The 144,179-nt window shown below is 48.1% G+C and overlaps 2 protein-coding genes and 1 long non-coding RNA gene across 3 annotated transcripts; 2 read left to right on the top strand and 1 right to left on the bottom strand.

Annotated features, from left to right (window-relative positions):
* Positions 1-40,006: 40,006 nt before the first annotated feature.
* On the bottom strand, positions 40,007-113,729 carry LOC139259594 (uncharacterized). Its single transcript, XR_011592610.1, has 4 exons — positions 113,510-113,729; positions 99,468-99,638; positions 43,386-43,542; positions 40,007-40,309 (listed from the first exon to the last, which is right to left on the bottom strand). It is a non-coding gene; the product is annotated as an uncharacterized lncRNA (long non-coding RNA).
* Positions 86,104-89,988, top strand: LOC139260433 (interferon-induced protein with tetratricopeptide repeats 5-like). Its single transcript, XM_070876996.1, has 2 exons — positions 86,104-86,108; positions 88,473-89,988. Exons 1-2 carry the CDS (start codon positions 86,104-86,106, stop codon positions 89,986-89,988), a joined length of 1,521 nt encoding a protein of 506 aa, XP_070733097.1.
* LOC139259593 (interferon-induced protein with tetratricopeptide repeats 5-like) lies at positions 110,778-115,908 on the top strand. The gene is made up of 2 exons (XM_070875083.1): positions 110,778-110,874; positions 113,170-115,908. Exons 1-2 carry the CDS (start codon positions 110,870-110,872, stop codon positions 114,620-114,622), a joined length of 1,458 nt encoding a protein of 485 aa, XP_070731184.1. The 5' UTR covers positions 110,778-110,869; the 3' UTR covers positions 114,623-115,908.
* The last annotated feature ends 28,271 nt before the right edge of the window (positions 115,909-144,179 follow it).

Genomic DNA, 144,179 nt, shown 5'->3' on the forward strand with positions numbered 1-144,179 from the left:
TCACTCCTCGCCACCGGCCGATCCCCCGCTCCTCGCTGGCCGCCGATTCTCACTGGCCGTGGACCCCCGGCACTGCCCTCCGTTGCCACCTTGGCCGCTTCAAAACTGTCCAATTTTCGGACAATTCTGGTTTTGGGAATTCTGGATTCTGGACGTTGTACCTGGAATATAAATATTGGAGGTGGGGAAAAAGGCTGCTGTCTCACAATAAAAAATCATCCAATCAGGTTCTGGAGTCTGTTCCCTTTCCTATTGGTGGGGGAATGTGTGAGGATGTGCGAGTCCGGTAATCACTGATGGGAGCTCAGGGTGGGGCTATTGGAGGTGGGAGGTCATGTGATAAAACATCCAGGAATACGTCCAACCAGAGTTGGCAACACTACTTCAACCATCCCAGCAGCTTTTTTCATGATAGCTTTGAAATACCATTATATCTTCCTGAGCTGGGTTTTCCTCCAGGAAGGGTTTGTGTCAGAGGTGGGTCAAGCGGGGCTTCCACCGAACACTCTGACCCACGTCAACCGACCCATTTTCCTGGGTTGGGGCTCATTAGACCCGCAGGGCAGGCTCCCAGCGGGATCTCCGTTACACTTCAAGGAGCCACCACTGATAGCCAGGGAATGGTGGCATCGCACAGCAACACCAGAGAGAGGAACATCCATCATTAACGGGGGCAGAAACACCCCAAAGATTAGCAGCGCAATTTTACTTACCGCTTCAGAATGAGCAGCATTTGTACAAACTGAGTGACTGGGGACAGAAGCGAGGGAGAGGTGCCCACTGTTGGGCCTTCTCTGTCCATAAGGGCGTTCTGCTACTTCCCCAGCCTGTATTATAAATATATCTAGATAGCAATACAAGTTGTTGTTGTATTGCCGGCCCTCACCTGGTGGCCCGTTTCCCACTCCCTGCCCCCCTCACCCCACCAACATATCAAATGGGGTATGGGGGGACTTTCTGGTGGTGCTCTGAGGAGTGAGGTTCTGGCGGTCGGCTTCCGCACCCCATTTTCATCCTTCCCCATTTTTGGGTGGTGCAACTGAAGTAAAACCAGACCCTTGTTTCTCACTCAGTGGTGGATGTGTGAGTCGACTGTTAATTCTACAGTCACCATTTTAATTCTACCAATCTGGAGTTATTAATTTGCAAAAAATAAACTTTAAAAATATAAAGGCCTAGAAATTCGTTAGCCCCCGAAAACGGGCGCGGGGATCGCGATGTGCGATCAACACACGCCAGTTGTGGGGAATGCAAGCAACACACGAACTTCATACTGCCTGCTCATTTCCATGGTTATGGCATTCAGCCCAGTGTCGAACGTGCTGCTGAGTGGCTGAATGCTCAGCACGGGACCCAAGGTCGTGCGAGGCTAGTACCACATAAAGCTAGCCTGCACTACTTAAAGGCAGTCTACATTTCTGAAAGGGGAGGTGCATTCTGTCTGCAGCAGCTCATTGAACTGGCTGGGGAAGACAGTGAGAGGAGGAGAAAAGAAAAATCATGTCACAACAGCGAAGAGAGCGTGTGGCAAGTTTCTCGGATACAGCACTGGAGGCCTTGGTGTAGGGGGTCAACTCGAGGAGAGAGGTGTTGTTTCCACAGGGAGCCAGGAGACATTCATCACCAAATCACATCATGGTCTCTCGCCATACTCCTCTGACACCTCCTCCTTTGAACAGCTCATCTTGTTCCACATCTCTGTCATCTCATGTAATTCCTCATTCTCCATCGCCCAGCCAAATACCAAGTAATTTCCACTCAGATATCTTCACAACCTCTTCACCGACTGACTTCTCATCTTTGGTGATTTCAAGTACGTCCCAACTCAGCTTTCTCTCTCACCTCTGACTTCACTGCCCTCCTATCCTCCCTTAACCTCTCCCTCCATATAAACTCCACAACCCATATTCACGGCCACCCACTCGATCTTGCCAGCTCACTTGGCCCATTTTCCACCCTCCGTGAACTTGAATTCATCCAAAACTCTGCTGCCCGTACCCCAACTCACACCGTCCCGTTCACCCATCACCCCTTTGCTCACTGACATACATTGGCTCCCAGTCTGGCAACGCCTCAATCTTTAAATTCTCATTTGGTGAGAAGGCAGATTGCAAAACAGTTTTGTTTAAGAGGTTAAGCTTCTAGTTTCACAATCAGGAAACAAATAATCTGGATAATAGAATAACATACACAGGAATTCAGTTGCCAGCTCTGTTCCCCTTTTGTAACTGACTTTGTGGTCCCGATTTTAACTCCTCCCCACCGCCTGGCAAAAACCGACAGGCAGGCAGTTAAAATGGAGTGGGGTAATTGCTATGTAACCAGGCCGATGGAACTTGAGTTTCCCTGTGTCCATTCTCGTGAGCATTTTGTCTGCCTCTCCGGACCCGAGCCCATCACTTCTACTTGTGCTTTTCACTGACACTTTATTTTATTTCTCTTTACCCTTCATTGATCCCTCACTTCTGTCGACGTGTCTCCTATCATTTCTCCCCTCTCGGGTACTCGGCCCTCCCAATTCCCTACTCCAATCTGACAGCTCACCTCCACCTTCCTGCACTAATGCTGCCCTCACAGGTTTGACTGCATCTTAGATAAGCTTACAGCTGCCCCCTGTGCCTCGCTTGGCACTCTCCGGAGAGCCTAACAAGACACTCAGCATTCTCTCCTTATGAGCAACAACTCAAACTGCCTCATCCTATTCTTCGCTGAGCTTACTACTCAGTGTGAGAGCTGGGCATTAACCTTTCCAATCTCCATCCCGTCCCACTCACCCCTCCCAAAGCTAACCCTGTGGATGATTGCTGCGACATCAGGGTCTTGACAGAAACCTGGCTGATGGTTGAAGGTGCCTTCCCCCAAGTGAATCTTTCCCACCAGGCTATACCTTTCACCACTGGCCTCACCCAAACGACCGCTGTGGCGGTGTGATACTTATCACCAAATCACACCGAGGTAGTTCTCTGTACTTCTCTGGCATCTTCTCTCCCTTTGACCATCCCACTTTGTTCTACCTCTCTCAAATTTAAAATCCTCATTCTCTAATGCCCAGCCAAATACAGAGCCAAATTTCTACCGAGATATCTTCACTGCTTTCCTCCCTTAGTCTCTGCACCAACTGACTTCTCATCTTCGGTGATTTCAACCTCCATCTTAAATCAACATTCTCTCTCACCTCTGAGTTCATTACCCTCATATCCTCACTTAATCTTTCCCTTCATATAAACTCCCCTACCCATATTCATGGCCATCCCCTCGACCTTGCCTCCTCACTTGGCCTCGCTGTTCCCCCCGTGTCAATCACAGATAAGGCCATCTCTGATCACTTCCTAGTATTGCTCACAACACACATCCCCCTTTCCCCTCACAACTTCACTTCGTTCTGTGTCTGCCACTGTAAAAAAAACTCTCCCCAAGTCACTTAACACTGCACTTTCAAATTCTCAACTGCCTCGCATTTGTCCCTCCATTGATCACAACATTTCTTCATTTACTGATCTGCTCAATCACTCCCTCACCTCCACCTCTGATGCTCTTGTCCCCATTTAAACCATTAATCTCTTTCACTCTGGTTCTTCTCCCTGGTACGGCCCTCATCACTGCTCCCTCAAGCCCAAGGGATGCAGACATGAATTTTTATGGTAAACAAATGGTTTCGCTATTCATTGCCAGCTCTGACTGCAGCATATAAAGTATTATCGGGCCCTGCGCTCCTCTGCCAAAAATGCTCACCTTTCCACGATCTTTCTGGAAGGCATTGAAAGCCCCTGGCTTCTATTCTATTGACACACAGTCTTCCCAAATCCCTCTTCCTGCCTCTTCCACCCTCATCTCCAAAAACAAGTGTGAGGAGGTCATACATTTTTTGGTCACAAACATTGAGACCATCCGTTCAGCCGCATCACCTGCTTCCGTCTTTTCACCGAGCCCACCAGGTCAAACTTCACCTATGGTTTCCCTCTGCTCTAGCCCTGAACTTGCATATTTCTCCATTTCTCCCCAATCTCACCTCATGCCCACTCCAAGCTCCCCTTGTCTATTCGACCCACCTCCTGCTCACTCGAACCCCATTGTTACCAAATTGATAACCGCCCAACTTCCCTTCCTGGCCCCCATAACAGCAGATATTGTTAAATCTCCTCAAGTACTGTCCCCCAGCCCTTCACATCTGCTTTCATCATCCTTCTCCTCAAAAAAAATCATTCCTAACACCTCTGTCCCTGCAACCCACTGACCCATCTCCAAAATCCTTTCCTCTCCAATGTCCTTGAATGTGCCATCGCCTCCCAAATCCATGCTGATCATTCCCGCAGATCCATGTTTGAAACCCTACAATCAGTTTTCCTCCAGTACTGATTCGAACCTTATCAAAGTCACAAATGACATCCTATGTGTCTGTGACTGTGTTAAACTAACCCTCTTCATTGTTCTCAACCTGTCTACAGCCTTTGACACGGTTGACCACAACATCACTTGCAACACCTCTCCTCCCTCCTCCAGCTGGGTGGATCTGCACTCTCCTGGTTCCATTCTTCTCTATCCAATCATAGTCAGACAATCATCTGCAATGGATTCTCTTCCCACTACCACAGCATTACCTCTGGACTCCCCAAGGATCTAGCCCTGGCCCCCTCCTTTACTCTACATCATGCTGCCCCTCGGTGAAATCATCCCACAACACAGCATCAGGTTCCATATCTGTGCTGACAACACCCAGCTCTACCTCACTACCACCTCTCCCGACCCATTCACAGTTTCTAATTGGTCACACTGGTTATCCAAAACTCAGTACTGGATGAGCAGAAATTTCTTCCAACTAAATATTGGGAATCTTCACCACAAACTCCGTTCCCAAGCCACTGACTCCATCCCTCTCCCTGGCAACTGTCTGAGGCTGAACCAGTCCACTCGCAACCTTGGTGTCACATTTGACACCGAGATGAGCTTCCGACCACATGTCAGCTCCATCAGCAAGTCTGCTAACTTCCACCTCAGTAACGTCACACAACTGCACTCCTGCCTCAGCTCAGCTGCTGCTGGAACCCTCATCCATGCCTTTGTTACCTCTGGCCTTGACTATTCCAATGCTCTCTCGGCCGGCCTCCCATCTGCCATTCTCCATGAACTTGAATTCTTACAAAATTCTGCTGCCCGTATCCTAACTCACACCGTCCCATTCACCCATCACCCCTTTGCTCACTGATATACATTGGCTCCCAGCCTGCCAATTTTTAAATTCTCATTTGGTGAGAAGGCAGATTGCAAAACAGTTATGGTTAGTTTTGTTGAACAGGTTAAGTTTCTAATTTCACAATCAGGAAACAAATAATCTGGATAATAGAATAACATACACAACAAATCAGTTGTTGGCTCCGTTACCCCTTTGTAACTGACTTTGTGGTCCCGATTTTAACTCCCCCCCTACCTGGCGAAAACCGACAGGCAGGCAGTTAAAATGGAGTGGGGTAATTGCTATGTAACCAGGCCGATGGAACTTGAGTTTCCCTGTGTCCATTCTCGTGAGCATTTTGTCTGCCTCTCCGGACCCGAGCCCATCACTTCTACTTGTGCTTTTCACTGACACTTTATTTATTTTTGTTTCCCCCTCCTTGATCCCTCACTTCTGTCGACGTGTCTCCTATCATTTCTCCCCTCTCGGGTACTCGGCCCTCCCAATTCCCTACTCCAATCCGACAGCTCACCTCCACCTTCCTGCACTCATGCTGCCCTCACAGGTTTGACTGTGTTATGTATGCTTGCTTGTATTGTTTTATGGTGTTTGTAACACTGAATGTACCTTACACTGTACACATCTTACTGTACACCAGAGGGTGCTGCTGCTGGAGACCTAAGGGTTACCTACACACTGCAGGTAACCCAGTCTAAAAGGGAGCTCACAGCTTGGTGTCCCAACTCAGGAGCTGCAAATAAAGGACTACAGTGTACACAGTTTAAGTACCATACACTGCCTCGTGGAGTCATTACCAAAGGTGCCTGCATACACTGCAATTGGCGATGAGATCACGAACTACATGCTCAGCATGTCGAATCTCAGCAACTTTCAGCAATTTACCGATGGGGAAGATTGGGATACTTTTGTAGAAAGATTGGAACATTTCTTCATAGCCAACGACCAGGATGGGGACACACTGGCTACACGACTGAAAGCGCAGGGCCATCCTGCTTAGCAGTTGTGGGCCCACCATCCATTGTCTCGTCAGGGACTTGCTAGCCCCTGTGAAGACAACCACCAACAGCTATGAGGAACTTGTAACACTAATACAGGAGCAAGTAAAACCAAAAGAAAGCATCCTCAAAGCCAGGCACCGGTTCTTCACTTACCGGCGACCCGAAGGCCAGGAAATTACTAAGTATGCTGCACATTTAAGAAGACTAGCTGCACCGTGTGATTTTGGAGACCACCTGAATGAAGCATTAAGGGACATATTTGTCATCGAAATTGGCCACAAGGGCCTCCTACACAAATTGCTCTCTGCGGACATCACAGTCACCCTGCAGAAAGCAATTCAAGTGAGCCAGGCCTACATGGTTTCGGCCGGCGACTCCAGGCGAATACTGACCCAGGACTCTAAACCGGCGAGCGCAGTGCACCGCATGGACACTTCTAAAGGCAGAAATGCTGCCCGAGTCCCGCAACCCTGGTCCGCCACATGGGGCAAACCGGATGGCCCCGTGCTGACGCTGTGGAGGAAACCACAGGGCCCACCAGTGCCGCTACAAAGACTAGACATACAAAAGCTGCAAAGAGAAAGGGCACCATCAAAGGATGTGTAGAAAAAGCTTTACTCACTGTGTCACTGAAGAGGAGGCTGATCACCGGGGCTCCGACACAGATGAAGATGAAGCTGCTCAACCCGTGGAACAAAAGAATGGAGATAATACCTGCTCCACTGAAAGTTCTCTGTGGACGATGGAAATCTACATCGGTGGGGTCCCAGTTTCCATGGAGATCGACACAGGGCCGAGCCAGTCTGTGATGAGCCAAACGACCTTTGAAAAAATTTGGATGAATCCCACCACTCGACCAAAACTGTCTCCTGTCCAGGCACAGCTGCTCACCTACACCAAAGGTAAAATCCAAATCGTTGGCAGCGTGAACGTCCAGGTCTCTCAGGGCGACGTGTTGAACAAACTCCCCCCTGTGGATCATTGCTGGAGATGGTCCCACACTGCTGGGAAGGAATTGGATGAACCCGGTCCAAATCAGGGGAAGTGGCGACGGCCTCCAGGCTCCAGCAATCGACATCCCACGCAGCCCCGAACATGGATCCATCGCTGCACCGAGAGATCCCAGCGACCAGTCGACTGCGGGGTGACGACTCCACAACACCGTGACAAGATCTCAGGAACCGAAAATCCAACCTTCATCTTCCAGGCCAGGGCAGGACTCCAAGAGGTGGACATCATCGAAAGAAGTGGATTCCCGACGTCCATGGCCAAACCTGAGGAAGAAAAGATCACCACAGCCGAACTGGAGGAGAGCCAGAAGATAGCTGCCTCACCACGAGGAAAAAAAACTAAAATCAAAATGGCCGGGACCAGATCATGAGGGGCAGCATTGGAGGAGCGACACGTGACATCGAGCGGCCAATCGGATTTGAAGGCTCCCTTAAAGGAGACCGGTAACCAAAAAAATTTAAAGGGGCAGTTTCAACTTAAAGATGACAGGGACTTTAAAGCTAAAAATGCAGTAAAAGGGTGGACGTATGATAATGTAACCATGAATTGTGATGCTGGTGTAACTAATGTGAAAAATAAAATGAATGCTTGTGTAAGTAAGTTTAGGAACAAGCTTGTTATGTATGATGATTATGGCAGGGAGTTTGAAATACCTAATGTAACCATGTCTGGTGAGACCATGATACCAAAAAGTGATGCAAATGCTGTTATTAACAATGTAAAGGCAGTCAATAATATAGACTCAACTATGTATGATCAGAGCTAGGGTGTCATGTATACAGGTAGGACACTGTTAAAGCACACAGTGTTCGACAGGGACCATGCAAATGCTAGAGGAATCCCCCCATGGGAGACCCCCAGGTCCAGTTGGCTACCAGACCATGTAGCCTGGATCTTTGGAACGAGTGTGATGCCCCAGGAAGGACACACACACACCCAGCACACCCAGTGGAAGCAGACCCACTACAGGGACAGTGGTCAATGGGCAACACAGCCACCACCACTGGCAACCTGCCCCAGACCAGCCCTACACCTCCTGGCCACGAGGGCCAACACGAGGAGCGAGAGGCCAATACCCTCCAGCTTTCCTGGCAAACCCTGGGATGACCAGACTCTCATCCCAATTGGAGGACAAGGAGCCCACACAGTCCTGTGGTCCTGCCCACCACCACACAACTACCCACATCTCAGAATATGCACCCTACCCACTGCTGCAATGACTACCCCACTGAGGGATCCCACAACAGTGACACCCACATGGTCTGTGTGAGGGATGGGGGGGAAATATATGAGGCCAGCCTTAAGAACAGGGATCACACCTGGCACCCACACAACCCTCACTACACCTAGCACCCACACAACCCTCACCACAACCTCCCATAACCCACTACCGATCACTTCCCCAGGTCATTACAATAAGGACTTGAAAAATGCTTAGGGGGGAGTGTTGTTATGTATGCTTGCTTGTATTGTTATATGATGTTTGTATCACTGAATGTACCTTACACTGTACACACCTTACTGTACACCAGAGGGTGCTGCTGCTGGAGACCTAAGGGTTACCTACACACTGCGGGTAACCCAGTCCAAAAGGGAGCTCACAGCTTGGTGTCCTCACTCGAGGAGCTGCAAATAAAGGACTGCAGTGTACACAGTTTAAGTACCATACCCTGCCTCATCGAGTCATTACCAAAGGTGCCTGCATACACCACAGTAACGGCTCCCCAGTTTATGACCTGGACCAGCCAGGATCCCACGTTACTGCCTGCTAACGGCAAACCGCTAGACGGGATGTTGCAGCTTATCCGTCGCAAACACAGGTTGCTCATCCCATCAGATTGGCTTCTATGGGGCAATCCTGCTACGTTGCAAAGAAAGGGAGGGAGGCTATACATAGTTGGTGGTCCGGGCCTCCATACCATGGCCCAGGATTCACGGGGACCCTCCCACGACCACTGAAAGTCTCAAGTCCATATCAGCCATCCTTGGCTTGCCAGACCTTAGGGTCAGAGACAATAGTCCGGAGCGGGCAGCCCAAATCATAAAGCCAAGCACCACACGTGTCACGGTAGACTCTCCACAGACCCAGATATCTCGGGTGCTACGCAGTTACCAGACAGAATCACTCAGAACCGTGCTTTCCTTATGCTATCAGCAGAGAATGCACCACGATCGCATGGCTCCTCCACGCGACATCAGAATAAATGATGTAGACCATGTTCAAGGCCCCAGATGGGCTGCTAGCACTGTATTAGCCAACGAGGGGAATGGAGTGTTTGTAATAAAAATGGAACGTTTGTTGTGGAACCATGTACTGGGCAAACGCACAGAGCATTTGGACCAGACCCAACTGCGAACTACAGATAAACAGGAACCACAGGAACCACTGGCCCCCAGCAACACACTAAACACAAGTGACCTCGCCGTCAACCACGAGGATGAACCCACCATGCCCATCAGTCCGATCAGACCAGCCGCGTGGCCGTGCAGCAACGATCAGACCAACTCACCCGTGCCAGGACTTCAACTCAGGCGATCGACGCGGGGTGCCAGATCACCTCAACTTGCAAATAACTTGTACATAAGACTTTGGGGGGGGAGCGATGTTATGTATCTATGTAAACCTCACCAATATGTAAGACTTGCCACTAGGGGGCATACCTGTGGGAGACCTAAGGGTCACCTGTGCACCCTGAGCAAGCAGGTATAAAAGGTCATTCACCATGCTGTCTCCTCACTCTGGAGTCTGAATAAAGAGACCAAGGTCACAACAGTTTGAGCTCACAATACAGTCTTGTGGAGTTATTCTGAACATAACAAGACTCATTTCCAGATTCTTGTTTTTTTGGCTCTAAGCCAAAGGAGACCACCTGAACCTCTTCATTTGAAACTGGTTCAATCTCTCAGTGCAAAGCTTTTATGAGAGGAAGATTCAAGGGGAATAATTCATCCTATTTGGAAGAAACATCGGGCCTAAGTTTCCACACACGCCTAGAACGGCGCAGTCCCGACCTGGACGCCCGTTTTTCGCGCCACAAAGTGCGCCTAAAAAAATCCTCGGTATTCTCTACCTCCCTGCAGGTCCTCTGGCCCTCGCGCAGCGCAGCACGAGCTGTGGGGGGGCGGAGCCAGGTCCCTGCGCTGAAAACAGTGCCGGGACCTCTGCACATGCGCGCTATAGTGGGCACGCAAGTGCAGTAGCTCCAGGCGCCCGAAGCAAGCATCCCCTAGCCCTGGCCGAATGGCCTCACTGGGTCTGCGTGAATAAGGCTCCTCCCCCGGCCAGCTCCTGCTTCCCCCCCCCCCCCCCCCGCGACCAGACCCGGCACCCGCTCTCCCCCCCGCCCCCCGACCGGACCCGACCCGATCCGACCCGCGCTCCTGTTCCCCCCCACCCCCGACTGGACCCGACCCGACCCGACTCCCGCCCCCCAACCTGACCCCCCCCACCCTCCGACTGGACCCCCCCCGACTCGACTCCCACCCCCCCCCCCAACCCGACCGGACTCCCGCTTCCGCTCCCGCTCCGCCCCCCGCCGACTGGACCCGACCCGCGCTCCTGCTCCCGCTCCCCGCCCCCCCACCCCGACTCGACCCGACCCGATCTGACACGACTCGACTCCCGCTCCCCCCCCCGCCCCCAGACTGGATCCGACCTGACCTCCCCCTCCCCGACCTGACCTCTCCCTTCCTCCCCTCCTCTCTCTCCCTCCCTCCCCCTCTCTCTCTCTCTGCCTCCCCCCTCTCTCTCCCTCCCCCCTCTCTCTCTCTCCCCCCTCTCTCTCCCTCCCTCCCCACCTCCTCCCCCTCTCTCTCCCTCCCTCCCCCCCTCTCTCTCCCTCCCTCCCCCCCTCTCTCTCTCCCTCCCTCCCCCTCTCTCTCTCACCCTCCCCCCCTCTCTCTCTCACCCTCCCCCCTCTCTCTCCCCCCCTCCCCCACTCTCTCTCTCTCCCTCCCCCCCTCTCTCTCCCTCCCTCCCTACCCCCCCTCTCTCTCCCTCCCTCCCCCCCCCGCTCTCTCTCCCTCCCTCCCTCCCCCCGACCCGACCCGAACCGAACCTCCCCGACCCGACCCAACGCCACCTACCTGTAAATCTGGTGCTGGGGACGTGCCCTGCCCGAAGTCTCGGGCCGGCCCGTTCAGCCTTCGGTCCCGAAAGGCCTGCCTGAAGCACTTTCACACAGGTAGGAAGATGGTTTATTTAATCTTTTCTTTGCTTATAAATGTTTATTCAGGTTGGATTTATTTGTTTAATATTTGTATAAGTATAAATAAAGATTTATTATAGAATTTAATGACTTCCCTTCCCTCCCCCTCCCCCCCCCACCTCGTTCTGGACGCCTAATTTGTCTTTACCATCCACCTCACCAGCCTATTCATTCATCGGATCATCCTGCACCATTCCTGCCCCCTCCAGCGTGATTCCACCACCAAACACATCTTCCCCTCCCCTTTCAGCATTCCGAAGTGACCGTTCCCTCCTCAATCACCCCCAGCACTGCTCCCCTTCCCACAGCACGTCCTGTGCAAACGCAGGAGATGTAAGACCAGCCCTTTCATGTCCTCCCTTCCCACCGTTCAGGGCCCCAAGCACTCATTCCAGGCCAATCAGCGATTTACTTCTCCTTCTTTCAATTTCACAAACTATATTTGTTGCTTACGATGCGGTTTGATCTACACTGGGGACACCAAACGCAGATTGGATGAACCCTCCGCCGAACCCTTCTGTTCAGTCCACAAGCGTGACCCTGAGCTTCCGGTCACAATTAGTTATAAATCTCCCTCCCACTCCCACTCTGACCTCTCTGTCCTCGGCCTCCTACATTGTTCCAATGAAGCCCAACAGTAACTCGGGGAACAACACCTCATCTTTGGATTACCATCTTCAGAGCCTTCCGGTCTCAACATTGAGTTGATCAATTTCACTGCTCCCACTTTTTCAAACAGGTCATGGCTCTGCTGTTGCCATTTACAGCTCCTCTAGAACCATCTTTTGTTTCTTTACTTGTTCCATTACCACCCCCTTTTGCCTTGCACCATCATCCCTTTTGCCATTTGATCACTCCTGCCTTCCACCTATCACAAACCTTCCCTTTTGTTCCTTCTGGCCCTCACCCCTCCTTTCCCTGCCTCTGTACTTCCTGAAAACCATTACATCTCGAACATTTTCCAGTTCTGATGAAAGGTCACCTACCTGCAACATTTCTCTCTCCACAGATGTTGCACGATCTGCTGAGTATTTCCAGCATTTTCTGTTTTTATTTATTGAACCTATCAGCTCAGATACAATCAGATAGCACAATACAAGCTTCACTACTGCATTCCAATATTTATCTATTGTTACTGTTGATCATCTGGTCCCTTTCAATTGGGATTGATTCCTAGAGATCTGATTGGTCCTTAGGAATCAAATGACCCACAACTCTGTTGTTCTTCTGCCAATACTTTGGTTGATGGGATCATGTGACCCATATCATTAATACTGCTCTAGTGATCTGATTGGTCTGTGGGAACATGTAACCCGCGGGAGGGGACTAATTGGCCTGTTTTCTTTCAATAATGACAGACAATCTGATTCCTTGTTTAAACAGGCCCTGCTCCCACCTCGGCCTCACCAGTCAGGGCCAGAAGTGTCCCCCTCGAGGGCTTCAGGCTCATGTTCCCCGCCCTTCTTACTGTGTGAAGATGCCTTTGTACATTTAAAATGTATGAATACAGCTGCACTAAGCGGGCTGCAAAGGATCAGGAACTCAGCTCTGTGGCCTGAGGGTGGGGGAATGTCCTGGAAGTGACCACCCCCTTTACACTCACGGCCCTGATCCTGGGATTGGGGATGGTGTCAGTGCGAGGGCAGACTGCTGGTCAGGACGTGCTGCTCCAGCACAGTTCCAGTGGCTCAGCAGTCTGACTAGACTTTCCAGTTCGAGGCGTTACCGACACTGAGATCAATTTACCATGGAGATGTCACTGAAGCATGTTGTATAACTGCATTCCAGAGGAGTTGATGAGTGATATGGTCAGAAGGCAGAGAGAAAAGCCGTGGTGGTTAGTTATATTTAACAGTTTCAGTAAATAGTTTCACATTGAGAAAACAAATAGCTGGAAATTATAACACACCGAGTACTGATCTCAATCAACTCACCATTGGAGGGAAAGCTGAAGAAGGAATTTGCCGCATTTTCCATTCGATTCGCATTATGAGGTATAGATCATTGGAATTCCTTCTGTATTTAAATTTACATTCAGACGATTGAATGAGGAATTTTCTTTCAGGAATAAAATAGCATACTCAATAGTATACAACGAAGCAGTTGAAATGCACAGAGCTGGGATAATTTGCTCACAGTGGGAACATAAGAACATAAGAATTCGGAGCAGGAGTAGGCCATAGGATGCCTCGAACCTGCTCCGCCATTCAATAAGATCATGGCTGATCTTCTACCTCAACCCCATTGTCCCACTCTGTCCCCATACCCCTTGATTCCTTTAATGTCCAAAAACTATTGATTTCAGTTTTGAATATACACAACTGCTGAGCATCCGCAGCCCTCTGGGCTCGAGAACTCGAAAGGTTCACAACCCTCTGAGTGAAGAACGTTCTTTTCATCTCAGTCCCAAATGTCCCAATCTTTTTCCTGAGACTATGACCCCTAGTTCTAGACTCTCCGGCTCCCCACATTCCCCCCAACCCCTGCTACCCTCTCTTGCACTCCGAGGGAAGTGGAGTGCTTGATTTATTGCTCTACTTCCCTCTTGGAGTAAATTTGGGAATTTCTCAAATGATTGAAAAGACTAACGCCTGGCTCTAACTTTACAAACATTTTTCACTGAGCTCCCCAAACTGGACCCCAGGGGAATTTCTACCCCATTGTTCCAGAAAACTGTCTCAAACGCATTTCATAAATTGTCCTCAAAACTACTTTTGCCATTTTGGGTTGCCCAGTATATCTGAAGATTAATGTCCCCACGATTATTGCATTACTCTCGTTACATGCTCCTCTAATTTACTGATTTATACTCTGTCCAACACTGTTATGGGGCCTATAAACTACTCACACCAATATTTCTGTCCATTGCTATTTCTTCGCTTCAACCAAACTGATTCTACATCCTGATTTTCTGGGCTAAGATCCTTATTCACTGCTGTCCTTATCTCATCCTTTATTATCAGGGCTACCCCCATCCTTTTCTATTTCAACTATCTTTCTTAAAAGGCAAGTACCCTGGAACATTTAGTTTCCAGTCTTGGTCACCCTGTAACCACGCCTCAGTACTGGCGACTAAATCACACACATTTATCTCTATGTGTGCCATTAGTTCATCTATCTTGTTTCATGACGTCATCTCTGGATGCATCGCCCCGGTAGTGACCCATATCATTAATACTGCTCTAGTGATCTGATTGGTCTGTGGGAACATGAAACCCATGGCCGGGGTACTAACTGGTCTGTTTTCTTTCAATAATGACAGACACTCTGATTCCTGTTTAAACAGGCCCTGCTCCCACCTCGGCCTCACCAATCAGGGCCAGAAGTGTCTCCTTCGAGGGCTTCAGGCTGTTAGTCTCATGTTCCCCGCCCTTCTTACTGTGCCTGCGGACGTGAGTGCTGGGCTGATTGCATGACACCCGCACTCCCCATTGGTCGAGGTAAGTTAAAACATTAATTCAGAGTTTGCAGCCTGGGCCCTTGCTGTTAATTCAGGGAAGAGCCCCTACAATGCAGCAGTGCCATGTGTCATAGTGCATAGTGCTGCTGAGCCGTGCGCCTCACTCACAATCTTCCCCCCATCTTGCGCTCCAAGAAGGAAGTGGACCGATTTAGTGCTCCACTGCCCTCGGAGCAAAAAGTGGGAATTTCAGAGAAGCTGGAAGAAGATAGCTCCTGGCTCTAACCTTTCCAGCTTTCCTGATTTAGCGTGTCAAACGGGACCCGAGGGGAATTTCTAACTCGCCTTTAATTTTAACTTTTTACTATTTTTCCCTGATGTGACCTTAATCACTAGAGCCCTATGACCTTTGTTAACCTCTCTCGGTTAGAAATTCATCATAGCCTAGAATGGGCGGTAGGATTAGAAAAGTTTGAGGGGTCGAAATTCGGTCGCGCCGTTTTTGAGGCGGTATCACTGTTTGAATGGAGATTTTACCACCAGGCGGCAGTTGCCGTTACCAACCGTGAAATTCAGTTTTGCTGCCTGAAAAGGGGATTGCAGGGTTAAAGCAGGTGTTGTACGCTCCCCTGGAGGTGGTAAACGGCGGTAAATGGGGTGGAAAGTGAGGCAGCAACACCCAGACGGCAATTATCATTTGTAAATGTGCCACAGACACACTCCCGCCACCTGCATTCAATTGAGGCGGTGATTGGGTGTGGCACCGCCTTGTGCGTATACTGGCTTCCTACGCACTCACTCACAGGGTGAAGATTACAGATGCAGCCGCAGCTAGCCAGCGAGCTCTCCGCTTCTCCGACACCGCTATCGATGCACTGCTTGATACCCTGGAGAGGGGTTGAGAATTACTTCGGACAGAGGCTGGCAGCAGGCCACAACCCCAAACATTTCGAAAGCTCTGGTGGGAAGTCGCTGAAATAATGTCAGTGAGTGACACGGTCCCCAGGACAGCGACCCATGTCACAAGTAGTGTCAGTGAGTGACACGGTGCCCAGGACAGTGACCCATGTCACAAGTAGTGTCAGTGAGTGACACGGTGCCCAGGACAGTGACCCATGTCACAAGTAGTGTCAGTGAGTGACACGGTGCCCAGGACAGTGACCCATGTCACAAGTAGTGTCAGTGAGTGACACGGTGCCCAGGACAGCAACCCATGTCACAAGTAGTGTCAGTGAGTGACACGGTGCCCAGGACAGTGACCCATGTCACAAGTAGTGTCAGTGAGTGACACGGTGCCCAGGACAGTGACCCATGTCACAAGTAGTGTCAGTGAGTGACACGGTGCCCAGGACAGTGACCCATGTCACAAGTAGTGTCAGTGAGTGACACGGTGCCCAGGACAGCGACCCATGTCACAAGTAGTGTCAGTGAGTGACACGGTGCCCAGGACAGCGACCCATGTCACATAGAAACATAGAAACATAGAAAATAGGTGCAGGAGTAGGCCATTCGGCCCTTCTAGCCTGCACCACCATTCAATGAGTTCATGGCTGAACATTCAACTTCAGTACCCCATTCCTGCTTTCTCGCCATACCCCTTGATCCCCCTAGTAGTAAGGACCTCATCTAACTCCTTTTTGAATATATTTAGTGAATTGGCCTCAACAACTTTCTGTGGTAGAGAATTCCACAGGTTCACCACTCTCTGGGTGAAGAAGTTCCTCCGCATCTCGGTCCTAAATGGCTTACCCCTTATCCTTAGACTATGACCTCTGGTTCTGGACTTCCCCAACATTTGGAACATTCTTCCTGCATCTAACCTGTCTAACCCCGTCAGAATTTTAAATGTTTCTATGAGGTCCCCTCTCATTCTTCTGAACTCCAGTGAATACAAGCCCAGTTGATCCAGTCTTTCTTGATAGGTCAGTCCCGCCATCCCGGGAATCAGTCTGGTGAACCTTCGCTGCACTCCCTCAATAGCAAGAATGTCCTTCCTCAGGTTAGGAGACCAAAACTGTACACAATACTCCAGGTGTGGCCTCACTAATGCCCTGTACAACTGTAGCAACACCTCCCTGCCCCTGTACTCAAATCCCCTTGCTATGAAGGTCAACATGCCATTTGCTTTCTTAACCGCCTGCTGTACCTGCATGCCAACCTTCAATGACTGATGTACCATGACACCCAGGTCTCTTTGCACCTCCCCTTTTCCTAATCTGTCACCATTCAGATAATAGTCTGTCTCTCTGTTTTTACCACCAAAGTGGATAACCTCACATTTATCCACATTATACTTCATCTGCCATGCATTTGCCCACTCACCTAACCTATCCAAGTCGCTCTGCAGCCTCACAGCATCCTCCTCGCAGCTCACACTGCCACCCAACTTAGTGTCATCCGCAAATTTGGAGATACTACATTTAATCCCCTCATTTAAATCATTAATGTACAGTGTAAACAGCTGGGGCCCCAGCACAAAACCTTGCGGTACCCCACTAGTCACTGCCTGCCATTCTGAAAAGTACCCATTTACTCCTACTCTTTGCTTCCTGTCTGACAACCAGTTCTCAATCCATGTCAGCACACTACCCCCAATCCCATGTGCTCTAACTTTGCACATCAATCTCTTGTGTGGGACCTTGTCGAAAGCCTTCTGAAAGTCCATATATACCACATCAACTGGTTCTCCCTTGTCCACTCTACTGGAAACATCCTCAAAAAATTCCAGAAGATTTGTCAAGCATGATTTCCCTTTCACAAATCCATGCTGACTTGCACCTATCATGTCACCTCTTTCCAAATGCACTGCTATGACATCCTTAATAATTGATTCCATCATTTTACCCACTACCAATGTCAGGCTGACCGGTCTATAATTCCCTGTTTTCTCTCTCCCTCCTTTTTTAAAAAGTGGGGTTACATTGGCTACCCTCCACTCTATAGGAACTGATCCAGAGTCAATGGAATGTTGGAAAATGACTGTCAATGCATCCACTATTTCCAAGGCCACCTCCTTAAGTACTCTGGGATGCAGTCCATCAGGCCCTGGGGATTTATCGGCCTTCAATCCCATCAATTTCCCCAACACAATTTCCCGGCTAATAAGGATTTCCCTCAGTTCCTCCTCCTTACTAGACCCCCCGACCCCTTTTATAACCGGAAGGTTGTTTGTGTCCTCCTTCATGAATACCGAACCAAAGTACTTGTTCAATTGGTCCGCCATTTCTTTGTTCCCCGTTATGACTTCCCCTGATTCTGACTGCAGGGGACCTACGTTTGTCTTTACTAACCTTTTTCTCTTTACATATCCATAGAAACTTTTGCAATCCGTCTTAATGTTCCCTGCAAGTTTCTTTTCATACTCCATTTTCCCTGCCCTAATCAAACCCTCTGCTAAGTTCTAAATTTCTCCCAGTCCCCAGATTCGCTGCTATTTCTGGCCAATTTGTATGCCACTTCCTTGGCTTTAATACTATCCCTGATTTCCCTTGATAGCCACGGTTGAGCCACCTTCCCTTTTTTATTTTTATGCCAGACAGGAATGTACAATTGTTGTAGTTCATCCATTCGGTCTCTAAATGTCTGCCATTGCCCATCCACAGTCAACCCCTTAAGTATCATTCGCCAATCCATCCCAGCCAATTCACGCCTCATACCTTCAAAGTTAGCCTTCTTTAAGTTCTGGACCATGGTCTCTGAATTAACTGTTTCATTCTCCATCCTAATGCAGAATTCCACCATATTATGGTCACTCTTCCCCAAGGGGCCTCGCACAACAAGATTGCTAATTAATCCTCACTCATTACATAACACCCAGTCTAAGATGGCCTCTCCCCTAGTTGGTTCCTCGACATATTGGTCTAAAAAACCATCCCAAGTATTGTCATTGAGTGACACGGTGCCCAGGACAGTGACCCATGTCACAAGTAGTGTCAGTGAGTGACACGATGCCCAGGACAGTGACCCATGTCACAAGTAGTGTCAGTGAGTGACACGGTGCCCAGGACAGTGACCCATGTCACAAGTAGTGTCAGTGAGTGACACGGTGCCCAGGACAGTGACCCATGTCACAAGTAGTGTCAGTGAGTGACACGGTGCCCAGGACAGCAACCCATGTCACAAGTAGTGTCAGTGAGTGACACGGTGCCCAGGACAGTGACCCATGTCACAAGTAGTGTCAGTGAGTGACACGGTGCCCAGGACAGTGACCCATGTCACAAGTAGTGTCAGTGAGTGACACGGTGCCCAGGACAGTGACCCATGTCACAAGTAGTGTCAGTGAGTGACACGGTGCCCAGGACAGCGACCCATGTCACAAGTAGTGTCAGTGAGTGACACGGTGCCCAGGACAGCGACCCATGTCACAAGTAGTGTCAGTGAGTGACACGGTGCCCAGGACAGTGACCCATGTCACAAGTAGTGTCAGTGAGTGACACGGTGCCCAGGACAGTGACCCATGTCACAAGTAGTGTCAGTGAGTGACACGGTGCCCAGGACAGTGACCCATGTCACAAGTAATGTCAGTGAGTGACACGGTGCCCAGGACAGCGACCCATGTCACAAGTAGTGTCAGTGAGTGACACGGTGCCCAGGACAGTGACCCATGTCACAAGAACGACATGACTCGGTTCTGAGGGTGAGTATATTTTACATTAACCTGACCATGCCACGCTCTGAGCTCAATGTGCAGTCTCTCCTCAATGTGAATGTGTCTGACCCCATGCTCTATGTGGGTGAGACCAGATACAAGGTTCCCATTTGCAGCCTCACCCACTCCAAGGCCTGTATACACAATTAACCTTCCTACTCCCTTGTGGAGACCCACCCCTCATCCTGTTACCTCCTCAGTCTTCAGATGTATCTGGAAGATGCTAACCTCACAGTAACTGTTAGGTCCTGGCTCCACTTCATTCAAGCATTGCCACAAGTACTCGGAGCTAATGGAAGTTACATCAAACTTTACAGAGTCTCAGACACGAACATGTTCTGAACTATGTAAGGCACTTCAAACAGACAGATAGAAGGGCACGAATTATGACGTTCTTTTTAATCTTGCAGGCCAAGTTTGCACAGATTGGAAGAGACCAGATGCAGAACGGAGGAGGGGATATAACATAAGAATTAGGAACAGGAGTAGGCCATCTAGCCCCTCGAGCCTGCTCCGCCATTCAACAAGATCATGGCTGATCTGGCCGTGGACTCAGCTCCACTTACCCGCCCGCTCCCCGTAACCCTTAATTCCCTTATTGGTTAAAAATCTATCTATCTGTGATTTGAATACATTCAATGAGGTAGCCTCAACTGCTTCCTTGGGCAGAGAATTCCACAGATTCACAACCCTCTGGGAGAAGATATTCCTTCTCAACTCGGTTTTAAATTGGCTCCCCCGTATTTTGAGGCTGTGCCCCATAGTTCTCGTCTCCCCGACCAGTGGAAACAACCTCTCTGCCTCTATCTTGTCTATCCCTTTCATGATTTTAAATGTTTCTATAAGATCACCCCTCATCCTTCTGAACTCCAACCAGTAAAGACCCAGTCTACTCAATCTATCATCATAAGGTAACCCCCTCATCTCTGGAATCAGCCTAGTGAATCGTCTCTGTACCCCCTCCAAAGCTAATATATCCTTCCTTAAGTAAGGTGATCAAAAATGCACGCAGTACTCCAGGTGCGGCCTCACCAATAGCCTGTACAGTTGCAGCAGGACCTCCCTGCTTTTGTACTCCATCCCTCTCGCAATGAAGGCCAACATTCCATTCGCCTTCCTGATTACCTGCTGCACCTGCAAACTAACTTTTTGGGATTCATGCACAAGGACCTCCAGGTCCCTCTGCACCGCAGCATGTTGTAATTTTTCCCCATTCAAATAATATTCCCTTTTACTGTTTTTTTTTCCAAGGTGGATGACCTTACATTTTCCGACATTGTATTCCATCTGCCAAACCTTAGCCCATTCGCTTAGCCTATCTAAATCTCTTTGCAGCCTCTCTGTGTCCTCTACACAACCCGCTTTCCCACTAATCATTGTGTCATCTGCAAATTTTGTTACACTACACTCTATCCCCTCTTCCAGGTCATCTATGTATATTGTAAACAGTTGTGGTCCCAGCACCGATCCCTGTGGCAAACCACTAACCACCGATTTCCAACCCGAAAAGGACCCAGTTATCCCGACTCTCTGCTTTCTGCTCGCCAGCCAATTCTCGATCCATGCTAATACATTTCCTCTGACTCCGCGTACCTTTATTTTCTGCAGTAACCTTTTATGTGGCACCTTATTGAATGCCTTTTGGAAATCTAAATATACCACATCCATCGGTATACCTCTATCCACCATGCTCGTTATATCCTCAAAGAATTTCAGGAAATTAATTAAAGATGATTTCCCCTTCATGAATCCATGTTGCGTCTGCTTGATTGCACTATTCCTATCTAGATGTCCCGCTATTTCTTCCTCAATGATAGTTTCAAGTATTTTCCCCACTACAGATGTTAAACTAACCGGCCTATAGTTACCTGCCTTTTGCCTGCCCCCTTTTTTAAACAGAGGTGTAACATTAGCTGCTTTCCATTCCACTGATACCTCCCCAGAGTCCAGAGAATTTTGGTAGATTATAACGAATGCATCTGCTATAACTTCCGTCATCTCTTTTAATACCCTGGGATGCATTTCATCAGGACCAGGGGACTTGTCTACCTTGAGTCCCATTAGCCTGTCCAGCACTACCCTCCTAGTGATAGAGATTGTCTCAAGGTCCTCCCTTCCCACATTCCTGTGACCAGCAATTTTTGGCATGGTTTTTGTGTCTTCCACTGTGAAGACCGAAGCAAAATAATTAGAAACATAGAAAACATAGAAACATAGAAAATAGGTGCAGGAGTAGGCCATTCGGCCCTTCTAGCCTGCACCGCCATTCAATGAGTTCATGGCTGAACATTCAACTTCAGTACCCCATTCCTGCTTTCTCACCATACCCCTTGATTCCCCTAGTAGTAAGGACCTCATCTAACTCCTTTTTGAATATATTTAGTGAATTGGCCTCAACAACTTTCTGTGGTAGAGAATTCCACAGGTTCACCACTCTCTGGGTGAAGAAATTCCTCCTCATCTCGGTCCTAAATGGCTTCCCCCTTATCCTTAGACTGTGTCCCCTGGTTCTGGACTTCCCCAACATTGGGAACATTCTTCCTGCATCTAACCTGTCTAACCCCGTCAGAATTTTAAACGTTTCTATGAGGTCCCCTCTTATTCTTCTGAACTCCAGTGAATACAAGCCCAGTTGATCCAGTCTTTCTTGATAGGTCAGTCCCGCCATCCCGGGAATCAGTCTGGTGAACCTTCGCTGCACTCCCTCAATAGCAAGAATGTCCTTCCTCAGGTTAGGAGACCAAAACTGTACACAATACTTCAGGTTTAAGGTCTCAGCCATTTCCACATTTCCCATTATTAAATCCTCCTTCTCATCTTCTAAGGGACCAACATTTACTTTAGTCACTCGTTTCCGTTTTATATATCTGTAAAAGCTTTTACTATCTGTTTTTATGTTTTGCGCAAATTTACTTTCGTAATCTATCTTTCCTTTATTTATTGCCTTCTTCGTCATTCTTTGCTGTTGTTTAAAATTTTCCCAATCTTCTAGTTTCCCACTAACCTTGGCCACCTTATATGCATTGGTTTTTAATTTGATACTCTCCTTTATTTCCTTGGTTATCCATGGCTGGTTATCCCTTCTCTTACCACCCTTCTTTTTCACTGGAATATATTTTTGTTGAGCACTATGAAAGAGCTCCTTAAAAGTCCTCCATTGTTCCTCAATTGTGCCACCGTTTAGTCTGTGTTTCCAGTCTACTTTAGCCAACTCTGCCCTCATCCCACTGTAGTCCCCTTTGTTTAAGCATAGTACACTCGTTTGAGCCACTACTTCCTCACCCTCAATCTGTATTACCAATTCAACCATACTGTGATCACTCATTCCAAGAGGATTTTTTACGAGGAGATCGTTTATTATTCCTGTCTCATTGCACAGGACCAGATCTAAGATCGCTTGCTTCCTTGTAGGTTCTGTAACATACTGTTCTAAGAAACAATCCCGTATGCATTCTATGAATTCTTCCTCAAAGCTTCCCCGTGCAATTTGATTTGACCAATCGATATGTAGGTTAAAATCCCCCATGATTACTGCCGTTCCTTTTTCACATGCCTCCATTATTCCCTTGATTATTGTCTGCCCCACCATGAAGTTATTATTTGGGGGCCTATAAACTACGCCCACCAGTGACTTTTTCCCCTTACTATCTCTAATCTCCACCCACAATGAATCAACATTTTGTTCATTGGAGCCAATATCGTCTCTCACAACTACCCTGATTTCATCTTTTATTAACAGAGCTACCCCACCTCCTTTCCCTTCTTGTCTATCTTTCCGAATTGTCAGATACCCCTGTATGTTTAATTCCCATTCTTGGCCACCCTGCAAACACGTTTCTGCAATGGCCACCAAATCATACCCATTTGTCATGATTTGTGCCGTCAACTCATTTACTTTATTTCGAATGCTGTGTGCGTTTAGGTAGAGTGTTTTACTACTAGTTCTTAAACCATGATTTTTAGTTTTGACCCCTCCTGCAGCCCCTTTATATTCATACATATTGTCCCTTCCTATCACCTTGTGGTTTACACTTACCCCAGTGCTACTCTGCTCTGTTGCCTCCTGTCTTTTGCATTCTTTCTTGGGATCCTGTTCATCTGAGCTCTCACACATTCTAACTAGCTCAGAGCCCTCTCCTGTGTTCCGAATACTCCTCGCATTGAGGCACTGAGCTTTCATGCTTGCCTTTTTATTACACTTTGACCCTTTAGAATTTTGCTGTACAGTGGCCCTTTTTGTTTTTTGCCTTGGGTTTCTCTGCCCTCCACTTTTACTCATCTCCTTTCTGTCCTTTGCTTTTGTCTCCTTTTTGTTTCTCTCTGTCTCCCTGCATTGGTTCCCATCCCCCTGCCATATTAGTTTAAGTCCTCCCCAACAGCACTAGCAGACACTCCCCCTCGGACGTTAGTTCCGGTCCGAGGGGGACTCTGAGGCGCAACCCCTGACTCATGTGTAGGAATACCTCTTGGCCCTGATGGATGCACAAGTGGGTGAGGCTGATCCCCCTTGGTACAGTGACGGTATGTTGAGTTCCTTTACAGCCTCCAGCAGGCCACTCAGCCCTGACAGCACAATTCTTCACCACGTTCCTGAGATGAGCATTTCCGAACATCTCTCCCATCCTGGCCCCCTCACCTGTAGGTAACCACTCTTCTCTGGCTTTGTACTTTCCGATGGCGACTCAGATGGCCAGGGGCCTGCACGTCAGCCTTCCACTGCTGGTGGTGGTGGAGAGGAGGAGGAGGCGAAGGACACCTCTCTGGATGTGACCGAGGATCCAGCGTCCTCAGAGAGCAGTGCCAGCAGCTTTTTGACGGAAGGCGTGGTCGGTGAGATTGAGGTGGGTGATGCTTCGGGACCCAGTGGCCTACAGCAGTGCCATGGGGGAGGGGAAAACAGGGGGCCAGCTCCCCGGAGGGTGAGTGTGCACCTGAGTGATACTCAGCAGCACTCTGATGATGAGCCCAAATTAGAGGATGTTGCAAGACAGTCATTGTGGATGCACAGTGATCTGCTGGGTGTATTGGCAAGGGTGTCCGAGAGTCTCAATGCAATAGCTGTGAAGATGGAGGAGCCTGCCTCAACTTATACACATGTCTCTCAGAGCCCATGGAGTCCATCATTGGTCGACATCAACAGATGTTGGATGCTTCCAGTGAGCATGGGGTCCCAGACATGGTGGGACGGGCTATGGCTGAGGTGGCAGTAGCGATTGAGCACCAGGCCGATGCTATGGTAGATCTGCATACTATCATGCTGTCAGTATGTGGTGGCATCAATCAGCTCTGTAATGTGCTGCAGATGCTGATGCAGAGCCAACTTGATGCCACGTAGCCACTGACTGCTGCCATCGTGTCTGCGGCCCCATCAGTTCAACAGGGACCTCATGTTGCCGAAGCAGGGCAGCAATCTGTTCTCACCCAGGTTGCTCCAGATGCTGAGGGAGTGTTGGGCCTTTTGCAATTTGATGTCCTCTCATAATTCTGCACTTGCCCCTGCCGCTCTCTGCAACCCATCCACCACAGTGTGCTGCTGTCCATGCTGCGGTGATGTAGTCTGCATGGGCCCGAGCTGGTGCAGCACGTCCTGCTAGGCCATCAGCTGTGGCAGCGGTGTCACTTAAGCGTCCTTCTACAAGCCTTACTGCGGGCACTGAGACCCTATTGAGGAGGAGCAGTAGGCGTGGGAGGGGGAGAAGTGAATGAGTGGAAAAACACGAAGAAAGATCTACTAAAAATGTGTGTGCTAATGGCCAGAGATGGTGACCTTGCTCAAATATGAACTCATGTAAATAGTTGCACTTGGATGAGCCACTAAAGAATTATGTGATCGTGGCCAGAGATGCTGTCCTTGTTTGAATATGAATTAATCTAAATAGTTGCACGTGGATGTGGGTGAGAATGTTTCAAGTGGTCTGATTTCAATTATTCTTTGCTGTGGATGATGGCATCCTTTTGTGCTTCTTTACAGCACACTGTGGTTTTTGTTGTCACACTCCTGACTTGCCATTTATATACACAGAAGCTGGGCGGGTGGGGCGCGATGTCTTCAGCAGATCGGCAGGTGAAGTAGACTGGCCATTCGGCACATCTTGTGTCATTCACTGGAATCGATGCGCGATGAATCTCTGACGAGCAGTCTTTGCAGCCACAACAGTGTCAGGCTGCCTCCTCAGCACTTTGTCGTCCTCCTTATCATCATTGTCCTCCTGAGGTGGAGCTGCCATCTCTTTTGGTAATGGCTAGCCCAACATGATGGCCAGGTTGTGCAGTATGCAGCACACAACAGTGAAGATGGACACTCTGTCAGGTGAGTACTGAAATGCCCCTCCAGAACGCTCAAGGCAGTGAAAACGTTGCTACAGAAACCTGATACTTTGCTCTCGAATGGTCCTGGTTGTGATATGACTGCTGTTGGAGCGCTGCTCGGCTGGTGTGGTGGGATTGCGGGCAAAAGCACGTTCCAAAAGGCCTGACCCACTGCTACTCACCCGGGGCAGAGCCTCAGCATCTGGTGTCATCAGCCAGGTGGCGAGACCATATCCTTTGTCGCCGATGAGCCAGCCACACCATTCATGCGATAGCTGGAACAGTCAGGACACACTGCGCTCCTGCAGGATGAAGGCATCGTGGCAGCTGCCAGGATAGCGTGCATTGATACAGCGAGGATCATCTGCCTGTGATCGCAGACCAGCTGAACGTTGAGGGAGTGGTCGCCCTTTCGATAGCGGAACACCTCTCCATTGTGAGGCGGGGCCCTCAATGCCACATGCATACTGTCAATGGCCCCCTGAATCATGGGGAAGCCCGCTATCCTGGCAAAGCCATGGGGCCGCTCATCCTGGCTCTCCCTGGACATACTGAACTTTATGTAGACCATTCATCGGCTGCAGAGAGTGCAGACACCTGGCGAATGCGGCAATGTACTGCAAACTGCGAGATGTTGCAGATATCGCCGACAGGAGACTGGAAGGAGCTGGTAGCATAGAATTGGAGGGCAACTGTCATTTTCACTGCTATTGACAGCGAGGTCCTGGTGCCAATGTCAGCTTCGAGTTATGTCTGCAGGAGGTGGTAGAGCTCAGTAACGACCTCCTTCCGGAACCGCAGTCTTTTTATGTACAGCTCCTCGGACATATCCAGGTAAGAATAATGCACACGGTAACCCCTGCGTCTCTACGGTCTCTTGCCCTGACATCTGGGGCCTCTCCTCTGGCATGGACCCACATTGGCCGGAAGCTGTCTCTGTAGCCGGTGCCTTGGAAATATTCACTGCAGGACGAAGTTGTGTGCCATCACTGCCCCCATTAATTTGCAGAAGTTAGCCGCGATATGGTAGTTGCAAATGGATCCAACCTCAAACCCACCAATGTTTGCGAAATGCTCGTTGTGAAGCTGAGTAGTCGCAGCACACCAACACCTACACACTCTGCGAGGAGAGAACGCAACACTGACCGCGACCTCTGTGGCCGGCTGCAACTCCCTTTAATTACTGCCCCTTGATTTACCTTGATTTGTGAATGGTAACTTTTTTTGGCGTGTTCCCCGCCAGCCGGTAAGTGAGGCAGAAAAATGAATTTGGCGAGACCGGCACCAAGGAGGCATTGCACGCGTACTGATGTCAGGATTTCCATGGCGGTAGTCGGCGAGGCGGAAAATCTTTGCACCCTTGAAGAAGCAGAACCGAATTTCCCATCAGGCAGCACCACCGTCTAACGCTGCCGCCGAGCCATTTACGCCCCATTGCCGCCTCTCCCAGGTGGTATCAGCTGGCGGTACAACCGAATTTCGACCCCTGAGATTTCGCGCCAGGCGCTAATGCTTTAGATTGCATGCAAAATTCATTCTCACTGCTCAAAGAAATGATTTGGGCGCTAAATCAAGTCTTAAAGGCCTAGTTCAGTGGTGTCACACTCACAGGGTGGACGGATATCGGGTGCAGTCTAATCACAACTCATTATTGCCACAGGTTTTTGCCAGTACTTAAAGGGAAGGTTCTTTGATACTGCAGCCAGGGACGGATTAAGAGTGCCTTGGGGCCCGGCTAGTATCCTGATCATGGGCCCCCTATTCCCATTCACATCCTGCAGTAAATGACATTCGTGAGCTAAGTCACAGGACACTATACTGAGTATGTATCCGGTCACGGTCAGGTCAGGTCTACGCCTCAGGTTATGTTCTCATTGCTACTATAACGACTCCCATTTAATATTTTATGTTTCCAAATAATCAAACCGATACCTTGATGAAACCCTGTATAAACAGTAAACAACAACGCTTTAATTTAAAAAATCCTTACATTTTGAAACTAAATCGACAATGACAACAATTTCGAATAAGACTGTGCAATTTTATTGGAAGACCATCATTTGTCATTGGCATTCTATTTTCTCCACAGAGGCAACTACCAGTGTGACATTACATTGGTCTTTTCCTAGATTTTTGTCGGCTAAGTTCGTCAATGATTTTTGAGAAGTCAAGTCCTCGCAGTACTTCGCTCTTAATTCTCACGATTGAAAGACTCTTAAGTCAATCTTGTCCCATTTGGTTCCAGACCTCATCCTTGATGCGTTTTAGTTTCGAGAAGGATTGGTCACCACTGCAATTTGATACCATCCTCGACAGGTATATCCGAAGAGCTATTTCAGTGTTAGAAAAGGTTTGGGTGAGGGCGTGTCTATTGAGCAATTGGTACATTCTCAGCTCTGATGGCTTCGTTTGTTTGACACAACTTGAGGGTTGAAGCTCTGTTGAGGATGTCACCAAGTTAGAAAACTGGATGAATTAATTTTCAATCCTAGGTTCCAGATTGTTGGGATAGGAACAGGCAAGATTTGCTGTGGCTTGCTTGATCTCATAGTCGAGAGAGCGGCTAGCTTGGACAGGAATCCAAACTTACAGTTGATTTCCTTGTGTGCTTCAAGGTGATGTTTCAAGGTATTGATTAGTTGATCAATGATGACAAGGAACACTTCAGTTTTGAATTTCTCCTTGGGTGACAGCACAGTGTTTTCAGCGTCTCCATCGTCATAGTGGCGACTGCATACCCGAACGTGCCTCGGAGCTGAATTGTACTCATTCTGGCCACAGTTTAATCCCTCGGTCTTCGAAGTCCTCAAACTCTGTTCACCGTGTCTTGACAAAATCGACAAGGAACCCGAGTAAGGACATCATGACATTTAGATTCAAGCCGATCTCTTGAAGCGAGAGATTGGTCAGGTGAAAGCGCTTCAAGGCTGTGTTCCAAATAACAATGAGAATCGCTGAATCCAGGTCGCCCAGTTTGTCAAGGATCAACTGAGCTTCATTTCAGCATTCAACTTTCTGTTTCACCTCAGTTGCCAGGGATTCCAACACTTCACATATGGGAGTGTAATCTTTGAGCAGGGCTGACACTGCTTCATACCTCGCTGACCATCGAGTAGCAGAAAGCTGTTTGACGACAGACAGCCCTAAAAACTTTAGTTTTTCATAAAGCAGTCGCCAGCGATACGTTGATGCAGAGAGAAAAGTGTACAACTTTTGTACAATGTCAAAAATCTGATGATCACTGGGCTGCGTTCGGCATTGTTTTTCCCCACAAGGTTGAGTGAGTGTGCTGTGCATGGTATAAACGTCGCATATGGGCATTGCTCTTTGATGATAATTTGGACACCAATGTATTTACCACTTGTATTTGAAGCATTATCATAAGATTGTCTGTGGCAATTTTGTACATCAATCCCATTCTCATCCAGAAAGGCCAGTGTTATTTCTATTATTTATTGTGCAGTATGACCGATTATCGGCAACAACATGAGGAATCTTTCCTCAGGATCAGTCGGTAGAACATAGCGGACAACAAATGTCAGCTGATCTGAGTGTGTGGCATCTGGTGTTGAATCAACAGATACTGAATAGAACTTCACTGATTTCAATTCCTGGATAATTGTCTCAAGTACTTTGCCACCCATCAGACTAATCAGTTCTTCACAAGTGGTGGAAGACAAGTATGAAGTATGTCCCTTGCCTTTGTTGACAAACTGCTTGATGTGTTCAGCAAGAAATGCATCGTCGTTTGCGAGATCCTCCAACACACCCAGATAATCACCATTTCTTGGAGACCCAACGATTTTGTCTCCACCTCGCAATGAAAGACCTCGTTCACAGAGAAATGTTATGACACAGACAGCCCGCTCTAGCACCTTGCGTCAGCACTGCAATTCATTTTCAAACTGGAAGACAATATGACCATCCACAAAACCAGTGCCTGCTTGTCCAGTGCACATTACTACCATGGCTTCTCTGTGCTGGTGGCTGTTTTTGTGAGATGAAATCGTCTCATCTCCATGCTTCCAGTCATTAAACCCATGAGTAAAGTAGTTACTTGTTCGTGCTGTGACCTTGCAAACAAAGCAGTATACACTACCGTTTGAAGGTGACTAACAGAGCCACATTCACTCCACATGTTCCCCTGTCAGTTGGTGCACACGTGTGAAGAAGGACTTCGAGCAGTATCAGCGACATCCTTCCTTGGCATGAATCACACCGGAGTTTTGGAAGTCTTTATCACAGTTTCGGTGGTCCTCACTACCTTTTGCAACCCAATGGCTTTACATGTCTTCTGAGATATTGTCTCCCCACAGCCCAATGTCGCTCGTAAGTTGCGTCTCTTTCAGCTCAGTATGCGCCAGTTGGTTGTCATCTTCTTCAACTTTTTAGACTTGGAGCTCCAACTCGCCCAACTCCGAGTCTGGTGCCACGAGTGGTTTCATTGTTGAACTTAACTGCACAGCATCATCTTGGCCTTCATCTTCATGATCTTGAGGTTTTAGTTGGAAAAAATTATCTAGTTTAAGCAGTTTAGCTACTTCTCGTCTCTTTTGCTCCTTGCGTAGCTAGTGTTCTTTCCTTTTTTTAACCTAGATTTGTGTGTAGAATGCATCTCTAGAAAAAGGGCATCTAGAGGCTGTTTACATCAAGTCGACAATAACATGCGTCTGAGCCCTCGTGGCTTCGCTTCGCTCTTGCTACATCACTTACCTCAATACTGTTTACCCTTACACTTAATCCCACCCTGTATGGGCCCCACTCTCGGCTTGGGCCCCACTCTAGGCTTGGGCACCACTCTAGGCTTGGGCCCCACTCTAGGCTTGGGCCCCACTCTCGGCTTGGGCCCCACTCTAGGCTTGGGCCCCACTCTAGGCTTGGGCCCCACTCTAGGCTTGGGCACCACTCTAGGCTTGGGCCCCACTCTAGGCTTGGGCCCCACTCTAGGCTTGGGCCCCACTCTAGTGTAGGCTTGGGCACCACTCTAGGCTTGGGCCCCACTCTAGGTTGGGCCCCGCTCTAGTGTAGGCTTGGGCCCCACTCTAGGCTTGGGCCCCACTCTAGGCTTGGGCCCCACTCTAGGCTTGGGCCCCACTCTCGGCTTAAGCCCCACTCTAGGCTTGGGCCCCACTCTAGGCTTAAGCCCCACTCTAGGCTTGGGCCCCACTCTAGGCTTGGGCCCCACTCTAGGCTTGGGCCCCACTCTAGGCTTGGGCACCACTCTAGGCTTGGGCCCCACTCTAGGCTTGGGCTCCACTCTAGGCTTGGACCCCATGCTCGGCTTGGGCCCCACTCTAGGCTTGGGCCCCACTCTAGGCTTGGGCCCCACTCTAGGCTTGGGCCCCACTCTAGGCTTGGGCACCACTCTAGGCTTGGGCCCCACTCTAGGCTTGGGCCCCACTCTAGGCTTGGGCACCACTCTAGGCTTGGGCCCCACTCTAGGCTTGGGCCCCACTCTAGGCTTGAGCCCCACTCTAGGCTTGGGCCCCACTCTAGGCTTGGGTCCCACTCTAGGCTTGGGCCCCACTCTAGGCTTGGGCCCCACTCTAGGCTTGGGCCCCACTCTCGGCTTGGGCCCCACTCTCGGCTTGGGCCCCACTCTAGGCTTGGGCCCCACTCTAGGCTTGGGCCCCACTCTAGGCTTGGGCACCACTCTAGGCTTGGGCCCCACTCTAGGCTTGGGCTCCACTCTAGGCTTGGACCCCATGCTCGGCTTGGGCCCCACTCTAGGCTTGGGCCCCACTCTAGGCTTGGGCCCCACTCTAGGCTTGGGCCCCACTCTAGGCTTGGGCACCACTCTAGGCTTGGGCCCCACTCTAGGCTTGGGCCCCACTCTAGGCTTGGACACCACTCTAGGCTTGGGCCCCACTCTAGGCTTGGGCCCCACTCTAGGCTTGAGCCCCACTCTAGGCTTGGGCCCCACTCTAGGCTTGGGTCCCACTCTAGGCTTGGGCCCCACTCTAGGCTTGGGCCCCACTCTAGGCTTGGGCCCCACTCTCGGCTTGGGCCCCACTCTAGGCTTGGGCCCCACTCTAGGCTTGGGCCCCACTCTAGTCTTGACCCCACTCTAGGCTTGGGCCCCACTCTAGGCTTGGGCACCACTCTAGGCTTGGGTCCCACTCTAGGCTTGAGCCCCACTCTAGGCTTGGGCCCCAGTGTAGGCTTGGGCCCCACTCTAGGCTTGAGCCGCACTCTAGGCTTGGGCCCCACTCTAGGCTTGGGCACCACTCTAGTCTTGACCCCACTCTAGGCTTGGGCCCCACTCTAGGCTTGGGCACCACTCTAGGCGTGGGCCCCACTTTAGGCTTGAGCCCCACTCTAGGCTTGGGCCCCAGTGTAGGCTTGGGCCCCACTCTAGGCTTGAGCCGCACTCTAGGCTTGGGCCCCACTCTAGGCTTGGGCCCCACTCTAGGCTTGGGCACCACTCTAGGCTTGGGTACCACTCTAGGCTTGGGCCCCACTCTAGGCTTGGGCCCCACTCTAGGCTTGGGCACCACTCTAGGCGTGGGCCCCACTATAGGCTTGAGCCCCACTCTAGGCTTGGGCCCCAGTGTAGGCTTGGGCCCCACTCTAGGCTTGAGCCGCACTCTAGGCTTGGGCCCCACTCTAGGCTTGGGCCCCACTCTAGGCTTGGGCACCACTCTAGGCTTGGGTACCACTCTAGGCTTGGGCCCCACTCTAGGCTTGGGCCCCACTCTAGGCTTGGGTACCACTCTAGGCTTGGGCCCCACTCTAGGCTTGGGCCCCACTCTAGGCTTGGGCACCACTCTAGGCTTGGGCACCACTCTAGGCTTGGGCCCCACTCTAGGCTTGGGCCCCACTCTAGGCTTGGGCCCCACTCTAGGCTTGGGCCCCACTCTAGGCTTGGGCCCCACTCTAGGCTTGGGCCCTAGGCAACTGCCCCATTTGTCTCCCCTTCATTTGTCCCTGACCACACCAGCACATTCTCAGCATTGCTGGCTGTGCAGCTGCCTCACAAGGAGAAGCACAACAAGGAGAGGGAGTTGGAGGTCTGAAGCAGGTGTGCTGATGGCACATCCACCTCAGTCGGGTGGTCAGGGTGATTGAATACTTCAACAAATGCTACATACCACCATCTGTACCACAAGCTTCACACACTGCCCAAAGGACCAGACTCCTAGCACTTACCAACCAACAATCTCCACCTACTAACACTCACACCCACATCTCACGCCTTGCAGACAATGACAGCTATTTAACTATGGCAGGCACAAGGGTCATTAGTTATTCGAATGAATGTGATATGTGTGATATGTTTACGCGCAAATTTATTAATGATGACACTAAGTTGGGTGGCAGTGTGAGCTGCGAGGAGGATGCTATTAGGCTGCAGAGTGACTTGGATAGGTTAGGTGAGTGGGCAAATGCATGGCAGATGAAGTATAATGTGGATAAATGTGAGGTTATCCACTTTGGTGGTAAAAACAGAGAGACAGACTATTATCTGAATGGTGACAGATTAGGAAAAGGGAAGGTGCAACGAGACCTGGGTGTCATGGTACATCAGTCATTGAAGGTTAGCATGCAGGTACAGCAGGCGGTTAAGAAAGCAAATGGCATGTTGGCCTTCATAGCGAGGGGATTTGAATACAGGGGCAGGGAGGTGTTGCTACAGTTGTACAGGGCCTTGGTGAGGCCACACCTGGAGTATTGTGTACAGTTTTGGTCTCCTAACTTGAGGAAGGACATTCTTGCTATTGAGGGAGTGCAGCGAAGATTCAGCAGACTGATTCCCGGGATGGTGGGACTGACCTATCAAGAAAGACTGGATCAACTGGGCTTGTATTCACTGGAGTTCAGAAGAATGAGAGGGGACCTCATGGAAACGTTTAAAATTCTGACGGGTTTAGACAGGTTAGATGCAGGAAGAATGTTCCCAATGTTGGGGAAGCCCAGAACCAGGGGTCACAGTCTGAGGATAAGGGGTAAGCCATTTAGGACCGAGATGAGGAGAAACTTCTTCACCCAGAGAGTGGTGAACCTGTGGAATTCTCTACCACAGAAAGTAGTTGAGGCCAATTCACTAAATATATTGAAAAGGGAGTTAGATGAAGTCCTTACTACTCGGGGGATCAAGGGTTATGGCGAGAAAGCAGGAAGGGGTACTGAAGTTTCATGTTCAGCCATGAACTCATTGAATGGCGGTGCAGGCTAGAAGGGCTGAATGGCCTGCTCCTGCACCTATTTCCTATGTTTCTATGTTTCTATGTTAATGGAGTTTGCAACATGTTGTGGTCTCTCTTATTTCACCCTTGTGCCCAGGAGGACGCTGTCATAGGGCAGGACACGGTGATGGTATGATGGACATGTGATGAGCAAAAGGTTTCTGGGGTTTAAGTCATCCTGGTGAGAGCCCTGATGCCCCTCCTCATCCCTGTGCGCACATGTTCCCACATTTCTGGCTGCCTACGCTCTCTCCGCCGTAGACCCTGGAGGGCGAGGTGACATGTGTAGCAGTGTGGCAAATGTGGCAGTGTAAATCTGTGAACAATAAATGTAGCCACTTTGCGAAACAATGCTGATAAAAATGAACCTTGAAATGACTCATACAAACTGATCCCCTGGTTGAAACTGACCAGAGACCTCAGAAACTAACCTGCTGATAGGTGCGAGTGATTAATGCGGATGCCAGCATCCTGAAGCTGTGTGCCTCCTCTCCCTGTTACTGTCTGGTCCAGGTGCAAAGTTAAGCATCCATAATGAATTTGGCAGATTGGGCGCTCGCTGATGTCACGATCTGCCTGGCGTTGAAGTCCCCGGCGGTACCTTGTACCGGCAGCGCAACGGAGGGTCCGGATTTGCTGTGCACCGCGGGATTCGCCTCACCCCAGCGCTCCTGCATCAGTGCCCCATTACCACCCTCTGCAAGCGCTAACAGGAGGCACTAACCAACTGAATGCTCCCCCCTCTGTTCCTTCCTGACATGCTGCTTGATTTTACCCAAATCACTACTCTGCTCTACAGCCTTGACTTTTGTCTTTAGAATTATAAATTTGCCCTTACCTGAACCTTCTCCCCATGCTGTCTTATTACTTTAAAGCTCTATCTAGCACCCTAGTTATTCAATTCTCCAGGACACTGGTCCCAGCCTGGATAATGTGGAGTCCATCCCAATGGAATAGCTCCCTTTTAGCCCAGTACTGGTGCCAGTGCCCCATGAAACGAAACCCCTGACTCCTGCACCACTCTTTCAGCCACGCATTTCACCTTCTAATCTTTTTGTCCCTGTGACAATTTGTACGTGACTCAGGTAGTAATCCAGAGATTATTTCCTTTGAGGTTATGCTTTTTAATCTCTCAACAGAACCTCATTCCTAGTTCATCCTATCTCCCCACATCAATGGCCTCCTGTAACACAGTGCCATGGTTAATTTGCCCATTCTCCCTGCAGTTTTTGTTCTTATCCACACAGGTAGCACGTACCTCATACCTGTTGGACAAGGACAAAGGCTGAAGTTCCTGCACCACTGCATATGAGGTCCCTTTACCTGCCTGACTCGCAGGCACATCCTCCTGTACCTGACCAATAGCTAAATCTCAATCACTACTTGACATAATGGGTGTGACTGCCTCCTGGGTCAAAGTGTCCAGGTATCTCTCCCTCTCCTTGATACACCGCAATGTCTGCACCTCAGACTCCAGCTCAACAACTCTGAGCCAAAGTCCCTCAACATTTACCGCAGATGTGGTTGCCTGGGATCATGCTGCTCGCCTCAAACTCCCACATGCTGCAGATATTGCACACCTCCTCCACTGCCATCTCTATCCAACCCTTTTTTACTTTATTTAATGAATAAGAGGTTTTATACAATAAATTCTCTTTCTTTTTTTTGTTATTTCAGAAGAATTAATTGATCTGGGGGCCAATTTTAATGACTGCCGCTCACTGCCATCCATTGCCATCCACTGCCTCTCACTGCCATCCACTGCCATCCACTGCCACCCACTGCCGCCCACTGCCATCCACTGCTGCTCACTGCCACCCACTGTCGCCCACTGCTGCCCACTGCCACCCACTGCAATCCACTGCTGCCCACTGCAACCCACTGCCAACCACTGCCTCCCACTGCCTCCCACTGCCGCCCACTGCCACCCACTGCCATCCACTGCCACCCACTGCCATCCACTGCAACCCACTGCCATCCACTGCTGCCCACTGCCACCCAGTGCCATCCACTGCCACCCACTGCCTCCCACTGCCACCCACTGCCATCCACTGCCACCCACTGCCATCCACTGCCACCCACTGCCATCCACTCCCATCCACTGCCGCCCACTGCCATCCACTGCTGCCCAAGGCCACCCACTGCCATCCAGTCCCATCCACTGCCATCCACTGCCACCCACTGCCGCCCACTGCCATCCACTGCCATCCACTGCCGCCCACTGCCACCCACTGCTGCCCACTGCCATCCACTGCCATCCACTGTCACCCACTGCCATCCACTGCCGCCCACTGCCACCCACTGCCATCCACTACCACCCACTGCAACCCACTGCCATCCACTGCCGCCCACTGCAATCTACTGCCGCCCACTGCAACCCACTGCCATCCACTGCTGCCCACTGCCACCCACTGCCATCCACTGCTGCCCACTGCCACCCACTGCCATCCACTGCCTCCCACTGCCATCCACTGCCACCCACTGCCTCCCACTGCCACCCAGTGCCATCCACTGCCACCCACTGCCTCCCACTGCCACCCACTGCCATCCACTGCCACCCACTGCCATCCACTGCCACCCACTGCCATCCACTCCCATCCACTGCCGCCCACTGCCATCCACTGCTGCCCAAGGCCACCCACTGCCATCCAGTCCCATCCACTGCCATCCACTGCCACCCACTGCCGCCCACTGCCATCCACTGCCATCCACTGCCGCCCACTGCCACCCACTGCCGCCCACTGCCATCCACTGCCATCCACTGTCACCCACTGCCATCCACTGCCGCCCACTGCCACCCACTGCCATCCACTACCACCCACTGCAACCCACTGCCATCCACTGCCGCCCACTGCCACCCACTGCAATCTACTGCCGCCCACTGCAACCCACTGCCATCCACTGCTGCCCACTGCCACCCACTGCCATCCACTGCTGCCCACTGCCACCCACTGCCATCCACTGCCTCCCACTGCCATCCACTGCCACCCACTGCCTCCCACTGCCACCCACTGCCATCCACTGCCGCCCACTGCCACCCACTGCCATCCACTGCCGCCCACTGCAACCTACTGCCATCCACTGCCATCCACTGCTGCCCACTGCCACCCACTGCCTCCCACTGCCACCCACTGCCATCCACTGCCGCCCACTGCCATCCACTGCCATCCACTGCCTCCCACTGCCGCCCACTGCTGCCAACATTCCTCTGCTCGAACCGCCCAGTGCCACTTTCGATGTGGCCTGGAGCGGGCGGGAAGGGAGAGCTGCCGGGAAGTGCCCGTCAACGTCAGTGGACGGCCGATGTGCGTAAATTGACTCCCGCCCGCCGAGATGCCCGATTGGTGTGGGCGGGAGTCGGCGGCAGGACGGCGGGGGACCGCTGGGTGGAGGCTGCTCTGTCCTCAACGGTAAGTGTCAAGATCCTGTAACAAAGGTAAGTGGAATGTTGATAAATTATTTATTTACAGGGACTTACCTGGAGGTCCTCAGATGTGGTTTTTTTGTTGGTGACGATTTTTATTTTGACCTCTTCGACCCTCCGTGGGCCCAACTCCATCCTCGGCGGCACTTGGGAGGCAAGCGCCTCTGCCGCTGAGAATGAGACTCCCGCCCGCTGCCGCCCAGATTGGTGGCGTACGTCGTTGGTTTGTCACCCTCCAACATCGAGGGACCTCGGCGATGAAAACCCCGCCGAAAGTACCGTCCGATCCTCGGCGGCCATCGGCGGCACTTTGGGCGGCACTTGGGCGAGCGGAGACCTTGACCAAATTCAGCCCCATAGTTTAAATTATTAATTTAATCCTGTATTAGCAAGTTATCGGGCCTGAACTTGATCAATGAGCTGCCCAATACCACCCACAGCCGCCAAGGTAGTGCTGCCTTAAATATTTTGTTGTGATTCCTCATGTACAGCCCATCTGCCACCCAGATCCCGCGGGGCGGGAGTTTCTTCAGGGAAGTACCACCGGTGCAACTTCCTACTGCCCGCTCAGGCTGGAGGCTCCAAAAATGGGATTGTGGTGGTCTAGGATCCTCTAACATGCTGCTCCCGCCAACCAGACTGACCGCTGGGAAAAAGGTGCTCTGAGCGGGTTGTGATTCGGGCGGCAGGGACAATCGCACAGAATAGTCCAGAATGTACATCCCGGGGAACAGACACACACTGCACCATTATCACACCCTCAGAGTGGTCCAGAGTGTACATCCTGGGTAACATATACACACTGCACCATTATCACACCCTCAGAGTGGTCCAGAGTGCACATCCCAGGGAACATACACACACTGCACCATTATCACACCCTCAGAGTGGTCCAGAGTGCACATCCCGGGGAACAGACACACACTGCACCATTATCACACCCTCAGAGTGGTCCAGAGCTGCACATCCCGGGTAACAGACACACACTGCACCATTATCACACCCTCAGAGTGGTCCAGAGTGTACATCCCGGGTAACAGACACACACTGCACCATTATCACACCCTCAGAGTGGTCCAGAGTACACATCCCGGGGAACAGACACACACTGCACCATTATCACACCCTCAGAGTGGTCTAGAGCTGTACATCCTGGGGAACAGACACACACTGCACCATTATCACACCCTCAGAGTGGTCCAGAGTACACATCCCGGGGAACAGACACACACTGCACCATTATCACACCCTCAGAGTGGTCTAGAGCTGTACATCCTGGGGAACAGACACACACTGCACCATTATCACAGCCTCAGAGTGGTCCAGAGCTGCACATCCCGGGTAACAGACACATACTGCACCATTATCACACCCTCAGAGTGGTCCAGAGAGCACATCCCGAGTAACATACACACACTGCACCATTATCACACCCTCAGAGTGGTCTAGAGCTACACATCCCGGGGAACAGACACACACTGCACCATTATCACACCCTCAGCGTGGCCTAGAGCTGCACATCCCGGGTAATAGACACACACTGCACCATTATCACACCCTCAGAGTGATCCAGAGCTACACATCCCGGGGAACAGACACACACTGCACCATTATCACACCCTCAGAGTGGTCCAGAATGTACATCCCGGGTAACAGACACACACTGCACCATTATCACACCCTCAGAGTGATCCAGAGCTACACATCCCGGGTAACAGACACACACTGCACCATTATCACACCCTCAGAGTGGTCCAGAATGTACATCCCGGGTAACAGACACACACTGCACCATTATCACATCCTCAGAATGAGTTCACAGATGCAAATTAACTGCACAAAGACTTCACAGATGTAAATAAAAAGTACTCTGTTGAAGGGCAGGTGTGGTATAGGAAGTGGAAATGTGCTACGGGATACAGTGAAGACTCGATGGAGGTGTACTATAAGGGTGCTTAGAACATTGCAGGCGGACCAGATTTATTGAGTCCATGTGAATGTTCAGATGGTATGAGCTTATGTCAAATTATTTAGGCAAAAATGAGATCATGTAAGGTTCTGTTAGGTAGGAGGATGTGAACCTGCGAACAACAGGAACTCAAGTATAGAATACAGGACAATAGATATAACGAGTAACATGTCATATCAGGGGTGGGGCTCGGCAATGTGGACTGAAGTGTAAGTCTTAATGTGTGCCCTCCAAGTTGTGCAAATATCTCTCATTCATTGACAGCCTTCCTGCATTGGTCACCCTTGTCGTTGCGAGATCGCCTGATGACAGGACCCAATAAAGAGTCGCATTATATGTGGACGCCAAGATATTGCTCAGAGACCAGTACACCTGAAGGAGGTCTGTCTGTTTCTCAGCACGTACCCCAGATGATATAAAAATGAAACACTGACCAAGAGTTGGTGAACAATGTGTCTGTATTGAATAGTGCAGCATGGCAAATGACAGGACATGCAAACAAGTGAATCCAAAAATTGTACATTATTTCCAAAACCAGTCAAGTGAGAATCCAAACGAACCATGTGAAGCAACAGCAATAGCTTAATGAAGAGTTACCAACATCACCAGCACCAACACCCAACCCTCCATCCACTACCACCACTTCTCTTTCCCCCCCTCGATGTGAGGCCTATTGCCTTCTTCATGGTTCCGCTTTCACCATGGCAACACGCACCCCTGCCCCTCACCGCCTCTGCTCCATGACATTGTGGAGCCTTGCTGCCGTGTTCGTCTTGGAGAGAATGTAGGGGGCGAGATGGAATCCGCTGGCAACTCCTCGGGATCTGTCGGCCTCGTTGGTGAGGTTTCGGGGGTTTGCATGACATGGCCCGAAACCATCGATTGGCACATGACCTCTACAGAGTCGGTGTTTCGCTCCACCGCACTGATGAGCCGCGACATCCTTGTACATTGTATATCCCTGTCTGGAGTAAAAATCAAACAGCGAAGGTGGCTCAATCGTGGCTAACAAGGGAAATTACAGAAAGTGTTAAATCCAAGGAAGAGGCATACAAATTGGCCAGAAAAGGCAGCATACCTGAGGACTGGGAGAAATTTAGAATACAGCAGAGGAGGACAAAGGGTTTAATTAGGAGGGGGAAAATAGAGTACGAGAGGGAGCTTGCCGGAAACATAAAAAAATGACTGCAAAAGCTTCTTTCGATATGTGAAGAGAAAAAGATTAGTGAAGACAAACGTAGGTCCCTTGCAGTCGGACTCAGGTGAATTTATAATGGGGAACAACGAAATAGCAGACCAATTGAACAAATACTTTGGTTCTGTCTTCACAAAGGAAGACACAAATAACCTTCTGAAAGTACGAGGGGACTGAGGGTCTAGTGAAAGGAGGAACTGAAGGATATCCTTATTAGGTGGTAAATTGTGTTAGGGAAATTGATGGGATTGAAGGCCAATAAATCCCCAGGGCCTGAAGGTTAGCATCCCAGAGTACTTAAGGAAGTGGCCCTAGAAATAGTGGATGCATTGGTGATCATTTTCCAACAGTCTATCGATTCTGGATCAGTTCCTATGGACTGGAGGGTAGCTAATGTAACACTACTTTTTAAAAAGGGAGGAAGAGAGAAAACGGGTAATTATAGACTGGGTAGCCTGACATCAGTATTGGGAAAAATGTTGGAATCAATTATTAAGGATGAAATAGCAGCGCATTTGGAAAGCAGTGACAGGATCGGTCCAAGTCAGCATGGATTTATGAAAGGGAAATCATGCTTGACGAATCTTCTGGAATTTTTTGAGGATGTAACTAGCAGAGTGGGCAAGGGAGAACCAGTGGATGTGGTGTATTTCGACTTTCAAAAGGCCTTTGACAAGAGATTGGTGTGAAAAATTAAAGCACATGGTATTGGGGATAATGTACTGGCGTGGATAGAGAATTGGTTGGCAGACAGGAAGCAGAGAGTCGGGATAAACGGTTCCTTTTCGGAATGGGAGGCAGTGACTAGTGGAATGCTGCAGGGCTCAGTCCTGGGACCCTAGCTCTTTACAATATATATTAATGATTGGGATGAAGGAATTGAGTGTAACATCTCCAGGTTTGCAGATGGCACTAAACTGGGTGGCGGTGTGAGCTGTGAGGAGGACACTAAGAGGCTGCAGGGTGATTTGGACAAGTTAGGTGAGTGGGCAAATGCATGGCAGATGCAGTATAATGTGGATAAATGTGAGGTTATCCACTTTGGGGGCAAAAACACGAAGGCAGAATATTATCTGAATGGCAGCAGATTAGGAAAAGGGGAGGTGCAATGAGACCTAGGTGTCATGGTTTATCAGTTATTGAAAGTTGGCATGCAAGTACAGTAGGCGGTGAAGAAGGCAAATGGCATGTTGGCCTTCAGAGCTCAGTGATTTGAGTATAGGAGCAGGGAGGTCTTACTGCAGTTGTACAGGGCCTTGGTGAGTTCAGTTTTGGTCTCCTAATCTGAGGAAGGACGTTCTTGCCATTGAGGGAGTGCAGCGAAGGTTCACCAGACTGAGTCCAGGGATGGCTGGACTGACATTTGAGGAGAGACTGGATCGACTGGGCCTTTATACACTGGAGTTTAGAAGGATGAGAGGGGATCTCATAGAAATATATGAGATTCTGACGAGACTGGACAGGTTAGATGCAGGAAGAATGTTCCCGATGTTGGGGAAGTCCAGAACCATGGGACACAGTCTTAGGATAAGAGGTAGGCCATTTAGGACTGAGATGAGGAGGAACTTCTTCACTCAGAGAGTTATTAACCTATGAAATTCCCTGCTGCAGAGAGTTGTTGATGGCAGTTCATTGGATATATTCAAGAGGGAGTTAGATATAGCCCTTACGGCTAAAGGGATCAAGAGGTATGGAGAGAAAGCAGGAAAGGGGTACCGAGGGAATGATCAGCCATGATCTTATTGAATGGTGGTGCAGGCTCGAAGGGCTGAATGGCCTACTCCTGCACCTATTTTCTATGTTTCTATGTTTCTATGACATACTGCCCCTCACAGCCTCTGCTCCATGACTTTGTGCAGGAGGGCAGTGGAGCCCTGCTGCCATGTTCGTCTTGGAGAGAATGTAGGGGGTGAGATGAAATCCACTGGTAACTCCAGCTCCTTGGGATCTGTCGGCCTCGTTGGTGAGGCATCGGGGGGTTGCATGACATGGCCCGAAAGCATCGATTGGCACATGGCCTCTACAGAGTCGGTGTTTCGCTCCACCGCACTGATGAGCCGCGACATACTGGCAGAATGCTCCTCTGCAAAGGTGGCAATGCTGGCACCTATCCCAGCCCTGGCCTGCAGCAGATCTCGACCTATCTCGACACTCGTCCTCGACAACTGCACCATTTCCTGGAATGCCTCCCCACCGTCCTGCATCCTCATCGGCTTGTTGCATCATCATGGATGATTGTGGCTTGGTGGCTTTTCCGGCACGGCTTCTGTACCTCCCAACACTTGTTCCCACGTCGTCCAATTCGAATCCCAAAAAATCCGACCCCGAAAGCGATGTTGGCCGAACAGGTGACACACATGTCAGGAGGCTGGAGTCCTCCTCTTGCAGCTCCTCGACCTCAAGTAGTTCGAACACTGGCACTTCTCCCTCCTCTCCCTCCTGGTCTTCGTGTCTCTGTCTCTGGGTGGCGGAGGTTGATGTGGGGGATGTGTGTGATCTGGTGGGTGGGGGAAGGAGCTGGTGTGTTGAGCTGCTGATGGTGTCGAGGTGGAAGGCGGGTTGTTTGACACTGCCTTTGTGTATCAGAGGTGGATGGGGTGCATTGATCGGTGCTGTCCCAATCAACATCTGGACGTAGAGGACAACATTTAGGTGTGTAGCGGGGGGGGGGTTGGTCATGTGACATGTTTCCGTCACATTTCTCATTCTTACTTCAAGGACTTCCATCGCTACATGAGCACAGCATTAATGGGCGACACACAGTGCGATAAAAAACAGTTGACATAACATTACATGACCTTGCATGACATGAGCGTGACACAGACCGGAGATTCAGTAATGCTTACCCTGCTCTAGCACGGGATCTGCACCACCCTGTGTGGTGGCACGGGGGTGGTCACCCACCACAGCCAAAGCACGCTCCTCTAAGCTAGTCACCTCGATGAAATCTGGTGAGCCCCCTCCCATGCCACTCTGCTTTGATGTGTTGGATGCTCTTTTCTTCTGCAGAAATAAAAGTTGCAGCCTTTACCTGTTTTGCTCATGTAACACCCGCACACACAACCACACAGACACAACGGACAGAGAACCTTTTGGAATAGTATGGGAGTGCAACAATACATGTTTATTTATTCTTGATGATGCAACCATATGGTTCCATCGTTTCCTACACTGGTCTCCATCCCACACAACATTGCTCACTGAGGACACAGCCTCCCCCATCTCCCGCCAAATGTGTCTGTATTCGGGTGGTGCAGGCTTGCCACGACCATCCCGGGTAAGGTCTTTATAATGGCACTCCAATTCACATACAAGTTCTTCCAGCACCTCCTCACTAAACCAGGGAGCTCTGGGCCTCCCTCCATTCGTGTTATATCTTGAACAAAGCAATGTGACTGAGTACTGTAGACGTGAGTAAGTGTGACCTTAGTCTCTTTATTCTAACTCCAGAGTGCTGGTACAGCATGGGAGGCCTGCTTATAAACATTACTGCCAAGGGATGCTGGGATCCCTTGGAACTCCAACAGATACACTCTCTGGTGGCAGTAGAATGCTGGTTATATCGGGTTGCATACATAACATCACTCCCTCCCAAAGTCAATAGTATACTTATTTACAGGGTGAGACGATCTGGGGCTTTCTGCTCCCTAGACGATCTTCTCGGTACAAATGCAGGTGCAGGTGAGGCGGTTGGTTCTTCGCTGGGCTGCAGCGCAGCTGGCCTTGCTGGGCTTCATGGTCAACCGTGATGTTGGTTGCCACTTGTATGTGCCGGAGGATCAAAGTTGGTGGTGTCTTCTTCAGGTTGCTCGTGGCTGTCTGTGAATCGCAGTTTGGTTTGGTCTAAATGCGTTCTGCAAGTTAGTCCATTTGCGAGTTTGACCTGAAACACCCTACTCCCTTCTTTGGCTATGAAAGTGTCAGCAAGCTATTTGGGACCATGTCCATAGTTGAGTACAAATACAGGGTCATTGACTTCAATATCGCATCACAAATTTGCGCGATCATGGTACATGCTTTGTTGATGCTGCCTATCCTCGACGTGATCATGGAGATCAGGGTGGACAAGACAGAGTCTTGTTTTGAGCACACTTTTCATGAGCAGCTTGGCTGGGGGAACCCCGGTGAGCGAGTGGGATCTAGTGCGGTAGCTGAGCATGACTCGGGGCAGGCGGGTCTGCAGGGAGCCTTCCGACATGCGTTTCAAGCTTTGCTTGATGAATGAACTGCCCGTTCTGCCTGGCCGTTGGATGCGGGCTTGAATTGGACAGATGTGATGTGCTTGATCCCATTGCGGGTCATGAATTCCTTGAATTCAACACTGGTGAAGCTTTTCATTCTCTTTTCTATTTCAGTAAGTAACCTTTAGCATTGTTGCTGCCAAATTAAGTTCATCTAGGGGTTAAGTCATGACAGGAGAGCTCGGACACGTGTTATGCTCTTTCTGTACCATGTGGGAAATCAGGGACGCCTCCGGTGTCCCTGACAACTCCGTGTGCGGGAAGTGTATCCGCCTCCAGCTCCTGACGAACCGTGTTGCGGAACTGGAGCTGCGGGTGGATTCACTTTGGAGCATGCACAATGCTAAGAAAGATGTGAATAGCACATTTCATGAGTTGGTCTTACCGCAGGTTAAGGGTTCACAGCCAGATAGGGAATGGAAGACCAACAGGAAGAGCAGTGCAAGGAAGATAGTGCAGGGGTCCCCTGCGGTCATCCACCTGCAAATCAGATACACCGCTTTGGGTTAGGTTGAGGGGGATGACTAATCAGGGGAGAGCAGCAGCAGCCAGGTTCATGGCAGCGTGGCTAGCTCTGCTGCACAGGAGGGCAGGAAAAAGAGTGAGAGAGCAATAGTGATAGGGGATTCGATTGTAAGGTGAATAAATAGGCATTTCTGCGGCCGCAACCAAGACTCCAGGATGGTATGTTGCCTCCCTGGTGCAAGGATCAAGGATGTCTCGGAGCGGGTGCAGGACATTCTGAAAAGGGAGGGTGAACAGTCAGTTGTTGTGGTGCATATAGGTACCAATGATATAGGTAAAAAATGGGATGAGGTCCTACGAGACAAATTTAGGGAGCTAGGAGTTAAATTAAAAAGTACGACCTCAAAAGTAGTAATCTCAGGATTTCTACCAGTGCCACGTGCCAGTCAGAGTAGGTATCGCAGGATAGCTCAAATGAATACATGGCTTGAGCAGTGGTGCAGAAGGGAGGGATTCAAATTCCTGGGACATTGGAACCGGTTCTAGGGGCGGTGGGACCAGTACAAACTGGACGGTCTGCACCTGGACAGGACCGGAACCAATGTCCTAGGGGGAGTGTTTGCTAGTGCTGTTTGGGAGGAGTTAAAACTAATATGGCAGGGGGATGGGAACCTATGCAGGGAGACAGAGGGAAATAAAATGGAGACAGAAGCAAAAGATAGAAAGGAGAATAGTAAAAGTGGAGGGCAGAGAAACCCAAGGCAAAAAACGAAAAGGGCCACTTTATAGCAGAATTCGGAAGGGCCAAAGTATGTTAAAAAGACAAGCCTGAAAGCTCTGTGCCTCAATGCGAGGAGTATTCGGAATAAGGTGGACAAATTAACTGCGCAGATAGCAGTTAACGGGTATGATGTGATTGGCATCACGGAGACATGGGTGACCAAGGCTGAGAACTCAACATGCAGGAGTATTCAGCATTTAGGATATATAGACAGAAAGGAAAAGGAGGCGGGGTGGCATTGCTGGTTAAAGAGGAAATTAATGCAATTGTAAGGAAGGACATTAGCTTGGATCATGTGGAATTGGTATGGGTGAAGCTATGGAATAGCAAAGGGCAGAAAACGCGAGTGGGAGTTGTGTACAGGCCACCAAATAGTAGTACTGAAGTTGGGGACAGCATCAAACAAGAAACAAGGGATGTGTGCAATAAAGGTACAGCAGTAATCATGGGCGACTTTAATCTATATATTGATTGGGCTAACCTAACTGGTAGCAATGCGGTGGAGGAGGATTTCCTGGAGTGTATTAGGGATGGTTTTCTAGACCAATATGTTGAGGAACCAACCAGAGAGCTGGCCATCCAAGACTGGGTGATGTGTAATGAGAAGGGACGAATCAGCAATCTTGTTGTGCGAGGCCCCTTGGGGAAGAGTGACCATAATATGGTAGAATTCTTTATTAAGATGGTGAGTGACAAAGTTAATTCAGAAACTAGTGTCCTGAACTTAAGGAAAGGTAACTTTGATGGTATGAGGCGCGAATTGCCTAGATTAGTCTGGCAAATGATGCTTAAAGGGTTGACGGTGGATAGGCAATTGCAAACCTTTAAAGATCACATGGATGAACTTCAACATTTGTAAATCCCTCTCTGGAGTAAAAATAAAACGGTGAAGGTGGCTCAACCGTGGCTAACAAGGGAAATTAAGGATAGTGTTAAATCCAAGGAAGAGGCATACAAATTAGCCAGAAAAAGTAGCAAGCCGGAGGACTGGGAGAAATTTAGAATACAGCAGAGGTGGACAAAGGGTTTAATTAAGAGGGGGAAAATAGAGTACGAGAGTAAGCTTGCCGGATACATAAAAAGTGACTGCAAAAGCTTCTATAGATATGTGAAGAGAAAAAGATTAGTGAAGACAAACGTTGGTCCCTTGCAATCGGATTCGGGTGAATTTATAATGGGGAACAGAGAAATGGCAGACCAATTGAACAAGTACTTTGGTTCTGTCTTCACAAAGGAAGACACAAATAACCTTCCCGATGTACTAGGGGACCGAAGGTCTTGTGAAAAGGAGGAACTGAAGGATATCCTTATTAGGCGGGAAATTGTGTTCGAGAAATTGACGGGATTGAAGGCCGATAAATCCCCAGGACCTGATAGTCTACATCCCAGAGTACTTAAGGAAGTGGCCCTTGAAATAGTGGATGCTTTGGTGATAATTTTCCAACAGTCTATGGACTCTGGATCGGTTCCTATGGACTGGAGGGTTGCTAATGTAACACCACTTTTTAAAAAAGGAGGGAGAGAAAAAACGGGTAATTATAGACGGGTTAGCCTGACATCAGTAGTGGGGAAAGTGTTGGAATCAATCATTAAGGATGAAATAGCAGCACATTTGGAAAGCAGTGATAGGATTGGTCCAAGTCAGCATGGATTTATGAAGGGGAAATCATGCTTGACGAATCTTCTGGAATTTTTTGAGGATGTAACCAGTAGAGTGGACAAGGGAGAACCAGTGGATGTGGTGTATTTGGACTTTCAAAAGGCTTTTGACAAGATCCCACACAAGAGATTGGTGTGCAAAATTAAAGCACATGATATTGGGGGTAATGTACTGACGTGGATAGAGAACTGGTTGGCAGACAAGAAGCAGAGAGTCGGGATTAACGGGTCCTTTTCAGAATGGCAGGCAGTGACTAGTGGAGTGCCGCAGGGCTCAGTGCTGGGACCCCAACTCTTTACAATATACATTAATGATTTGGATGATGGAATTGAGTGTAATATCTCCAAGTTCGCAGATGACACGAAACTGGGTGGCGGTGTGAGCTGTGAGGAGGATGCTAAGAGGCTGCAGGGTGACTTGGACAGGTTAGGCGAGTGGGCAAATACATGGAAGATGCGGTATAATGTGGATAAATGTGAGGTTATCCACTTTGGGGGCAAAATCACGAAGGCAGAATATTATCTGAATGGCGGCAGATTAGGAAAAGGGGAGGTGCAGCGAGACCTGGGTGTCATGTACATCAATCATTGAAGATTGGCATGCAGGTACAGCAGGCGGTGAAGGCAGAAAATGGTATGTTGGCCTTCATAGCAAGGGGATTTGAATATAGGAGCAGGGAAGTCTTATTGCAGTTGTACAGGGCCTTGGTGAGGCCCCAACTGGAATATTGTGTTCAGTTTTGGTCTGCTAATCTGAGGAAGGACATTCTTGCTATTGAGGGAATGCAGCGGAGGTTCACCAGACTGATTCCCGGGATGGCAGGACTGTCATATGAGAAGAGAGTGGATCGACTGGGCCTGTATTCACTGGAGTTTAGAAGGATGAGAGGGGATCTCATAGAAACATATAAAATTCTGACGGGACTGGACAGGTTAGATGCAGGAAGAATGTTCCCAATGTTGGGGAAGTCCAGAACCAGGGGTCACAGTCTAAGGATAAGGGGTAAGCCATTTAGGACCGAGATGAGGAGAAACTTCTTCACCCAGAGAGTGGTGAACCTGTGTAATTCTCTACCACAGAAAGTAGTTGAGGCCATTTCACTAAATATATTCAAAAGGGAGTTAGATGAAGTCCTTACTACTCGGGGAATCAAGGGGTATGGCGAGAAAGCAGGAAGGGGGTACTGAAGTTTCATGTTCAGCCATGAACTCATTGAATGGCGGTGCAGGCTAGAAGGGCTGAATGGCCTACTCCTGCACCTATTTTCTATGTTTCTATGTTTCTATGAACACCTCGATCAAATCTCCCCTTAATCTTCACTGCTCTAAGGAGAACAACCTCAATTTCTCCATCTCTCAACACAACTGAAATCTTCCCACCCTGGACCCGTTCTAGTAAATCTCCTCTGCACCCACTCTCAGGCCTTGCCATCCTTCCTAAAGTGTGGTGCCCAGAGTTAGCCACAGGACTCTTGATGGGGCCTAACCATGTTTTATAAAGGCTTAGTATATTTTGTCTCACATATTTGAAGATAACTAATTTTCAGGGTTATGGGGAAAAAGCTGGGGTGTGGGACTAAATTAAACAACTCTTCCAAAGGGCCAGCCCAGGCACGACGGGCCGAAGGACCTCCTTCTGTGCTGTAAGATTCGATGGGCCAGATTTTCCACTGTTTTTGCATGCATAACGCCCACTTAATGCCCATTTCACTGCTGAAATGACGTATAACGCCCATATATCGCCCACTTAGCCACAAAGTGGAAACTGACGGGCATTTTCGGACATTTGTCGCCGAGCATTACTTTCCCCATGTGCGTAACGCCGGGAAAAAATAATACCGACCGCCCAACATTTTTTGGGCGGAATCATCAGAATGGGCGAAATCAACGGCCACAATATCGGCCAGCGGTAGTTTCCGCATGTAATTAACGCCGAGATTCAATAATACCGCCTGCCCATCTTTTTTTGTCGTAAAGATCACATTTGCCAAAAATAACGGGCAGGAGATCACCCAGCCTGACTTTCACCACCTCGCACACATCTCGCCCACAATATCGTTCACCCAAAACACCGCTCAGAAAAAGTGCAACTCTTCTGACCGAATCACAGCGGTGTGGACGCCATTTTTTAAATCGCAGATCGTTTCATTCAAAAGGCTGCTTCAACTTCGGGGGAGTTTGCATTGACTCTGGAGTTCTTCTCAGGTGAAGTGACCATCTCAACAGATATATTTTCAGACTCTGGACTATTGGGGGTTTAGTGTAGGTGTATTTTAGTGAGGAAATTATTGTTTCTGATCAATCACTATTATACTTTCATTGCAATGGGGCCAGCCATTTTTCAGCCTGCATCGATTAATACGCAGCTGCTGCAGAGTGCAGATGGCTCAATGTGTGATGCACATCATTATGTCCCCAATTTAACACATGCAAGAATGAGGAGGAGGTCCAGACCATACACACCCCACACTTACAGGTAAAAGAGGTTTTACCTCGACATGTCCGAGCACACCTGCCTTCGGAGAATGCACTTCCACAAGGTGGTGATCAATGAAATATGTGAGCTCATCAGGCCACATATGTAGCCTGCCATCAGGACATCAGTGTCGGTCGAGGTCAAGGTCACCGCGGCACTATCTTTCTACGTGTCCGGTTCCTTTCGGGACTTTGCGGTCGAGATTTCCCTTCTATCTCACCATGCCAACCATCGCTGCATTAGATAGGTCACAGAGGCCCTGTACGCATGAAGGATGGACTTTATCAGCTTCTTCATGACCATGGAGGCTCGGACTGACAGGGCTGGAGCATTCTACCTCATTGCTAACTTCCCCAGGGTGCAGGGAGCAATACAGTGCACTCACATTTCCATGCGGCCACCTTCTCAGGACCCAGAGATTTTTCAGAACAGAAAAGGATTTCACTCCCTGAAGGTCCAACTAGTTGTCGACCACAACCAGATCATAATGGCAGTGAATGCCAAATGTCCGGGCAGCTTCGATCAGGCTCACACCCTGCGTGAGAGTGCTGTCTCTGACATCTTTAAGAGTCAGCCACAAGGATAATGCTGGATGCTTGGTGATAACTGATATGGCCTCATCACCTGGCTGATGATCCCCCTGGTGACACCCACACCGAGGCCGAGAAGCGATACAACCGGAGCCACAGAGACACATGCAATGTGGTCCAGAAAACAATAACTGTGCTTAAACAGCGCTTCAGATGCCTGGACCACTCAGGAGGGGAGCTACAATCCAACACTGAGCAAGTAGGTAAATTCGTGGTCGTGTGCTCCATGCTGCACAACCTGGCTATCAGGAGGGGACAAGAATTGCCAGAAGGGACTGATGCTCCACCTCAGGAGAGAGAGGAAGAGGAGGACGAGGGGCTGGACACTGACCTAGGGCCGGACAATCAGGCTGACTATGCAACCATGCCTACGCTCCCCTCCAGACCTCAGGAAAGTGCCCATGGTGGCTACATAGCTGCAAGACTCTTATGTGAAGAGCTGATATCTGAACGATTTGCCTGAGAGAACGTTGCTGTAAGTGACAACGCTGACACACTGCTGTGTGTGTGCAGCTCAGACATCAATGGTGGCCATTACCTTGGTGCCAGTTAAAGTTTACTTTGATTGAATTAAGTTTTATTTAACCCTTTCATGTTAAGGAATCACCAGTGTGTAACAGTCCAGCTATCTGAGACAATGCGCAACAAGGTTATGTTCAATAAAAAAATGTTTTTCCAACATTGGCCTGAAATCTTAAGTATCTTGGGCAAAAACACCCCATCCCCGCCCACACCCCACTTTTTTCACCATTGACATCAATCAAATATTCAACATGTCCAGCAACACAGAATACAAAGGCAAAGCAGGAGGGTGGTCCCCTCCCCCCATACATTACAACAAATTGCATACACCCAGATGGAGATATAACACAGTCATCACCTGCGGACATGCACCTCACTTTCCTTCCCCCCTCCCCTTCTTCTCCCCACCTCTACCCCTTCCCCTCCTCGCTCCACGCCGCCTGGCCGAAGAGCTCCTCAGGTGGAGCCTCATTGCGGGGGGTATGAAGGCAGAGACGGTGGTTGCATGGGTACGGGAGCGGGGGGTGCCGAGGGGGGAAGATTCTCTGATCCAGAAGCAGGATCTTGGTCCTGCCTCTCATCTGTCGTTCACAGTGGTGGTGCGGAACCGAGGGATGGAGTGCCACTCTCGGGGACCACTGGGAGGCCTGTGCCAGCAGTGTTCCTGGCTATCTCCTCCAGGGCCTCTGCCATCCATGGAACGTACTCAGTCATGGTGGCCAGCTGTCGGGATATGCCCCCCAATGCATCAAGGAGCTGGTCATCAATGTTTACAGTCCTCCTGGACAAGTCTACCATCTCTCCGCTCTCATGTCGCACTCGTGGACCAGACCTGCCGTGTCCACGAAACCTCCGCGGGGTGGGCGCCGTCCTGAGGACAAATGGGGTGCCCTGTGGCCAGGTGCTTGGAGCCGGTACCTCCAGAGTGGAGGCGGGAATGACCGGAGTAGCACGAGATGGCCTTGGGGTGGAATGGCTTCTGGAGCGTGGTGATGCAGGTTCCTCGAAGTCCGCGCTCTCATCCGTAGAGAAGAGACCCAGCGGATTGCCGGGCGAGAATCGGACCTCCTCAGCAGATGTAGGATCGTCTGGTGAGTCTGGCCCCGCGCCCCCACCTTTTGGCCTCTGTGGTCTTGCCTGGGGTTGTGCTGCTGGCTGATCTGCAAAACACAAATGAGGTTATTAGAGGAGAAGGGGGTGCTAGGGTGAAAAGGTGAGTCCAGCGCTACACACAGCATATGCACGATAAAAGCATCACCGCTCTCAAAATCATCACAGACATCACATTTCATGACCATCAACACATTGTGCATTGCAATGATTTCATTAGGCCAGCATTATTTCTAGGAAAAATTTATATGATTGTTCAGATATGAGTGGGTGTGGCATGTATTGACTTTACATCACGCAATGGTGTATACTTTACTCACATTGCATCACTTCAGGGTCTGCAGCTCCTTGCGTGGCCATCCAGGGGCTGCTTCCCCATGAGTGCAAGCACCCGCTCCTCCATCTCAGTGATGTCGCTGGGGACTGGTGGCCCCTCACCCGTTCACCTCTGCACGGACCTCATCGCCGATAGCTTCTTCTGTAAAAGGTGACAAGACGACATGGCATGAGATCATTGTGTGAGATCTTTGCTTGGTTCTGTCACAGAGACTGAGACAACACATAACCGACAGATGTAATCATGATTATTATGATAATTATCATTCTTTACCTAAAGACGTACACCGTGACCGCAGGTCTTGACTTCAACGTTCCCGGTAAAAGTGAAAGACCTCCCATCTGCTGATAGTCACTCATGGTACTTACAAATCAAATTATATAACTACATAAGTACATGTATATCAATGTAATACTTACTCTTGTGGATCCCACAAGGTCGTTCCATCGTTTGCGGCACTGGTTGCCCTCACGCACCACGTTGGTCGCCGACGAGACCACCTCTGTTATCTCGGTCCATATCTTCTGGTAGGCCTTTGGGGTGGGCTTCCCACGCCCTCCTTGGGTCACATCACCCCAGCGTGACTCGACCTCCTGCAGGAGGGAGGCATTTGCCTCATCCGAGAACCTCCTGGCTCTTTTGCAGCCTCCAATGTGTTCGTCTCCCAGCTCACTGCTCTCTCCAGTGTTAGTCTCCACAGTATGTTGTGATGCCTCCTCCTCTCCCTCCATTTTAGGCCAAATTTGGGCAAATACCTGTTTGGTAACAGCTAAGTTTTGTTTCCCTATTTGCTCCAAAGCTCTAAACTCTCCCTCCTTCCTCCCAAAGCAGCCACACCACACCCACACACACCTTCATTCCCTCTCAGCTCCCTCTCTCTCTGTCTCCTCTTCTGCGCATGTCATGGTGACTCTTGACCTCCTGAATCACGGGAATCGAGCGTTGCCATGCCGTTGCTAAGGACGGCCACACTTTACGGCAGAAGGTCAGAGAGATTTAACGCTACCGCCCATTTCATATCGCTCGTGGTAACGCCCAATTTCAAAAATGGAGACTAGGGGCTTTGAGAATGGGCGACAAGCCGGCGATCTGAAAACCCATTTTGACCACCCACACTGGAAATAACGCACATTTTTGGGCGATCTGTACAAAAGTGCAAAATCTAGTCCGACGATTCCTGTCTTTTGTACTCTATGCCTCTATATAAAAAGCCAAGGATCCTGTATGCCTTTTTAACAGTCTTCTCAACTTGTCTTCCACCTTCAAAGACTTGCGTACTTACATGCGCTCTTTTTCTGCACCCTTCAAAATTGGGCCATTTACCTTATATTGCCTCTCCTCATTTTTCGTACCAAAATGAATCACTTCACATGTCTCTGCATTAGATTTCATCTGCCAGGTGTCTGTCCATTGCACCAGTTTTTTTACGTTCTCCTGAAACCTGTTACTATCCTCCTCACTGTTTAATATATTTCTGAGTTTCATCTCATCTGCAAACATTGAAACTATGCCCCATACACCTACGAGCAGCTCATTAATATGTATATAACAAGACCAGTTGTCCAAACACATTTCCCTACAGTCTGAAAAACAAGCGTTCACTACTACTGCCTGCTTTCTGTCCCTTAGCTAATTTTATATGGACACAGCCACTGGCCCTTTTATCCCATGGGCTTCAATTTTGCTAACAAGTCTAATATGTGGCACTTCATCAAACTCCTTTTAAACTCCATATGCACAATATCAACTGCATTACTCTCTTCAAGCCTCTCCGTTACTTTATCAAAGAACTCAATCAAGTTCGACAAACTTGATTTGCCTTTAACAAATCTGTGCTTGCTTTCATTTAGTAGCGTATACTTTGACAAATGCCAATTAATTTTGTCCCGGATTCTTGTTTCTGAAGTTTTCCATACCATCGATGTTAGGTGACTGGCCTGTATTTGTCGGGTTTATCCCTCTCCCCATGTTTGAACAGGGGTATAACATTTGCAATCCTCCAGTCCTCTGGCACCACTCACAGGTCTGAGAAGGATTGGAAGATTGTGGTCAGAGCTTCCGCAATTTCCTCTCTTACTTCCTTCAGCAACATTGGATTCATCCCGTCTGGACAGGGTGACTTTTCTAATTGGATCCATTTCAGTTTGTGTTGATTCCTTGAAATCCGATTGTTCTATCGGAATTGCATAACCCACAACTCTCTTATTCTCCTGTCAATGTATATGGCCCATGGGATCATGTGACCCATATCATTAATATTGCTCTAGTGATCTGATTGGTCTGTGGGAACATGTAACCTGCGGGAGGGGACTAATTGGTCTGTTTTCTTTCAATAATGAAAGACACTCTGATTCCTTGTTTAAACAGGCCCTGCTCCCACCTCGGCCTCACCAGTCAGGGCCAGAATTGTCCCCCTCGAGGGCTTCAGGCTGTTAGTCTCATGTTCCCCGCTCTTCTTACTGTGTGAAGATGCCTTTGTACATTTAAAATGTATGAATACAGCTGCACTGAGCGGGCTGCAAAGGATTAGGAACTCAGCTCTGTGGCCTTAGGCTGGGGGAATTTCCTGGAAGTGACCATCCCCTTTACACTCATGGCCCTGACCCTGGGATTGGGGATGGTGTCAGTGCGAGGGCAGACTGCTGGGCAGGACGTGCTGCTCCAGCACAGTTCCAGTGGCTCAGCAGCCTGACTAGACTTTCCAGTTCTAGGAGTTACCGACATTGAGATCAATTTACCATGGAGATGTCACTGAAGCATGTTGTATAATTGCATTCCAGAGGAGGTTTTCAGTAATATGGTGAGAAGGCGGAGAGAAAACAGTGGGGGTAAGTTTTGTTTACCAGATTCAGTTTCTAGTTTCACATTCAGGAAACCAATAATCTGGAAATGACAACACACCGAGTACTGTGATCACTCAACTCACCATCGGAGGTAAAGTTGACGAAGGAATTCCTTACTCAACTTTACCTCCGATGGTGAGTTGAGTGAGCACAGTACTCGGTGTGTTATCATTTCCATACAAACAGAATTATGAGATTTAGGGAGTGAAATTCCCCTTTTTTATAACTCCATTAGCGCCTCTGCGGGGTGCTAATGGGGCGCATCAAGATTATCGCCCGGGGAAGGGGTCGATAGCGCCAGCGGGGAAATTGCCCCTGGAGATTTGGGGGCTGCGTGTCGTTGAGCCCCGGCTGGCACATGCCCAGCAATAACCTCATCAGCATGTGAGGGGACCCCTCACCGCCCCACACCAACCCCTGAGCACCCCGTAGGGTAACTTAGCCCGCGGGCACCGAGGATGGTGCAGCCGGTGTCACCGCCCCACACCAACCACTGAGCACCCCGGAGGGTAACTTAGCCCGCGGGCACCGAGGATGGTGCAGCCGGTGCCACCGCCAGCTTTGCGGGACGCGAACCTGGCAGACATCCGCCACTGGAGCACCCTTTAAAAGGGAGGCCATTTACGCCATGGGCCGCCATATTCTTCTGTCGGTCCAACAATGGTGGCCCGCGCATTGACCGGGCTGCCATCCTGCAGCCCACAGCTCCGTTATGGGTGCCCGGCTGTTGACCCGGTCGAGGGCATCCCTGGTGGACCAGTGGGGGCTGCCAAAGGGACGGCAGAGCGCGCAGCGGCCTTCCCCTTTAATTGAAGGGGCGGGGTTTCTGCCGCGTCAGCGCTAAGGGGAGATCTGCGAAGCACTGATGTTGCCAGCGAGGCACTGAGCTCCGGAGCATGGCCGTGGACTCGGCATCACACTACTGCCTGGGAGCACCCCTCCACGGACACAGAGCACCTCCGATACTGCTCCGCCCCTCGAAGTGACGAATAAATGTCCCGGCCCCGGAAGGTTACCGCCACCAAACGGGGCGCTGGGCAATTTTGCTCACTTAGATCATTGGAATTCCTTCTGGATTTAAATTTACATTTACATAGAAACATAGAAACATAGAAAATAGGTGCAGGAGTAGGCCATTCGGCCCTTCTAGTCTGCACCGCCATTCAATGAGTTCATGGCTGAACTTGCAACTTCAGTACCCCCTTCCTGCTTTCTCGCCATACCCCTTGATCCCCCTAGTAGTAAGGACTTCATCTAACTCCTTTTTGAATATATTTAGTGAATTGGCATCAACAACTTTCTGTGGTAAAGAATTCCACAGGTTCACCACTCTCTGGGTGAAGATGTTTCTCCTCATCTCGGTCCTAAATGGTTTACCCCTTATCTTTAGACTGTGACCCCTGGTTCTGGACTTCCCCAACATTGGGAACATTCTTCCTGCAACGAACCTGTCTAAACCCGTCAGAATTTTAAACGTTTCTATGAGATCCCCTCTCATTCTTCTGAACTCCAGTGAATGCAAGCCCAGTTGATCCAGTCTTTCTTGATATGTCAGTCCCGCCATCCCGGGAATCAGTCTGGTGAACCTTCGCTGCACTCCCTCAATAGCAAGAATGTCCTTCCTCAAGTTAGGAGACCAAAACTGTACACATTACTCCAGGTGTGGCCTCAGCAAGGCCCTGTACAACTGTAGCAGCACCTCCCTGCCCCTGCACTCAAATCCCCTCGCTATGAAGGCCAACATGCCATTTGCTTTCTTAACCGCCTGCTGTACCTGCATGCCAACCTTCAATGACTGATGTACCATGACACCCAGGTCTCGTTGCACCTCCCCTTTTCCTAATCTGTCACCATTCAGATAATAATCTGTCTCTCTGCTTTTACCACCAAAGTGGATAACCTCACATTTATCCACATTATACTTCATCTGCCAAGCATTTGCCCACTCACCTAACCTATCCAAGTCACTCTGCAGCCTAATAGCATCCTCCTTGCAGCTCACACTGCCACCCAACTTAGTGTCATCCGCAAATTTGGAGATGCTACATTTAATCCCCTCGTCTAAATCATTAATGTACAATGTAAACAGCTGGGGCCCCAGCACAGACCCTTGCGGTACCCCACGAGCCACTGCCTGCCATTCTGAAAAGTACCCATTTACTCCTACTCTTTGCTTCCTGTCTGACAACCAGTTCTCAATCCATGTCAGCACACTACCCCTAATCCCATGTGCTTTAACTTTGCACATTAATCGCTTGTGTGGGACCTTGTCGAAAGCCTTCTGAAAGTCCAAATATACCACATCAACTGGTTCTCCCATGTCCACTCTACTGGAAACATCCTCAAAAAATTCCAGAAGATTTGTCAAGCATGATTTCCCTTTCACAAATCTATGCTGACTTGGACCTATCATGTCACCTCTTTCCAAATGCGCTGCTATGAAATCCTTAATAATTGATTCCATCATTTTACCCACTACTGAGGTCAGGCTGACCGGTCTATAATTCCCTGTTCTCTCTCTCTCCCTCCTTTTTTAAAAAGTGGGGTTACATTGGCTACCCTCCACTCGATAGGAACTGATCCAGAGTCAATGGAATGTTGGAAAATGACTGTCAATGCATCCGCTATTTCCAAGGCCACCTCCTTAAGTACTCTGGGATGCAGTCCATCAGGCCTTGGGGATTTATCGGCCTTCAATCCCATCAATTTCCCCAACACAATTTCCCGTCTAATAAGGATTTCCCTCAGTTCCTCCTCCTTACTAGACCCCCCGACCCCTTTTATAACCGGAAGGTTGTTTGTGTCCTCTTTAGTGAATACCGAACCAAAGTACTTGTTCAATTGGTCTGCCATTTCTTTGTTCCCCGTTATGACTTCCCCTGATTCTGACTGCAGGGGACCTACATTTGTCTTTACTAATCTTTTTCTCTTTACATATCTATAGAAACTTTTGCAATCCGTCTTAATGTTCCCTGCAAGCTTCTTCTCGTACTCCATTTTCCCTGCCCTAATCAAACCCTTTGTCCTCCTCTGCTGAGTTCTAAATTTCTCCCAGTCCCCGGGTTCGCTGCTATTTCTGGCCAATTTGTATGCCACTTCCTTGGCTTTAATAATATCCCTGATTTCCCTTGATAGCCACGGTTGAGCCACCTTCCCTTTTTTATTTTTATGCCAGACAGGAATGTACAATTGTTGTAGTTCATCCATGCGGTCTCTAAATGTCTGCCATTGCCCAGCCACAGTCAACCCCTTAAGTATCATTCGTCAATCTATCCTAGCCAATTCACGCCTCATACCTTCAAAGTTACCCTTCTTTAAATTCTGGACCATGGTCTCTGAATTAACTGTTTCATTCTCCACCCTAATGCAGAATTCCACCATATTATGGTCACTCTTCCCCAAGGGGCCTCGCACAACGAGATTGCTAATTAATCCTCTCTCATTACACAACACCCAGTCTAAGATGGCCTCCCCCTAGTTGGTTCTTCAACATATTGGTCTCGAAAACCATCCCTTATGCACTCCAGGCAATCCTCCTCCACCGTATTGCTTCCAGTTTGATTAGCCCAATCTATGTGCATATTAAAGTCACCCATTATAATTGCTGCACCTTTATTGCATGCACCCCTAATTTCCTGTTTGATGCCCTCCCCAACATCACTACTACTGTTTGGAGGTCTGTGCACAACTCCCACTAACGTTTTTTGCCCTTTGGTGTTCTGCAGCTCTACCCATATAGATTCCACATCATCCAAGCTAATGTCCTTCCTAACTGTTGCATTAATCTCCTCCTTAACCAGCAATGCTACCCCACCTCCTTTTCCTTTTATTCTATCATTCCTGAATGTTGAGTACCCCTGGATGTTGAGTTCCCAGCCCTGATCATCCTGGAGCCACGTCTCTGTAATCCCAATCACATCATATTTGTTAACATCTATTTGCACAGTTAATTCATCCACCTTATTACGGATACTCCTTGCATTAAGACACAAAGCCTTCAGGCTTGTTTTTTTAACACCCTTTGCCCTTTTAGAATTTTGCTGTACAGTGGCCCTTTTTGTTCTTTGCCTTAGGTTTCTCTGCCCTCCACTTTTCCTCATCTCCTTTCTGTCTTTTGCTTTTGTCTCCTTCTTGTTTTCCTCTGTCTCCCTGCATTGGTTCCCATCCCTCTGCCATATTAGTTTAACTCCTCCCCAACAGCACTCGCAAACACTCCCCCGAGGACATTGGTTCTGGTCCTGCTCAGGTGCAGACCGTTCGGTTTGTACTGGTCCCACCTCCCCCAGAACCGGTTCCATGCCCCAGGAATTTGAATCCCTCCCTGCTGCACCATTGCTCAAGCCACGTATTCATCTGCGCTCTCCTGCGATTCCTACTCTGACTAGCACGTGGCACTGGTAGCAATCCTGAGATTACTACTTTTGAGGTCCTACTTTTTAATTTAGCTCCTAGCTCCTTCCATTCGTTTCATAGGACCTCATCCCTTTTTTTTACCTATGTCGTTGGTACCAATGTGCACCACGACAACTGGCTGTTCTCCCTCCCTTTTTAGAATGTCCTGCACCCGCTCAGAGATATCCTTGTCCCTTGCACCAGGAAGGCAACATACCATCCTGGAGTCTCGGTTGTGGCCGCAGAAACGCCTATCGATTCCCCTTACAATTGAATCCCCTATCACTATCGCTCTCCCACTCTTTTTCCTGCCCTCCACTTTTATTTAGAATATTGTACATGGAGTTTGTTTCCAGAAATAGAATAACATACACAGCAATTCAGTTGCCAGCTCTGTTAAACATTTCTACTGACTTTGTGATCCCGATTTTAACTCCAAGGGCTAGACTTTCCACCTTTGTGCAGATCGCCCAAAAGTGGGCGTTATTTCCGGCGTGGGCGGTAAATATGTGTTTTCAGATCGCCGGATTATCGCCCATTTTCAAACACCCGCGTTTCCATTTTATAAAATGGCCGTTACCTTGAGCGATCTGAAATGGGTGTTAGCGTTAAATCTTTGACCTTCTGCCATAAAGTGTCGCCGTCCTTAGCAACAGCATGACAACGCTCGTTTCCTGCGCTTCAGGAGGTCAGGGGTCATCATTACATGCGAATAAGAGGAGACAGAGAGAGAGGGAGCAGAGAGGGAGTGAGGGCATGTGTGGGTGTGGTGTGGGTGCTTGTTTGGCTACTTTGGGAGGTAGGGAGAGTTTTGACATTAATACACAATTGTGAGAAAAATGTTAGCTGTTACCAGCCAGATATTTTCTCTAATTTGATGCCTACAATGGAAGGAGTGGAGGAGATGACACAGCACACTGTGGAGACTAACGCTGGCGGGAGCAGTGAGCTGGGAGAGGAACAATTGGGAGGATGAAAGAGAGACAGGAGGTTCTCGGATGAGGCAAATGCCTCCTTCCTGCAGGAGGTCGAGTCACGCTGGGGTGATTTGACCCAGGGAGGGCGTGGGAAGCCCACCCCAAAGGCCTACCAGAAGATATGTGCTGAGATAGCCGAGGTGGTCTCGTCGGTGACCAACGAGGTACATGAGGGCAACCAGTGCTGAAAGCGATGGAATGAACTTGTCGGATCCGCCAGAGTAAGTATGACATTCGTTTACATGTACTTATATATTTATATAATTTGATTTGTAAGTGTAATGAGTGATCAAAATCAAATATGAGGTCTTTCACTTTTACCGGGAATGTTGTACTCCAAACCTGCGTTCAAGGTGTACGTCTTTAGGTAAAGAATAATAATTATCATAATAATCATGATTACATCTGTCGCTTATGTGTTGTATCAGTCTCTGTGACAGTACCTAGCAATGATATCACGCAATGATCTCATGCCATGTCGTCCTGTTATTACCTTTTACAGAAGAAAGTTTCAAAGAATAGGCCCGAGCAGAGGCGAACGGGTGGGGGGCCACCAGTCATCATCGACTTCACCGATATAGAGGAGCGGGTGCTCGCACTCGTGGGGAGCCACCCCCAGTCAGCCATGCGAGCAGCTGCAGAACCGAAAGTGATGCCACGTGAGTAAAGTATACACCATTGCGTGATGTAAAGTCAATAGATGCCACACCCACTCATATCCGACCAATAATATATGATCGATGATTGCTAAAAGTGTCCTCTAAATAATGCTGGCCTCATGAGAATCATTGCAATGCAGAATGTGTTGGTGGTCATCAAATGTGGTGTCTGTGATGATTTTGCTAGCGGTGGTGCTTTTTCGTACATATGCTGTGTGTAGCGCTGCAATCACCTTGTGAGCGTAGCACCCCCTTCTCCTCATTTGTGAGTTGCAGCTCAGCCAGCAGCGCGGCCCCAGGTGAGACCACCGAGCCCAGAAGGTGGGGGCGAGGGGCTGGACTCGGGGGACGATCCTACATCTGGTGCTGAGGAGCACCGATTCTCGCCCGTCAACCTGCTGGGTCCGTTCTCTACGGGTGATGGCGCGGACTTTGAGGAGCCTGCATCGCCAGGCTCCAGAATGCATTCAACCCCAACGCCATCTCGTGCTCCTGCGGCTATTCACACCACCACTCTGGTGGTACCGGGCCCAAGCTCCTCGCCACAGGGCACCTCAGTTGCCCCAGGACAGCGCCGACCCTGCAGAGCTTTCTTAGACGCGGCAGGTCTGCTCCACGAGCGGCAGGTCAGGTCGGCGACATGGTAGTCTTGTCCAGGAGGACTGTTGACATAGGTCAGCAGGTCCTCCAGACATTGTGGGGCATACCCCGACAGCTGGCCAGCATGTCCGGCACCATGGTGGAGTACGTTCTGTGGATGGCAGAGGCCCTGGAGGCGATAGCCAGGAACACTGGTGGCAGAGGCCTCCCAGTGGTCCCGGAGCGCAGCACTGCACCCCTAGGTGCAGGACCCCCAATGCCGACGACACATGCAAGCCAGGAGGAACATCTTGCTTCTGGCTCAGAGAAGGTTCCCACCTCGGGACCCTCCTCTCTCGTATCCGTGCAACCACCGGCTCTGCCTTCATCCCCCCGAATGACGCAGCTCCTGAGGAGAGGCGGCGTGGAGTCAGGAGGGGAAGGGGTAGAGGTGGGGAGAAGAAGGGGGGGTGGGAAGGAAAGTGAGGTGCATTTCCGCAGGTGATGTCTTGTAATATCTACATCTTGGTGTATCAAATTTGTTGTAAAGTCTGGGGTATGGGGGGAGGGGGCCACCTTGTTGGTTTGCATTTGTGTTCTGTGTTGCTGGAAATGTTGACCATTTGATTGATATCAATGTTATAAAATGTGTTGTGGGGTGGGGTGGGGGTGGGGTGTTTGTGGCAGTTGTACTTATGATTTCAGACAAATGGTCAGATTAAATATTTTTTATTTAACATAACCTTGTTGCGCATTATCTCAGATAGCTGCACCATTACACACTGGTGATTCCTTAACATGAATGGGTATAACTAAATTTAACTTGAATCAACTTAAACTTTAACTGGCACCAAGGTGATGCGCACCATTGATGTCTGAGCTACACACACAGCAGTGTGTCAGCTTTGTCAATAACAGCAACGTTCTTACAGGCAAAGCGCTCAATTATGAGATGCTGACGTAAGAGTCTAGCAGCTGTGTAGCCACCACGGGCCCTTTCCTGCAGTCTAGAGGGCAGCGTGGACATGGTTGCATAGCCAGCCTGATTGTCTGGCCCGAGGTCAGCATCCACCTCCTCGTCCTCCTCTTCCTCTCTCTCCTGAGGTGGACCGTCAATCCCTTCTGGCAATTCTTGCCCCCTCCTGAAAGCCAAGTTGTGCAGCATGCAACACACGACCACGAATTGAGCCTGAAAGGAACCGGATGCGTAGAACGAAAGTGCCGCAGTGACATTGCCCTCGATGAACAGTGCGGTCCTGAAGGTGCTGGCAGGCTGCAGATCTGCTCTGATGAGCTGGCATATCTCACTAATAACGTCCTTGTGGAAGCGCAGTCTCCGAAGGCAGGTGTTCTCGGACAAGTCGAGCTAAGACCGCTTCTACCTGTAAGTGCGGCGGGTGTCTGGTCTGGTCCTCCTCATCAGTCTGGCACGTCTTAGATTGGGCACATAATGCTGTCGATTACACCCTGTGCCATTTCTACTCTGCAGCATCTGCGTTGTCATTAAGGCAGGCTGAGAAATGGCTGGCCCCATTCCAATAACTATAAGTATAATGCCGATTGTTCACAAGCAATAAATGTCCCCACTAAGACACCTAAAGTAAAATCCAATCATCCACAGTATGATAAGATGTCTGTTCAGATGTTCACATCACCTTAAAAGAACTCCAGAGTACATCCGAACTCCCCTGAAGTTGAAGCAGAGCAGCCTTTTAAATGAAGTGACGTGCGATTTACGAAATGACGTCCACACCGCTGAGAGTACTTCAGGTCAGTTCAACTTTTTCACGGCGTTTTTTTCGGCGAGCGAGATTGTGGGCGATATGCGTGCGAGGTGCTGAAAGTCACGCTGGGTGATATTATGGCCATTGGTTTCGCCCATTCTGATCTTTCCGCTCAAAAAAAGTGGGCGGGCAGTATTAATTTTTATCAGCGTTACGTACATGCCGAAAGTAACGCTCGCCGATAAGTGACCTAGAAATGGGCGTTACTTTCCATTTTGTGGCTAACTGGACGATATATGGGCGTTACACCACATTTTAGCGTTAAAATGGACGTTAAGTGGGCGGTATGCCTGCAAATATAATGGAGAATCTAGCCCCTAGTCACTTACAACTTCACTTTCAAAACCTTAACTGTCTAGCCTTTAACCCTTCATTCACCACAACATTTCTGCAGTTACTGACCTGCTCAATCACACCCTCACCTCCAGCTTTGATGCCCTTGTCCCCATTTAATCCATTACTCTCTTTCACCCTGGTTGTTCTCCCTGGTACAGACCTCATCGCTGCTCCCTCAACTCCAAGAGATGCAGACATAATCGTTTATAGCGGATAAATGGTTTTGCTATTCATCGCCAGATCTTACTGGACCACATGAAGCGTTATCAGGCCCCGCTCTCCTCTGTCAAAACTGATCACTGTTCCACGATCATCCTGAAACACAATGAAAACCCCTGGCTTCTATTCTCCACGACAAACAGCAATCTTCAATCCCTCTCCACCTGCCTCTTCCACCCTCATCTCCAATAACAAGTGCGAGGAGGTCACGGACATCTTGGTCATGAACACTGAGACCATCCATTCAGCTGTGTCTACCACTTCCGTCCTTTGACCAAGCCCACCAGGACAAACTCCACCGATAGTTTCCCTCTGCCCTAGCTCTGAACTTGTATCTTTCTCTAGTTTCTCTCCAATCTCCCCTCATGGCCACTCCAAGCTCACCTTGTCCATCGGACCCACCTCCTTGTCACTCAAACCCTATTTTCACCAAATTGATGACCACCCTACTTCCCTTCCTGGCCCCTATATTAGCACATATTGTTAAATCTCCTCAGGCACTGTCCCCCTCCCCTTCAAATCTGCTGTCACCACCCTTCTCAACAATTCATCTCCAACTCCTCTGTCCTTGTGCATCACAGACCCATCTCCAAATTCCTTTCCTCTCCAAAGTCTTTGAATGTGTTATCGCCTCCCATGCCAATTTTTCCCAAAACTCCATGTTTGAATCCCTGCAATCAGTTTTCCACCCCTGCCACTGAACTGAAACGGCCCTCATCAAAGTCAGAAGGCGGTCAGCAGGGACTACAAAGGGCAGCGACAGCTTGGAGCAGCAACAGTCGGGAGGAGACCAGCATCGCGAGAGCGGAGCAGGCATGGTGGGACTACAAAGGGCAGCGACAGCTTGGAGCAGCGACAGTCGGGAGGAGACCAGCATCGCGAGAGCGGAGCGGGCATGGTGGGACTACAAAGGGCAGCGACAGCTTGGAGCACCAACAGTCGGAAGGAGACCAGCTGGGGACACTGCGGTGCATCCACGAGACTGAGAGCTACGTGGATAATTCCCTGGATTCTGGGGCGGTCCCAGCAGATTGGAAAACTGCAAATGTAACGCCCCTATTTAAAAAAGGAGGCAGAAAAAAAGCAGGTAACTATAGACCAGTTAGCCTAACATCTGTGGTTGGGAAAATGTTGGAGTCCATTATTAAAGAAGCAGTAGCAGGAAATTTGGAAAAGCATAATTCGATCAGGCAGAGTCAGCATGGATTTATGAAGGGGAAGTCATGTTTGACAAATTTGCTGGAATTCTTTGAGGATTTAACGAACAGGGTGGATAAAGGGGAACCAATGGATGTGGTGTATTTGGATTTCCAGAAGACATTTGACAAGGTGCCCAATAAAAGGTTACTGCACAAGATAAAAGCTCACGGGGTTAGGGATAATATATTAGCATGAATAGAGGATTGGCTAACTAACAGAAAGCAGAGAGTCGGGATAAATGCTTCATTCTTGGGTTGACAATCAGTAACTAGTGGGGTGCCACAGGAATCAGTGCTGGGATCCCAACTATTTACAATCAATATTAATGACTTGGAAGAAGGGACCGAGTGTAACGTAGCCAAGTTTGCTGATGATACAAAGATGGGAGGAAAAGCAATGTGTGAAGAAGACAGAAAAAATCTGCAAAAGGACATAGACAGGCTAAGTGAGTGGGCAAATATTTGGCAGGTGGAGTATAATGTTGGAAAGTGTATGGTTATAAACTTTGGCAGAAAGAATCAAAGAGACAGTTATTATTTAAATGGAGAAAAATTGCAAAGTGCTGCAGTACAGTGCAACCTGGGGGTACTGGTACATGAAACACAAAAGGTTAGTGTGCAGGTACAGCAAGTGATCAGGAAGGCCAATGGAATCTTGGCCTTTATTGCAAAGGGGATGAAGAATAAAAGCAAGGAAGTCTTGCTACAGTTATACGGGGTATTGGTGAGGCCACACATGGAATACTGCGTCCAGTTTTTATTATATATGTAAATCTGTAAATACTTTGTTTAACCACCAGAGGGCTCATGCCCTGGAGTCCCAAGGGATCCCACAATCCCTTGGGAGCACTTGTACATCAGGAGGCCTCACAGGCTGGAGAAGCACTCGGGAGACCTGTTACTTTCAGCTTACAGTATCTGGTTAAATTCTTGATTCAAGACATAACAACTGGCGGCGAGATACAGACAACAAACCCCACCGCAACAATGCAGAGAACCGTGGGCATCCTGGAGACATTTTCGGAGGGAGATGATTGGGAAACCTTCGTGGAGCGACTCAACCAATACTTCGTGGCCAACCAGCTGGAAGGAGAAGCGAATGCTGCCAAACGAAGGGCGATCCTCCTCACCGTTTGCGGGGCACCAACGTATGGCCTCATGAAAAATCTGCTCGCTCCAGCAAAACCCACAGAGAAGTCGTACGATGATTTGTGCACACTGGTCCGAGAGCATCTAAACCCAAAGGAAAGCGTTCTGATGGCGAGGTACCGGTTCTACACGTATAAGAGGTTTGAAGGCCAGGAAGTGGCGAGCTACGTCGCCGAGCTAAGACACCTTGCAGGACATTGCGAATTTGAAGGACACTTGGAACACATGCTCAGGGACTTCTTTGTACTTGGCAAGGCCAAGTAATACTTCGCAAAATTTTGACTGTAGAGACCCAACCTTGAGTAAAGCCATAGCGATAGCCCAGGCGTTCATCGCCACCAGTGATAATACCAAACAAATCTCTCAGCACGTGAATGCTGCTGCAAATACTGTGAACAAAGTAACGTTGTTTTCGAATCATAATGTACAGGTCAGGCCTCACATGCCTGCAGCTGCATGTCCGCAGATATCTCAGAGTCCACCATCAAGGGTGGTGAATGCAAGGCCATTAACACCTTGTTGGCGCTGCGGAGGTGATCATTATTTCCGTTCATGTTGCTTCAAAGGATACGTTTGCAAGGGCTGTGGAACAGTGGGACACCTCCAATGTATGTGCAGGCGAGCTACAAACCCTGCTAATCCTGCAAAGCACCATGATGCAGAGGAGGACAGATCCACGGTGGATCATGACGAACCAGAGCCTCTGACTGAGGAGGCAGAGGTATATGGGGTGCACACATTTACCACAAAGTGTCCCCCGATAATGCTGAAGGTTGAATTAAACGGACTCCCGCTGTCAATGGAGCTGGACACGGGCGCGAGCCAGCCCATAATGAGCGAAAAGACTTTCGATAAATTGTGGTGCAGCAAGGCCTCAAGGCCAGTCCTGACTCCCATTTGTACTAAACTGAGAATGTACACAAAGGAACTGATTCCCGTAATCGGCAGTGATACCGTAAAGGTCTCCAATGATGGGGCGATGCACAATTTACCACTCTGGGTGGTACTGGGCGATGGCCCCACGCTGTTCGGCAGGAGCTGGCTGGGAAAGATATGCTGGAACTGGGACAGCGTCCGGGCGCTCTCGTCCGCTGACGACACTTCATGTGCCCAGGTCCTAAACAAGTTCCCCTCACTGTTCGAACCGGGCATCAGGAAATTCCAAGGAGCAAAAGTGCAGATCCACTTGATTCCGGGGGTGCAACCCACCCACCACAAGGCGAGAGGGGCACCGTACACGGTGAGAGAGAGGGTGGAGATTGAGCTGGACAGGCTGCAACGAGAGGGCATCATTTCGCCGATCGAATTCAATGAGTGGGCCAGTCCGATTGTTCCAGTTCTCAAGGGAGACGGCAACGTCAGAATCTGTGGTGATTACAAAGTAACTATCAATCGTTTCTCCCTGCAGGATCAATACCCGCTACCAAAAGCAGACGACCTATTTGTGATGCTGGCGGGAGGAAAAACATTTGCGAAGCTGGACTTGACCTCGGCCTACATGACGCAGGAGCTGGAGGAACCATCGAAGGGCCTCACCTGCATCAACACGTACAAAGGTCTCTTCGTTTATAACAGATGCCCATTTGGGATTGATCAGCTGCGGTGATATTCCAAAGGAACATGGAATGCTTGCTGAAGTCGGTCCCATGCACCGTGGCCTTCCAGGACCACATCTTGGTTCCAGGCCGGGAAGCTGTCGAACACCTGCAGAACCTGGAGGAGGTTCTTAGTCGGCTTAATTGTGTGGGGCTCAGGTTAAAATTCTCGGTGCCTTTTCCTGGTGCCTGAAGTGGAGTTCCTGGGGAGAAGAATTACGGCGGACGGCATCAGGCCCACCGATTCGAAGACGGAGGCAATCAAGAATGCACTGAGACCATAGAACGTGACGGAGCTGCGGTCGTTTCTAGGATTCCTGAACTACTTTGGTAACTTCTTACCAGGTCTTAGCACACTTTTAGAACCACTGCACTCTTTACTGTGTAAAGGAGATGAATGGGTATGGGGTAAATACCAAGAAAATGCTTTTGAGAAAGATAGGAAACTGTTATGCTCAAACAAATTGCTTGTGTTGTATGATCCAATTAAGCCTTTGTTGCTAGCATGTGGTGCATCATCATATGGTGTCAGGTGTATATTGCAACAAGCTAATGAATCTGGGAAATTGCAACCGGTTGCTTATGCATCTAGAAGTCTGTCTAAGGCTGAGAGGGCCTACAGCATGATTGAAAAAGAAGCGTTAGCGTGTGTTTATGGGGTAAAAAAAATGCATCAATATCTGTTTGGACTCAAATTTGAATTGGAAACTGACCGTAAGCCACTGATATCCCTCTATTCTGAAAGTAAGGGGTTAAATACGAATGCATCGAGCCGCATCCAGAGATGGGCACTCACATTGTCCGCATACAACTACGCCAACCGCCACAGGCCAGGCACAGAAAACTGTGCCGATGCTCTCAGTAGGCTGCCATTGCCCACCACGGGGGTAGAGATGGCACAGCCCGCAGATTTAGTTATGGTAATGGAAGTATTCGAGAGTGAGCAATGCCTATTACCGCCCGACAGATTAGAACCTGGATGACCCAGCACCCCTTACTGTCCTTAGTAAAAAACTGTGTGCTCCACGGGAGCTGGTCCAGTGTCCCGTTAGAGATGCAGGAAGAAATAAAGCCGTACCAGTGGTGCAGAGATGAAATGTCCTTACAGGCAGACTGCCTCCTATAGTGTAATCGGGTAGCGGTGCCAAAAAAGGGCAGGGACACTTTAATTAGTGACCTCCACAGTACCCACCCAGGTATTGTAATGATGAAAGCAATAGCCAGATCCCACATGTGGTGGCCCGGTAGAGATGCAGACTTAGTGTCCTGCGTGCACAAATGTAACACATGTTCACAGTTAAGCAATGCACCCAGGGAGGCGCCACTAAGTTTATGGTCCTGGCCCTCCAAACCGTGGTCCGGGGTCCCTGTCAACTCTGCAGGCCCATTCTTGGGAAAAATGTTCCTTGTGGTTGTCGATGCATACTCAAATGGATTGAATGTGAGATAATGTCGGCAAGCACGTCCGCTGCCATCATTGAAAGCCTGTGGGCCATGTTTGCCATGCACGGCCTGCCTGATGTCCTTGCTTCACCAGTGCCGAGTTCAAAGTGTTCATGACCCGCAATGGGATCAAACATGTCATATCTTATCCATTTAAACCAGCGTCCAATGGTGAGGCAGAGCGAGCAGTGCAAACAATCAAGCAGAGCTTGAAGAAGGTGACTGAAGGCTCACTGCAGACTCGCCTATCCCGAGTCCTGGTTAGTTACCGCACAAGACACCACTCGCTCACTGGGGCTCCCCCCACTGAACTGCTCATGAAAAGGGCACTTAAGACAAGGCTCTCGCTAGTCCACCCTGATCTACACAAACAGGTAGAGAGCAGGCGGCTTCAACATATATATACATATCATGATCATGCAAATGTGTCACGCGAAATCAAGATTAATGATCCTGTACTTTTGTTGAACTATGGACAAGGTCCCAAGTGGCTTCCCGGCACTGTTGTGGCCAAAGAGGGGAGTAGGGTGTTTCTGGTTAAACTTTCAAATGGACTCACCTGCAGAAAGTACTTGGACCAAACCAAACTCAGATTCGCGGACTATCCAGAACAATCCACAATAGATTCTACTTTTTTAGACCCCCCCAACACACACACAAGTGGCAACCGACCCAGCGGTTGACCACGAAGCAGAACCCATCACCTGCAGCAGCCCAGCAGGACTCAGCACACCCAGCAGCCCAGCAAGGCCAGCTGCACAGCAGCCAAGCGATGGTCCAAGAAACGACTCACCAAAACCAGCATTTGCACCGAAACGATCAACCAGGGAAAGGAAGGCCCCAGATCGACTCACATTGTAAATAGTTACACTATTGACTTTGGCGGGGGAGTATTGTTATACATGTAAACCTGTAACTACCTTGTTTAACCACCAGAGGGCTCATCCCCTGGAGTCCCAGGGGATCCCACAATCGCTTGGGAGCACCTGTAATTAAGGAGGTCTCACAGGCTGGAGTGGCACTCTGGAGACCTGTAATAAAGTAAGGTCACACCTTACTTTGAGCTTACAGTATCTGGTCAGACTCTTTATTCAAGACATACTTTGGAAGCAGATCAGAGAAGGTCTACTCGGTTGATTCCGGAGATGAGGGGGTTGACTTATGAGGAAAGGTTGAGTAGGTTGGGCCTTTACTTGTTGGAATTCAGAAGAGTGAGAGATAAACTTATCGAAATGTATAAGATTATTAGGGGGCTTGCCAAGGTGGATGCAGAGAGGATGTTTCCACTGATAGGGGAGACTAGAACTAGGGGGTATAATCTTAGAATAAGGGGCCGCCTATTTAAAACTCAGATGAGGAGGAATTTCTTCTCTCAGAGTGTTGTAAATCTGTGGAATTCGCTGCCTCAGAGAGCTGTGGAAGCTGGGTCATTGAATAAATTTAAGACAGAGATAGACTATTTCTTAACCGATGAAGGAATAAGGGGTTATGGGGAGCGGGCAGGGAAGTGGGCCTGAGTCCATGATCGGATCAGCCATGATCGGATTAAATGGCGGAGCAGGCTCGAGGGACCATATGGCCTACACCTGCTCCTATTTCTTATGTTCTTATGTTCAAAGGAATTTGCTCTCCTGAGTAGCCTCGAAGCTCGAACTTGAATTTCTCAAATGGGAAATCACTAAATTTGTCGAGAAATAGCGATTCCGGTACTACGCTCACGGATGCGTCAGTGTCGATTTCCATGGGTATTCTGCTTCCTGCAACATCGACTGGGATGGTGATACTTTTCGAATCGCTGTTAGATACCCTTGTGCTCCTGATCAATTGTATTTCTTCGCCCTGTTGCTTTTCTTCCTTGTTATGTAGTCTCTGAGGATTTCTACTTATAGCCTTGAAAGTTGGTTTACTCTTCAGTCGGCATGCTTTCACAAGATGCCCAGTTTTCCTGCAGAAGAAACACTCTGCCTTCACATATGGACAACTTTGAGCAATGTGTTGTCACAGGCACCGATAGCATGACTACAATGCTCTGTTACCATGGCCAGTTGCTGAGGCCTTGGGGTTCAACTGCCTTTTTCTTTTAACCTGTGGGTAATTCACCTCGGTTGTCTGGTGACTGGAAATGGCTCGAAATTCTCGGGAGTATTTGTGGGCCATATCCATTGACATAGCTGTCTGACAAGCTGAATGAAAAGTCAAGATAGGAGTTGTCAATAACTTTTTTCTAATTGCTTCATTTTTTATTCCACAAATAAAGCGGTCACGCAATACTCGGTCCTGAAGGTTTCTGAAATGACAGTGAATAGGTAGCTTCTTTAAGGCTACAATGTATGCACTGATACGCTAGTCGGGTAATTGATTCCGTATTCCAAACGCTACCTTTCAGCAATTTCCAGGGGCTCAGGACTGTAGTGCTGTTCTTATTCTCATTAGTGGCATGTCCTTTGGCTTGACAGGAACAAGCACATTTTTCAGGATTTCATACACCTCGGGGCCTGCTTCTGTCAGGAAATTAGCCCATTTTCTTTCTAAAACCACCTGATTACTACTTTCATCATCGTGGACTTCGATGATACTATTTGCGGAGAAAAACATTTCTAGCCACTCCACATGTGCTCTGAAAGTCTCTCGGTCATGTTGAAACTCACCATGCGCCCTATTATTGCCATAGGCCCAGCCATCTGAACTCTTCAGTTCAACCAAGTGTGCTTGAAATTTTCTTTGGATTTTTAACTGTTAATCAAAACACAGAAGCCCTCAAAGTATCTCTGTCGGTTGGCTGAATCATCCACCAACAAAAATTTCAGCTAGGGAATCCAATTATCCCATCCTTCATCGCCAAATTTGATATATTCTCGATGACATCACAAATGAACCCTTACAAGATGGCTCTTAACACAGGAACTTGTCAAGTGACCTGTCACGTGATGCCTTTATTGTATTTATAGCAGTGGCTGCATTACCACAGTAGTCCTTTAGGTGGAGCAGTAGTTCACAAGGTGGAACTATATATTACTTCTGTAAACCTGAGGAACAGTTTATAGAAACTGCCTCATCGTCTCCCTATCATTGTTATTCCAAAGCACTTAAGATGCAAGGATATCGGCGAAAGGTCATCAACCTGTAACAATAACTCTTTCTCTCTCCACAGAATCTGCCTGAACTGCTGAGTAGTTCCAGCATTTTCTGATTTTAATTTCAGATTTCCAGCAGCATGTTTTGTTTTTGTAAGAGACGTTGAATTATTTTATGAAATCCAGCCATTGTTGCTATGCAGCAAAATATAATATCAACAGAGCAACCAATATACGCACAGCAAGTTCCAAACAATGCAAGAAAAAACAAATAATCCAGAGGCATTCTTTTGTTTTGGTGACATTGATTAACATATTTTCTGCAGATGCTAATGTACCTGTTGGTTTCAATTTCCTGTCTCAAGTATAATTCTGCAAAATCATCTGACGCAAAAGGGTGTGGATGGTATATACGTATCTTGGAAAAGCTGAACGCACTTAGTTCTGATTTTGCAGCTGATCAGACAACAGAAATAAATGCAAACAAGAAACCGGTCTATTCATTCTGATCGTCATTGAATCATAGAATCATAGAAATTTACAGCACGGAAGGAGGCCATTTCAGCCCATCGTGTCCGCGCTGGCCTAATCCCACTTTCCAGTTCTAGGTCCGTAACCCTGCAGGTTACAGCACTTGAAGTGCACATCCAAGTACTGTTTAAATGTGGTGAGGGTTTCTGCCTCTACCACCCTTTCAGGCAGTGAGTTCCAGACCCCCACAATCCTCTGCATGAAGACATTTCCCCTCAAATCCCCTCTAAACCTTCTACCATTTACTTTAAATTTATGCCCCCCTGGTTGTTGAACCCTCATAATTTTATACACCTCAATGAGGTCTCCTCTCAGCCTCTTCTGTTCCAAGGAAAACAAACCCAGCCTATCCAATCTGTCCTCATAGCTAAGATTCTCCACTCCCAGCAACATCCTCGTAAATCTCCTCTGTACCCTCTCCAGTGCAATCACGTCCTTCCTGTAATGCAGTGAACGGAACTGCACGCAGTACTCCAGCTGTGGCCTAACCAGTGTTTTATACAGTTCAAACTAACCTCTCTGCTCTTGCATTCTATGCCTCGGCTAATAAAGGCAAGCATTCCGTATGCCTTCGAAACCACGTGATCTACCTGGCCTGCTACCTTCATCTTCATCATAGGCAGTTCTTCGAAATTGAGGAAGACTTGCTTTCACTCTAAAAGTGAATTCTCAGGTGACTAAACAGTTCAATACAGGAATTACAGTCTGTGTCACAGGTGGGACAGACAGATGTTGGAGGAAAGGGTGGGTGGGGAGTCTGTTTTGCCACATGCTCCTTCCTCTGCCTGCGCTTGATTTCTGCATGCACTCAGCGACGGGACTCAAGGTGCTCTGCGCCCTCCTGGATGCTCTTCCTCCACTTAGGGCGGTCTTTGGCCAGGGACTCCCAGGTGTCAGTGGGGATGTTGCATTTTATCAAGAAGGCTTTGATTCTTTAGGGATCTGTGGACATGCACTCCCAGGTCCCTTTGTTCCTCTACACTTCTCATTTAATGTGTATTCCCTTTCCTTGTTAGCCCTTCCCAAATGCATTACCTCACACTTCTCCTGATTAAATTCCATTTGCCACTGTTCTGTCATGAGGTAAGAGAGATTTTCATCTGCAATTAACATATATAGTAAAGATGTTGTAAGAACATAAGAACATAAGAAATAGGAGCAGGAGAAGGCCATACGGCCCCTCGAGCCTGCTCCACCATTTAATACGATCATGACTGATCTGATCATGGACTCAGCTCCACTTCCCTGCCCACTCTACATAACCGCTTATTTCCTTATCGTTGAAGAAACTGTCTATTTCTGTCTTAAATTTATTCAATGTCCCAGCTTCCACAGGTCTCTGAGGCAGCAAATTCTACTGATCCACAACCCTCTGAGAGAAGAAATTTCTCCTCATCTCAGTTTTAATTGGGCAGCCCCTTATTCTAAGATCATGCCTTCTAGTTCTAATCTCCCCTATCAATGGAAACATCCTCTCTGTATCCACTTTGTCAAGCCCCCTCATAATCTTATACGTTTCGATAAGATCACCTCTCATTCTTCTGAATTCCAATGAGTAGAGGCCCAAACGACTCAACCTTTCCTCATAAGTCAAACCCCTCATCACTGGAATCAACCTTGTGAACCTTCTATGAACTGCCTCCAAAGCAAGTATATCCTTTCGTAAATATGGAAACCAAAACTGCGCGCAGTATTCCAGGTGTGGCCTCACCAATAGCCTGCACAACTGTAGCACGACTTCCCTGCTTTTATACTCCATCCCCTTTGCAATAAAGGCCAAGATTCCATTGGCCTTCCTGATCACTTGCTGTACGTGCATACTAACCTTTTATGTTTCATGCACAAATACACCCAGGTCCCGCTGTACTGCAATCCTTCTCCATTTAAATAATAACTTGCTCTTTGATTTTTTTCTGCCAAAGTGCATGACCTCACATTTTCCAACATTATACTCCATCTGCCAAATCTTTTCCCACTCACTTAGCCTGTCTATGTCCTTTTGCATATTTTTTCTGTCTTCCTCACACATTGCTTTTCCTCCCATCTTTTTGTCGTTGGCAAACTTGGATACATTACACTCAGTCCCTTCCTCCAAGTCGTTAATATAGATTGTAAATAGTTGGGGTCGCAGCACTGATCCCTGCAGCACCCCACTGGTTACTGATTGCCAAACCAAGAATGAACCATTTATCCCGACTCTCTGTTTTCTGTTCGTTAGCAAATCCTCTATCCATGCTAATATATTACCCCCAAGCTCATGAACTTTTATCTTGTGCAGTTACGTTTATGTGGCACCTTGTCAAATGCCTTCTGGAAATCCAAATACACCGCATCCAATGGTTCCCCCTTATCCACCCTGTTCGTTACATCCTCAAAGAATTTCAGCAAATTTGTCAAACATGACTTCCCCTTCATAAATCCATGCTGTCTCTGCCTGACCGAATTTTGCTTTTCCAAATGTCCAGCTACTGCTTCTTTAATAATGGAATCCAACATCTTCCCAACCATAGATTTTAGGCTAACTGGTTTATAGTTTCCTGCTTTTTGTCTGCCTCCTTTTTTAAATAGGGGTGTTACATTTGCAGTTTTCCAATCTGCTGGGACCGCCCCAGAATCCAGGGAATTTTGGTAAATTACAACCATTGCATCCACTATCCCTGCCGCTTCTTCTCTTCAGACCCTCAGATGCAAGCCATCACATCCAGGGGATTTATCCGCCTTTAGTCCCATTATCTTACTGAGCACCACCGCCTTAGTGATTGTGATTGTGTTAAGTTCCTCCCCCCCGAGAGCCCCTTGACTATCCACTGTTGGAATTTTATTAATGCCCTCTACCGTAAAGACATATAAAATATTTGTTCAGAGTTTCTGCCATCTCCATGTTCCCCATTACTAATTACCCCGTCTCATCCTCCAAAGGAACAACATTTACTTTAGCCACCTTTTCCTTTTTATATACCTATAGAAACTCTTGCTGGCTGTTTTTATATTTCGTGCTAGTTTACTTTCATAGTTTACCTTCCCTTTCTTAATTGTTTTTTTAGTCATTCTTTGCTGGCTTTTAAAAGGTTCCCAAAATGCTTGAAACTATCATTAAGGAAGAAATAGCGGGACATCTGGATAGGACTAGTGCAATCAAGCAGACGCAGCATGGATTCATGAAAGGGAAATCATGTTTAACTAATTTACTGGAATTCTTTGAGGATATAACGAGCATGGTGGATAGAGGTGTACCGATGGATGTGGTGTATTTAGATTTCCAAAAGGCATTCGATAAGGTGCCACACAAAAGGTTACTGCAGAAGATAAAGGTACGCGGAGTCAGAGGAAATGTATTAGCATGGATAGAGAATTGGCTGGCGAACAGAAAGCAGAGAGTCGGATAAACGGGTCCTTTTCCGGTTGGCAATCAGTGGTTAGTGGTGTGCCACAGGGATCAGTACTGGGACCACAACTGTTTACAATATACATAGATGACCTAGAAGAGGGGACAGAGTATAATGCAACAAAATTTGCAGATGACACTAAGATTAGTGGGAAAGCGGGTTGTGTAGAGGACTCAGAGAGACTGCAAGGAGATTTGGATAGGTTAAGCGAATGGGCTAAGGTTTGGCAGATGGAATGAAGTGTGAGGTCATCCACCTTGGGAAAAAAAACAGTAAAAGGGAATATTATTTGAATGGGGAGAAATTACAACATGCTGTGGTGCAGAGGGACCTGGGGGTCCTTGTGCATGAATCCCAAAAGGTTAGTTTGCAGGTGCAGCAGGTAATCAGGAAGGCAAATGGAATGTTGGCGTTCATTGCGAAAGGGATGGAGTACAAAAGCAGGGAGGTGTTGCTGCAACTGTATAAGGTATTGGTAAGGCCGCACCTGGAGTACTGCGTGCAGTTTTGGTCACCTTACATAAGGAAGGATATACTAGCTTTGGAAGGGGTACAGAGACGATTCACTAGGCTGATTCGAGAAATGAGGGGGTTACATTATGATGATAGATTGAGTAGTATGGGTCTTTACTCCTTGGAGTTCAGAAGGATGAGGGGTGATCTTATAGAAACATTTAAAATCATGAAAGGGATAGACAAGATAGAGGCAGAGAGGTTGTTTCCATTGGTGGGGGAGACTAGAACTAGGGGGCACAGCCTCAAGATATGGAGGAGCCAATTTAAAACCGAGTTGAGAAGGAATTTCTTCTCCCAGAGGGTTGTGAATCTGTGGAATTCTCTGCCCAAGGAAGCAGTTGAGACTGGCTCATTGAATGTTTTCAAATCACAGATAGATAGATTTTTAACCAATAAAGGAATTAAGGGTTACGGGGAGAGGGCGGGTAAGTGGAGCTGAGTCCACGACCACATCAGCCATGATCTTATTGAATGGCGGAGCAGGCTCGAGGGGCTAGATGGCCTACTCCTGTTCCTAATTCTTATGTTTTTATGTTCTGTCCTCCCACTTGTTTTGGCCACATTGTATGCCCTTGTTTTTAATTGGATGGCGTCCTTTATTTCTTTAGTTAACCACGGATGGTTATCTTTTCTCTTATGGCCTTTCCTCCTCACTGGAATATATTTTTCTTGAGTGTTGTGAAATATCTCCCTTAATGTACACCACTGTTCATCAACCTTCCGACACTTCAATCTGTTTTCCCAGTCCACTTTAGCCAGCTCTGCCCTTATACCTTCATAGTCTCCTTTATTTAAGCTTATTACATAGAAACATAGAAAATAGGTGCAGGAGTAGGCCATTCGGCCCTTCGAGCCTGCACCGCCATTCAATGAGTTCATGGCTGAACATGCAACTTCAGTACCCCATTCCTGCTTTCTCGCCATACCCCTTGATCCCCCTAGTAGTAAGGACTACATCTAACTCCTTTTTGAATATATTTATTGAATTGGCCGCAACAACTTTCTGTGGGAGAGAATTCCACAGGTTCACCACTCTCTGGGTGAAGAAGTTTCTCCTCATCTCGGTCCTAAATGGCTTACCCCTTATCCTTAGACTGTGACCCCTGGTTCTGGACTTCCCCAACATTGGGAACATTCTTCTTGCATCTAACCTGTCTGAACCCGTCAGAATTTTAAATGTTTCTATGAGGTCCCCTCTCATTCTTCTCAACTCCAGTGAATACAAGCCCAGTCTTTCTTGATATGTCAGTCCCGCCATCCCGGGAATCAGTCTGGTGAACCTTCGCTGCACTCCCTCAATAGCAAGAATGTCCTTCCTCAAGTTAGGAGACCAAAACTGTACACAATACTCCAGGTGTGGCCTCACCAAGGCCCTGTACAACTGTAGTAACATCTCCCTGCCCCTGTACTCAAATCCCCTCGCAATGAAGGCCAACATGCCATTTGTTTTCTTAACCGCCTGCTGTACCTGCATGCCAACCTTCAATGACTGATGTACCATGACACCCAGGTCTCGTTGCACCTCCCCTTTTCCTAATCTGTCACCATTCAGATAATAGTCTGTCTCTCTGTTTTTACCACCAAAGTGGATAACCTCACATTTATCCACATTATACTTCATCTGCCATGCATTTGCCCACTCACCTAACCTGTCCAAGTCGCTCTGCAGCCTCATAGCATCCTCCTCGCAGCTCACACTGCCACCCAACTTAGTGTCATTCGCAAATTTGGAGATACTACATTTAATCCCCTCATCTAAATCATTAACGTACAATGTAAACTGCTGGGGCCCCAGCACAGAACCTTGCGGAACCCCACTAGTCACTGCCTGCCATTCTGAAAAGTACCCACTTACTCCTACTCTTTGCTTCCTGTCTGCCAACCAGTTCTCAATCCACGTCAGCACAATACCCCCAATCCCATGTGCTTTAACTTTGCACATTAAGCTCTTGTGTGGCACCTTGTCAAAAGCCCTCTGAAAGTCCAAATACACCACATCAACTGGTTCTCTGGTTAGAGATCCAACTTTCTCACCCTCCATCGGAATTTGAAATTCAACCATGCTATGATCACTCATTCCAAGGGGATCCTTTACCAGGAGATTGTTTACTAATCCTGTCTCATTACACAGGACCAGATCTAAGATAGCCTGCCCCCTGGTTGGTTCTGTTACATACGGCTCAAGGAACCCGTCCCTTATGCACTCTATGAACTCTTCCTCATGGCTACCCTGACCAATTTGATTTGTCCAATCAATATGGAGGTTAAAATCACCCATGATTATTGCTGTTCCCTTTTTACAAGCCCCCACTATTTCCTGGTTTATACTCCGACCAACAGAGTTGCTACTGTTAGGGGGCCTATAGACTACACCCAGCAGTAACTTTTTCTCCTTATTATTCCTTATCTCCACCCAAACTGTTTCAAAACCCTTAGCATTTGAGCCAATCGCGTTTCTCACTATTGCAGTGATTCCATTCTTTATCAATAGAGCTACCCCACCCCCTTTTCCTTTTTGTCTGTCCTTCCAGATTGTCAAATACACCTGAAAGTTTAATTCCCAGTCCTGGTCACCTTGCAACTGTTACGTATGTAAACATTGTAACTGTGTAAGACTTGCCACCATAGGGCGCAACTGTTGGAGGCCCAAGGGTCACCTGCACACCTCGTGCAAGGGAGTATAAAAGGTTGTCTGCCATACTGCTTAGGCACTCTGGGGTTGTATTAAAGAGACTAAGGTCACATCAGTTTTAGCTCAAAGTACTCTATCTTGTGGAGTTCTTCCATACTTAATAGCAACCACGTCTCTGTAATGGCGATCAGATCATACCCATTTTTCTCAATTTTTGCCGTCAACCCATCTATTTTGTTACAAATGCTATGTGCATTTGGACATAGTGCATTTACGTTTGCTTTATTACCCTTTTTTCCTGCTTATTTCCTCTCTCCTTCAAACTCACTTTCTTTATTTTTGCTTTCTAATTCCAGCTTTTCTCCCCTCCCTACTGAATCTATTTTCAGATTCCCATCCCCCTGCCAAGCTAGTTTAAACCCTCCCCAACAGCAACCCCTCCCACGAGGATATTGGTCCCGGCTCTGTTCATGTGCAACCCGTCCGGCTTGTACAGGTCCCACCTCCCCCAGAAGCTGTCACAATGCCTCAGGAAACTAAAGCCCTCCTGCCTGCACCATCTCTCCAGCCACGTATTCATCTGCTCTATCCTCCTATTTCTGTACTCACTAGCTCGTGGCACTGGGAGTAATCCGGAGATTACTGCCTTTGAGGTCCTGCTTTTTAATCTCTCTCCTGGCTCCTTAAACTCTGCCTGCTGGACCTCATCCTTCTTCCTACCTGTGTCAGCTGTGGTTCAGTGATAGCACTCTCACCTCTGAGTCAGTCCCATTCTAGAGATATGAGCACATAATACAGGCTGACACTTCAGTGCAGTGCTGAGGGAGTGCTACACTGTTAGAGGCGCTGACTTTCAAATGGGATGTGAAACAGAGACCACATCTGCCTCCTGAGTTGGACGTAAAAGATCCCATGGCACTATATTTAAGAAATGCAGGTAAGTTCTCCCTGGTGTATTGACCAATATTTATCTCTTAACCAACACCACTAAAACAGACGATCTGGTCATTAACACATTGCGGTTTGTCGGACCTTACTGTGTGCAAATTGGCTGCCACATTTCCTATATTACAATAGTGACTACACTTTAAAAGTATATTATTAGCAGAAAGGGCTTTGGGACGTACTGAGGGTCATGAAAGGTGCTATAGAAATGCAACTCTTTCTTTCTATAAAAGATCCTATCCTTTATATTACACTAATTAAAGAATAGAAGTCAGTCTTGTGCATGCTGAAATACCAATCAACTCACACATCCACCACTGAGTGAGAAACAAGGATCTGGATTTACTTCTGCGAGACCACCTAAGAATGGAAGGAGGATGAAAATGGGGTGCGGAATCATACTGTCAGATTCTCACTCCTCAGAGAACCTCCAGAAAGTCCAGCCCCACATCTCCGACCCAGCAATTTGTCCGCCCTCCATCATGTAATGTGTTGGTGGGATGAGTGGGACAGGGAGTGGGAAACAGGCTGAGTTCCCAGCCTCCCATCTGATACATCACCAACCAACAGGGGAGGGATGGCAGTACAAGCTGGGGAAGTAGCAGAACGCCCTTTTGTACAGCGATGGCCCAGTACTGGGCACTCTCCCTCTCTTCTGTCCCCAGTCACTAAGTTTATACAAATGCCGGCTCATTCAGCAGCGGTAAGTAAAATTGTGCTGCTAATCTTTGGGGTGTTTCTGCCCCGGTTAATGGCGGATCTTTCTCTCTCTGGTGTTGCTGTGCGATGCCACCATTCCCTGGCTGGCAGTGGTTTCTATTTTTATATCAGATTTCCAGCATCAGCAGTATTTTGCTTTTATATCCTTCCATCGGTGAGGAGACCAATACTGTGCACAGTACTCCAGGTGTGGTCTCACCAAAGCCCTACATAATTGCAGGAAGACTTACTTATGCTCCAATCACCTGCCATAAAGATGAACAGATCATTTGCTTTCCTAATTGCCTGCATAATAACATTCTCTGATTTGTGTACAAGGACTCCCAAGTCCCTCTGCACACCAACATTTACTGGTTTCTCAACTTTTAAAAACTATTCTACTTTTAGAAACATAGAAACATAGAAAATAGGTGCAGGAGTAGGCCATTCGGCCCTTCGAGCCTGCACCACCATTCAATAAGATCATGGCTGATCATTCATCTCAGTACCCCTTTCCTGCTTTCTCTCCATACCCCTTGATCCCTTTAGCCGTAAGGGCCATATCTAACTCCCTCTTGAATATACCCAATGAACTGGCATCAACAACTCTCTGCGGTAGGGAATTCCACAGGTTCACAACTCTCTGAGTGAAGAAGTTTCTCCTCATCTCAGTCCTAAATGGCTTACACCTTAACCTTAGACTGTGACCCCTGGTTCTGGACTTCCCCAACATCGGGAACATTCTTCTTCCATCTAACCTGTCCAGTCCCTGCAGAATTTTATATGTTTCTCTGAGATCCCCTCTCATTCTTCTAAACTCCAGGGAATACAGGCCCAGTCGATGCAGTGTCTCCTCATATGTCAGTCCTGCCATTCCGGGCACCAGTCTGGTGAACCTTGGACAGATCCTGTCACTGCTTTCCAAATGCACTGCTATTTCATCTTTGATTCCAACATTTTCCCCACTACTGATGTCAGGCTAACTGGTCTATAATTCTCCATTTTCTCTCTCCCTCCTTTTTTAAAAAGTGGTGTTACATTAGCTAACCTCCAGTCCATAGGAACTAATCCAGAGTCGATAGACTATTTGAAAATGATCACCAATGTATCCACTATTTCCAGGGCCACTTCCTTAAGTACTCTGGGTTGAAAACTATCAGGCCCTGGGGATTTATCGGCCTTCAATCTCATCAATTTCCCAAACACAATTTCCTGAATAATAAGGATTTCCTTCAGTTCCTCCTTCTCGCTAGACCCTCGGTCCCCTAGTATTTCCAGAATGTTTTTTGTGTCTTCCTTAGTGAAGACAGAACCAAAGTATTTGTTCAATTGGTCTGCCATTTCTTTGTTCCCCATTATAAATTCACCTGATTCTGACCGCAAGCGACCTACGTGTGTCTTCACTAATCTTTTTCCTCCTCACATATCTATAGAAGCTTTTGCAGTCATGTTTTATGTTTCCAGCAAGCCTCCTCTCATACTCTATTTTCCCCACCCTGATTAAACACTTTGTCCTCCTCTGCTGAATTCTAAATTTCTCCCAGTCCTCAGGTTTGCTGCTTTTTCTGGCCAATTGATATGCCTCTTCCTTGGATTTAACACTATCCCTAATTTCCCTTGTTGAGCCACCTTCCCTGTTTTATTTTTACTCCTGTGATGTACAATTGTTGAAGTTCATCCATGTGATATTTAAATGTTTGCCATTGCCTATCCACCGTCAACCCTTTAAGTATCTTTCGCCAGTCTATTCTAGACAATTCACGTCTTATACCATCGAAGTTACCTTTCCTTAAGTTCAGGACCCTCGTCTCTGAATTAACTGTGTCACTCTGCATCTTAATAAAGAATTCTATCATATTATGGTCACTCTTCCCCAAGAGGCCTCGCACAACAAGATTGCTAATTAGTCCTTTCTTGGTACACATCAGCCAATCTTGGATGGCCAGCCCTCTAGTTGGTTCCTCGACATATTGGTCTAGAAATCCATCCCTAATACACTCCAGGAAATCCTCCTCCATCGTACTGCAACCAGTTTGGTTAAACCAATTTATATGTAGATTAAAGTCGCCCATGATAACTGCTGTACCTTTATTGCATGAGTCCCTAATTTCTTGTTTGATGCTGTGTCCAACCTCACTACTACTGTTTGGTAGTCTGTACACAACTCCCACTCGTGTTTTCTGCCCTTTGGTATTCTGCAGCTCCACCCATACAGATTCCATATCCTCCAAACTAATGTCCTTCCTTACTATTTCTATTCTTCCTACCAGAGTGGACAATTTCACATTTCCCCACATTATACTCCATCTGCCACCTTCTTGCCCATTCACTAAACCTGTCTATAAACCTTCACAGTTTCTTTGAATTGATCTTACAGCTTACTTTCCCACCTAACTTTGTATTGTCAGCAAACTTGGATATACCACACCTAGTCCCCTCATCTAAGTAATTGATATAGAATGTAAATAGCTGAAGTCCTTGCAGCAACCCTCTATTTACAAGTTGCCAAGCCGAAAATGACGCGTTTATTCCTACTTTCTGTTTTCTCTCCGTTAGTAGAATCCAAGCTAATATATTGTCCTATTCCCATGAGCCCTTATCTCATGTAACATCTTGTGTGGCACTTTATTGAATGCCTTTATAAAATACAAATATACTACATCCACTGGTTTCCCCTTATCTACTCTGCTAATTGCACCCTCAAAAAATTCTAATAGATTTGTCCAACACAATTTCTCTTTCATAAAACTGTGTTGATTCTGCCATATCACATTATGGGGTAAAATTCAGCACCTTAGCACCTCCCATTAGTTCAGTAATTGGCGTTAATGGGATGTGACAACATGAATGTGGGGCGAGGGGAACCCCGCTCCACACATCAAATCCCCCCCACCGCAGCGTCGGTGCTAACAGTTATTGCTGGGAGCCTCAACACCAGGTGGATCGTGATGTCAGTGAGTGTGCAATGCTCACTGACCGCCCGATCTGCAAAACTGATTGTCGCCACTTACCTTAGTGCCAGAAGAAACAGCCAATGGTAGAGCTGGCATGGAGCACCAGGAAGTCTACTCCAGTGATGTTTATTTAAGGGGTCATCAGCAGTGAGTTGCAGCCGTAGGTTCGTGGAGCTTCAGTGCTTTCTTCTCAGTTTAATATAATGCAACAGTCTCAATCCGTGATTTCAAGGTTATTGAGTATCAGGAGTGTTGTAGCAACTAAAAAGTGCTGCATTTATTCTTTAAAAAATCATACCACTACAATTGACAACATTAATTGGGGCTGTGCTGGTAGTCGACCTCCCCCTCCAGGATCTACGGCAGAGGGAGCGGAGGCAGGGAGAAAGATTGGAACATGTGGCCAGAGGAAGGAGGAGGGCCATAAGTGCTCTCAACAAGAGGGGGTTGGGCGCCTCTTGCAAAATTGTGCTGGAGTTAGCCGAGGCGCTGCCACGATAGCCCCGTGCCCCACCAATAGCACCCCGGGCCGGGGCACAACCGCCGATGACCCCTTAGTGCCACACAATGACCCCGCGGCCATTTACATTGGCCAGTGCCCCGTAAGTATGCCATGAGCGGTGTCAGTGCCAGCCTCGTGGATCGCGAACCAGGCCGAACTCCGCTCACAAGGTGAAAGTTACAGGGGAGGTCGGGAGCGCCCTGTGCAGCCATATTACCTGTTTCACCGACTCACCGATCGGCTCGTTCTTTACTTCCCTGGCATGGCCCGAGCTGCCATTGTGCAGCTTGGCATTCTGTCTTGTGTGCCAGGCTGCAGCCTTGGCACCAGGCCGCCCTGGTGACCCAGTGGAGGCCATCAGAGGCCCAGCAAAGTGCGCCAGTGCTGCCAATCGTGTCCTAAGATGGGCAACAAATACTGGCCTTGTCAGCAATGCCCACATCCCAGGAACAAATAGAAAAAAGGTATCGCCCTGGTACCTGCCCCATCAGGAAGTGGAACTCGGCGAGATTGCGCTCCACTTCCTGTGAGGGGCGGTAACCGCAATTCCGCGGCCGGGGCGGGACTTCTGTGCCGGGCGCAGGAAGTCCCGCCCCCAGCCGGTTAGCACCCCCAATCAGGGCACTGGGAAATTTCTTCCCCGAGGACTCCAATCATTTCTTTGAGCAGTGAGCACGTATTTTGCATGCAGTGTAAAACATTGGTGCATATTGCTCAATCTCCAACCTTTCTAATGACACCGCCCATTCCTGGGCGATAATGAAATTCTCGCCCTTTGGTTCTTAGTTTCATTTTATAGGTTTAGCTTCAATTCACATTCAGGAAATGATTCATTGCGTACAATAACTGGATAGTATAAATAAGCTGGAAAACAACACACTAAACACTCTTCTCGATCAATTCACCATTGGAACGATTGTTGAAGCTGAAAAAGAAATTTTAACAACGCATTGTCCATCGATCAGCACGATGAGGTAACGGTCATTGGAATTCCTCCTTTATTTAAATTTACGTGTAGACTATCGAACAAGCAACTAGTTTTCAGAAATAAAGTAGCTTACATTACAAAGCAGTTGAAATGCAGAGAGCTGGGATTAGTGGCTCACAGTGAGACACACAGATAAGGGAACACTGCTGCACCAAGACTGGTGATAGTCAGTAAACATGAGGCAAAAGGCAGACCTGTTCATAGGATTATAACTCAAACAACAATTTAAATTATTTTGGACTTGGCTCTGTTGAAAGTACAAAGTTAAACTTGAATATTATACTGTCGTGGAAAGACGTATTCTGTAAGTGCCCTCAGGTCATATCCAGAGTTTGAAGAAAGAAAGTTTCACTTTGTGTTCCATGGGAATCTAGAAGGGATCTACTAATGTAAAATAGTGATTTCCAGCACTTTCATATATCCAAACTAAAGCAACCTGAACTATAAAGCAAAGGGAGAGTACAGCATGGACTGGGATGGGGGGATGGACACAGCATGAAATGCAGGAGGAGAGTGCCAGCTTAAAGTGTGTAGGAGAAGGAAAAGTGCTGACTTACATTGAGAATGGGGGCGGGGGAGAAGAGTGCTGACATGAACTGGGGGAAAGGACAGGTGCAGCAGTTTGAACGGAGCAGCAAAGGGAGGAAAGCCACCATGAACTGGGGCAGGGGTAAGAATGACAGCTTGGATTGTGGGGGGAGGGAGACGAGAGCCAACAGGAACAAGAGGCCGGCGGAGTAGAGTGCAAGGAGAAGCTGGGATGGCTGGGGGATGAAGTGTATCGACGTGAGTTTAACAGCAAGGAAGAAAGAATTTGTGTTGATGTAACACCGTATCACACCTCTCAGAAATGTCCCAAAGTAGTTCACATTCAGTGAATTATGTTGCAGTGCAGTCACTGTTGTTTTGTCAGGAAATGTGACAACTCAGTTTGCACAACAACAACAACTGGCATTTATATAGCACCTTTAACCTAGGAAAACATCCCAAGGTGCTTCACAGCAACGTAATCAGACAACAATGGACACTGAGGCAAAGAAGGGGATGGTTAGAGGGATGACAAAAGCTTAGTCAAAGAGATAGGAGATTGTAAAGGAGGAGAGTGAGGTGGAGAGGTTCAGCGAGGGAATTCCAGAGTATCGGGCCTGTCTGGGCTGATGGCTCGGCCACCATCAGTGGGTGAAGTGGGAGAAGGACACGAGCCCGAGTTAGAGGAACACAGAATTCACGGATAATGCCATAGAATCTATGAGGTCCACTTGATCCACTGGAATAGGCAGAGGCTGCCTTGGTTTAACATCACACCTGGAGGATGGCATGGTGGAAGATTTTCAGCAGGGTAAGAGTCAGTTCATGAAACATGGTCTTTCAGAATGCTGATATCTTTGTGTTGGGCCTTCTTTTCTGCTTTAAGGATGGGATTAGAGAGGGTTACATAGGATACACAGCACAGAAACCGGCCATTCAGCCCAGCCAGTCCATGCTGGTTTATGCTCCACTCGAGCCTCCTCCTGTCTTTCCTCAGCTAATTCTATCTGCATAACCCTCTAATCCCTTCTCCCTCATATGCTTATCTAGTCTCCCCTGAAATGCATCTATACTATTTGCTTCAACCACTCCATATGGTAGTGAGTTCCACATTCTCACCGCTCTCTGGGTAAAGAAGCTTCTTTTGAATTCCCTATTTGATTTCTTGGTGTCTGTCTTACACTGATGGCCTCTAGTTTTGCTCCTCCTCAGAGTGGAAACACTCTCTCTGTATCGACTCTATCATAACCTTTCATAATTTTAAAGACTTCTAGGTTCTCCTTCCGCATGTTGGGGTGGAGAATGACCTGCTCACAGACAGCAGGGTCCCTGTGGAGGACCAGGTTGATGATCTGTTTAGTGGAGAGTTACCTGGACTGCCAATGTGAGAGGGAGAGTGTTTTAGAATTAGCTCTGACCTTTTTAGTGAGGAACTCCCATTTCAGAATGGAATGCATGAATGAGAAGGAGATGTAATGGGTGAACCAACAGGCAGACTGAGTACTTCAACCAATGTTCCTGTTCATATCATTGGGAGTGGAGGTGTTTGAGGTGATGCTGTACATTGCGTGAGAAGATTAAATGTCCATGAGCTGGTACATCAGCCAGCATGAAGGAGACCAGTGTAAGTACAGCTGAGATTTGCAGTCATCCCTTTTCCTTTTGCAGTGGTTTTTGCAGAGGTCACCTTTGTGTGACCAGAGATTTCATGGTCAGTGGGTCCAGGAGTCGGGAGAAGGCTTTAGTTAAAGAAACCGGAGAGAGGGGAGGGGGTGACACAGCCAGTCTGAGACGGGTTTTGATGAATTTTGTTCTCTTGCAGCAACACACAGAAGGATTTGTTGAAAGTGAAGCTCGATTGGCTTCAATGTCACTTCACATGGGGCCCACAGAAGGAAAACATTGACTTGGACAACATGAAGTCTAGATTGCAAGATTCAATACAGGCTGGTGTGAAATATCAGGCCAGGTCTTACAACCACCTCGCTTTTGTAAACTGTCTGCAAGGCAACTGTGAAGAGGCAATTAAAAACTTAAAGGAAGCTGAAAAGATTCTGAGGGAGAACCATGAACATGAATTTGAAAGAAGAAGCATCATCACCTATGGAAACTATGCCTGGGTATATTATCACATGGGCCAACTGACAGAGGCCCAGTCCTACCTCGACAAGCTGGAGATGATCTGTAAACAATTTACTGATGGCTCTCGGTATACAGCACTGATACCTGAAGTATACGGGGAGAAGGGTTGGTCACTGTTGACTTCTGCTGATCAATACTATGAAGAGGCAAAGGAATGTTTTGAGAAGGCTCTGGAGGAAGATCCTGATGACACTGAATGGAACGTTGGCTATGCGACTGCTCTGTTCCGTCTGGAAGGGTTTTCTCGTACCCCAGAGAGTGGTGACCGCAGCCAATCAGTGAAGCAGTTGCGACGTGTGCTGGAACTTGATCCAGATGACTCTGTAGCCATGGTGCTGTTGGCTCTAAAACTACAAGAGTTCAATCAAAAGGAGGAAGCACTGAAATTAGTTGAACAAGCATTGCAGAAGTCCCCTGATCTTCCATATGTAACTCGTTATGCAGCAAAATTTTACAGAGCAAAAAGAGATGTGGAAAAAGCTGTGGAGCTGTTGAAGAAAGCATTCGAAATTACCCCAAACTCTACCTTTTTACACCACCAAATAGGTCAGTGTTACAAAAAAAAACTATATCGACTGATCAAATATCCAGGCAGCAAAGACCCTCGCAATCCTGCTTTTCAACAGAAAGCTGACTTAATCAATAAATGCAAGTACCATTTTGAAAAGGCATTTGAGCCCCGCCCATTAACATCTATTAAGGCACAACTGGATTTTGCAAAAATCTGTTCATTAAATAAAGAATTTTTCAAAGCAGATGCGATCTACAGCAATCTACTGAAATTAGAAAATATTCGCCAAGAAAATAAGCAGCAAATATGTTTAGCGGTCGGATTATTTGAACTGCACCAGAAAAGATCTGAATCAAATGCCGTCACCCATTTTCTGGAAGGAGTGAAAGTCAAATATGACTCAATAGAATGGAGAAGGTGTCACGAAAACTTGGAGAAGATAGCAGACAGGCGACTTTGTATAAATTCAAGAGACAGCAAAACCCTTGGTGTTCTTGGGTTACTGCACCAGCTGGATGGGAAGAATTGTAAAGCTATTGAATGCTTTGAAAAGGCCCTGGAGTTTGATTGTCACAATGAAGAATATCTAAGTGCTCTCGCTGAATTACGCCTTTCTATCCAGACAACTCTCTCGTTCCCAGCTAAAACTAAACATATTTTTGAAAGATGCATTAATACTCTCTGATTTATGAGCAGGTTTGGTAGGGTACTTGCTTCACTTATTATATTCTGCTGGTACTTTCTTTTGAATTATTATTTTACTCGTGTGTCTAATTTTCAAACAATGATCTTTCTGCAGTTATTCAAAATTCCTGTGCTTCATTCAAGAATATTGACACCACTGGTGAACTAACCAATAGGATTTGTTCCTGTATCCTTAGACCTTTTGTTATGTGTGAAACGATACAAAATAACGTGGGTTTGGGGGGAATTAGAGTTAATTGAGCCAATGGGACAGAGCCACAATAGTTGTATTTTATGAATTATAGGAACAGTTTTTTAGACAATAATACACATTACATGGGCCCGATTTTAACTCCAGATGGGTTTTGGGTGGGTGAGCGGCGAGGGGAATGGGAAACTCACCTATTGCTGCAGATATCGGGCCTGGGGTATTTTAAATCCCGAACTTCATTATCGTGCGGCCATTCCACTTCCCGGCCACAGGGCGTGCAGGCAGGTGCGGTGAAGGTGGTTCTGGGAGGGTCTCGGGGATGGAATGGGGGATGTGGGGAGTCCGGGGCAGGGGAGCCCCAAACTTTCATTTTGGGGCCTGGCGGGGCATTCCTGCACAAAGGAAAGTCAAACACTTACACCTTGACATCCTGATTCTCCTCAGAGCTGCTTCGGCCTGTTGGAAAAGCTGCACCGGCTTCCCCCGCCCAGGCCAGAGTTAACGGCGCAGTCAGGGCCCGATGATGTCACCACACCCCGTGTGTGATGTCACCACACCCCGGTCCGTGTGTGATGTCACCAGACCCCGGTCCGTGTGTGGTGTCACCACACCCCGGTCCGTGTGTGATGTCACCACATCCCGGTCCGTGTGTGATGTCACCAGACTCCGGTCCATGTGTGATGTCACCACACCCCGGTCCGTGTGTGATGTCACCAGACCCAGGTCAGTGTGTGATGTCACCAGACCCCGTGTGTGTGATGTCACCACACCCCGGTCCGTGTGCGATGTCACCAGACCCAGGTCCGTGTGTGGTGTCACCAGACCCCGTGTGTGTGATGTCACCACACCCCGGTCCGTGTGTGATGTCACCACACCCCGGTCCGTGTGTGGTGTCACCAGACCCCGTGTGTGTGATGTCACCACACCGCCGGTCCGTGTGTGATGTCACCAGACCCAGGTCAGTGTGTGATGTCACCAGACCCCGTGTGCGTGATGTCACCACACCCCGGTCCGTGTGTGATGTCACCAGACCCAGGTCCGTGTGTGGTGTCACCAGACCCCGTGTGTGTGATGTCACCACACCCCGGTCCGTGGGTGATGTCACCACACCCCGGTCCGTGTGTGATGTCACCACACCCCGATCAGTGTGTGATGTCACCAGACCCCGGTCCGTGTGATGTCACCAGACCCAGGTCCGTGTGTGGTGTCACCAGACCCCGTGTGTGTGATGTCACCACACCCCGGTCCGTGGGTGATGTCACCACACCCCGGTCCGTGTGTGATGTCACCACACCCCGGTCCGTGTGTGATGTCACCACACCCCAGTCCGTTATTGTCAATGATGACCCTGCCACTTTTGACGAGTGGCTTAGTCCAATCTCTGCCAAGTGGGCAGGTTTAAAATCGCCCCCAATGAAGTTCTTAAATAATCTAGAAAACTGGGTAGATAGAGGGACACTGATGTCCAAATATAATCGAAAAATGTGATTTATTATGATCATCATCTGTTTAGGTGTTTTAACAGCAATGCAGGTAAAGCATTATAGCTGGAGGTGCATAAGCTTCAGTGCACTCTGAGCATGTGACTTATACTCTTTTTATGGCAATGACGGTGTAAAAAAATCTCCAATCCAGCCCATAGAGGGTGCAATAAAACCACTCTGTCGACCTATCTTTCACTTGCTGCCTCTTCACAATAAAGTCCCCCATCGGGTGAAAGGCTTTCCATGTGTACCAGCTGAGAGAGGACCAACGACCACTGCAGGCCCTTCAAATAAATCATCAGCTTGATTCTGTTGCTCTGAAGCTTTGCTGACAGACGATTGGGCTCCCATCCAGAGCGTTCATTCAGATCTCAGCCTCTGTCACTGGGAGTCTCCCTGCCCTGTAACTGGTCAGCTGCACCTGCTCTTCATCAAACCTTCTGTGTTCCTCATTGGCCAACACAGAGCAGCTTGGACAATACCCGGGAAAGTCCCTTTTCCAGAGACTGTCACCATCTCTGTGAAGAAACTCAGAAGAGGGAGGAAAGCTAAAGGATCTAGAAATAGGTTAAAATGGGAATAAAATATCAAAACACAATGGCTGCAGACACTGATTTTCCCGAGATTTCAATTGTAATTGTAATATCAGAGATTGAACATTAAAATAACCAATAAAATTAAGCTGTGGCAAAGACTTAGTTTGTGTTGTTGTTATGTATGCAATAATGGTTCAAACTGAGTACTGTTTAACTAAGCAAGGTACAACCTTGGCTATGTTTTATTTAGGCCCAAAATGCCTGACTCTCAAAATGGCTGGCCTTTTATACCTGAGCAGCACCATGTGCATGCTGCTCAGTGGCCTCCAACAATGTCGCCATCTGGTGGCTACAAACAGAATGTGAAATTAATACATGACAATTGTTGGTCTGTGTGAATGCGGACAGTTAGTGTGGTACAGGACATGATGGGAAAAACTTGCACGATATTTTCTGGCAGTCGGTAATGTTTATGGCCACTTGTCAGCATTTGATAAAAATATTCAATTCCCAAACGGGAAATAGGGCATAATTTGCAATAAAATTGAGCAAATTTTCCTTCCTGTGTCAGGCTTTTTTGAAACTTGTGGTCAGCTCTCCACAGCAATAATGGGCCCCTGGGTGAGGTGCTGGAGGGTGACCAGTGCCCATGGGACTGTGTCCCACGAAGGAGTCAACACCTTAAGGAGCGGAGGGAAGGGCAACAAATAGCAGAGAAAACGGGTAAGAAACAAAAACCTTTCTGGTTACTGGGTGTTCCCAGGCCCCAGGATGTATTTTCTGGCACTGCACAGGCGTCCTCTCCACCTCTAACCCAGAGGTGACTGCTGGGATGTTCTGGGAAAACTTACACATTCACACAGAAGTGCAGAGCAACAGTTGCAGTGACAGCCACAGCGAGATCGTGAGGAGCGGCAAACTACTAAAGTGTCAGCCCAACCAGCACCAACTGACCTGGGAGGGCAAGAAGTCAAAAGGATCAAAGGTGTGACATCACAGGAAAGCAGGGAAGTGATTGGTTGGTCAGTTTTTCTCTCTTTTCTTGGGCATTGGTTTATATTAAGAGCCAGAATTAAAAACTAAAACGTTCAAAACTTGAAAACGTAATTAATTAAATACATTAGAGATGGCAGGGCAGGCAACATGTTACTGCTGCAACATGTGGGAGCAGGTGGAGACCATTGAGGCCCATGGTGACCACATTGACAGTAAGTGTTGGCAGCTCGAGGAACTTCGGCTCCGTGTTGATCAGTCCAAGCTTCAAACACTGCAACACATCAGGGACACATCACGCTTACCTGGACACTGTGTTTCAGGAGGCAGTCACACCCCTTAGATTAATTAATTCAAACTTGGTCCGTGGTCAGGGACAGGAGGGTGTGACTATCAGTGAGGCAGGTATGGGGACCCAGGATGTAGTGATGGAGGAGCCTCAGCCCTTGCTCTTGTCCAACAGGTTCGACGCTCTTACTCCCTGTGTGGACCAAAACAGGGACTGCAGGGAGGATGAGCAAACTGACCACAGCAATGTGATACAGGGGGCCATTTAAGTGGGGGGAGTAAAAAGAAATGCTGTAGTGGGAGGGGACAGTATCAGTCGGGGGATAGATACTGTTCTCTGCAGCCGAGAGCGTGAGTCCCGAAGGTGGTGCTGCCTGCCCGGTGCCAAGGTTAAGGACATCTCCCCTGGGCTGCAGAGGAACTTGGAGTGGGAGGGGGTAGATCCAATTGTTGTGGTCCACGTACCCCTGGATTGCGGTTACTGGGATCACACACAGATGAGTTCCTCACGGGCAGCCTGGGCAGAAAGGGACTGTCTAGGTTGTCTCCTCCCTTTCTCTTCCTCCTTTTCCTCTTCCTCCTCCTCCTCCTCCTGCTCATGCTCCTGACCCTCAGCTGCTTGCTGTATAGCAGGTGACAAGCGCTGTGCCCTCATGATGGCGAGGTTGTGCAACATGCAGCAGACCACCACGAATCTTGACACCCGCTCTGGTGAGTACTACAGGGCCCCTCCAGAATGGTCCAGGCAGCGGAACTATTATTTCAGCATCCCAGTGGCCTGCTCCAGCACATTTTGTGTGGTAGCACGGCTTTCATTGGCTTGTGCACCAGAGTCATCAGCCATATGGTCAGCAGATGGACCTTGTCGCCCAGTAGCCACCCTTTGGCTTTCCATTTTGGCTCAAGTGCAGCTGGCACAGCAGACTGCTGTAGAATGAAGGTGTCATGACTGTTGCCAGGATACCGGGCATTGACCTGCATGTTGTGCTGCCTACAGTCATACACCAGCTGGACCTTGAGGGAGTGGAATCCCTTTTGGTTCTGGCATGGGGCCCACAAAGTAATGTACGTGCAGCCAATGGCACCCCACACCATGGGGAGGCCTGCAATCCTAGCGTAGCCTCGTGCTCGCTTCCCCTGCTTGTCTCTGGCGAGAGAGAATGAAATGTAGTCAGAGATCTTTGAATAGAGAGACTCCGTGACCTCCTTTAACCAACAATGGATGGACAACTGCGAGATGTTGCAAATATCTCCAGCTCCAGCCTGGAAGGAGCCAGACCCATAAATGTTCATCGCCATGGTCACCTTCCCAGCCACTGGTAATGTGGTCCGTGCCCTGCTCTGAGGTTACAGTTGTGGTTGCAGGAGGTGGCAGATTTCAGTGAGGTCGTCCTTACTGAAGCGAAGGCGTCTCACACATTGTTTCTCATTGAGGTTCATATGGAAGAATTGCTCCCTAAACACCCTGGATATGGCCTGCTGCTGAAAGCCCTTCTCCCCATCCTCCTCCCCCCTCTTCCAGTAGATTGTCCTGCTCTGTGTGCCCTCTGTTCATTCTCCAAGTCTTGCTGCATTCCAAGGGGAATGCCTACTAGTGCACGCATGTCTGGGAGCAACTGGTTTGTGTAGAAGCTTCGAAGGCAGTCCTTCAGCATCTGCCACACCGCTCTCTGTAGTCTTTTGCAACTTGAAACAACTGTAGAAAGTACCAAACACTTGTAGACTCGTAGCAACATCCAGAAGAAATCAAGTTTCTGACTCAGAGACGAGAGAGCTACCACTGAGCCAAAGCTGACACAGGCACTTGTTCAATTGACTGAGTTTGGTTTTCCCGGTGGCTCATCTGGTTAAAGCTGTGAATAGCTCAGCCATATAAGCAGAAAGATCGCAGGATCCGAGTCTGGATTCCTGCTAGCTGCAAGTTCTCCAGTATCAGCGGCTTGAGCCTTTGACGATCTTTGCTGTGCCCTTCTTGTGCCTGCTCCTCTCCTGCGATATTGGACTCCTGCTGGCTGCTGACTTTGCTCGAGGGACAATTGCACCGGCCTCAGATGTTCCCCGGCCTCCAAACTGCACAGCAACCATCAGCTGCACAGAGGAAAACACTGAAACAAGGAATCCCCTCTGGGAACAGTCTCTCCGCACGGCACAAACAAACAGGTAACTCTATTCCACCTTGTTTACACATCATAGACAAAACCTTTAGGTTCCGTCAATCACCTATCTAACCTATCCTGATAGAGTATTTTGCAGCCTCACAGTCCTCTGTGAAAAAAGTTTCTCCTGCTCCGTCCTAAATCTCTTACATTAAACATTGAGGTGGAGAAATTCGGGAGTGGTGTTAATGTTTTTCAACTTTTTAACAATGTGTGTTTTGTGTTCCAGGAAGGAAGTTGAGCACTAAATCCGAGAGAGTAACAGGAGGCAGGCTGGGCGGTACTTGTGCAGTGCTGTACAATGGGCCATGCAGCAGTGCTGCGTTGGAAGGCTTCTTCCCTCCCAGGCTCTGCAAGGGGAATACTTACCTGGTCCCCGACGGCAGACACGACACGGCCCGATCAGCCCAATGCACTGCAGCTGAGTGCCAGGACGATTGATCATGACGGAAGGGGATTGAAAATAATCAATTTGCAGCATTTCACAAATGTTTTAAATTATCTCGGCCACCTCGCCATTAAGCATCGCCTCCCGATGAACATGTCCTGCAACTGTCGGTATCTTCGGCCGGCGAAGCTGCAGGGGACGGAATAGAAGTTCGGGTTCGGGGCGATGCACACGGCAATGATGTCATGGTCTCTGGGCGAATCGCGGTACAATGTGGGTGTCGATCATCTCGCCACGCCCGGTCAGTAAGTGGTTAATGCATCCTGATCAGCCCCTGGAGGCAATAACAGGAGGCGCTAAGGAGCCAATTTCTAGGCCTAGGTCTATGTTCCCTTGTTCTAGATACCACAACTGCTAGACACAGTCAGTTTCAATCTACACTGTCCCATCCTTTCATAATGTTAAATACCTCTATCAAATCATAATTCTCCAATTAATGAAAACAGACCTGAATTTTTTGGCTCCATCTGTAGTGATGACTATAGTTGAATAGTCTGCTCATTACCCAATCCCCCATCCTCGACTCTCCCCCTCCCACCACTCCCTCCGCGACACCCTGGTCATTCCGCAATTACCCCCAGCAACCCCTCCCTTCCCACGGTACCTTCACATGCCAGCACAGGAGATGCAACACCTGTCCTTTTACCTCCTCCCTTCCCACTATCCAGGGCCCCAAACACTCCTTCCCCGTGAAACAGCAATTTACTTGTAACTCTTTCAATTTAGTATTCACCGTATTCGCTGCTCACGATGTGGTCCCCTCGACAACGGGCAGAGCAAATGCAGATGGGGTGACCACTTTGCAGAATATCTTTGTTCAGTCCGTAAGCGTGACCCTGAGCTTCCGGTTGCCTGTCACTTTATTTCTCCACTTCATTCCCACTCTGACCTCCCCGACCTCGGCCTCCGACACTGTTTGAATGAAGCTCGACGCAAACTCAAGGAGCAGAAGCTCATCTTTCGTTTCGGCACTTTACAGCCTTCTCAACTCAACATCCAGTTCCACAATTTCAGACGAGAACCTCTGCCCGTCTTTTGTTCACTTTCCTCCCTTTTTATTACAATGCCCACCCCCTTTTTATTTATTTTTCTCTCTTTCCCATGGCAATTGGTGATGATTCCACCATTCATACCCCATCTAGACTCAACTTTTGTTTCCTAACTTGTACCATTACCATCTCATTTTTGTCTCTTAAATCCCTCCTGTCTTCCAGCCGATCACAGAACGTCCCTTTTGTTCTTCCTCCACTCCCCTGTTCAGTGTCCCTGCACTTCCTTAATAATCTGTTACAGTTCAAACTTTCCCAGTAAAAATACAAACAAAAAAATGCCAAAAAAGTTGCTGCCCCTTTAAGGTTCTGTCATGGAGCCCTTAAAGGAACAGTGACTTTTAAAGGAAAGTTCCTTTCCTTAGGACCACTCCAAATAGGCTCACAAAGCAAATAACAGGATCATGGGGAGATCCAACTGAAAAGGCTGGGAAATTTCACCTTTGCCCTGTTTAAATATTTTAAAGTAACTTGTAGCTCACACACTTTGTTTAAGAGCAGCCTTAAGCAGGAAATTCTGAGAGCTGGTAAATCGCCTCATTGGCCTTGCTGTCTGGGACACTTCCCCTTAAACCCCTGTACCTTGCTCCTTCTCGCCCCACCAACAAAACCTGCTAAAAATCTACCTGTCTAACCTTTCACCTTTCCTTTACTATTGCTGGGTATCCATTCCCCCTCTATGGATCATCTTGGGACATTTACTGTAACATTAAAGGCACTAAATAAATGTAAGCTCTGATCCGTTATTGTGTGAAACTACCTCAATATGGTATCTGTGTGACTCGTTCAGTGAAAATATTGCTATAAATGTGCACAAATTAAGGGTTTTAATTTGCAGTTTAAGTAAAAAGTTGGGGAGCAGGATAGAATTGCAGATGCACCATCAGAAAATTGAAACAAAATTCCAATGGATTTACTCTCCCAGAGAAACCCTTCGTGGAGCAACAAATGGGCTGGATTTTCAAACAAATCTGGAAATAAATATAAAAGTTCATTTTAAAATGTAAAATCTCGAAGGGCTATAAGAATAAATGTGAAACACAGTATTCTGGCTGACTGGATATACCATGTGCTCTCATCGGTAAGTGGAAGATTAATATTATCAGATCACAGCTCAGTCTATAAAGCACAGGACACATTCAAACAAATCTGTGACCAGTACTGAACATAAATAATAGATTTATAGTAAATGTAGACTTTATTCTTCCTCTGGGAATCAATACAAGATGGAAGCTTCTCCTGCGACCTTGACATTAAATTAGCCCTTGACACACACTTGCTCTATTTCTCACATACCACAGGGTTCTCTCAATAGCCCTGTATTTCTACTGGTTTCAGACTGGGCAGACGGCCAAACACAAGCCTTCGCTCACAAACCCTGCAGATTGCGACACGGGGCTTATACTTGGCCACCTGCACTCAGTTCAACAGTCAGCCTGAAGTCAGCAGAGATACAGAGCTGTCCATCAATGGTCTACAAAGATCCATGGCCGTGACCCTCTCACACACCTGGCTCAAGTCTTCCACACAAACCTGGCTGTCAATCGAGCCTATTACTTCAGAAATATCCTCCAGAATATCGATTACTCAGGATGTCTGAATTGAATGGAACGACTCACCTCATCGACCTGAGCCAAACAAGGGGAATAATGAATCCCTTTGTATTTTTAGCTCAAATAACATGCTTGATCTGTGTAATCTACTGGTTCAGATAGAATCAACAGCACGGTGCAAGCTTTTCTACTTCATTCCAACTTTTATCTATCATTGTATTAAAATCGTCGACTTTTGGGCCCTTTTCTGTGCTCATTGCAAGAGATCTGATTGGTCCATCAGAATCACATGAGCCACAACTCTGTTACCCTTACACGCATGGTGACATTCCCCCTTGAAGTAGTAATTGCTGAGTGTTAGGTGATTGAAGTGCTTTGAGAAAACATATAAAGGTGAGACTACCTACGATGAGTGGAATATAGCTCCACCTAGTGGACTACTGCTCCACCTAGTGGACCACTGTGGTAATTTTGTGGTGGATTTCAAAATTGAATGCATTTTCTCATGATTGTGATTCAGAATTACGTTCTCTTGGAAACTTCCTTAAATGGCCTCATTTTAAGATCACTCGGTTGGTTTTATATTCGTCAGCTAACATTTATTTGTGGGGCCACTAAGATCTGGGTTCCTAGGTTCCTCAGCCGAGAATGGCTGTTTCTCCATTTTCCCAGCATATCACTCACTCCAGTATTGGCCCTGAAATTCGGCCGGAGGTTTCTTCCGGACAAACGCCTCTGACCGGAGAATTTTAACGTAATTACCTGGTGGTTCCGGAGGAGCGTGGGATTCCGGTGGGGAGGCCTTCTCTTCCCGTGCTGCGAAGTGTGCTCCACTCCTCCGGGTTCCCACGGAGACGGTGCAATCACGTGTGACTGCTCAGCCAATCAGGTCCAGTATTAGCAATGGGAGCTCCGTATCGACCAGTTCTATCGCTATTAATGAGGGAAACAAAACACACTAAACACCACAATAAAAAATAAAAAACACACCGAACATAATTAAAATTAATTGAAATTAAAGTTAATAAATGCCTTAGAAAAAATATATATTGTTTCCATTTTTTTTAAAGTTTCGTAATGAAGGTTAAAAATAAACTTACCTTTGTGGGCAGGGTTTTTAACAATAAAATGTGCTTTTTTAATTTAATGTTATTATATTTTTGAGTATTTTAAAACTCTTACACCTGTAAAAGTCGGCTATGTGCCTGCTTTTATCAGGCGCAAGAGTTTTGAGGACATTTGCTGGGCAAGATTTGGGTAAATCCTGCAATCTTGCCCGTACAAATGTCCTCGCTCCTGAGATGTGTGCGATCTGTCGAGCTCCAGCTGGACAGATCGGAAAAGCTGCTTTTCAGCGCGTGTGCATTGTGCGCTGAAAACCGGCTTTTGCGATGCCTTCCCCGGTCCGTACACACTCCGTACAGACCCGGGGAGGTCGGGATTTCCAGGCCAACATCATCAAACCGGGGACCAACCCTGGTTCAATGAGAAGTGTGGAAGAGCTTGACACGAGCAGGTCTAACAACACTCAATAAGCACGATGCCACCCAGGACAGCCCGCTTGATTGGTATCCCATCCACCACCTTGAACATTGACTCTCTCCACCACCAGCGCATCGTGGCTGCCGTGTGTATCATCGATAAGATGGACTGCAGCAACTCGCCAAGGATTCTTCGACAGCACCTCCCAAACCCGCGACCTCTACCACCTAGAAGGACATGGGCAGCAGGCGGATGGGAACGCCACCACCAACAAGTTCCCCTGCAAGTCACACACTAGCCTGACTTGGAAGCATATCGTCTTTCCTTCATCATTGCTGGGTCAAGCTCCTGTAAAATAAAAATTATAAAAAGGAGAGAGGGACAGGAGGGTGAAGAGGGTGAGGTAGCATCCTTCCTCCTGTGGGCACAGGACATCCATCTGCCTCTAGATCATCTCCACCAGGACCTCCATTGCTGCATCCAAGAACATGTGCATCCTCTCACTCAGTCCCTGAGTCATCCTGCAACGTGCCACTGCGTGCCAGCCAGAGCACTGCTCCAGTGGAAGTGAGCGCGAGGAGCCCACACATACTGCTGCAAGAAAAGCTAGCCTGCTCTACTTAAAGGTTGTCTGCACCTCTTAAAGGGAAGGTGCATTCTGCCTGCAGCAGATCATTCAACTGGCTGAGGAAGACAGTCCAAAAAAATCATATAATAATGGCACAACAGGTGAGAGAGCATGCACAAAGGTTCTCTGATGCAGCACTGGAGGCCTTTGTGCAGGAGGTCAACTCGAGGAGAGAGGTGCTGCTCCCACAGGGGGCCCAGGAGGTCCTCCAGGCAGCAGACCAAAGTGCAGTGGGAACAGCTAGACAATGTGATGAATACCAGCAGTGTAGCACCTAGGACATGGACACAGTGCAGGAAGAAGTTTAATGACCTCATATGAGTATTCAAGGTCAGTAAAATTATCTTCAAATTCTATATCCCACCAACTGGTCCAGTAGCCTTCAACATTATTAATTCACCAAAACCCCATCAATCACCTACAAAGCATTTCTATCAATCACAACTCAGATCTCACATTCATAACTTTACCTTACCCTCACACATTACCACTGCTGCATGTCTCAAACCCAAATCTCACAACTTACACACACTGACAGCTATTCAACTATGACAGACATATCACCCAAACACATTGCACCTGACACCTTTCCTGTCATGTATCTCACACTACTGTACATAACTGTATCTTACCATGCTATACATGACTGTAACTAGATATGACCTGTAACCACAAGCATACCTTACCACCAGGGGTGCACTTGCAGGAGACACTGCATACCTGTTCCACACAGGTATATAAAGGCAGGTCTCAGGCAAGTGTGGCACTCGAGAGCTGTGAAATAAAGGTGCAGGTCCAGAGTGACCTTGACTTCAGCATTGCCTTGTGTAAGTCTGTACTGCAGGGTCAGGACTTTACAGTGGCGACGAGTTACGGGATCACAGAATCCACAGAATGGCTACCAACGGCTCAGATGAGAAATACAATGCCGGAGACAATTGGGAGGACTTTATAGAAAGACTCCAGCAAAGCTTTGTAACCAAAGACGATGAGGCAGACAAGAGAAGAGCCCATCTCTTGACCAGCTGTGGCTCGAAAACATACGCCTTAATGAAGGACCTGCTGGCACCCGAGAAACCAGCAAGCAAGTCGTTTGAGGAGTTGAGCACACTGGTGAGAGACCACCTGAAGCCAGCGAGCAGCCTACACATGGCCAGACACAGGTTCTACAACTACAGACGCTGTGTACAGAGCATACCCGACTTTGTGGCGGAACTTCGGAGGCTGGCTAGTTTATGTGAGTTCTCCGATGAACTAAGGAGAGAAGTACCGAGAGACTTTTTTATTGAAGGAATAGGCCATGCAGGCATATTCCGAAAGCTTATAGAGACCAAGAACTTGACTTTAGAGGCAGCAGCACTGGTCGCACAGACATTCTTGGCAGGAGAAGAAGAAACGAGGTTGATCTATACTGCGGGTACGACAACTAACGAAACATCAGAACAAGGGGTTCAAAGCGTGAATCAAGCCACTACCCCCACACACAGACAAAGACAGGAAAGCAGGTCTTCAACAGCAGGCAGTGGCGCCAGAAGCCATCAAGGTCCACATGAACGGCCGTTCACACCTCATCAACCCACAATGCGAGCAATCAACTACAGACTGAGAGAAGCTCAAGAGAGATCAGCCAGACGCAGCTCATCCTTCGGAAACAATGGAAGCGGTCTGTGCTGGAGATGTGGGGGAAGGCACTCAACAGGGGGTGTCGATTTCAGCATGCTGTTTGCAGAAACTGCAACTATACAGGGCATCTGGCTCGCATGTGCAGAAAAACAACAGCTCGGCTGATATACGAATCGGATGGGTCGGAAAGCGGACCAGAAGACGGTGGGGACAGTGCCCGGGATGCTGGGGTACAGCGGGTCAACACGATCAATGTCCACTGTTCTTACAACAAGACGCCTCCAATAATGATGAGGGTCCTTCTCAATGGGATACCCATCAACATGGAACTGGACACGGGAGCTAGTCAATCTCTCATGAGCGTCCAACAATTTGAACAGCTGTGGCCGCACAAAAGCAACAGACCAAAACTCACAAGGATCGACACCAAACTAAGGACCTATACCAAAGAAATCGTCCCAATCCTTGGCAGCACCATGCTCTCAGTCACACACAAAGGGACGGTGAACCGACTTCCCCTGTGGATTGTGCCCGGAGATCTCCCAGCACTGTTGGGGAGAAGCTGGCTGGCAAAACTAAATTGAAAATGGGATGATGTTCACGCCATGTCGTCAGAGGAACGGACCTCCTGCTCAACAGTTTTAAGTCGTTTTGAACATCTCTTTCAGCCAGGTGTGGGCACCTTCAAAGGGGCTAAAGTTAAAATCTACAACACACAGGATGCCAGACTGGTCCATCACAAGGCTAGAGCTGTGCCTTCTGTGATGAGGGAAAAGACTGAACACGAACTGGACCGGCTTCTGCGGGAAGGCATTATCTAACCCGTGGAATTTAGCGACTGGGCAAGTCACATCATTCCCGTCATGAAGCCTGATGGATCCATACGAATCTGTGGGGATTACAAGTCTACCATAAACAGAGTCTCCCTACAGGACCAATACCCGCTGCCCAGAGTGGAGGACCTATTTGCCACATTGGCTGGAGGAAAACTTTTCTCAAAACTAGATCTCACATCTGCGTATATGACACAAGAACTGACCGAAGAGTCTAAGCTACTCACCACCATCAACACACATCGAGGCCTTTTTGTGTACAATCAATGCCCATTCGGCATCAGGTTGGCAGCTGCTATATTCCAGCGCAACATGGAGAGTCTGCCCAAGTCCATCCCGGGGACGGTTGTGTTTCAAGATGACATACTCATCACGGGCAGGGACACCGACTCCCATCTCTGCAATTTGGAGCAAGTACCAAGTCGATTGGACCGGGTAGGCCTAAGAGTTAAGAAATCCAAGTTTCTGTTTCTCGCGCCCGAGGTTGAATTTTTGGGCAGAAGGACTCCGCCCAACAGAATCCAAAACCGAAGCAATTCGTCTGGCACCCAGGCCCCGGAACTGCGCGCCTTTCTCGGGCGACTCAATTACTTTGGGAGCTTTATGCAGAACTTGAGTTCGCTGCTGGAGCCTCTCCACGTGCTACTCAGAAAGGGGTGCGATTGGTTTTGGGGAAACGCCCAAGAATGTGCCTTCAATAAGGCATGCGTCAGCATATGGGGTCAGGTGCGTTTTACAGCATGTCAATGATGCGAGTAAATTACAACCCATTGCTTATGCCTCCAGGTCACTTTCGCGGGTGGAGCGCGGGTATAGTATGGTTGAGAAGGAGGCGCTCGCGTGCGTGTACGGTGTCAAAAAGATGCACCAATACCTTTTCGGGGCCAAGTTCGCATTAGAAACTGACCACAAACCCCTAACGTCCCTGCTATCCGAGTGCAAAGCAATAAATGCCAACGCCTCGGCGTGTATTCAGCGGTGGGCACTCATGCTGGCGTCCTACGACTATACCGTAAGGCACAGACCAGGCACAGACAACTGTGCCGACGCGCTTAGCAGGCTACTCCTGGTGACCACGGAAGGGTCTGATGAACAGGACTGTGAGATGGTCATGGCAATCAATGCCTTTGAATCCACAGGTTCGCCCATGACGGCTCGTCAAATCAGAGCCTGGATGACCAGCAACCCCACGTTATCCTTAGTCAAAAGATGTGTTTTAACTGGTGACTGGGCAGAGGCTCGTGATGCCTGCCCCGAGGAGATCAAACCTTTCCATAGGCGCACGCATGAACTATCACTCCAGGCAGACTGCCTGATGTGGGGCAGCCGAGTAGTTATGCCCTTGCGAGGCAGAGAGGTGTTTGTCCGGGAGCTCCACCGCGAGCACCCGGGGATCGTCCTTATGAAGGCCATAGCCAGATCCCACGTCTGGTGGCCTGGCATTGACGCGGACTTGGAGCTCTGCGTCCGGCGGTGCACCATTTGTGCCCAACTCAGTAATGCACCCAGGGAGGCCCCCCTAAGGCCCTGGCCCTGGCCCACCAAACCGTGGTCGCGGGTGCATGTAGACTATGCGGGCCCATTCATGGGCAAAATGTTCCTCGTAGTCGTCGATGCATTTTCAAAGTGGATCGAGTGCACCATTTTAAACTCGAGTACCACCTCCACCACTGTGGAGAGCCTTAGAACCATGTTTGCAATGCCCGTAATTCCTGACATATTGGTCAGTGATAATGGTCCGTGCTTCACCAGCGCAGAATTTCAAGATTTTATAGTTGACCACGGCATAAATCATGTTAAGATGGCACTGTTCAAGCTGGCCTCCAATGGCCAGGTGGAGCAAGCAGTACAAATCGTTAAACAAGGCATGTTAAAAATCCAAGGTCGCATGCTGCAGAGCTGCCTGTCGCGCGACTGCTACTGGCATACAGATCTCGTCCACATTCGTTGACTGGGGTTCCCCCCGCGCAACTGTTGATGAACTGGACCTTAAAGACTAGGCTCTCGTTAATCCTCCCAGACATACATGAAATTGTTGAGGCAAAGTGCCGGAAGCTAACTGAGTACCATGAACGAAATTTGAGGGGGAGGTGGAATGAGATAGGGGACAAAGTGTTTGTGCTAATCTATGGCAGGGGTCCCAAATTGCTTGCAGGGACAGAAACAGGCAAGGAAGGAAACAGGCTACTGGTTGTACAAATGGACAATGGCCAAACCTGCTGGGGGCATGTCGACCAAGTAAAAAGTAGATTCACCAACAACACTGCAGAACCAGAGGCAGACTACAATGTGGAACTCACACCACACCTGGTGGACAGACAGAGGGAACAACCTGAGAAAAGGGCAGTCTCAACAGACAGCCCAGGCGAGATACCAGCAGTCACACCGAAAGAAAAACAGGCACCAAGGCAAACAACTGACCCACAACTAAGACGCTCCATGCGAGAGCGCAGACCACCTGAGAGACTAAATCTATAAAGCCAATAAGACCTTGGGGGAGGGTGTGGCAAGTGTGGCACTCGAGAGCTATGAAATAAAGGTGCAGGTCCAGAGTGACCTTGACTTCAGCATGTGCCTTGTTTAAGTCTGTACTGCAGGGTCAGGACTTTACACTTCCTTGTAGGAAAAGGTGGCGCATAACCAGCGCCAACAGAACCTAACCAGTGGGATACAGGCTTGCCTGCAGCACCTCACCCACTTGGAGGAGATGGTACAGGCCATTTTTTGGAGGGGCATGGCTGAGCCCGTGGATAGCGGAGGGGTGGAAAGAGCACATCACACTTGCCCCCTCATCCCACATCCCGAACTAACACTCCGCGGAGTTTAGAGGGTAGATTAGAGGCGGGATCTTCACATGGTGAGTCACCGGGCGTGAGTGGTCTGCAGCGAGGCAGAGGACAAGGTAGTGCAGGTGCCAGCTCCTTGGAGGGTGAGAGCACATATGAGTTCTGCTGCAGTGGACTCAGATGAGGCCTTCGATGGGCAGCCTACAGAGAAACATTGATGGGTGTCTGCATAACAAAAGGCTTGGTACATTGGCAGGCCTGCCAGAAAGTCTGAGTGCAATGTCAAGGAGCATGGAGGAGCACCAAACTTGCACAGGGCTTTGGGCAGAGCTTGGAGCCCATCCTTTCCAGCATGGAAGGTGTGACAGATCCATTATTCATTTGGGAGGCCCTGGGTTCCGAGAGTTCAGGAGGCCTGAGAGTTCGGGAGGTCTGAGAGTTCAGGAGGCCTGAGAATTCGGGAGGTCTGAGTGTTCAGGAGGTCTGAGAGTTCGGGAGGTCTGAGAGTTCAGGAGGCCTGAGTGTTCAGGAGGTCTGAGTGTTCGGGAGGCCTGAGAATTCGGGAGGTCTGAGAGTTATGGAGGCCTGAGTGTTCAGGAGGTCTGAGAGTTCGGGAGGTCTGAGAGTTCGGGAGGTCTGAGAGTTATGGAGGCCTGAGTGTTCAGGAGGTCTGAGAGTTCGGGAGGTCTGAGAGTTCGGGAGGTCTGAGAGTTCGGGAGGTCTGAGAGATCCGGAGGTCCGAGAGTTCGGGAGGTCTGAGTGTTCGGGAGGTCTGAGAATTCGGGAGGTCTGAGAGTTATGGAGGCCTGAGTGTTCGGGAGGTCTGAGAGATCCAGAGGTCCGAGAGTTCGGGAGGTCTGAGAGTTCTGGGGATCCAAGAGTTTGGGAGGTCCCGAGTCAGGAGTCCGAGGAGCAGAAAGCCCGGAGGTCGGCGAGGAGTTTACTTCTGGCGATGACCTCACAGTCCTCGTCCGGGCAGGTAAATGATTGGCTGTTTGATTGGTAAGTATCTTTCTTTTTCTCTTTCTCTTTCTCTTTTATAATCAGATAAGTCTAATTAGAGGGATGACAGGGCAGCTCAGTCCCATGGACTTTACATCCTGCAGCATGTGGGAAGTCCTGGATGCTTCGTACGGCCTAGACGGCCACGTGCGCAGGAGGTGTCTCCAGCTTCAACTACTCCAGCTCCGCGTTTCGAGCTTGAGTGGCGGCTGGAGTCAATACGGTGCATCCGCGAGGCTGAGAGCTACGTGGATAGCACGTTACAGGAGGTGGTCACCATGCAGCTTAAAAGTCTGCAGGTAACGGTGAAGTGGGTGAACACCAGACGGAGGAAGAATGCTAAACAGGTTGTGCAGGAGTCCCCCCGAGTCCACCTCGCTTTCCAACCGATATTCTCTTCTGAGCATCGGTGAGAGCGATGGTGCCTCTGGGGAGTGCAGCCAGAGCCAAGTCCAAGGCACCATGGGTGGTTCAGCTGCACAGCGGGGAGGGACAAAGAATAAAAGAGCTGTCGTGATAGGGGATTCAATAGTTAGGGGAATAGAGGCCTTTCTGCGGCCGTAGGCTTGACTCCAGGATAGTATGGTGCCTCCCTGGTGCCATGATCAAGGATGTCACAGAGCAGACGCAGGGCATTCTGTGGGGAGAGAGTCAATAGCTAGAGGTTGTGGTCCATATCGGGACCAATGACATAGGTAGAACGAGGGATGAGGTCCTGCAGGCAGAATTTAGGGCGCTAGGAGAAAAATTAAAGGGTAGGACCTCAAAGGGAGTCATCAACATCAGAGGCAGTCCCTCGGAATCGAGGAGGACTTGCTTCCACTCTTAAAATGAGTTTGTGGGTGGTTGAACAGTCCAATATGAGAACCGCAGACTCTGTCACAGGTGGGGCAGATTGTCGTTGAGAGAAGGGGTGGGAAGGACTGGTTTGCCGCACACTCTTTCTGCTGCCTGCGCTTGTTTTCTGCATGCTCTCGGCGATGAGACTTGAGGCGCTCAGTGCCCTCCCAGATGCATTTCCTCCACTTAGGGCGGTCTTTGGTCAGGGACTCCCAGGTGTCAGTGGGAATATTGCACTTTATCAGCGAGGCTTTGAGGGTGTCCTTATAACGTTTCCTCTGCCCAGCTTTGGCTTGTTTGCTGAGTAGAGTGCTTGCTTTGGGAGTCTTGTGTCAGGCATGTGAACAATGTGGCCTGCCCAGCAGAGCTGATCAAGTGTGGTCAGTGCTTCAATGCTGGGGAGGTTGGCCTGGTCAAGGATGCTAATGTTGGTGCATCTGTCCTCCCAGAGGATTTGTAGGATCTTGCAGAGACTTCGTTGGTGGTATCTCTCCAGCGACTTGAGGTGTCTGCTGCACATGGTCCATGTCTCTGAGCCATACAGGAGGACAAGTATTACTACAGCCCTGCAGACCATGAGCTTGGTGGCAGTTTTGAGGGTCTGGTCTTCAAACACTCCTTTCCTCAGACGGCCGAAGGCTGCACTGGTGCACTGGAGGCGGTGTTGCACTTGTTCTCTGCATGCTCTCGACGATGAGACATGAGGTGCTCAGCGCCCTCCCGGATATACTGGGGTAGCACTTTGTAGGAGCACATGGAAGACAGGCACTAAGGTAATGCACAAGGGTGATTAGTTGACTTTGTTTGGTTATATCGGATGGATTGATGGATAAAGTTGGATTGGAATGTCTCCTTTGTGATGGCTTTTAGTTCCACATTGTGGGCAAGCGAATGCTGCAATGGTCAGTAACAGAGGGAAGGTAAGGTGGGGGATTATTGTTCAATCGGGAATCGGGGTTGTGTTCTCTCGTACCCTGGTCGGATTATTCGCTCACGGAAAGCCCGGGAAGGAAGGGCTGTCTGGATTGCCTCCTCCCTTCCACTTCCTCCTTTTCCACTTCCCCATCTTCCACTTCCTCCTCCTCCACTTCCTTCTCCTCTTCCTCCTCCTCCTCCTCTGATTCCTCCCCCTCCCTCTCCTCAGCTGGTCACTGTATTGCTGGTGGCAACGGCTGTGCTCTCATGATAGCAAGGTTCGGGAACCTGTAGCAGAGCACGACGGATCTTGAGACGTGATCTAGTGAGTACTGCAGGGCAGCAGAAGCCTTGTTTAAGGACACAAATGGTCTGCTTTATCAGATTCTGTCTGGCAGCACGTCTCTAATTGTACACATGCTACCCATGTGTTGTTGGGTTGCGGAGCGGAGCCATGAGCCAGATGTTCAGCGGATAGCCCTTGTCACCCAGCAGCCACCTCTGCTTTGTGTTGGTGGCTCAAAGACTGAGTGAACAGCGGACTGGCACAGACGAAAGCATCATAACTGCTGCAAGGAAACCGGGCATTCAGCATCATGATGTGCTGAGCATGGTCGCACACCAACTGCACATTCAGCGAGTGGTAACCTTTGCGGTTGTGGTACATCTCAGCACTTGGTGTGGCACCCACAAAGCTCCATGCGTGCAGTCAATGGCACCCTGCACCATGGGGAATCCCGTTACCCTGGTAAAGCAGGTGCGCACTCTGCCTGGATCTCTCTGGTCAGAGAGAAAACAATGAAGTCACCTCTCCTGGCATAAAGAGCATCTGTCACATCTCTTATATAGTAATGGGCAGCGAATTGGGAGATATTACAGATGTTGCCTGCTCCAGCTGGAAAGGATCCAGATGCAAAAAAATTGGGACCACGGTGACCTTATCAGCCATTGCCCTAGAGTGAGGCTGCAGGTCATGTTGTGGGAGGTAGCAGAGTTTGTGAGCATCACCAAGTAAAGTGCACGCACCTCACTCACTGCTCCTGGCTCAGGCTGAGGTAAGAGAATTGCTCTCGGAAGACCCTAAGTGGTTAATGCCTCCTGCTGAGAGACCTTATTCCCCTCCTCCTCCTCCCTCTGTGAGCAGCTTGTTCTCTTCTTCGCTGCCTCTGCTCCATCTCCCTGTCATGCTGCAGGCCAAGGGGAAATACAACTAGAACACCCATGTCTGGGAGCAAGTGGGCTGACCAGAAAACTTGAAATCAGAAACAAGGCCCTCTCCACTTGCCGCACCACTCCCTGTCACCCACCAACTTTAAACAACTCGAAAAAGCTCCAAACGGTTCCACAAACTTACACGGAGCCAGTGGAAATTAATCAGCAACTGACCTGAGAGTGGTTGATGATCCCTTTAAATATCACTGGTCGGGTGTCCTTTCAGCTGCTGAACCCTGTTCAGCTGTGCGAGGGTAACACAGGGCGTTTCCTGCACCATTGAGGATGAAAATAGCAGTTCTGGTGTCAAACTATCATTGCACGCTGACTGAGGTCACGATGTTCCCAATCTACATAATCTGGCGCACGCTCCAAGCGCCGACACTAACGTCCTCAGAAAGATGGTGTCCAGCACGGCCTGCACCAGAATTGTGCGAGCACGGCGCGGATGCTGTTTTGACCCAAAAAGGCACCTGTAGCGCCCAAACAACAGGTACTATGCAATCGAATTTTTAGTCCCAGGTGTCTGTTTAGTACCTCCAGGCGTTCAAATTGTGGTAATCACCAATTAGGACTAAAATTGTATGCTAAATCCAGACTTTCAAACAGGCGGGTCTTATTAGCACTGCTCCATTTCGCACCTGTTTTCAACCATTTGGTTCTTTGTTACATTTTATAGGTTTAGTTTCTATTCACATTCAGACAATGATTTAAGCAATAACTGACTGAACAGGATAAACGAGCTGGAAAACAACACATCAACACACTTCTCGATCAACTCTCCATTGGAAGTACAGTTGGAGCTGAAAAGGGAATTCAACGCATTGTCCATCGATCAGCACTATGAGGTAACGGTCATTGGAATTCCTCCTTTATTTAAATTTACGTGTAGACTATTGAACAAGGAACTAGTTTTCAGAAATAAAGTAGCTTACATTACAAAGCAGTTGAAATGCAGAGAGCTGGGATTAGTGGCTCACAGTGAGACACACAGATAAGGGAACACTGCTGCACCAAGACTGGTGATAGTCAGTAAACATGAGGCAAAAGGCAGACCTGTTCATAGGATTATAACTCAAACAACAATTTAAATTATTTTTGACTCGGCTTTGTTGAAAGTACAAAGTTAAACTTGAATATTACACTGTGGTGGAAAGGTGTATTCTGTAAGTGCCCTCAGGTCATATCCAGAGTTTGAAGAAAGAAAGTTTCACTTTGTGTTCCATGGGAATCTAGAAGGGATCTACTAATGTAAAATAGTGATTTCCAGCACTTTCATATATCCATACTAAAGCAACCTGAACTATAAAGCAAAGGGAGAGTACAGCATGGACTGTGATGGGGGGATGGACACAGCATGAAATGCAGGAGGAGAGTGCCAGCTTAAAGTGTGTAGGAGAAGGAAAAGTGCTGACTTACATTGAGAATGGGGGCGGGGGAGAAGAGTGCTGACATGAACTGGGGGAAAGGACAGGTGCAGCAGTTTGAACAGAGCAGCAAAGGGAGGAAAGCCACCATGAACTGGGGCAGGGGTAAGAATGACAGCTTGGATTGTGGGGGGAGGGAGACGAGAGCCAACAGGAACAAGAGGCCGACGGAGTAGAGTGCAAGGAGAAGCTGGGATGACTGGGGGATGAAGTGTATCGACGTGAATTTAACAGCAAGGAAGAAAGAATTTGTATTGATGTAACACATTATCACACCTCTTAGAAATGCCCCAAAGTGCTTCACATTCAGTGAATTATTTTGCAGTGCAGTCACTGTTGTTTTGTCGGGAAATGCGACAATTCAGTTTGCAGAACAACAATAACTGGCAATTATATAGCACTTTTCACCGAGTAAAACATCCCACAGTGCTTCACAGCAACGTAATCAGACAACAATGGACACCGAGGCAAAGAAGGGGATGGTTAGAGGGATGACAAAAGCTTAGTCAAAGAGATAGGAGATTGTAAAGGAGGAGAGTGAGGTGGAGAGGTTCAGCGAGGGAATTCCAGAGTATCGGGCCTGTCTGGTCTGATGGCTCGGCCACCATCAGTGGGTGAAGTGGGAGAAGGACACGAGCCCGAGTTAGAGTAACACAGAATTCACGGATAATGCCATAGAATCTATGAGGTCCACTTGATCCACTGGAATAGGCAGAGGCTGCCTTGGTTTAACATCACACCTGGAGGATGGCATGGTGGAAGATTTTCAGCAGGGTAAGAGTCAGTTCATGAAACATGGTCTTTCAGAATGCTGATATCTTTGTGTTGGGCCTTTTCTGCTTTAAGGATGGGATTGGAGAGTGTTACATAGGATAGACAGCACAGAAACCGGCCATTCAGCTCAACCAGTCCATGTTGGTTTATGCTCCACTCGAGCCTCCTCCTGTCTTTCCTCAGCTAATTCTATCTGCATAACCCTCTAATCCCTTCTCCCTCATTTGCTTATCTAGTCTCCCCTTAAATGCATCGATACTATTTACTTCAACCACTCCCTATGGTCGCGAGTTCCACATTCTCACCGCTCTCTGGGTAAAGAAGTTTCTTTTGTATTCCCTATTTGATTTCTTGGTGTCTATTTTACACCTGATGGCCTCTAGTTTTGCTCCTCCTCACAGTGGAAACACTCTCTCTGTGTCGACTCTATCATAAACTTTCATAATGTGAAAGACCTCTCGGTTCTCCTTCCGCATGTTGGGGTGGGGAATGACCTGCTCACAGACAGCAGGGTCCCTGTGGAGGACCAGGTTGATGATCTGTTTAGTGGAGAGTTACCTGGACTGCCAATGTGAGAGGGAGAGTGTTTTAGAATTAGCTCTGACCTTTTTAGTGAGGAACTCCCATTTCAGAATGGAATGCATGAATGAAAAGGAGTGGAGGTGTTTGAGGCGATGCTGCACATTGAGCGAGAAGACTAAATGTCCAGGAGCTGGTACATCAGCGAGCATGAAGGAGACCAGTGTGAGTACAGCTGAGATTTGCAGTCATACCTTTTCCTTTTGCAGTCGTTTTTGCAGAGGTCACCTTTGTGTGACCAGAGATTTCATGGTTAGTGGATCCAGGAGTCGGGAGAAGGCTTTAGTTAAAGAAACCGGAGAGAGGGGAGGGGGTGACTCAGCCAGTCTGAGACGGGTTTTGATGAATTTTGTTCTCTTGCAGCAACACACAGAAGGATTTGTTGAAAGTGAAGCTCGATCAGCTTCAATGTCACTTCACGTGGGGCCCACAGAAAGAAAACATTGACTTGGACGACATGAAGTATAGATTGCAAGATTCAATACAGGCTGGTGTGAAATATCAGGCCAGGTCTTACAACCACCTCACTTTTGTAAACTGTCTGCAAGGCAACTGTGAAGAGGCAATTCAAAACTTAAAGGAAGCTGAAAAGATTCTGAGGGAGAACCATGAACATGAATTTGAAAGAAGAAGCATCATCACCTATGGAAACTATGCCTGGGTATATTATCACATGGGCCAACTGACAGAGGCCCAGTCCTACCTCGACAAGCTGGAGATGATCTGTAAACAATTTACTGATGGCTCTCGGTATACAGCACTGATACCTGAAGTATACGGGGAGAAGGGTTGGTCACTGTTGAATTCTCCTAGTCAATACTATGAAGAGGCAAAGGAATGTTTTGAGAAGGCTCTGGAGGAAGATCCTGATGACACTGAATGGAACGTTGGCTATGCGACTGCTCTGTTCCGTCTGGAAGGGATTTCTGGTACCCCAGAGAGTGGTGACCGCAGCCAATCAGTGAAGCAGTTGCGACGTGTGCTGGAACTTGATCCAGATGACTCTGTAGCCATGGTGCTGTTGGCTCTAAAACTACAAGAGTTCAATCAAAATGAGGAAGCACTGAAATTAGTTGAACAAGCATTGCAGAAGTCCCCTGATCTTCCATATGTAACTCGTTATGCAGCAAAATTTTACAGAAGAGAAGGAGATGTGGAAAAAGCTGTGGAGCTATTGAAGAAAGCATTAGAAATTAGCCCAAACTCAACCTTCATACACCACCAAATAGGTCTGTGTTACAGAAAAAAACTATATCAACTAATCAAATATCCAGGCAGCAAAGACCCTCGCAATGCTGCTTTTCAACAGAAAACTGAGTTGATCAAACTATGCAAGTACCATTTTGAAAAGGCATTTGAGCCCCGCCCATTAACATTTATTTTTGCACAACTGGATTTTGCAGGAATCTGTTCATTAAATGGAGAATATCTCAAAGCAGAGGAGATTTACAGTAATCTACTGAAATTAGAGGATTTTCATCCTGATAATAAGCAGGCAGTATATGCGCAGTTTGGGTTATATGAACTGCATCACAAAAGATCTGAATCAAATGCCATCAGCTATTTTCTGGAAGGACTTAAAATCCAACGTGACACAGTGGAATGGCAATTGTGTCGCGAAAACTTGAGAAAGATTGCAACAAAACAAATTGACAGGAATCCCAGAGACAGCAAGGCCTTTGGTGTTCTTGGGTTACTGCACCAGCTGGATGGGGAGAAGTGTGAAGCTATTGAGTGCTTTGAAAAGGCCTTGGAGTTTGATTGTGACAATGAAGAATATCTAAGTGCTCTTTGTGAATTACGCCTTTCTATCTAAATCAACGACGACTCTCCCAGCTAAAACTAAACACAGCGGGTAGAGTTTCTGCTTTGGGTGCAAATTGCACTTGAAGTTACGCTGGTTAGATTACAGTTTAAGTTTCCACTAAATGCATTTGCTTAATTACAAACGTAAAATCTTCCAAGAACCAGTGCAGTCAGTCAGTGTAACAGAATGTAATCAGTTATTTTTTGCATTCAAAATATTCATTGATATATTTAAGAGTGGCAATTGGTGCAGCTTTATTGATACAGCTGAAAATGGATGTAACCTGCAAAATTAAATATTTTTAGTCAGTCTTTCAGCTGTGCTTTACCTGATTTAAGATGATGAAAATGGCTTTAAAATCTACACTGAACCAGTTATAAGTTTTATTGTTGTACACTAGTCAGACTTTTAATAATTTAAATATTTTTAAGATGTAAAACCTATTAAATTGTGCCTACTAGTGCCTGGGCACCTCAGAAAACCAGCTCAATTTGAAAACGCTCCTCGAAAGGTTGCAAATGGACGCAATGGGCGGAAACTCACCATCCTTGTTATTTCTATCTGGGGGTGTGACCAGTTTTGTGGGCGGCGCCAGCTTCGGACAGAAAGCTTTTTAAACCAGGGTTAAAGATCACGGAAATCTCGGTTGAAGCTTGACAGAACTTATGCTCGAGTTTCTGCGATCTTTTACACTGGTTCGGCCGATTTCACCCGGATTGTGCAATTTCCCTGCTACACGGGATGGCCGGTATCATGCCTGAAGAAAGATTAATTTCTCTCTCTCTCTGTGTAACGAGCCGCCCGCAGCTCCCTGATTTGCAGCCTCTTCAATGGATGGGGAACAACAGCCTGTCGGGTGAAGCAACAACCGCGGGCCCTTTGCTCAATAAAACCTGGCGGAACAGCATCAGAGTCCCGAATAAGAGATGAATTATTTTTTGGTGGGGGACAGGATGAGTGCCAGTGCTCCTTCAGAATAATGTGGGCTTAATTTTATTCATCCCACTGCTGACAAGGAGCCTCAGTCACTGACATTGTTAAAACGGGATGGTCGGTATCACGCCTGAAGAAAGATTATGTTCTCTCTCTCCCTGTAACGAGCCGCCCGCAGCTCCCTGATTTCCTGCCTCTTCAATGGAAGCGGTTAATTTCCACCACGGCTAAGGGATATAAAAATAAGTTAAAATGATGAAAAATAATAAAGCTTTATAGTTGCAGATACAGATTTCCCAATGAGAAATGTTAATTTGCTGTAATATCAGAGATTGAGTGTTAAAATAACCAATAAAAAGATACTACAACTACAATTTTATTTGTGTCATTGATCTGTGCTAATGCTGACAGTAAGTGTCACTCATAATCCACACTTTGTGATGGTGAACTGTACCAGCTCTGTAAGGAACATTCAGACCAGCCTTTAACACAGGCAGTAAACTGAACAGCTGTTGATTGTGGAGTGACACATGGCCCTTACACTGCTAGCTGTAGCCACAGTGCTATTAGAGAAAGGTGAGGGAGGAATGGTTGGGAAGATCCAGAGGAATGGGACAATGGAAGAATCTAACATTGGGAGAGGCTGCAGACGCCTCACATCATATTTAGTCCTATTGGAAAAGCAGCCCCTGGAAGGGTTCAGCTTTTCTGTGGAGGTATTGTCCCAGGTCTGTGCAATGCTGGAAACTAGTTTTAAGGTATTGGAGGGGCTGCACAGACACCTGTGTGTGGGAGGGCGGAGGTGGGGGGGGGTAAATTGGACAGCCCCGAAGACATAAGAACATTCAAAATCAGAGCAGGAGGAGGCCATTTGGCCCTTCGAGCCTGCTCCGCCATTCAATGAGATCATGACTGATGTACCTCAATTCCACCTTCCCGCACTATCCCCATATCCTTTAATTCCCTTTATTCCCAAAATTTTATCGGCCTCTGTCTTGAATATACTCAACGACTGAGCATCCACAGCTCTCTGGGGTAGAGAATTGCCAAGGTTCACACCCCTTTGAGTGAAGACATTTCTCCTCATCTCAGTCCTAAATTGCCTATCCCTTATTCTGTGACTGTGACCCTGTGTTCTAAATTCCCCAGACAGGGAAAACATTTACCCAGCATTAACCCCCCAGCATTAACCCTGTCAAGCCCCGTAAGAATTTTATATCTTTCAATTTTTCAATTGTGTGAAAACAAATTATCTTTTTTTCACGGGGAACTCTTTTTGGAGCAAGGGAAGAACATTTCCGGTCAAAAGGACTGCTCCTCCCGCTACAATCCCCGTCCGAAAGGACTGTTCCCCACTGGCTGGACCCACTACAATCTCCCGAAAGGACTGTTCCTCACCGGCTGGACCCACTACAATCCCCTGAAAGGACTGTTCCCCACCGGCTGGACCCACTACAATCCCCCCGAAAGGACTGTTCCTCACCGGCTGGACCCACTACAATCCCCTGAAAGGACTGTTCCCCACCGGCTGGACCCACTACAATCCCCTGAAAGGACTGTTCCCCACCGGCTGGACCCACTACAATCCCCCCGAAAGCACTGTTCCTCACCGGCTGGACCCACTACAATCCCCCCGAAAGGACTGTTCCTCACCGGCTGGACCCACTACAATCCCCCCGAAAGGACTGTTCCTCACTGGCTGGACCCACTACAATCCCGGACTGAATGGCCCCCCCGGTCACCCTGCGAGTTGAAGTTCAGGAGCCGGAGGGCCATTCGGCCGGAGATTGCAGCGGGTCCCGCCGGTGGGGAGCAGTCCTTTCAGGGGAGTGGGTTTCAGCTTGCATCAGCGTCTCTGGTTGTCCTGGCAACTTCAGCTTTTCGCGCATGCCCAGAGAGTTTTTACCGTAGACTTGTAGCTCCGCCCCAAACTAACTTCGGAGAGCGTTGCACCAAATTCAAATATTTCTTTGACGAAAGTCCCAATTTTTTTTCTCTGCCGCAAACGCACAGAAAAAAATCATACATTAACATGTGTGGGCACCAAAAATCCAGCAAGTAGAAAATAGGGGCCTTTATCTCTCTGCAGCCTCTTTGTGTGCTCCTCTCAGCTTGCTTTCCCACCTAACTTTGTATCATCAGCAAAGTTGGATACGTTTTACACCGTCCCTTCATCGAAGTCATTAATATAGATTGTAAATAGCTGAGGCCCAAGCACTGAACCTTGAGGTATCCCTCTAGTCACAGCCTGCCAAACTTAAACATTCTTGTTTATTCCTACTCTCTGTTTTCTGTCCATTAACCAGTTTCAATCCATGCTAATATATTACCCCCAATACCATGAGACGTAATTTTGTGTAATAACCTCTTGTGTGACACCTTATCGAATGTTTTTTGAAAATCCAAATACACTACACCCACTGGTTTCCCCCTTATCCATCCTGCAAGTTACATCTTCAAAAAACTCAAAACAGATTTGTCAAACACGATTTCCCATTCATAAAAGATGGATGCAGGGATCATGAAGTGCGATTAACCTGTGGCTGTTGATTGCAATGCAGGCAGCAAGTCAACTTTGTGCTGCCTGCTCATTTGAATGATCTGTGTATCCAACTAGTGCTAACCACACAACAGGGGAGCTAGCGGGCACCAAGTTTGTCGGATGGAGAACTGGAGGTCTTGTTGGAGGAGGTGGAAAGGAGGCGAGATGTTCTGTATCCACAGTGGGGCCGGAGGCCCTCCAGACACATGGTCAAAAGGAAGTGGAAGCAGATAGCCGTGGTGGTCAGTGCCCGGAGTCAAGCCCCGAGGACCTGGATACAGTGCTGCAAAAAGTTCAATAACCTCACATGAGTGGTCAAGGTCAGTGAATGCATCTTCAAATGCCATGTCTTCCCAACTGCAACATGAGCCACACCCACTGCTCAATTCACCACATCCCCATCGCTCACCTACCAACAATCTCGACAACAACCAACAGGCCTCATACCTCACATCCGTAGCTTCACTTCGCCCTCACACACTGAACTCCGACATCTCACAGCTTGCACACTCAGCCAGCTATTCAACCATGACAGCCACATCAGCCAAACAGTTTGCACGACAGTCACTGGCACACTTCCCTCTCTCTCACTGGACAAGGTGGCATACAACCAAATGCAGCAGGTGCTAACTGTGGAGGGGACAGGCGCGTCTGCATGTCCTAACACCCGTGGAGGAGATGGTGCCGGCCTTTATTGAAATGCCCAAAGTTGAGCAAGTGGCCAGCGGCAGGGCTAAAACCATCCCATTTTCCTCTCATCCCACAATCTGATTTACAAGCTGCAGATGGTGTAAGCACGTACCTCTTACTTTCCCCTCACTTCCTTGCACCACAACTTATTCTTGTGCCTTTTTCCTTTCAGATACACAAGAGTTGCAATCTGCCCAGGCAGTGGAGGAACAGCAAGAAGAGAGTGACCGTCACTTGATTTCACACTCACAGCCACCGGCTCAGATACTGACACTGCTATGTTAGAGGATAGATTAGAGGCGGGATCTGCATGTGGTGAGACACCGAGCACGAGTGGGTTGCAGCCAGGGCAGGTGGCAAGGATAGCACAGGTGCCAGCTCACCGGAGGGCGAGGGCACAGACAGATTTCATTGCCGAGGATTCAGATACGGAATTCGATGGGGCAGCCGACAGAGGAACGCTGACGGGTTTGCACAATGAAGGCTTGGTGCATTGGCAGGCCTGCCAGAAAGCCTGTGGTCAATGTCACGGAGCATGGAGGAGTCTTCACCAGCTTGGCACAGGGCATGGAAGTGGTGGCAAACTCTGTTCGCACACTTGTGGACCCAACCATGATGCAGCATCTGATGGCCAGTGTCACCACTTCCATTGCAGCACAAGCAGCCACCCATCCTCTGAACTCTGCAGCCAACTAACCGGCCTCTGATCGGGCCCACAAAGACCCCAGAACATCCTGACTATACTCCCCCCGCACCCCGTCTCAGGTGATAGCCTCCTAAACGAATGTTAATTGGGATCCTATTATGTAGACTTTATTGTCTGACTTCCTCTTTCATAATTGTCAAGAATTAATTCATTCACTCAATAGCTCATGCAGATCCTCATTGGAGGTTGATAGTGTAAATGCTAATACATTCTGAACTGGTTAATGTTAGTTTTGTGAGTTAAATTCTAATCAGCAGCAGCATTGGAGGAGGGGCAAGATTTAAACAGCAGAGGAGAGACCAGTGTAGACCTAATCAGCAGCAGCATTGGAGGAGGGGCAAGATTTGATCAGCAGAGGAGAGACCAGTGTAGACCTAATCAGCAGCAGTATTGGAGGATGGACAAGATTTAAACAGCAGAGGAGAGACCAGTGTGGACCTAATCAGCAGCAGCATTGGAGGAGAGGCAAGATTTGATCAGCAGAGGAGAGACCAGTGTAGACCTAATCAGCAGCAGCATTGGAGGAGCAGAGAGGAGAAAGATCCAGCAGTGACATCACAGGACAGCTGGTAAATGATTGGAGCTGAGGCGGACCAGAGCGAGAGCGAGAGCGAGTGCTGAGCAACTCAACACAGGCTGAATTTGAAATTGTGACGTCAGAGTAAAAAAGCCAAAATGACGTCGGCACAAAGGAAGCAGCTGATTGGTGAGTAGCTGGTGAGTGTTTTTTTAAATTTAAAGTTTATTTCTCCCAGGTTAGTTCATAGTCTATTAAATATGTCTGTACAAGATGATTTTTTAGACCAGTATGTTGAGCAGTCTATGAGGGAACAGGCTATCCTAGATTGAATATTCTGCAATGAGATGACATTAATTAATAGTCTTGTTGTGCGCGGTCCTTCAGGGAAGAGTGACCATAACATGATAGAATTCTTTATTAAGATAGAAAGTGAAGTAGTCCAATCCAAAACTAGTATCCTAAATCTAAACACAGGAAACTATGAAGGTATGAGGAAAGAATTGGCTTTGATAGATTGGGAAGATTCATTAAAAGGCATGATGGTGGATAGTCAATGGCTAACATTTAAGGAACGAATGCATGAAATGCAACAGTTATACATTCCTTTCTGGTGCAAAAACACAAAAGGAAAAGTGGCCCGACCATGGCTAGCAAAAGAAATTAAGGATAGTAATAAGTGAGGTTATCCACTTTGCTTGCAAAAACAGGAAGGCAGATTATTATCTGAATGGTGACAGATTAAGAAAAGGGTAGGTGCAACGAGACCTGGGTATCATGGTACATCAGTCATTGAAGGTCGGCATGCAGGTACAGCAGGCAGTAAAGAAGGCAAATGGCATTTGAGTATAGGAGCAGGGAGGTCTTACTACAGTTGTACAGGGCCTTGGTGAGACCACACCTTGAGTATTGTGTGCAGTTTTGGTCTCCTAATCTGAGGAAGGACATTCTTGCTATTGAGGGAGTGCAGCGAAGGTTCACCAGATTGATTCCCGGGATGGCAGAACTGACATATGAAGAAAGACTATATCGACTAGGCTTATATTCACTGGAATTTAGAAGTATGAGGGGGGATCTCATAGAAACATATAAAATTCTGACGGGATTGGACAGGTTAGATGCAGGAAGAATGTTCCCGATGTTGAGGCAGTCCAGAACCAGGGGTCACAGTCTAAGGATAAGGAGTAAGCCATTTAGGACCGAGATGAGGAGAAACCTCTTCACCCAGAGAGTGGTGAACCTGTGGAATTCTCTACCACAGAAAGTTGTTGAGGCCAGTTTGTTAGATATATTCAAAAGAGAGTGAGATGTGGCCCTTATGGCTAAAGGGATCAAGGGGTATGGAGAGAAAGCAGGAATGGGGTACTGAAGTTGCATGATCAACCATGATCATATTGAATGGTGGTGCAGGCTCGAAGGGCCGAATGGCCTTCTCCTGCACCTACTTTCTATGTTTCTATGTTTCTATCCACAGAGGGGTCATACAAAGTTGCCAGAAAAAGTAGGAAGCCTGAGGATTATTGGGAGCAGTTCAGAATTCAGCAAAAAAGGACCAAGAGATTGATTAAGAAAGGAAAAATAGAGGTATGAGAGTAAATTTGCAAGGAACATAAAAACCAACTGCAAAAGTTTCTACAAGTATGTAAAAAGAAAAAGATTAGTGAAGGCAAATTTAGATCCTTTACAGTCAGAAACGGGAGAATTTATAATGGGGAACAAGGAAATGGCAGAACAATTAAATAAATACTTTGGTTCTGTCTTCACGCAAGAGGACACAAATAACATCCCAGAAATGCTAGGGAACCAAGGGTCGAGTGAACAAGAGGAATTAAAGGAAATGATTATTGGTAAGAAAATAGTGCTGGAGAAACTAATAGGACTGAGGGCCGATAAATCCCCAGGGCCTGATAATCTGCATCCCAGAGAACTAAAAGAGGTAGCCATGGAAATAGTGGCTGCATTGGTTGTCATTTTCCAAAATTCTATAGATTATGGAACAGTTCCTGCAGATTGGAGGGTGGCAAATGTAACCCCACTATTTAAAAAAGGAGGGAGAGAGAAAACAGGGAACTACACACCGGTTAGCCTAACAACAATAGTAGGAAAAAATGCTAGAGTCTATTATGTAGGATGTGATAACGGCACACTTAGAAACTATCAAAAGGATTAGACAAAATCAACATGGATTTGTGAAAGGAAAATTGAGTTTGACAAACCTACTGGAGTTTTTTGAGGATGTAACTGATAGAATAGATAAGGGAGAACCAGTGGATGTAGTGTATTTGGATTTTCAGAAGGCCTTTGATAAAATCCCACATAAGACATTAGTGTGCAAAATTAAAGCACATAGGATTGGGGGCAATATACTGGCATGGGATTGAAAATTGGCTAACTGACAGGAAACAGAGAGTAGGAATAAACGGGTCTTTTTCGGGGTGGCGGGCAGTGACTAGTGGGGTACCACAAGGATCCGTGCTTAGGCCTCAGCTATTCAAAATATATATATAAATGATTTGGATGAAGGAACCTATTGCAAAATTTCCAAGTTTGCTGACGACACAAAACTAGGTGGGATTGTGAGTTGTGAGGAGGATGCAAAGACTCTGCAAGGTGATTTAGATAGGTTGAGTGAGTGGGCAAACACATGGCAGATGCAGAATAATGTGGATAAATGTGAAGTTATCCACTTTGGCAGAAAAAACATAAAGACAAAGTATTATTTAAATGGTGATAGCTTGGGAAATGTCGATGTATAAAGGGACCTGGGTGTCCTTGTACATCAGTCATTGAAAGCAAACATGCCGGTGCAGTCAGCAGTTAGTAAGGAAGATGGTATGTTGACCTTCATTGCAAGAGGATTTGAGTACAGGAGCAAGGATGTCTTACTACAGTTATACAGAGCCTTGGTGAGACCATACCTGGAATATTGTGTGCAGTTTTGGTCTCCTTACCTAAAAAAGGATACACTTGCCATAAAGGGAGTGCAACGAAGGTTCACCAGACTGATTCCTGGGATGGCAGGACTGTCGTATGAAGAGAGATTGGGTCAACTCGGCCTGTCTTCATTGAAATGTATAAAATTCTGATGGGGTTGGGCAGACTGGATGCGGGGAGGATCTTTCCCCTGGCTGGGAAGTCTGGAACAAGAGGTCACAGTCTCAGGATACAGGGTAGGAAATTTCGGACTGAGATGTGGAGAAATTTCTTCACTTGACACAAAAGGCATCAAGGGGCATGGGGAGAAAGCGAGAATATGGTGTTGAGATAGAGGATCAGCCATGATCATATTGAATGGTGGTGCAGGCTGGAAGGGCCGAATGGCCTACTATTGCTCCTATTTTCTCAATAGAGGCATGACAGGGCAGCTCAGTCCCGTGGTATGCACACTCTGCCATGTGGGAACTCCAGGACACTTCCCGTGTCCTGGACAAACACATGTGTAGGAAGTGTCGTCAGCTGGAGGAGCTCGAGCTCCGGGTTTTGGAGCTTGAGTAGCAACGGGCATCACTGCGGTGCATCAGTTAGGCTGAGAACTTCGGGAATAGCATGTTTCAGGAGATGGTCACTCAGCACCCGAGGAGTGAGCAGCCAGGGAGGAAATGGGTGACTGCCAGACAGAAGAGGAGGACCAGGCATGTAGTGCAGGAGTCTCCTGTGTGCATCTCGCTTTCCAATCTGGGTTCTGTTCTGAGTACTGGTGAGGGCGATGGCTCCTCTGGGTTCCAGAGCAAAGTACACAGCACCACGGGTGGCTCAGCTGTACAGGGGGGAGAAAGGAGAGAGGGAGAGCAATAGTAGTAGAGGATTCGATCATTACAGGAGCAGAGAGGCATTTCTGCGGCTGCAGGCGGGACTCCAGGATAAAGTGTTGCCTCCCTGTAGCCAGGGTTAAGGATGTCTCTGAGCGACTGCAGAACATTCTGAGAGGGGAGGGTGTAAGTATTTCTAAATCTAGTTCCCCATTATACACAGTTCTTTGACTTCAGGATTTATAAAGAACAAAATACACACGGCTCAGGGTTTTGGATCAAGGAAGATTTGTTCATGTATTGAACATACACACAATTACTGCCCAGTATAAATCCCTACGATTTTTATTGGACGGATTAACCCCAAAATACAAACCCCTATGAAAGGGTCATTTGCATCAGCACAATATGACATGGTTAAACCCGTCCGCGGTTTGACTGTTACCTGTAAACTTACCCAGATTAAATCACAAAACCCTTCTATGATTTGACTGGAAACGTACAATCACCAATTCCCCGGCTGTCTGCTGAGGTTGACTGTAGGCCCAGATCTTAGTTGCAGCTTGCGTCCCGAAGACACACTGCTGTCTGTTGCTGTTTCGATACTGTTCCTGTACTGGCTTTCCCCTCGGAAATGGCTCTTCTTTAGACCAAAGACCAATTTGCAACCTCAAAACAGATTTCCTTTCCCTCCTGTGAAGACAATGGCAGCATCAAATGTGTGAATGTCTCTCGCAGGGAATTCTTGGTGGCTAATTGTCCCTCATTTAGGGTCATTGTCCATGATTACTCTGGCCACCGCCTGTCTGTCGTGTGAAGTCCTTTCTGACAATATAACCTTCCCAAGGTGACTTCATTGTTGGTTTCCAGTCGCATTCTTATTCAAATGGTTCAGGGCCCAGTCTCGGCCTACACTGATACCATCCTTTCTGGGACCATGGTCTAAGGTACGTCTCTTTAACAATGTAACCTCTGAAGGTAAATGAATATGTGAATGTTCCTGTATCTTTTCAGACAGAAACCATTGAAGGTGTGAATGTCTCTCTTCTGGTGCTATTGTCTGTGTTGATTAGATCAAATGGCAGTTAGCCTGCATCATTGTCTCTGATGGTGTCTCATGGTTTTGCTGCAATGTTAGAATTAACCCTTTGCTGCCCAACTCTTTTTGTGGGCTGTAATGCAGTTCTGAGTTTTTATATTTAATAGTCCAATTTTTAGCGTTGGGGGGTGAGGGGGGGGGAACGGAGCCTACAAGGGTGAACAGCCAGAGGTCATGGTCCATATTGGTAAATGATAAACCCAGCAATTACAGGCCAGTGAGTTTAACCCCGGTAGTGTGAAGCTTTGAGAAACAGTGATCAGGGACAAAATGAACAGTCACTTGGATAAGTGTGGATTAATTAAAGATAGCCAGCATGGATTTGTTAAAGGCAAATAGTGTTTCATTAACTTGATTAAGTTTTTTGATGAGGTGACAGAGAGCGTTGATGAGGGTAATGCGATTTCCAAAAGGCGTTCGACAAACTGGCACAAAATAGACTTGCCAGGAGCGTTGAAGCCCATGGAATAAAAGGGGCAGTGGCAGCATGGTTACAAAATTCGCGAAGGGACAGGGAACAGATTCCATAAAATTGCCCCTCGTCCTGATTGGGGGCGGTAACCTTCTGGGGCTGGGACTCCTTGTGCCCGGCTCGGGAGTTCCACCCGGGATGTGGAATTTGGCCCTTCCGCCCCTCAACAGAGGTGGAGCGCCATTGGAGATACTTCGTGTCCGTGGAGGGGCGATCCCGGGGCAGTAGGATGGCCCTGACTTCGGAGCCCAGCGCCCTGCTGGCAGCATCAGCGTCTCGTGTCTGCTCCGTTAGCACTGATGTGGCAGAATGTCCCTCAGGTTCAATTAAAGGGGAGGGCTGCTGTGTGCTCTGCAGTCCCGTTGGTGGCTGCCACTGGGCCAACAGGGACACCCTCGATTGGGCCAACAGTGCGGCTCTCATAACAGAGTGCCGGGCTGCAGGATTGCGGTTCTGTCGAGGCGAGGACCACCATTGTCGGGCTGACAGGGAGTCGGGTAACAGAAAAATAAAGCGGCCCACGGCGCAAACGGCCTCCCCATTCGGGTGTAGTGTCGGCGGTGGATGTCCGCGGGTTCGCGACTCGTGAAGCTGGCGGTGATATCGGCCGACGCCATCCTCGCCGCCCGCTGAGTATTTTCCTCCGCCGGGCGCACAGGGGTCAGCGCGGGGTGGTGACGGGTCCGTGTGCACGCCGATGGTATCATCGTCGTGAATGCGCCAACCCGGGGCACAAATCGTGGGGTGCGGCGTTAACGGTACAACACCCCCAAAACCTCCGGGGCAATTTCCACGGGGGCACTATCGTCCTCTTCCCCCGGGCGATAACCTCGTTGCGTCCCATTAGCGTCCATTAGCGCGAATGGAGCTATAAAAATGGGCAATTTGGCCCTCAGAGATTAGTGGTTAACGGTTGTTTTTAGGACTGGAGGTAGGTACACAGTGCTGTTCCCCGGGGATCACTTCTGCGACCACTGCTTTTCTTGATATATAATAATGACGTGGACATGGATGCACAGGGCACAATTTCAAAATTTGCAGATGAGACAAAATTTGGAAGTATAGTGAACAGTGAGCAGGAGAGTGATCGATTTCAGCAAGTCATAGACGGGCTGGTGAAATGGGCGGACACGATGCAGATGAAATTTAATGGAGAAAAGTGTGAAGTGATACATTTTGGTCGCAAGAATGAGGAAAGGACATATAAACTAAATGGTACAATCCGAAACAGGGTGAATGAATAGCGGGTATGTGTGCACAAATTGTTGAAGGTGGCAGGGCAGGATGAGAGAGCAGTTACAAAGGCTTATGGGATCCTGGGCTTCATAAATAAAGGTAGAGAGTACAAAAGTGTGTAAATTATGATGAACGTGTATAAAACACTGGTGTGGCCCCAACTGGGGCATTGTGTCCAATTTTGGGCACCACACATTACGAAGGATGTGAAGGCCTTAGAGAAGCTGCAGAAAAAATGAACAAGAATGATTCCAGGAATGAGGAACTTCAGTTATGTTGGTCAACTGGAGAAGCTGGGGCTTTCTCCTTGGAGCAGAGAAGATGGAGATGGAGCTTTGATAGAGGTGTTCAAAATAATGAGGGGTCTGGACAAAGTAGCTAGAGAGAGAAACTGTTCCCATAGGCAGAAGAGTCAAGAACCAGAGGAATCAGATTCAACGTGATTGGCAAAAGAACCAAAGGTGATGTAAGAAAAAATGTTTGTACGCAGCGAGTGGTTGGGTTCTGAATGCACTGCCTGAAAGGGTGGTGGAGGCAGACTCAATCTTATCTTTCAAAAGGGAATTGGATAAGTATCTGAAGGAAAAACAAATTGACGGTTATACCGGGAAAGGGCAGGGGAGTGGGACTACCTGAGAGTCGCCACAGGCTCGACGGGCTGAATGGCCTTCTTCCATGCTGTAACCATTCTATGGTTCAATTAATTCAGGCATAGACTGGGTGGTAAATGACAGGAGTTAATGTGAAGAGTCGAGGATTTGTCTGGTGCCTTTGGTTCGTATCCCTGTCAGGGTATATATATATTTTTTTATTCGTTCATGGGATGTGGGCATTGCTGGCAAGGCCAGCATTTATTGCCCATCACTACTTGCTCTTGAGCAGGTTATTGTGAGCCGCCATCGTGAACCGCCGCAGACCCTATGATGAAGGTGCTCCCACAGTGGTTAGGGCGTGAGTTCCAGGATTTTGACCCAGCAATGATGAAGGAACGGCGATATATTTCCAAGTCAGGATGGCGTGTAACTTGGAGGTGATGGTGTTCCCATGTACCTGCTGCCCTTGTCCTTCTAGATGGTTGGGGGCGCGTGTTTGGGAGGTGCTGCCAAAGAAGCCTTGGCGAGTTGCTGCAATGCATCTTGTAGATGGTACACACTGCAGCCACGGTGAGCTAGTGGTGGAGGGAGTGAATGTTTAAGGTGATGGAAGGGCTGCCAATGAAGCAGGCTGCTTTGTCCTGGATGGTGTCAAGCTTCTTAAGTGTTTTTGCACAGAGTCCGCTCCGTCGAGCAGGATGAGACGTGTTCGCGTTTCTTCTTCCAAAAGGTACACAGGGGGAGCTCTGTGATCACCAGCGACGTCTTCGCAGCCTGACATGCTGAGGATCAGCAAATCCTTCTCTGCCGGGCTGTACAACGTCAAGCCCACAGACCGCGCGGCCTCGCAGTCTTTCCTGTCGTCTATCTCAGAGGTCTTAGACCACAGCGAGCGGGAGAGTCTCGATCACCCACTAACTCTGGACGAGCTGACAAAGGCCGTCCCGTCCCTCATGATGAGTAAAACTCCCGGAAGCGACGGTTTACCGGTCTAGTTGTATTCGGCTCTGTGGGACTGGATAGGCCCAGGCCTGCTGGAAGTGTACGGGGGTATGCTTCTGGCTGGCAGCATGTCAGAATCAATGAGGAAAGGCATCATCACCCTCATCTACAAGCAGAAGTGGGAGAGGGAGGAAATCAAAAACTGGCGGCCATTTCGCTGCTCAATGTGGTCGACAAGATCCTGTCAAAGGTCATCGCAAACAGGGTCAAGTCTGCTCGGGAGCTGGTGATCCGGCAGGAAGATCTCTGATAGCCTCGCGCTACTCAGGGATACGATCGCCTACGTGCGGGACAGGAGGGTGGACACCTGTTTAATCAGCTTGCCTTTGACAGGATATCGCACACGTACCTGATGGACGTGCTCTCCAAATGGGGTTTGGGGAGGGTATCCGCAATTGGATCCAAATGGTCTACACAGACATCAGTAGCACAGTTCTAATCAATGGGCGGGAAACTGGAAGCTTTCCAATCAGGTCTGGCGTCAGGCAAGGCTGTCCCCTCTCCTCTGTCTTGTTTGTGTGTTGTATCGAGCCCATTGCCGAGTCCATCAGGAAGGATGTGGGCATTAGGCGGGTGACAATCCCAGGCAGCGGAGGCGTTCAGGTCAAGACCTCCCTGTACATGGACGACGTCACCATCTTTTGCTCGGATCCGCAGTCAGTCCGCGGATTGCTCACAATCTGTGACCAGTTTGAACTGGCCTCGGGGGCGAAGGTCAGTCGCAGCAAAAGCGAGGCCATGTTCTTTGGAAGCTGGTCTGACCGATCCTTTATTCCCTTCACCGTGAAGTCAGATTACCTGAAGGTGTTGGGAATATGGTTCGGAGCGGACGGGTCGTGCGTGAAAAACTGGAAGGAGCGTATCGCTAAAGCCAAACATAAACTGGGATGGTGAAAGTTGTGCTCACTTTCCATTGCAGGAAAGAACCTGGTCACGAGGAGTGAGGTGCTCTCGGTGTTGTACGTGGTGCAGGTCTGGCCCATACCCCACTCCTGTGCCGTGGCAGTCACCCGAGTCATCTTCCATTTCATCTGGAGATCGAAAATGGACCGTGTCCGCAGAGACATGATGTACAAATCTCTGGACAAGGAGGGAAAGGACGTTCCAAACGTGGCCCTCATCCTGATGGCCACCTTTGTGTGCGGCTGCATTAAGCTGTGCATTGACCCTTCGTACGCAAACACCAAGTGTCAGTACGTGCTGAGATTCTATCTGTCCCCGGTGTTGCGAAGGATGGGTCTGGCCAGGCTGCCACGGAACGCTCCGACCAGTTGGACCATGCCTCAGCACCTGTCCTTCGTGGAAAGGTTTTCAAGAAAAACACCTTTGACCACAAGGCCATAAAGCAGTGGTCAGCACGCAAGGTCCTGGACGCCCTACAAAAGAAGGAGATGATGGATCCTGTCGGACGGTTCCCCGAGCAGACTGTCGAACTCGTTTGGCAGAATGTCTCATCGCCAGAGCTTTCATACAAGCACCAAGACGTAGCTTGGTTGACGGTGAGATGGGCCCTACCCGTCAGGTCCTTCATACACAGCCGGGGTTTCAGAGACACGGCACTCTAGCCCTGAGTCGGCTGTGGTGCGGACGAGACTGACATCCATCTCTTTCGGGATTGCCCCTTTGCAAGGCAGGTCTGGAAGGAGATGCAGTGGTAGCTGTCGAGGTTCATCGCAAGCAGCTCCGTAACACAGGACTCTGTGCTCTACGGACTGTTCCCCGGGACACACACCGAGACAGACATCATCTGCTGCTGGAGAGCCATTAACTCGGTGAAAGACGCACTTTGGTCTTCCCAAAACTTGCTGGTCTTCCAGAGCAAGGAGATGTCCACGGCCAAGTGTTACAGACTGGCCCAATCCAAGATCCAGGAGTACGTACTGAGGGTCACACTAAAGATTGGTGCAGTTGCCGCAAAGACATGATGGAGAAGAGGCACAGTTTAAGGCCCTTCCGCCACGGTAAACCCAGGGTATGAAATCAGACCCCCCTCGGGCTGTACTTGTTAATCTGCTTGTATACATAGAGCACCATGTACTGAAAAACACCTGTGTTGTGCCATGTATAATGAAAGTCTCTGCACTCTTTAGTAACTTGTAAAAAAAATGTAAATGTATCCCCATCTGTTCCATGTACTGTTTTTTCTGCATAGTGCTACATGTAACGTGATTGGTGATCGGTATTGAAATGTATCCTGGAATCAAACAGGTTCGACCTTTTGGGCCAAGTGGTCTTTTTCAGTTGCTGAACCGGCCTGTGTTTATAATCGGCTCCATGGCGTTCTGTGTCAGCACACAATGTTACTGTGTGACACCACAATTTCCTGAACAGGAATGTTGCTTCTGAGTTTCCATTTCTCGGTTTAGTTTCTATTCACTTTCAGGAAATGATTCATAGCGATTAATGACTGAACGGTATAAATGAGCTGAAAAACAACACTCCAAACATTCGGTCAACTCACCATTGGAAGGACAGTTGGAGCTGACGAAAAAATTCAACACATTGTCCATCGATCAGCATTATGAGGTAAAGATCATTATAATAACTTCTGTATTTAATTTTACATGTAGACTATCGATCAAGGAACTAGTTTTCAGAAATAAAGTAGCTTACATTACAAAGCAGTTGAAATGCAGAGAGCTGGGATTAGTGGCTCACAGTGAGACACACAGATAAGGGAACACTGCTGCACCAAGACTGGTGATAGTCAGTAAACATGAGGCAAAAGGCAGACCTGTTCATAGGATTATAACTCAAACAAAAATTTACATTATTTTGGACTGGGCTCTGTTGAAAGTACAAAGTTAAACTTGAATATTATACTGTCATGGAAAGGCGCATTCTGTAAGTGCCCTCAGGTCATATGCAGAGTTTGAAGAAAGAAAGTTTCACTTTGTGTTCCATGGGAATCTAGAAGGGATCTACTAATGTAAAATAGTGATTTCCAGCACTTTCATATATCCAAACTAAAGCAACCTGAACTATAAAGCAAAGGGAGAGTACAGCATGGACTGGGATGGGGGGATGGACACAGCATGAAATGCAGGAGGAGAGTGCCAGCTTAAAGTGTGTAGGAGAAGGAAAAGTGCTGACTTACATTGAGAATGGGGGCGGGGGAGAAGAGTGCTGACATGAACTGGGGGAAAGGACAGGTGCAGCAGTTTGAACGGAGCAGCAAAGGGAGGAAAGCCACCATGAACTGGGGCAGGGGTAAGAATGACAGCTTGGATTGTGGGGGGAGGGAGACGAGAGCCAACAGGAACAAGAGGCAGGCGGAGTAGAGTGCAAGGAGAAGCTGGGATGGCTGGGGAATGAAATGTATCGACGTGAGTTTAACAGCAAGGAAGAAACAATTTGTGTTGATGTAACACCTTATCACACCTCTCAGAAATGTCCCAAATTGCTTCACATTCAGTGAATTATTTTGCAGTGTAGTCACTGTTGTTTTGTCGGGAAATGTGACAGCTCAGTTTGCACAATAACAACAACTGGCATTTATATAGCGCCTTTAACCTCGGAAAACATTCCAAGGCGCTTCACAGCAACGTAATCAGACAACAATGGACACCGAGGCAAAGAAGGAGATACTTAGAGGGTGGGGTAGATTTTAAGGAGATCTTAAAGGAGGAGAATGAGGTGGAGAGGTTCAGCGAGGGAATTCCAGAGTATCGGGCCTGTCTGGGCTGATGGCTCAGCCACCATCGGTGGGTGCAGTGGGGGATGGACACGAGCCCGAGTTAGAGGAACACAGAATTCACAGAGGATTATAGAACTGAAGGAGGTTACGGGGATACGGAGGGGTGAGGCTGTGAAGGGATTTGAACACCAGGATGAGAATTTTAAATGTGAGACATTGGTGGATCAGGACCCAATGTAGGTCAGCGAACACATGGATGGGTGAGCGGGACTGGTGCAGCTAGCAGAGTTTTAGATGGGCTGACATTTATGAAGGGTGGAAGTTGGGAATCCGGCCAGGAAAACATTGGAGTATCCGAGTCAGGTGGTGAAATTAAATGGATGAGCCAGGGGTGGATCAGGTGATTGGGTGGATGTAGACGGTCTTTGCGATGGAGAGGTTTTGGGCTCGGAAGCTCAGCACACAGCATGTTCCCAAAAATAGCAACAAGATGAAAGACCACCCAATCTGTTTCTGGTGGTGTTGCTCCAGGGAAGAATATTGGAAAATACAACTCCCTGCCTTTCTTCAAATAGTGCCATAGAATCCTTAATGTCCCCCTGAACCACTGGGACAGGCAGATGCTGCCTTGGTTTAACATCTTGCCTGGACGATGGTGTAGTGGAAGATTTGCAGCAGGGTAAGAGTCAATGCTGAAAATACCATTGTAATGGGCCTGCTTTTCAGTTTCTGCATGTTGGAGTGAGGAATGATCTAGGTCAGAGACAGCAGGGTCCCTGTGGAGGACCAGGTTAGAGATCCTATTTAGTAGTGAATTATCGGACTGCCAATGTGAGAGGGAGAGCGTTTTAGAATTAGCACTGACCTTTTTAGTGAGGTGAGTCCAATTGTGGAATGGAATACTAGAATGAGAAGGAGATGTAATTGGTGAACCAAGAGGCAGACCGAGTAGTTCAACCAATCCTACTGTTTGTTGCAGTAATTAATTCAAATTCGATCCGTGGTCAGGTACAGGAGGATGTGACTACGAGTGAGGAAGGTATGAGGACTCAGGATGGAGTGATGGAGGAGCATCAGCCCATGCTCTTTTCCAACAGGTTCGAGGCTCTTACTCCCTGTATGGACATGAGCAGGGACTGCAGGAAGAATGAGCAAACTGACTACAGCACCGTGGTACAGGGGGAGTAAAAGAAATGTTGTAGTGGTGGGGACAGTATCATTAGGGGGACAGATAAGGTTCACTGCAGCCGAGAGCGTGAGTCCCGAAGGCTGTGTTGCCGGCCCGGTGTCAGGGTTAATGACATCTCCTCAGGGCTGGAGAGGAATTTGGAGTGGGAGGGGGAAGATCCAGTTGTCATGGTCCACTTGGGTACCAACGACATAGATAGGACCAAGACAGAGGTTCTGCTGAGAGAGTATGAGCAGCTAGGGGCCAAATTAAAAAGCAGAACCACAAAGGTAATAATCTCTGGATTAGGAAAAGGGGAGGTGCAACGAGACCTGGGTGTCATGGTACGTCAGTCATTGAAAGTTGGCATGCAGGTACAGCAGGCGGTGAAGAAGGCAAATGGTATGTTGGCCTTCATAGCGAGGGGATTTGAGTACAGGGGCAGGGAGGTCTTACTGCAGTTGTACAGGGCCTTGGTGAGGCCTCACCTGGAATATTGTGTTCAGTTTTGGTCTCCTAATCTGAGGAAGGACGTTCTTGCTATTGAGGGAGTGCAACAAAGGTTCACCAGACTGATTCCAGGGATGGCAGGACTGACATATGAGGAGAGACTGGATCAACTGGGCCTGTATTCACTGGCATTTAGAAGATTGAGAGGGGATCTCATAGAAACATATAAAATTCTGACGGGATTGGACAGGTTAGATGCAGGAAGAATGTCCCCGATGTTGGGGAAGTCCAGAACCAGGGGTCACAGTCTAAGGATAAGGGGTAAGCCATTTAGGACTGAGATGAGGAGAAACTTCTTTACTCAGAGAGTTGTTAACCTGTAGAATTCCCTACCGCAGAGAGTTGTTGAGGCCAGTTCATTGGATATATTCAAGAGGGAGTTAGATATAGCCCTTACAATTAAAGGGATCAAGGGGTATGGAGAGAAAGCAGGAAAGGGGTACTGAGGTGAATGATCAGCCATGATCTTATTGAATGGTGGTGCAGGTTCGAAGGGCTGAATGGCCTACTCCTGCACTTATTTTCTATGTTTCTATGTTTCTATTCCTACCCGAGCCATGAGCAAATTTATATAGGGTAAATAAGATCAGCGAGTTAAACACGTGGCTCAAAGACTGGTATGGGAGAAATGGGTTTTGGTTCATGGGACACTGGCACCAGTACAGTGGTCAGAGGGAGCTGTTCCATTGGGACGGGCTCCACACTTAGACTGTGCTGGGACTAGGGTCCTGGCAAATCAAATAACTAGGGCTGTAGAGAGGGCTTGAAGCTGATTCGGGTGAGCGAAAATTTAAAAAGTCAAAGAATAAGGAAAAGGCAATAGATCAAAGTTGCACTGGGGGAAATGAAAACCAGAGAGTGCCAGGAAGGGACAGAATGCATAAACATAAAGGTGTATCAGAAAGTGGGGTCAAAGTTGGAAAAAATGGTAATTTAACAAAAGAGATGGGGCGATGGCATAAATAGATACAAATGCATATGATATGATAGCCATTTCAAAACCGTGGTTGCAAGGTGACCAAGACTGGGAACTAGATATTCAGGGGTATTTGACAATTCGGAAGGATAGACAGAAAGGAAAAAGCCGTAGAGTGGCTCTATTAATAAAGGCTGAGATCAGTCCATTAGTGAGAAACGATATTGGCACAGAAGATCAAGGTATTGAATCAGTTTGGGTGGAGAGAAGGAATAATAAGGAGAAAAAGTCGCTGGTGGGTGTAGTCTATAGGCCCCCTAACAGTAGCTACACTGTTGGATGCAGCATAAATCAAGAAATAATGGAGGCTTGTAATAAAGGAACGGCAATAATCATGGGTGATTTTAAAGTTCATATTGATTGGACAAAGCAAATTGGCCAGGGTAGCCTAGAGATAGAGTTCATAGAGTGTATCCAGGATGGTTTCCTTGAACAGTACATTGCGGAACCAACCAGGGAGCAGGCTATCTTAGTTCTGGTACTGTGTAATGAGACATGATTAATAAATGATCTCATAGTAAAGGATCCTCTAGGAATGAGTGACCATCAATCAATTGAATTTCAAATTCAGTTGGAGGGTGAGAAAGTTGGTTCTCAAACCAGAGTCCTTAGCATAAATAAAGGAGACTACAAAGGTATGAAGGCAGAGTTGGCTAAAGTGGACTGGGAAAATAGATTAAAGTATGGGACAGTTGATGAGCAGTGGCAGACATTGAAGGAGATATTTCATAACATGCAACAAAAATATAACCCAATGAGAAGGAAAGACTGTAAGAGAAGGGGTAACCATCCGTGGCTAACTAAGGAAATAAGGAATGGTATCAAATTGAAAAGAAGGGCATACAATGTGGCCAAGATTAGTGGGAGGCCAGAGGACTGGGAAACTTTTAAAATCCAGCAAAGAAGGTCTAAAAAAATGATAAAGAGAGGGAAGATAGATTATGAAAGTAAAATAGCACGAAACATAAAAACAGATAGTAAGAGTTTCTACAGGACCATAAAAAGGAAAAGAATGGCTAAAGTAAATGTTGGTCCACTAGAAAATGAGACGGGGGAATTAATAATGGAGAACAGGGAAATGGCAGAGACGTTGAACAAATATTTTGTATTGGTATTCAAGGTAGAAGACACTAAAAACATCCCAATATTGGATAATCAAGGGGCTATAGGGAGGGAGGAACTTAATACAATCACTATCACTAATGAAGTAGTACTTGGTAAAATAATGGGACTAAAGGCAGACAAGTCCCCTGGACCTGATAGCTTACAGCCTAGGGTCTTAAAAGAAGTGGGCAAAAATTTTGCAGATCGAGTATAATGTGGAAAAATGTGAGGTTATCCACTTTGGCAGAAAAAATGGAAAAGCAAATTATAATTTAAATGGAGAACAATTGCAAAGTGCTGCAGAACAGGGGGATCTGGGGGTCCTTGTGCATGAAACACAAAAAGTTAGTATGCAGATACAACAAGTAATCAGGAAAGCAAATGGAATGTTGGCCTTTATTGCAGGGGGGATAGAGTATAAAAGCAGAGAAGTCCTGCTATGGATGTACAGGTATTGGTAAGGCCATATTTGGAGTACTGGAGTGCAATTTTGGTCTCCGTATTTAAGGAAGGATATACTTGCATTGGAGGTTGTTCAGAGAAGGTTCACTCGGTTGATTCCGGAGATGAGGGGGCTGACTTATGAAGAAAGGTTGAATAGGTCGGGCCTATACACATTGGAGTTCAGAAGAATGAGAGGTGATCATATCGAAACATGTAAGATCATGAGGGGGCTCGACAAGATGGATGCAGAGAGGATATTTTCACTCTTCGGGGAAACTAAAACTAGGGGACATAGTCTCAGAATAAGGGGCCGCCCATTTAAAACAGAGATGAGGAGGAATTTCTTCTCAGAGGGTTGGAAATCTATGGAATTCTCTACACCAGAGAGCTGTAGAGGCTGGGTCATTGAATATATTTAAGATGGAGATAGACAGATTTTTGAGCGATAAGAGAATAAAGGTTTATGGGCAGTTGGCAGGGAAGTGGAGCTGAGTCCATGATCAGATCAGCCATGATCTTATTAAATGTTGGAGCAGGCTCAAGGGGACAGGTGGCCTACTACTGCTCCTATTTGTTATGTTCTTGTATCATTGGGAGTGGAGGTGTTTGAGGTGATGCTGCACATTGGGTGAGAAGACTAAATGGCCACGAGCTGGTACATCAGCCAGCATGAAGGAGACCAGTGTAAGTACAGCTGAGATTTGCAGTCATCCCTTTACCGTTAGCAGTGGTTTTTGCAGAGATTTCATGGTCAGTGGGTCCAGGAGTCGGGAGAAGGCTTTAGTTAAAGAAACCGGAGAGAGGGGAGGGGGTGACACAGCCAGTCTGAGACGGGTTTTGATGAATTTTGTTCTCTTGCAGCAACACACAGAAGGATTTGTTGAAAGTGAGTCTCGATTGGCTTCAATGTCACTTCACATGGGGCCCACAGAAAGAAAACATTGACTTGGACGACATGAAGTAAAGATTGCAAGATTCAATACAGGCTGGTGTGAAATATCAGGCCAGGTCTTACAACCACCTCGCTTTTGTAAACTGTCTGCAAGGCAACTGTGAAGAGGCAATTCAAAACTTAAAGGAAGCTGAAAAGATTCTGAGGGAGAACCATGAACATGAATTTGAAAAAAGAAGCATCATCACCTATGGAAACTATGCCTGGGTATATTATCACATGGGCCAACTGACAGAGGCCCAGTCCTACCTCGACAAGCTGGAGATGATCTGTAAACAATTTACTGATGGCTCTCAGTATACAGCACTGATACCTGAAGTATGCGGGGAGAAGGGTTGGTCACTGTTGAAATGTGGCAGGAAATATTATGAAAGAGGCAAAGGAATGTTTTGAGAAGACTCTGAAGGAAGATCCTGATGACACTGAATGGAACGTTGGCTATGCGACTGCTCTGTTCCGTCTGGAAGGGTTTTCTGGTACCCCAGAGAGTGGTGACCGCAGCCAATCAGTGAAGCAGTTGCGACGTGTGCTGGAACTTGATCCAGATGACTCTGTAGCCATGGTGATGTTGGCTCTAAAACTACAAGAGTTCAATCAAAAGGTGGAAGCACTGAAATTAGTTGAACAAGCATTGCAGAAGTCCCCTGATCTTCCATATGTAACTCGTTATGCAGCAAAATTTTACAGAAGAGAAGGAGATGTGGAAAAAGCTGTGGAGCTATTGAAGAAAGCATTCGAAATTAGCCCAAACTCAACCTTCATACACCACCAAATAGGTCAGTGTTACAGAAAAAAACTATTTCAACTGATCAAATATCCAAGCAGCAAATACCCTCGCAATGCTGCTGTACAGCAGAAAGCTAAGTTGATCAAACTATGCAAGTACTATTTTCATAAGGCATTTGAGCACCGCCCATTAACATCTTTTAAGGCACAACTGGATTTTGCAGCAATTTGTTCATTTAACAGTGAATATCTCAAAGCAGAGGAGGTCAACAGAAATCTACTGAAATTAGAAGATATTCGTCCAGAAAATAAGCAGGCAATATGTTTAGCGGCTGGATTATTTGAACTGCACCAGAAAAGTTCTGAATCAAATGCCATCAGCTATTTTCTGGAAGGAGTGAAAGTCAAATATGACTCAATAGATTGGACTAGGTGTCACGAAAACCTGGAGACGATAGCAGAGAGACGACTTTGCAGGAATTCAAGAGACAGTAAAGCCCTTGGTATTCTTGGGTTACTGCATCAGCGGGATGGAAGAATTGAATGCTTTGAAAAGGCCCTGGAGTTGGATTGTCACAATGAAGAATATCTAAGTGCTCTTTGTGAATTACGTCTTTCTATATCGGCAATGCTGACTTTCCCAGAAAAACCAACACATTTTTGAATGATGCATTAATACTTTCTGATGCATGAGTAGGTTTGGTTGGGTACTTGTTTCACTTATTATATTTTGCTGACAATTTCTTTCGAATAAGCATTTTACTCCTGTGTATAATTTTCAAATGATAATCTTATTGTAATTATGCTAAATCCCTGTGCACTAACCAAATACAATTTGTTTCCGTATCCTTAGACCTTTTACTATGTGTGGAATGAATCAAAATAACATGGGTTTTGGGGAATTACAGTTAAATGAGCCAATGAAATAGAGCCAAAATAGTTAGTCATGAATTATAGGAACTGTTTTTAAAACAATAATACACATTACATGGTCCCGATCGTAACTCCAGACGGATTTTGTGTGGGTCAGTGGCGAGGGGAGTGGGAAACTCACCCGTTGCTGCCGATATTTGCCCGGGGTATTTTAAATCCGGAACTTCATTATTGTGCGACCAATTCACTTCCCGCCCATACGGAAAGCAGGTAGGCGCATTGAGGGAGGGTCTCTGGGGATGGAAGGGGGGATGTGGGGAGTCCGGGGCAGTGGAGCCCTAAACTTTCATTTTGGGGCCTGGCGGGGCATTCCTGCACAAAGGAAAGTCAAACACTTACACCTTGACATCCTGATTCTCCTCAGAGCTGCTTCGGCCTGTTGGAAAAGCTGCACCGGCTTCCCCTGCCCAGGCCAGAGTTAACGGCCTAGTCAGGGCCCGATGATGTCACCACACCCCGTGTGTGATGTCACCACACCCCGGTCCGTGTGTGATGTCACCACACCCTGGTCCGTGTGTGGTGTCACCAGACCCCGGTCCGTGTGTGATGTCACCACACCCCGGTCCGTGTGTGATGTCACAACACCCCGGTCCATGTGTGATGTCACCAGACCCCGGTCCGTGTGTGATGTCACCACACCCTAGTCCGTGTGTGAAGTCTCCAGACCCCGGTCCGTGTGTGATGTCACAACACCCCGGTCCGCATGTGATGTCACCACGCCCCGGTCCTTGTGTGATGTCACCACACCCTGGTCCATGTGTGAAGTCTCCAGACCCCGGTTCGTGTATGATGTCACCAGACCCCGGTCCACGTGTGATGTCACCACACCCCGGTCGGTCCGCGTGTGATGTCACCACACCCCGGTCCGCGTGTGATGTCAGCACACCCCGGTCCGCGTGTGATGTCACCAGACCCCGGTCCGTGTGTGATGTCACCACATCCTTGTCTGTTATTGTCAATGAGGACCCCGCCCACTTTGGGCGAGTGGCTTAGCCCAATTTCTGTGAAGTGGGCAGGTTTAAAATCTCCCCCATGAAGTTCTCATGTAATCTAGAAAACTGGGTAGATAGAGGGACACTGATCTCCAAATATATATGAAAAATGTGTTTTATTGTGATCAGCATCTCTTGAGTGTCTTTTAACAGCAATGCAGGTAAAGCATTATAGCTGGAGGTGCCATAACCTTCAGTGCAGTCTGAGCACGTGAGATGTGACTTATATTCTTTATATGGTTATTGCAGCCCATAGAGGAAGTAATAAAACCACTCTGCCGACTATCTTCACTTATCTTCACAATAAAGTCCACCTTCGGGTGAAAGGCTTTCCATGTGTACCAGCTGAGAGAGGACCAACGACCACTGCAGGCCCTTCAAATAAATCATCAGCTTGATTCTGTTGCTCTGAAGCTTTGCTGACAGACGATTGGGCTCCCATCCAGAGCGTTCATTCAGATCTCAGCCTCTGTCACTGGGAGTCTCCCTGCCCTGTAACTGGTCAGCTGCACCTGCTCTTCATCAAACCTTCTGTGTCCCTCATTGGCCAACACAGAGCAGCTTGGACAATACCCGGGAAAGTCCCTTTTCCAGAGACTGTCACCATCACGATGAAGGGAAACTCAGTAGAGGGAGGAAAGTTAAAGGATATAGAAATAGGTTAAAATAGGTTAAAAAGCAATAAAACGCAATGGCTGCAGACACTGATTGTCCAAACAGAGAATGTAATATGAGAGAGTGAATATTAAATAACCAATAAAATAAAACTGTGGCAAAGATTTAATTTCTGTTGTTGATCTGATGGGAAAAACCTGCACGATATTTTCTGGCAGTCGGTAATGTTTATGGCCATTTGCCAGCATTTGGTGAACGGCAATTCATACATTTCATCTTGGTCACCACAGAGCCGATTGGGCCAAAGATGAGGAGAAGTCCATTTTATGGAGACTGTCGTCATCTCAGCTAAAGGAAGACACAGTAGACGGAGGAAAGCTAAGAGGATATAAGAAGAGTTTCAAAATAATGAAAACGTTATCATTACAGACACAGATTCTGCCAACAGAAGTCACACACGCCAATGATACTTGCCGGTTACAACCCAGACAGCAATGATCCTCTGCCAGTGAGGATGGTTTACAATCCCCCATTTGCCGATTTGGCAATTTTGTAAAGAAAAAGTAAAGTTCATTGAAACATTTTGTTCCTCCTAGTAGTAGATTCCCTGCTGCTGACAAGAAAATTAAGTTTTAAAATTAATTCCCAAAGGAAATAGAGAATAAGTTGCAATAAAATTGGACCAATGATCCTTCCTTTTTTGTCAGAATATTAAAAGATAATCCAATGCCCGTGCTCATTATAGAATCCAATGTATTTGAAAATGCACAAAATAAGTTGTTAAAAAGCATTTTGGAGTTCTCATCTTTTTTGAGGGTTGAGTCAGGTTCTTTGAAAGAGTTGATGAGCTTTTGCTACTTGTCGAAGTGTGGAAATTATGGGAAGTGCATGTGATTGGCTGTTGATGGAAGACAGGATGGACATTGGTGTGGTGTCCCACATAGTCAAATACCCTGCTACACTCGATGGTCTCCCATCAATAATGGGCCCCTGGGTGTGGTACTGGAGGGTGACCAGTGCCCATGGGACTGTGTCCCACGAGGGAGTCAACACCTTAAGGAGCGGAGGGAAGGGCAACAAATAGCAGAGAAAACGGGTAAGAAACAAAAACCTTTCTGGTTACTGGGTGTTCCCAGGCTCCAGGATGTATTTTCTGGCACTGCACAGGTGTCCTCTCCACCTCTAACCCAGAGGTGACTGCTGGGATGTTCTGGGAAACTTACACATTCATACATTCACACAAAAGTGCAGAGCAACAGTGTGAGTGAGAGCCACAATGTGATCCGATTGTGAGCTTCCTCAGTGCATTCCCACTGGAGCCTTCCTTCCTCCTTCCTACCCTCGGTGTGGAAGAAGTGCTTCCTGATTTCTCCCATCATAAGTGTAGCTAATTATAAGACTCTGCTCCCTTGTTCTGGATTCCCCACCAGAGGAAATAGTTTCTCTGTATTGACCCGATCGAATCCCATTATCATTTTAAACACCTCAATTAGCGGTGAGGCCATTGGGGGATTTGAAAACAAGGATGAGAATTTTAAAAGCGAGGCATTGCCGGATGGAGCCAATGCAAGTCAGCGAACACAGGGGTGATGGGTGAATGGGACTTGGTGCGAGTTAGGATACGGGCACAGAGTTTTGGATAAGCTCAAGTTTACAGAGGGTGCAAGGTGGGAGGTCGGCCAGGAGAGCATTGGAATAGTCGAGTCTCGAGATAATTAAAGCGAGGATGAATGTTTCAGCAGCAGATGAGCTGAGGCAGAGTCGGAGACAGTAAACGATACGATATTACAAACACTGAGCAATGCTGGTTCCTGTCCAGAGGGGACGCCTGCTTTACTTTTAATGAGAGAAAAGTTCAAATCAATTAAAATCAGGAGAGATGTTTAACAGGCCGTCGACTCACTACTACCCGGTTTACACAGTCGCTCAAAGTCAAGCTCACTCTGGAGTCTGGGGTCTGGGAGTTAAAATGGCCCAGGCCTCACACTGAGGAGTCCGTGGGGATTTCCCTCTCCCCTCGCAACCCAGGCCCCAAGTTAAAATCAGGGCAATTAAAGCCTGTTATAAAGTGGAAACGAGTATTGTGTAAGTGACTTGATCCTCTTTTCAGACTTTGAAGAAGGGTCTATTCTGTGACAAATGGTAATGTAGCAGGGACTTCCTAATGACAGTCGAAAGCAATCTCAATTGTCATTGATTTCCATGGCAACAGAAAATAAACACGACTTTAAATTCCTGCCTAAGGTCCCATGGAATCTGACTGCACTTACTGTCGATTCACAAAAACAACCAACCTCCAGATGGAACGAGATCAGATGTCGCTAGTTTGACTTTCCAGATCCAGCTTCTTTGTTGTCAACTCTGGTTGGAGGCATTGCTGGAGGTTTGATCATGTGACATTCTGATCACATGTCACCTGACCATGCGGTGCCTGATCAAATGGCATCTGACCACATGACATCTGATCATGTGACGCATGATCATGACACCTGATCATGTGACACCTGATCACATGACTTCTACAAAGGCTATTGGGGTGAAATTGTGGTCGGAGGTGTGGTGTATGTAGCACACAAATCACTGACTCTACACGGTTTGGTGTTAATGTAACTGCTGTGACCTTCGTCCTTTATTGAACAGCCTCAGAGTGCCGCTCAGGTGTGGTGGTCAGCCTTTTATAGTGCCTGTTGCAGGTACTTCCAGGTTTCCCACCACAGCGCCCTCTGTGGTGTACCATTATGCTTACATTACATTTAAGGTACCAGGACGATACACACATCAATACATAACATCTCACTTGTCCAACGGAAGGCAGGTAGGCATAGACAGTGCATTAGTATGGTACATGTTATCTGGTACATTAACTAGTTATTGACTGGTAACGGATCCCTGATTTCCTTGTTATCTCTTATCGTTAATTGTACTTCATATCCCTTACTTTACACAAATACAGTGGTCATTTAGCATTAAAATATTAATTCTTATTATAAATTCGCCATCTCACCTTAACATAGCTCATTTTAGACTCACTCTGCCTTACAGAAGTCCTTTGTGGGGACCACCACATGGTGAGGCCCTTTTAAGACTCCCAGGTGCATTTCCTTTTTAAGGCGCCATCTTTGATGCTCTGCTGTTCTGGACACGAGGCCGCCACCATCTTGCTCTCCGCCGCTCCGGATGCCCTCCGCCGCCGCAGCCTCCGCTCCCCTCCGCTGCCACCTGACTTGCCGCCTCTCCTGCGGCCGTCGTCGTCGCTTTTCCGGCGGCCACCGTAACCGCCTCCCCTGCGGCCGTCGTGGCCTCTCCAGCGGCTGCACTTGCCGCCTCCCCTGCGGCAATCGTGGCCGCCGACCTCCAGCTGCTGCCGCCGCCCGACTCTCCCTCTGCGTGGGCCCCTCCGATCCGCCGGCCATCTTGGGTCACTCGCACCCCGCCCGAAGTGCCCCGCCGGCTCACCCACCGCCCCACTCGGCCTCTCTCTGCAGGGCTGCTTGCCTGTGGGGGCTAAGGCTGCAGGGTCTCTGTGTGAGGTCCGGGCCTGAGGGGGCTGAGGCTGCAGGGTCTCTGTGTGAGGTCCGGGCCTGGGACTTGCCTGTGGGTGCTGAGGCTGCAGGATCTCTGTGTGAGGTCCGGGCCTGGGACTTGCCTGTGGGGGCTGAGGCTGCAGGGTCTCTGTGTGAGGTCCGGGCCTGAGGGGGCTGAGGCTGCAGGGTCTCTGTGTGAGGTCCGGGCCTGGGACTTGCCTGTGGGGGCTGAGGCTGCAGGGTCTCTGTGTGAGGTCCGGGCCTGGGACTTGCCTGTGGGGGCTGAGGCTGCAGGGTCTCTGTGTGAGGCCCGAGCCTGGGACTTGCCTGTGGGTGGATTGAGGCTGCAGGATCTCTGTGTGAGATCTGGGCCTGGGGCTTGCCTGTGGGGGCTGAGGCTGCAGGGTCTCTGTGTGAGGCCCGGGCCTGGGACTTGCCTGTGGGGG

The sequence above is a fragment of the Pristiophorus japonicus genome, chromosome 3 (genome assembly GCF_044704955.1).
Source record: "Pristiophorus japonicus isolate sPriJap1 chromosome 3, sPriJap1.hap1, whole genome shotgun sequence".
In the NCBI taxonomy this organism is placed as follows: domain Eukaryota; kingdom Metazoa; phylum Chordata; class Chondrichthyes; family Pristiophoridae; genus Pristiophorus; species Pristiophorus japonicus.